This window comes from Macrosteles quadrilineatus, unplaced genomic scaffold (assembly GCF_028750875.1).
Source record: "Macrosteles quadrilineatus isolate MER2022 unplaced genomic scaffold, UCM_ALF_1.0 Scaffold_1__1_contigs__length_201487025, whole genome shotgun sequence".
NCBI classification, from domain to species: domain Eukaryota; kingdom Metazoa; phylum Arthropoda; class Insecta; order Hemiptera; family Cicadellidae; genus Macrosteles; species Macrosteles quadrilineatus.
Genome location: NW_026542594.1, coordinates 198,570,488 through 198,714,666, shown reverse-complemented (window position 1 = coordinate 198,714,666; position 144,179 = coordinate 198,570,488). Strand labels below are relative to the sequence as shown.

The 144,179-nt window shown below is 35.7% G+C and overlaps 7 protein-coding genes across 9 annotated transcripts in view; 3 read left to right on the top strand and 4 right to left on the bottom strand.

The window, feature by feature from the left end:
* The window catches only part of LOC128983496 (zinc finger protein 511-like), a 6,943-nt gene extending 3,656 nt beyond the window's left edge, over nt 1-3,287 (bottom strand). The window contains exons 1-2 of the mRNA XM_054402797.1: nt 3,124-3,287; nt 2,191-2,392 (exon numbers count right to left, since the gene is read on the bottom strand). Coding sequence (XP_054258772.1) covers nt 2,191-2,392; nt 3,124-3,266 — 345 coding nt within the window. The 5' untranslated portion in view covers nt 3,267-3,287. The remainder of the gene's footprint in view (nt 1-2,190; nt 2,393-3,123) is intronic.
* A 3,799-nt stretch (nt 3,288-7,086) lies between these two features.
* Nucleotides 7,087-11,848, bottom strand: LOC128983495 (40S ribosomal protein S12, mitochondrial-like). Its single transcript, XM_054402795.1, has 3 exons — nt 11,589-11,848; nt 8,791-8,919; nt 7,087-7,493 (listed from the first exon to the last, which is right to left on the bottom strand). Exons 2-3 carry the CDS (start codon nt 8,909-8,911, stop codon nt 7,135-7,137), a joined length of 480 nt encoding a protein of 159 aa, XP_054258770.1. The 5' UTR covers nt 8,912-8,919; nt 11,589-11,848; the 3' UTR covers nt 7,087-7,134.
* Nucleotides 11,849-31,844: 19,996 nt separating this feature from the next.
* On the top strand, nt 31,845-49,478 carry LOC128983494 (T-box-containing protein TBX6L-like). Of its 2 annotated transcripts, none has more exons than XM_054402794.1 (6): nt 31,845-31,947; nt 39,423-39,570; nt 46,713-46,989; nt 47,488-47,625; nt 48,069-48,192; nt 48,849-49,478. In XM_054402794.1, exons 2-6 carry the CDS (start codon nt 39,437-39,439, stop codon nt 49,193-49,195), a joined length of 1,020 nt encoding a protein of 339 aa, XP_054258769.1. In that variant the 5' UTR covers nt 31,845-31,947; nt 39,423-39,436; the 3' UTR covers nt 49,196-49,478. The 2 variants fall into 2 exon arrangements, with proteins under 2 accessions (XP_054258769.1, XP_054258768.1); XM_054402793.1 differs by lacking the exon at nt 31,845-31,947 and adding an exon at nt 37,534-37,594.
* Nucleotides 49,479-51,608: 2,130 nt separating this feature from the next.
* On the top strand, nt 51,609-52,814 carry LOC129003885 (uncharacterized). The gene is made up of 2 exons (XM_054432226.1): nt 51,609-52,240; nt 52,799-52,814. The coding sequence occupies exons 1-2, from the start codon at nt 51,609-51,611 to the stop codon at nt 52,812-52,814; spliced, it is 648 nt and encodes a 215-aa protein (XP_054288201.1).
* A 4,848-nt stretch (nt 52,815-57,662) lies between these two features.
* LOC128983492 (THO complex subunit 6 homolog) lies at nt 57,663-85,115 on the bottom strand. The gene is made up of 6 exons (XM_054402792.1): nt 84,888-85,115; nt 79,737-79,955; nt 78,722-78,901; nt 75,079-75,241; nt 72,912-73,077; nt 57,663-58,551 (listed from the first exon to the last, which is right to left on the bottom strand). Exons 1-6 carry the CDS (start codon nt 84,989-84,991, stop codon nt 58,394-58,396), a joined length of 990 nt encoding a protein of 329 aa, XP_054258767.1. The 5' UTR covers nt 84,992-85,115; the 3' UTR covers nt 57,663-58,393.
* A 791-nt stretch (nt 85,116-85,906) lies between these two features.
* On the top strand, nt 85,907-88,837 carry LOC129003879 (uncharacterized). The gene is made up of 3 exons (XM_054432212.1): nt 85,907-86,291; nt 86,950-87,100; nt 87,664-88,837. The coding sequence occupies exons 1-3, from the start codon at nt 85,907-85,909 to the stop codon at nt 88,835-88,837; spliced, it is 1,710 nt and encodes a 569-aa protein (XP_054288187.1).
* A 3,128-nt stretch (nt 88,838-91,965) lies between these two features.
* LOC128983491 (uncharacterized) lies at nt 91,966-135,543 on the bottom strand. Of its 2 annotated transcripts, XM_054402790.1 has the most exons (7): nt 135,487-135,543; nt 99,647-99,804; nt 98,846-99,011; nt 96,624-96,779; nt 95,960-96,080; nt 94,961-95,139; nt 91,966-94,675 (listed from the first exon to the last, which is right to left on the bottom strand). In XM_054402790.1, exons 2-7 carry the CDS (start codon nt 99,754-99,756, stop codon nt 94,508-94,510), a joined length of 900 nt encoding a protein of 299 aa, XP_054258765.1. In that variant the 5' UTR covers nt 99,757-99,804; nt 135,487-135,543; the 3' UTR covers nt 91,966-94,507. The 2 variants fall into 2 exon arrangements, with proteins under 2 accessions (XP_054258765.1, XP_054258766.1); XM_054402791.1 differs by lacking the exon at nt 96,624-96,779.
* Nucleotides 135,544-144,179: the final 8,636 nt, after the last annotated feature.

Here is a 144,179-nt window from a genome sequence, read left to right as displayed (position 1 = left end):
TCGCTTTCCTATTGAAGAATCTTCTTCCCTTCTCCTTTTCCTTTCGCTTTTGCTTCTTGTTTCAGCCAACCTCAGTGGTGTCATGCGACCCGTGCCGAAGAGGTGAATGCCACCGGGCTCCCCAGCGGTGGTGCGTACAGAGCCTCCAGGACACCGGTCGACCTCCTGGAGTAATTAGCCTTACCTGCACATGCGGGGCTCTGTCTGGACTCGACCTCCAATATCCCTTGCTTCTCGTGGGAACACCATGGATACAAATAAAAAATTCAACCAGAACCAAACCTCGGAGCAACTCTAGAAGTTGCACCGCCCACACCTAAGGGGTCAGCTCACTCAGAGCAAGACCCCGCTCTTGAAACGAGTGCACCAAGAGCACAGGAGGCTCTAACGCTCTCAAAACCAGGAACTTCCACTATGGACGAATCCCCGCTCACACCAGCTACACTGGAAAGAGAAGAGGAGCTTTTAAGCAGTCCTAAACCACCAAATTCCACAGAGACACTTAATGACGCCACTGAGCAACTTAGTCGTCTTAAGATGAAGAAACCGAACCTCCTCTTGGGATCTCTTAAGGTACCAGGAGGGCAATATTCCACTGGGGTTGGAGGAAGTCTCAAACTTCTCCTTGAGACTCACTTCCCTGGTTGCATTTTTGAGAGTGACGACACAGGAGTGTCCGGTTGCACGAATACAAGTTCTTGGCCGAGAACTGATCGTGAAAGCTGGAATACAGCCAGAAGGGTTGTCACTCTCTCTAAAGTTAAATGGGCAATCAATAAGTTTGGTCCATTTAAGTCTACCAGGGGAGATGGCATCTATCCAGCCATGCTACAGCAAGGACGGGATGCCCTCAAGCTCCTCCTATGTGAACTCTTCCGAGCGAGCTTGGCCTACGGGTATATCCCTCAGGCCTGGCGTCTCAGCAGGGTGGTCTTCATTCCCAAAAGAGGAAAAGCAGACTACTCTGATGCTAAATCATTCCGTCCTATCAGTCTTTCCTAATTTCTCCACAAGACCTTGGAAAGGCTGGTGGAGAGGCACATAAGAAAGGGTGTACTTCTCAACACACCTCTTCATCGCAATCAACACGCCTACCAGCCAGGCAAGTCCTGTGAAACCGCTCTGCACGAGTTGGTCAGCAGAATTGAGGACAGCCTGGCTGCTAAGGAAATAGCCCTATGCACCTTCATGGACATTGAAGGAGCTTTCGACAATGTAACATACGGAGCAATGGTGCGGGGAGTTTGTGAGCATGGACTCGAGCAATCTCTGTGTAGATGGACAGAGTCTATGCTTAACTCAAGACGCACCGTAGCCGACTTTCTTGGTGAAAAAAATGTGATCGCACCCACAAAAGGATCTCCACAGGGAGGTGTACTTTCACTCTTACTGTGGAACCTTGTGGTGGACGGTCTTTTAACTGAACTCACCAGCAAGGGCATCTTTGTCCAGGGCTATGCAGATGACATAGTCCTCATGGTACAAGGAAAATTCACAAAAATTGTAGCTGACGTCATGAACGGCAACCTACAATGTGTTAAACAATGGTGTCTCAGAGAAGGACTCAACATTAATCCTTCTAAGACAGTCGTAGTTCCTTTCACCAGGAAAAAGAACCTGGATTCTCTTTCCAGGCTGAAAATTGGCACTACTCAGCTGGGAGTGTCGAGTGCAGTCAAGTATTAAGGACTGACACTTGACTAAAAGCGGACGTGAAACAACCACCTGAATAACGCGCTGCATAAGGCCAAATGGGCGCTCATGACGTCCAGGAGGACCTGGGGAATTAAACCCCACATAGCACTCTGGCTATACGAGGCTGTGGTCAGGCCTCAGATTACCTATGGTTCACTAGTCTGGTGGACAAAGGTGAATCAGGTAACTGTCATAGCCAAGCTAGAAAGCATGCAAAGGCTCGGCACGCTACAGGCCACTGGAGCCTTCAGGAGCAGTCCATCAGCTACTCTAGAAGTCGCTCTTGGGCTGCTACCACTGGACATCTTCATCAGATCTGAGGCCCGTTAGAAAAAAAAAGGTCTCTTCTCTAAGGATTCTTCAAACCGTTAAGAACTTATTGTTAGCACACATATAATTCAAAAATGGTATACCCTAATATCCTAACTTACTTACGTAGTTTTCACTCGTGAAAATTTACAAAATAAATACAATTTTATTGGTTTTTGTACCTACCATTGGTTTTCTTTCCGCTTGAGCAGCGAAGAACGAGTCGTGTGTTTCTGATATGTGTAGGTCCAGCAAGTGGCCGGTGGGTAAGTGTTTGTTACACTCTCTGCAAGCGTAGCGATGCCGCGAGTTGTAATGCATATCAAACTCCATCAGAGAAGCAAAGGTTTCCTTACATCCTGGGACGTCACATGGGAACACAGCCACACTGGAGACAAAAGTGTAAGTTCTATTAACAACAGTTAGTTAGTTAATTAGTTACAGTTGTTCGGTTAAAATTTACAACTGAACGTTGGAGTTATCTCAAAAATGTCTATAGAGTAGGCATACTAACTAAAAAAAACTATTTCTTACAGTACCCAAAGCACTATTTTCTGTAAAAATAAGTATGAAAATCGTACATTGTAACCACACAACAATAAAACTGACAATTATTATAACTGTATGGCTTGAACCATTACTATCAGACAGAATCTTTTACTAAGTTTGCAATACAGTAATATAGTTGTTGATTTTTTTTCTCATTGACAATAAGAAATTTTTTCTTTGTTTGAAGTTCATGGTTGGTGATGGTTAGTTAATGTTGTTCAAAGGTTGTGTATTGTTTTTTCCATTGTGATGGAAAATGTCCGCAATAAAACTTTGAACAAGAAATTTACGTGTAAAAACACAATTCTGAACTAAATATCTCTCTAGAATAATTTCAACCAATTTACTTCCTTCAAACACAAGAAACCTTCACACCCCATGGAAACTATACCTTCAGAAAAAGACAAAAACTTGGAAACATTCTCTCAAGTTTATGAAGTTATTCTCGTTCCAATCTTGCTCTTCATACTTTTACATATTGATAGTTTTTCACACTAATCATTTTTTAAAGCTTCAGCCTTTGCTCACTGAATGTTGACAAGATAAATTTCAAATATGCAAAGCACTTACACTTGGTGGCACAGCTGTTCATCGTCAATATCGATGATGCCTTCACGTAGAAACATGCGGCACACTCTGTCCCCTTCTGCAAAGAGAGGGTCATTCGGAAGTCTTCTTCCAACTCCCAGTTTCTTTAGTCTTAAGTCAGCCATTATTGTGCTAGTAGTAGGATCATGTAGATTTACTTTCTTGAAAAAAAGTTTGTTCAAGTGTATTTATTGTGAAATTTTTGGTCAATATGACAAATGGTTTTGGCGTGGTATACTTTACTTTAAGTAATAACTGATTTCAAGAACACAACTTTTGGATAGTCCAGATAGTTTTTAAAACTATTTAACTTTCCTATTTTTATCCTTTGACCATACTAAATTATAGCATTCTAGCTAGTCGTTAACTTACAGAATTAGTGAGTCAGTCAGTGTGGGCTTGGATTTTGATATATTTAGATGTATGTGAAAAAACACTACCTATTTGTTCAAACCACTGGGTTTACAAGAATTAAAAAACATAAGGTCTGATGAATTCAAGTATTTTTAACTTCTTCGTTTACAACAAATACATCCTTAAAAATAACATACCGTACTGTGTACACCAAAAGTAATGCTACACTTTTAAGCATTTATATTTGACAAAACTAATTCCAATAGATAAAAAAGGGTTACATATGGGCAGCAGAAAAAACAGTTTGGTTTGGGCTCAATAGAGTTCAACATGAGCATCACGAATCGCCCTGTAGAGGTTCAAATTAAATTTCACTTCCTCCCATGTAAAATGTATTAATAACAGGCCCTATTTATTTTATTTATGTTGAAAAACTAACTTTTTTCGAACCGCTAAAAATTGGTTGTTTTACTTTTTTAATCATTTTAATTTCGTAATTATGCATGAAGAAAATAATAATAATGAGTGAAAAAGGTTAGGTTAAGTGGTGCAGCATTACACAAACTTAAGGAAAAGCGTGAGAGACTTCCAAATACTGTTGCACGGCAATCATAGAATCAAACTTAGAAAACCGCAGCACACTAAATCTATCTTTGCAAAGTTGTCATTGTTCCTGTTTTTAAAAAAAATCTCCGCCACTCTAAGCAGTGACAACAATGGGTTCTCAGCAACTATACACAATCTTTGTAATCAGCTGTTTCATTGATCTGCGTAAGTACACTACAGTAGCACTGAGTAATTAAATGTGTGATACTATTTTTGGGACAAATTATGGTATTGTTTTTAAATTGCAAAATTTCAAATTAAATTTTATATACTATGTTGTTGATGAATTATTAAAGGAACAAATAATAGATTATGCATACTTTTCATCTATAATTCAGTAAGTACTAATTATTGTGTACAATATACTAAGTGAAAACTATTACTTTCTGCAATTGATGCTCTGGAAGTAAATTCTAGGAATTTTAAGCACATTTTTAGAAGAGTAGCCTATAGTTAACGTTAATGTGTGTGTTGTGTTGATTGTGTACTTTTAAAAACATTCTTTTATTTGGCTCAAAATATGGTTAATTTAATTGTTGTCTTACAAATATTGATAATTTCTTTGTAAGGTTGAGGAGCCTCACAAGAAATACGACATGACAAATGTTTATTCATATTACATGTGAGCCTAGTAAATTATATATATTTTTATTACCTTGAGATTAAGGAAACAAAAAAGGGGACTTATTGAAGAAAGTACTCTCAAGAATCAAATGTACAAATACAGAGTTAACAAAAGATTAGAAATTAGACACTAACAAATTTTGTCAAAACATATGCTGGAATATTAGGTACAAGCAGTGCTCGATTTTTGGGGGGTAGTGTGGTGGAACGTAGTTCCAGTACCTCTCTTTCAGAAAGATAAAAATATTGGCATAAACAGGTTCTAATCACATTAAATAGGTAACAGTACTGGCACCTCATTTTTTACAAATCGAGCACTGGGTACAAGTAGGCCTAAATAATAAAGGCGTTAAATCTAGATAACTGTCAATGCCTTTTTGGTTTTTGCATGTTGCAACCTGTTGGTTCAATTTTTTATTCCAAACTTAATAAGTAAAGCATAAGGCAACCTGCCTAAAAAAAAACATAATGGATCTGTATTTTAGTGGAGGATATAAAATAAAAATATAACTACAATTGTTTTGTTTAGTTTTTTTTTTTTTTTAGGGAGGGTGCATAGATTTGTAAAACATACTAGTACTGTCGGATTATTGTACAGCATGAATGTTTTTTTCTATTACATTTAATTAAAAATAATGTATTAAAGATGGATACATGGTTGTAAGATAAATATTGAAAGTAAAACCAATCTTTTCAATTTCCCCACACTATTTTCATGATTTTTTTAAAATATGAAAATAAACATAAAAATTATTTTGTTGAAAAGGTTTTAAATAGTGAGTGCTATTTGTGGAATCATTTCCCTCCTGGCAACGATTTTAGGATTAATTCGTTCTCCTTCAAATTCTTCTTAGTGTTACAATGGGATGAGGCAGTTGGCTTGTAATGTAGAAAATGTCTAAAGAAAATGTGAACTATAAGCATGGCCTGCATAATAAGACGGAAACGACAGATTACTTGCCTCAGGTAACATGAAATACATTAGAAGCAAGTAATCTGCCTGTTCCACTGGCCTCGTGTAAAGGCGGCTAAGGCCCAAAACTGTCACAGTTCAATTTATGGCCTCCTGATATAATGAGGGTGCCTTCAAACTATATAGCCTAGGTAAAAGTATGCTTTTATACAGTATGATGCTTGTACAGGGTGGGGCAGGGAAGTATCCCTAATTTTGAAGGTACATTTAAAGACAACCAAAAATGTTAGAACCAAACTTTTTATTGAGATTAAAAGGTCACGTCTGGGAGTTTATTTTAATATAACTTAACTTGGTTTTAAATAGCATATCCTGCAAGAGGTGTCCCTAATCTTAAATGCATTGCTGCATTCTGGTTCTGGAGTTCATAATAACTTTGTGAAGCATTTGTTGTGGAATGCGGCAAAATTCAAGGTGCATTGCATCCTTTAAGGCATCGAGGGTCTTCCCTTGAACTACCCTAGACTCAGCATCACTCCAATAGAGCACATTATGCTTATTTACCGCTCCAGAAATATGGAAGTGTGCCTCGTCACTAAACAAAACCCGAGCAGCATGAGGTAGTCCCGCACTTAAGATTTCACATGCCTGCATTCATTGTTGCCAGTCCCGTTGTGTGAGTTCATGAGCAACTACCCTCTTGTATAGATGGAGGTGTAGGTCCCCATGGAGAATAGGAGGCACAGTATGACTAGAAAACGCCAGCGCGGATGCATGCTTACAAGCAGAACTTTGAGGTGACTGCTAAATCGATCTTCTGACAAGGTCAATGTTTTCAGGACCCCGGACGGTTCTTTGAGCTCCAAATATCCTTCGCAATACACCACCAAAAACACGAAAGTAATTCACCCACACCAAATTGTAACAGCTTTGCGACAGGCCACCCGATAACAAGTTTGCAGCCAACGGTAGCTGCACAGCAACAATAGACAGATTTTTGAAAAAATACATCTCGAGTGCAAAAGCACATTGCTCACTCAAACAAGCCAAGTCTACTACTGAAAGTGATATTCTTAGAAATTCCCAAAACAAAAGCTTCATTTGAGCCTAACCCCATTCCTCCAGCACACCCCCACTACTCACAGTGCGATCTTAAAAGTAGGGATAATTCCCTGCCCCACTGTATTATGTATAATGGTACAGTAGTCACAACTTTTGTCAGATTTTTTTCCAAATTCAGGGAGATTTTCTTTGTAAAATATTTGAGACAAAACATCTAAAAAACTTTCAAATGCTAACCATGCTATTTTATTTCCAAATTCGTGTAAACACAGTTAAATTAGCTGTTAAATGTCTTTATTTCATTTAACAAATTTACTTAGACCTACCAGGAAACTAATAACCATTAAGACTAAAGGGCCTACTGGAAATATTAAAAGAAACCTAGATAAATCTAAATGCAATTTATTCAATTCTAACAATATATATACATACATTTACTTTGTTGGCGACTGTTTGATTACATGTCCAAGATCAAATTTACCCCTGACGCACTTAATCTTCACCCCCGGTACGTCCTTTAGACGCCCTACTCTCACTAGCACAACATTGTGTTCTTGCAGATTGTGTCCTATACCGGGAACATAAGCGACCATTTCCTTTCCAGTAGAGAGCCGCACCAAGACGCACTTTCGATTAGCCGAATTCGGTTTCTTGGGCTTCTTGACCAACGTTTTTAAAACGACACCTTTGGCAAAGGGCTTGTTAAAGCCGAGCGGGTTTCTGTTCGGCCTCTTCTTGAAGTGTGGGCCTGACTTGTGCATACCTAGCAACGAGGCCATGTTGCGGCACCACACTGCAACCAAAACACTTGAGTGATTCACAAAACACATGGTTCAGCACGGTATTTTGTTTGAAGTTTTTTCACTAAATAACACATAAACAAACACAACACAAACAATTGGTTTCATCACAGCACATTTACAACAAAACAATTCACATTTTAAATCAAGCATTCCAGTTCAAAACCCACCATGATTAAATGATTATTTTGTAGAGGATGATCGTACAAAATTCTGGATAGTGACATAAAAATAATCTTGTTAAAATACAATTAGAAGTTTCTATAAACAACCAATGACAATATAGGCCTAAGATTCTAATTGAATTTGACCAGCCCATTTCACCTGTGTAGGGCCTACCCAGCTTTGCTACAGTAGTTCAATTGTAAACGTTTATGTGAAGGAAAATTTGCTAAAAATTTTGATTAGACAATCAATCTTTGGCGTTAATTAGCCTAAACCAAAGCAGGCCTTTAACTACTTTGGTTAATTATTAATACTAATATGTGTAGAATTTAACCCTAAGGCCTGTTTTACACAGCTGTCGGGTGTCGTTTAACCAGCAATTGGGTGAAGAAGTTTTCATATATACACGACATGTGTCGTGGTCGGTTAATCACTTACGGTGTCAGGTTAACAAGCCGGCTGGAGTAGTGGGCGCAGCGGCCTAGTGTGACCGTTCACATACAAGCGGATCCTGTCGTGTGTCGTCAGCACCATGTATACTTTAGTTCAGTTGGTTGTAGTTATTTGTGTATAACTTTTGGTTATTTGTGCCTAAAGTAGGCCTACTGATCATATCGGAAACATTAATTACCGTAGGCCTACTTATTTTAATTATTAAAATAATAACAAAAAAAGAATCATCGAAAAGAAAAAAACACCAACTCTGTTTCTTAATCCGTTTAAGGGTGGACCCAGTGCACTCAGTTCTTCCCTTTTCTTCTTTTCAACCATCTATACAAAAGTAACATTGCAATCGCTCTATTAAACGTTCCATTTCTATCCCTACGACACACATGTTTGACAAGCCGGAGACATATTTCTATCTCAAAATAGCGTAAACAACGCTAATTTCAGCGTATTGTTTTTAAATGTTTCCCGTGGGGAAACCCCCGGACCCCCGGTGGGCCACCACCAGCGACCCCTGTTTCAAGGACACTCTTGCCCCCCCCCTAGTTTTGATCGTGGGTATGCCCTTGTAAACAGGTAGAGGGATAGTGACTGAAAAGAACCGAAAATAACTTTTAAATACAGTCAACAGTTGAGTTCATGAAACAAAGAGATGAAATCAAATTTGAATTTACTTACTTTGTAATGGTGACACAGGAGGAAGAGTGGTCAATGCATTACAAACTGGTCCTACGGAGGGTTTAGGGCTCAAAATTATATTTTTCACTACTGTTAACACATGTTGACGAATGAAATTCATAGTGGAACCTGAAATCACAAAAGCCACACCTGTGTAAACACAATAGTCTACAGATTACTTAGTAGCTTACCAAATAATCCATATGATTGAGCTTTTTAATAAGGTCTTCCTGCTACCTAAAACCTAAAGGGATTAGGCCTAAGTATATATTCAGCCTACACACCTAATAGAAATACAGAAATAGAAGTGCAGACACTCTTCCTACACGCATCCATGTCTATAAATTTGATGTGCATGTCTTGATTGATTTTAGTAGCCTAGGCCATACACAATATGCCTAGAGGCCTATGAAATTATCATTTTGGTCTTGTTGCTTTTTAAGTTGTTAACTTGGCTAAATTGAAGTAAACTTTTTGATGCATTTGGATCTCAGCTGAGCCAAGTTAATTCTGTTAAAATATTTACCAAGTCTAATTTTGTTTTATGGTAGGCCTAGTATGTTGGACAATGGGTAGACTTTCGTATCTGTTGGCACAAACATCAGAATGAAAATATCGATTATTCGATATATCGTTTGGTTAGTTAGGTAAGGTTAACCTAACCTAACTAACCAAACGATACCGTATATCAAATGAAACAATAGAATAATCAATATTTTCATTCAGGTGTTTGTGCCAACAGATATGGAAGTCTACCCTGGACGGGTATTACGGCCAACGCCTTTCTAAACTCTTATAAACTTAAGGTCAATTTAGCTAAAAAAAACAGGAAAATGTAAAAAAAATTGAATCTGCCATGAACCCCTGCAAGGCTGCGTGGTCATTGGTAAATGAATCTAGAGGCATACCAACATCCAAGACTGTAAGGTGTAATGCTAGTCCGGATGACTTTAATAGCTTTCTGCTGGGAAATGTAGAGCGTGTCTTAAACACCATCCCCGTAACAAACCAAGATCCCTCACTTAATGTAAGACGGGTACCCCCAACCATTAGCCTAACACAATGGCAACCTATCGACCAAAGGGACATAATAAGGATTGTGTCCAGGCTTAAGTCATCCAAAAGATAAGATATATATATATATGACCACAATAGTCCTGAAGGCCATAGTAAATGAAATCGCAGAGCCACTAGCCAGTATACTCAACCAATGTCTGAGAGTAGGTGTCTTTCCCGACATATTAAAGATGGCCCGTACCGTCCCTATGTACAAAAAGGGAGAACCATCAGACCTAAATAGCTACAGGCCCATCTCGCTGATACCTGTGTTTGGTAAGGTTCTGGAGGCTGTAATGAAAACCCAGTTGGTGGATTTTCAAGAGTTGTACACCTAGCTACTTAGAAAACTCACCCACATGATAAGTCCACACTATTTGCTGGTGATATACCACGCTCTCTTCCATAGTGTATTGAGCTATGGTCTACTGCTATGGGGACACGCGCCTGCTTGTGAGGATATCCTCATACTCCAGAAGAGGGCAATTCGTGTGATTACTTTTAGTAAGAGACTGGATCACTGTAAGCCGCTCTTCATGAAAACAAAAGTCCTAACAGTCTATAACCAATATATCCTTCTGTGTTCCGTCCATGTTAAAGGCAACCTATTAAATTTCCCTACAAGAAGTACCATACATGCACATCAAACCAGGCGTAACAATGAAATATCGGTACTTGAGTATTAAACGGAGGCCACCTAACCTACAGTTTCTTAACTTAGCTATGATAATACTGATTATTAGTAAACCTTCATTCGATGTTTTCACTATCAGCAAGTTTGGTTGGTTAGGTTAGGTTATGATAGTTTCATTTTATAACTGATATAGCTGACCAGACACAGTGACAGGCGATGACAGGTAATGGCGCGCGCTCCGGTCAACGACCCTGACCTTGGCCTACTTGGAGGGGATTCTGCGAGTAGGCACATGACTCATCTGATAACGCTCGACTCACAACAATACTAGAATAGTTCTACTACAACATCTATAACAATTTAACCCTCTATAAGTGCCGCGGCGCGTTTCGTAATGGTGGCCTCCGTTTAATACTCAAGTACCGAAATATCCCTTTCTGCAGACTCAAAAACAAAAAATTCATACCCGACCATGGCACTCATGATCTACAATAGTCTACCCCAAACACTAAAGAACCTATCTCCTAAATTTAGCACTGCCCTGAAGACATGGCTAAAAGATAGACCATATTATAGCCTGAAAGATTTTTTTGAAAGTGTGGGTGCATCCACCGCCATGACCTAAAAGTTTTATCTAGGCTAAAGAGAAAAGTTTTTGTTTTTAGTAATATGTAAATAGTATTGACACAACCTATCCAGCATCGTTGGTCTTGGTGACGAAGGAGGTAATTAAGGTAATTCTATAAATTTAGGGAGTAAAAGCAAAAGGTTGTTTAATTTATTTGTGTATAGGCTGACTTAGCCTACTAAGCCCGGTGAATGGGGAGGGGATGAAGTAAACTATTCCCGTTTGGTTGGGGGGGGAGGTTTGTTACGTGACACAGAAAAAAAAAACATTACTCCAAAGTAAAATTGGCCAAATTGGTTCCGCAGAGAACCTGTGATATAATAACGGATTAAGTTAAGTGAAATGTTGATTTTGGTTCGATATAGGCTTATCACTTTCAAATTATTATTTTTTCAAAGTATTTATTATCGAATTCAAAACAAAATTGGAAATAAATGCTAGAGATTTGTATTTGTTGCCTAGGCCGATTGCAAAGCTTACCTTCTGAAATTCTGGTTTCAAGATTTCTGAGTGGTCATATCCTCTTCCTCCACTGTTACAATCCTTAACAAGCTTTTTTACAAAAACAACACTCCACTGCACGTTTAAAACTTCAAAGTCGTTGATAAATAAATAATATCAGGTTAGGTAAGTTTTCTTTTGGATTGGTTCAGAAAATATATTGAAGTAAAATTAAAACGAAAACTTAACCCTAATGTGTAGAACGTAAGTGAAGTGAAGAGGAAGAGAATGGAGGTGAGGGAGGAGATCCAGATGAGAAGAAGAAGAAGAACAAGAACTAAAACATTTTGTCTACTGCTTGACTTTTTTACTCTGCTAGAGAGGCTAGCTTTTATTTTTGATAGTACCATGCAACTTTAAAGTTTGTTTCTGAATTCCTCTCTTAGTTGCTTCCTGAAAATTGTTATTTACTAATAATTAAGGATAGCTGGTACTGTTGCTTTTAATGCATTCCTCCTATTATTATTTTTTAATCCACCATTTATTGTTGCTCTATTTTATTTCTTTGTTTTGAAGTACATATTTAGAATACAGTCCAGTGGAAGAATGTTGAAGGTCCTTAGAGAGAAATGCAGGATAGGACCTAGAAGGATTAAACATTAAGGAGAGGGCACGCTAATAGAGATATACGTGTTGCGGAGAAGCCAGGTTTAGCAGAACACTAGAGGGGCACGCGGGAGCCGTAGAGTGGCAAAAAGCCGCCGCTATAACATGGGAGAGATAGGAAGAAACGCGACGCACGCTGTTTCGAATTAAAATTGCTGCTAAACTTAGCGATAAATGCAGGATAGGACTTAGGAGGCCTAAGATAGGACCTGAGACTATCTTAACTAGGGTTTATAAAGTCCTGGGGCCCATTTCATAATAAACTACAAGTTACAAGTTACAACTTGTAACTTGTTATTTCCATTAGATTTGCATTGGGCAATCAGCTGATTTACTAATAATATTAGTTTGTACTTTATTATGAAATGGGCCCCTGGTCTGAAAATTACAAGCCCACGGAATTAACCATCTAAAAGAACTAAGATCAAATTTATGTTTAAATATGTTTTTCTTGATAATGACACGACATATCAATATTGAAATTAATTTTGTGTTGATTAGCTCTGACACTGTTTTAGAGCCAAAGTCAACTTGTTAATATGGTTGATTTGTTCGTTCCTTATTCAGTCCAGCTGTTCCCGTTCCTTCGATGGCTGTTCCTGTTGAGGATTTTATATAGTACTAGCTGGCCCGACAGACGTCGTCCTGTCCTATTGTGGTTTTATGTCACATGCTCGTTCATTTACAAGATGAGCTCGTTCGCATGGCTCAATCACGTCCTGGTTGAAGTTCGTTCGCTACGCTCACTCACCTTTAGGTTGGAGCTCGTTCGCTGCGCTCACTTGCCTTCAGGTTAGCTCGTTCGCTACGCTAACTCGTCTCCAGGTTGAAGTTCGTTCGCTACGCTCACTCACTTTTTGGTTGCAAATTAGCTGTTCTCATAAATAAAAAAAAAAAATATAGTGCTGCACCCTGTTGGTAAACCTATTAACTTTTTTAATGCTATTGAACATCACAGAATCAAATTGTTTAGCTGCACCAGCTGTTAAGATTCTTTAATTCCATTTAAATATGAGTACTCATAAGGTTAACATGGGAAACTCCAGAGCCACTGGGGCGGAGCCCTATTGACGGATCTGCACCAAACTTCACACAAACCATCCTTGAATAATGCTTAATAATGCCTTAAAGTTTCATTACAATCTGTCGAGCGGTTTCGGAGTCCATAAAGGACAAACATACAAATATACAAACATACAAATATACAAACATACATTGGATTTTATATATATAGAAGATTGCTTTGTTTAGTGCTATATAATCAAATATCTGTTTAATATATCTTTTAGTATCACCTGCTTATGTTGGTTGTTCTAATACGTTCGCAGTTTGAAGTGTTAATGTTTTAATATTTTTCCTTTTTTACATCAATTATTAATAAAGTATGTATTTAATTCCCTCATTTCATCAGTTCCTGGTCATTGGGCTTTAAATAAATGACCCTTATTTTTAATTAAACAGCTCTTAGTAGTAAAAAAACGACACATCATCTCACACAATTCTATTAATTTCTAATTCTACATAGACTAGGTTTTGTATTCATTGATTCTACACTTATCCTTCAGTCATAGGTGGCGTCCCCAATATCAAAATCAATGATTGATAATTGTTCATAATTTACTCTTTAAAGGTAGATAAATAATACGAATTTTGCAACCAGTCTTAGTTTAAGCCGAGATTCCAGTACCTAATAAATCTACTACATTTGTTTGTACGCCAGTGGTATTTTTAATTGAGCCAACTTAAACCCTTTTAAAAGGAATTAAAGCGGTCCAAACCCATTGTGGCGGGGATTGAACTCGTTCCTCCCGCACCCAAGTCTGAGACGCTAGCCACTAGACTAGCAATGACTCAAGGCGTGAAGGTGTCATATTTTATATCTTACCTTATACGTTGGGCTATTAAATAATTATGCTGATGTTCAGTTAGTGACAAGATCCTAATTTGAACAGTCTCCAATCCAATAATACCCCAAACGAAGCAATATGAAAGGAAAGCATTATTGGTTTAATTTTTAAAAATAGCTAAGATTCCTGGTCGCGTCGGGGAAATCGTTGAAGACGTTGGGGTTGGACTGGAGCCTGTTAAATTAAACATGGACAGGATCAGTTGTCTGGTTGTAGTAGACTGTCTCCAGCGAGCCAGTGGCGCGTGTGGCCATCAATGGAGGCGGCGCAGTGACAAAGCAGAACTCTCACACCACTGCGCCGGCGCGTTGCTAAGGCGAAACAGATGCGCTCTGGCGCCGGCCGCCGGCGCAGTGCACATCGCCCACGCTGAGCTGCTAATTGGCACACCACACTAAGTACTCAGTGTGGCGTTCCGCAAGGATCAAACTTTGGATCAATATTGTTTTAACTATGTAAAGGTTTCAATGTTATTGATAAATCTGATGGTTCCGTTTTTATTTCGAGTTACAACTGACGATTCTGATCTTAACGACATGTATGATCTTAAATCTATATACAATAACTAGGTTACTGTAAGAATTGATTCATGACTGAAAGACACTGCTATCGATGGGGACTATGTCGTATGCAGTTGACATAATTTTAACTGTATTCTAAAACACACACGTCGATGCAAATTCAACCCATCAATAGATCAATTTTTTTGCGAAAAGGTTGTAGCCTTTGTTGTAGGTTGTAGGCTTTGTAATGAACCTTGAGTGAAAAGAAAACTGCTGAGACAGCTGATCTTTTGTTAGAAATACGTTTACAATTAACAAACATTATTTAGATGTCTAGAATCGTCTTTCTCCATTCGTAATACGTGACTTCGGAGTGTACTCTTAACTCTAGTTTTGAATGTTTATTGTTGGTTAATAAATTCGCAGAAATAAACCAGAGGGTCACCTCATCTCTTCCAAAACCTCCTCTAAAACAAGGCCGCGGCCTTGATGAGTGGCAACGTCGCAACGACCGGCCTATTGTAATGGCAATACTGTAACCATAGAAACAGACATGTAAACATAAACATTGCGGCGAACGCTTTATTATTACAAGATCCATTCCTGTAGGCCGGAATTGCGGCGTTGCCACTTTGTCTCGCCGCAGCCTTGTATTGGAGGCATATTCTCAATACGCACTACTGTATTAGTTTTGGCAACTTACTACGATTGAAATTTACAGCCTAAGGCGGTTCCCAACAGCTTTATAATGTAGCTGCATTGTTGCCATCGTGTTGTAATAAGTGCTTAAGTGCTAACCTAGCTTGCTTTGGGCACTTAGCCACTTAGTGCATCTATGTTACCGCTATCGTGGGAAACTCGCTCGTTTGGGATTGGAAAACATTTTATCGGTCATTAGCCATAGCTTTTAACACTTTCGCTGTTCTGGCATTATAGTGTTGTATATGGAATTAAATGGATGTTTATGTTGACTGTTGACTTTGTTTTGGTTTGACGACTAAATCTTAGGAGGTTTGCAGTTTGGTTAAAAATTATTATTTTCAGTATTTCCAAATGGAATTTTCGTAGTTTGATTCTTTAATACAGTATTGTTTTATTATAATTTTTAAGGATCGCCATATATCAAAATTACACCTTTATTAAATACTTGTTATACTTATAATATAGCTGAAGTCACTTGTAAGCATGTTTTAGTACGTATATGACTTGATTACTATTTATTCCTTGTTTTTATACCAACTTCAAAAATCTCAATTTACTAAAATATCTAATTACAGTCTGTCGATGTCCTCTGAAATTATCAATAAAGTAGTGCACTCAGGAAATTAGCGCACTTAAACGCTAGAACACAAAATACCCCCGCCGCAGCAAACCTGCAGACTAAGCGAATTTCAACTTGTCTGATTACATATTTACTAAAATACTTCCATAAATAAGACATATTTATTCCCAATTTAAATAACATTAGATGTAAGGAGTGCTTAGGTTTGCTGCTACGGGGAAGGTAAACAGTGTTTTTTGACCAAACAACAATACTGTAGGATGAAATAAAAAAGTTTGCCAAATTTGATCAACATATATCCATAAACAAGTAAACTACAACCGTTTTCATTTTCTCCATAAGAAAAACATGAGAATTTTAAATTTGCATTTTTTTGAATTTTCTCCTTGACCGTTAGGCATACAACAATGCTTCAGTATACTAAATTATTTCTTTTTTAAGCTCTACAAAATGGTTGGGAAAGAAATTCTAAAATTTTATGTTTTAGGGTCAAAAATGGGGAAAACCCATTTTTACCCCATAAAACTCCCCATAAACCCCTGTTCCCATGGTCCGATTATGCTGGATCGCGAACTCGTTTGAATAAATGTAGGTTTACATGTTTGTACCTAATTTCATCAAAATCGGATCATTTTTGCTCGAGTTATCGCGCTAAAATATATATGACAAAAAATATATATGAATTTGAACGGATGGTGTTTTTGGCCTCTAGGGACCAAGGGACCTCAAAACGAAAAAAAATCGGTCTCGCGTCCAGGTCTTACCATGAGTACCACGGTAATAGCTTATTCCCTATATGGGAAATTCGCTAACACATCAAACAATAAACAGGAGGCGTCGGATACGTTAGAATTAGAGCTCTTGAATATCTAAAATTCCACTGAAAACTTTGAATATCTACTGTAAACATCCTTCACCATAGTTTAGGTAGGCCTACTATTAGTATAAATTAAGGGCTTTGTCTACTTCTTTAATCTATACTATTAGTTAATAACAAATTCTTTAACCTATGTTCAAATCCAAAAAGCAGCACTGTCTTTTTTAGAAGAAAAGGGATGTATGCATAATATTAATCGTTTATTTAACTTTATTATAAACAACTTTAACGAATAGTAAGTTACGAAAACCAAAGTAACCAATATACGAAAAAATAAGTTAAAATTATATTTTCTACATAATAGGCCTAAATGAGTGATGTAACTTTTGACTACAGTATTTGCAACTTACTTACTTAGTGTCATCATATGATTTTAATATGTATTTAATTATTTATTAAGGTGCTGTTCATAATTCCTTGACTAAGAAAACGAAATGTTCTCTTTTTGCATGAAACGAATATGAACAAACACAAAGACTCTACATCAATTGTTGGTCCTTCGAGCCGGATATTGTATTCCCGACTTTAAAACTATCCATTGGTCCTTCGAGCTGTTTATAATTTTACTCTCTTTTATCTGAACCATTAACTTTAATAACATTTTATTGCCTTCTTTATAATCGTCTATCGGTACTTCGAGCCCAGATATTGTGTACTCCTACTCTGAAACTATCCAGTAAAAATCGTTACGTTAATTTGTACTAGTGTACATGTTGCTCAAATTCGAGCAATTACAGAGTATTACAGGAGCTATTTCAAAACTAATAACAGTCATATTTACAATGTGAGTTTAAAAGAGTCAACTTAAAGATTACCGGTGTGTAACTCAGACCATGTTTATCTTCGTTATTGATAATCCTAAAGCATTCCGGCCGGTTTTCTCCTTCTCAAAATGCCTCGCTGTACAGGCAACACAGGTCATTGATAGAGGGCCAATTGAGAACGAAAAGTCGTTTTGGGGTAGTGTTAGGGCGCATTTGTAACCTAATAGTTGAGATTGTCCAGGGTCAGGTGCTTACGCCTCCTGTCTATGTTTCGTTTGTGTCGCTTGGGAGGCATTAAAAAACAACAACCACAAATTATAGCTACACAAAACAACGATAATTGCACAAATTTTAGTTACAATCATGCTAACACGATCCGTCATAGCGACACAAAACAACGATAAATACACAAATTTAAGATACGTTATATTAATAGTCAAAGATACAACCATAACACGATCCGTCTTGGGGGCTATGTTTACACAAACTCAAATAGTAAATATTAAATGTACTCAATGCGTGTCGTTGAATTGAAAATAAATAACAGCAATTCAATTTCATGATGGATAGCCTCTGGATCATTAAAATTAGCAGAATATGGTTTACTTTACCTTGCCTAAAATGATCCTGTTTAGTCGTCAAACACGACAGCTGTTTCGTGCTACAATGAGCACATCTTCAAAGTAAAGAAACACAAAATCAACACATTTCGCCCGCGGTTGAGCACGTCAAAAACACATAAAGTACATGAAGTTCACACAAACACAACATATTGAACACTTGGCCAAACATCATGACCTACACATTACCGGCGCCGCGTCGCGTGTTCGCGGTACTTGGCCAAGGCCAAGTGTTTTAATATGTTGTGTTTGTGTGAACTTCATGTACTTTATGTGTTTTTGACGTGCTCAACCGCGGGCGAAATGTGTTGATTTTGTGTTTCTTTACTTTGAAGATGTGCTCATTGTAGCACGAAACAGCTGTCGTGTTTGACGACTAAACAGGATCATTTTAGGCAAGGTAAAGTAAACCATATTCTGCAATTCAATTATACAGCTGATCAAAATGTAAACATTTATGTTCTTCATAAGGATAACATGGGAACTTTCAAAGCCACTGGGGGTAGAGCCCAAGGGACTTAATCAAAAATATAAGGTCAGTTTGCAAATTTACGCGACACGCTCTTTCTAATGAGACGTCAATGGATAAAATCGGTTAAGAAATGGCGGAGGAGTTCAACCGACAAAGTTTCATGTAGCATATTAAATTATTTAAACTAGTGTCCCTGTTGCTCGAATTCGAGCAATTTCTAAGTATTAGAGTTGTTATTTTAAAAGGAATAACGTTCATAATTTCTGATGACTTTAAAAGATTCGACCCAAAGATTATGGAAATATTCCAGATGTAGGTACATAACAGAATATATAAATTTATTCAGGCTCTCTCGCTTTTTTCCATTGTAATATTTACGCCAACCCGAATTCAAATCCTACTATAATATTATAAATGAGAAAGTTTGGATGTATGGATGTATGGATGTATGTATGTATGTATGTTTGTGACGAGTAAACGCGAAAAATACTGGTCGGATTGGGCTGAAATTTTGCATGATGATAGCTCACATTCCCGATTAACATATAGGCATATTCTTATTTAAAAAATCCTTTCGGGCTCCGCCCCAGTGGGTCTCATATACAACTATAGGGCTAACTCATTCATATTTAAAGGGAATTGAAGAATTTAGCCAGCTATTTCAACTAAAAAAGTTGGTTCTATGATATGCAAAAGCATTAAAAATTTATAAGATTTACTAACGGGGTGCAGCACTATTATTTTTTTCATTATTTATGAAAACAGCTAATTTGAACTAAGCAGCAACAAAAACTGTGATTCGCAATGAGAACTGTTACGTGTAGGATTATGTAGGACTGTTATGTGTTAGGAACTGCTATGTAGGATTGTTTACAGTTATGTTGATGTTTTTAATTTCATGAATAATTTGTGATATTTTGCGAATTTTTAATAATCTATCTTGCTCTATTGTGTACTTCACAGTGGTAGAACATTATGGCTATGGTACATGTGTAATACTATAGCATACCGTACATTTGAGGAAGCAAATTTTCTCAAACCGTGTCTTCTCACATGGCAAATGCAAAGACGGAGTATACCTATTTTATACTTATTTGCCAACCCCGTACGAAGGATGGGTACTCTGCTAGTAGTAAATATTTCATTTCAACCAAGTCAGTAAATGTTTGTAGCAAACTGTAAAATTAGCAAACTTATTGACTGTTTAAAATTAATATATGTTCATCTTCTCACTTTTAATTTCTGACAACAGAGTAAATGCAATAATCCTACTAATATTATAAATGAGAAAGTTCGGATGTATGGATGTATGTTTGTGACAAGTGAACGCGAAAAATACTGGTCGGATTGGGCTGAAATTTGGCATGATGATAGCTCACATTCCCGATTAACATATAGGCATATTCTTATTTCAAAAATCCTTTCGGGCTCCGCCCCAGTGGCTCTGGAGTTTCCCATGTTAACCTAATGAGAAATGGAATTATTGAATCTTAACAGCTGTTTCAATTAAACAAGTTGGTCCTGTTCTATGCTGTTCAATAGCATTAAAGTTACAAGGATTACCAACAGGGTGCAGCACTATTATTTCTTTTACATTTATGACAACAGCTAATTTGCAACCAAAAGGTGAGTGAGCGTAGCGAACGAACTTCAACCTGGAGGCGAGTTAGCGAAGCGAACGTAAACTGAAGGCAAGTGAGCGCAGCGAACGAGCTAAACTGAAGGCAAGTGAGCGCAGCGAACGAGCTCCAACCTAAAGGTGAGTGAGCGTAGCGAACGAGCTCCAACCTAAAGGTGAGTGAGCGTAGCGAACAAACTTCAACAAGGACGTGATTGAGCCATGCGAACGAGATAATCTTGAAAATTAAGAAGTTAAACGGGGCAAAGCCCGTGGGTTACAGCTAGTCCTACTAATATTATAAATGAGAAAGTTTGGATGTATGGATATATGGATGTATGGATGTATGTTTGTGACAAGTGAACGCGAAAAATACTGGTCGGATTGGGCTGAAATTTGGCATGATGATAGCTGACATTCCCGATTAACATATAGGCATATTCTTATTTCAAAAATCCTTTCGGGCTCCGCCCCAGTGGCTCTGGAGTTTCCCATGTTAACCTAATGAGAAATGGAATTATTGAATCTTAACAGCTGTTTCAATTAAACAAGTTGGTCCTGTTCTATGATGTTCAATAGCATTAAAGTTACAAGGATTACCAACAGGGTGCAGCACTATTATTTCTTTTACATTTATGACAACAGCTAATTTGCAACCAAAAGGTGAGTGAGCGTAGCGAACGAACTTCAACCTGGAGGCGAGTTAGCGAAGCGAACGTAAACTGAAGGCAAGTGAGCGCAGCGAACGAGCTAAACTGAAGGCAAGTGAGCGTAGCGAACGAGCTCCAACCTAAAGGTGAGTGAGCGTAGCGAACAAACTTCAACAAGGACGTGATTGAGCCATGCGAACGAGATAATCTTGAAAATTAAGAAGTTAAACGGGGCAAAGCCCGTGGGTTACAGCTAGTAAATAATAAATGCAAAAAATGCATAGTAATTTTTGTTTCCCATGTTAATCTTATGGAGAAATACGAAACTTTAAAGGGTCCTAGGGCCTCACTCTCTGATTATTTCCCTAAAAAGAAAGTTTCCTGCACAACTTCCCGTTACGCTCTTTCCAATGACACCAAAAACATGTCAATCGGTTCAATAGTTTCGGAGGAGTAATTGTCACAAAAGACATGCTTGCGTATTAAATAAGTAGGCCTACTAGTGTACATGTTGCTCGAAATCGAGCAATTGCAAAGAAGTACAGGAGTTATTTATAAACAAATAACTTGTTTAGAAACTAATAACAGTCATAATTTCCGATGATTTTACAAGAGTGAACTAAATAGGTAGTTTTTAGTAGTCAACTAATGGAAATACAGTACTCACAATTTACATAACAATCCTATTCCAGTTTAAAGAGTTAATTTATAACAATCAACCTGCCAATGGACGGGAAAAGGTAAGCTTACAATTTAAGTCTATGTAAAAAGGCTGTCAAATTTTATAAATTACCGTACCAAAGTTATTTAGCCAATTTATAGACAATAAGGTGTAGGCTACTCTCTACTCAAAAACTGGCAGAACTCTGAAATGGTGTTATTTATCACATGCTTACTCATATGCCAAATCCTTAAAATAAAAATTTTATAATTTATATCATTAAACACAAACCAACATCCAAAACTATATACACATCTTTAATTTACACATTGACTGTTTACAATTAACATCTTCTTCTCACTTTTAATTTTGCATCGCAACGGAAAAAATCTATTTCATAATCATTGAATAGTTATTTGTGTAACTAGTGGTGAAAGTGGCACTTTGCTGCACACAAGAGCAATGTTTACGCACGAGCCGCAGGCGAGTGCGGAATGATCTCGAGTGCAGCAAAGGCCTCTTTCACTCGTGTTACACATTATATTTTTCCTACAGTCACTATAAAGCATATAAATAATTAGTCTTTCAAACACTATACAACACGTTTTTAGGTTCAGCTGGCAACACAAATGGTGCCCTAGAGAAAGTAGTACCCACGGTTCGTATTACTCCGCTATTTTTCCTCGGCAAGAAATGTGCTCCGCGTTTTGAAAATATAGTTCCGTATGTTTTTGTAATTTGAAGTGGTTTCCGCGCCTAAAAAAATGCTTTAAAGGTATTTCCTTGATTATTAAGATCGTAGGAATGTTTTAAAAACGTTTAAAAGAAAAGTCCAGAAAGTTCAGAAATACCGAAACTATAAACACGAAATGACAGGTTAAATCGTAGTTATAATAGTCAATCAGCTGCTCATAGTATAATTATCTTTAAGTGTTGCCAACCTATTTCCAAGCGTACACGGATTACGTGCATAATAGAACCACGCTGTTTTGTGTTGTTTCGTTGGAATCCTGATGTGCGGCAAAGTATAAACCGTACGACAAAGTATAAACCGTACGGCAAAGTATAAATATGCAGCAATTAGCAGCTTTCTGTACTATAAACAGTACAAGGAAGCCAACTTTGTCGGGTGACTGTAGGAAAAATAGATTTATAATAAACTAGCTGTACCCGCGGGCTTTGCCCCGTTTAACTTCATAAGTATTCGCATGGCTCATTCACGTCCTGGTTGAAGTTCGTTCGCTACGCTCTCTCACCTTTAAGTTGGAGCTCGTTCGCTGCGCTCACTTGCCTTCAGGTTAGCTCGTTCGCTACGCTAACTCGCCTCCAGGTTGAAGTTCGTTCGCTACGCTCACTCACCTTTTGATTGGAAATTAGCTGTTGTCATAAATAAATAAAAAAAATTATAGTGCTGCACCCTGTTGGTAATCCTTGTAACTTTTATGCTATTTAACATCATAGAACAGAACCAACTTGTTTGATTGAAACAGCTGTCAAGATGCATTAGGCCTAATTCCTTTTAAATATGAAAAATCATAAGTTTAACATGGGGAACTACAGAGCCACTGGGGCGGAGCCCGAAAGAATTTTTTTAATAAGAATATGCTTTAATGTTAATCGGGAATGTGAGCTATCATCATGCCAAATTTCAGCCCAATCCGTCCAGTAGTTTATGCGTGATTGAGCAACACACACACACACACAAACACACACACAAACTCACAAACTTTAAGATTTATAATATTAGTAAGATAATCTATCATAAAGTTTAAGATTAAATAAACCTAACACATAGTTATTTTATTTTTCTGGATCAGCTGTCTGAAATTGTAAAATAGGCATTTGACCGTTTTTGTTGTTTACATTTAAATGTCAAAGCAAATGTAAACATGGTGAATTTTCTCATGCTTCCATGGAGACCAGTTATTAATATTTAATTTCTGACAACAGCTGGAGTTTCAAAACAATGTTTGTTTCCCATGTTAATCTTATGGAGAAATACAAAACTTTAAAGGAACCCAGGGCCTCACTCTCTAATTATTTACCTAAAAAGAAAGTTTCCTGCACAACTTCACGTTACGCTCTTTCCAATGACACCAAAAACATGTCCATCGGTTCAGTAGTTTCGGAGGAGTAATTGTCACAAAAATCCTGCTTGCGTATTAAGTATAGATAGAATAGATATATAAATAAATAAGTATAGATAGAATAGATAGATGAGTGTTAGCTGCATCGAGAATTTGGGATACCTTACGATAACAAGTTGTTATCATTCCTAACTTCCTAAGCCTGCAAGTGTAAACATGGGTTAAGATTTTATCTCCGAAGCTGAGTCGAAAACAGATTATCAGTCTAAAGCCATTGAGATAAGATGTTTACTATATCAATATCCATGTCTGCAGATGGCCGAACCGTGTTCACCATTTAACTATGGTAAACAATAATCAGCACGTAATATTGGGGCGGTAAGTGGAAATTTTAAACCTTTAGGAAGTAATTTTTGCTGGCGGTGATAATAGTTTCTAAATTATCTACCGATAGTGCGTCAACAGGAGAAGTTGTGTTGATATCAACAAAACTGTTGTTCTTCCTAGTATGCTTGGTATGGCGAGAATCAAGTGTCCAATTTGGTCACTTATGTTTTTGAGGGATCGCTATGTTTTGATGTTTTTTAAACACTCAATCGTCTAAAAGTTTGCTGGATTTACATATTTATAATAAGATTTAAAGCTATTCAATTTCTGCTTTTGTGCTTCTTGCACGGTAAACATTTATCATTTAATGCTGAACTTTGGGTTGAAAAATAACACACAAATTTTCTTGATGCAGTAATATTATATTATTTCCTGATCAAAGAATTAGAACAGACAAGCTTTGAAAACGTCTTTGCATTTTAGTTTTTGAGATGCTGAAGAAAATGTGAATAAACAAAGGTCTGTATTGCATGTAAAGAATTTACTATTGAAAAAATTGTTGTCTATCAGTTAAGATGTTGCTCTATTTATACCAAATATACAAATGTTTATTTGTTCAATCTTACAAGTTTGAATATATAAACCTAGTCCGTTCCCTTAAACCCTTTTCTCACTCTCATTTTCAAGAAATTACCCTAAAATATTGTAGGGTAAACCTATAAACATCACTAACATCAAACACAGCTTCACACAATACAAAGTGTGCTCGAAAATTCATTTTCGTACTTTTTGGGCAGAGGGCAGACAGACACACAATATGTGGTGTGTTGAAGATCTGATGATGGAAAACCACCTTAAGATGCTACACAAATTGGCGAAATGTACATAGGTTGAATTTCACTGAATATAAACATTATAAGAACGAAGGCAAAAAAGGCAATTAATATTTAAACACACTGTCAGCTATTGTCGAACTAACTATGTACATACATATTAGCGCTAATGATGTTTTCAGTTGTGTAATAATTTTACGACGAATCTTTGGCATTGTCATTTTCGTTTGAAGAACTTTATAAACTCTGAGGATCTTATTTTCTTAATACATTAACATTAGTCATCGGGGTTAACTTAAAATAAACTATAACAAAAAGAGTGCTATCGCTGTTTGTTTATTAAAGAATTCTATAATTTGTTTGGGGTCAAATACATTAACTCAAATCAAATCAAATTACCCTTTGTTCATTTTGTACACAATATACATGAATAGTGTCAATACAATAATCGCGACAAAACCAAGAGCTTAAAAATCCTGTACAAGAGTCAGTGGAAAAATCATTTACCTTATAACAACATTTATTGCATAAAAACTTAAATACAATAACTGCATTTAAACTATTAGAAGGAAGCTGCAGATTTAATCGAATCAGGCATCAAATCAAACTTAACACCAGAATAGTGGGGGAAAGATTCGAAAGTTGAAAATTTGTGTTTACTGTTTAGGGTATTAAAACAGCTTTTGTGTCGGGTATTATAATTATGATTGTCCGAATTAACAGAAAATGTAAAAATATTTTTTTCTTAAATATTAACAAATTATAGATGTACGGGAAATGTAAGAATATTGTTGCTTTAAGTGTATTTCCACAAGAATCCCTAGCTTTGATAGAATAAATTGTTCTAATGATTATTTTTTTGCAATTTAAATACTCTTACATAACAACTTAGACACCTAACGTAAGAATTGGCGCTATTTTAATGAGTTAGTTTTAATGTTGAATGTCAGTAATTAATTATTTTCAAACGACTTAAATTAGTAGAATAATGGATGGATCGATATTTCTAGTGTTCCAGCACATCATCCAGTCTTCCAGTACGTCATTGACTCATTCATCAGGCTAATCTACTTGCAGAACGCAATGGCAGGTTACAAAACACGTATTTTGGCGGTCCTTGGACATTGGCGCCATTGTAGAGGATTTGGTTTAATAGTCTGGTGAGCATATACTCAAAGAAAGCGATGTCTAGTGAATGGAGACTTTCGGTCACTACCACAACCCAAAACCTTAGCGCCACTTCCTTCCAACAAACATTTGTTTGTAAATATTGTTTATAGAAAAAGTTGAATATACTAATACAAATTTTATTATAATTTGTCTCTTTACTGATATCTTCTTGCTAAATTTAAAAAAATAATCGTTTTCAGTCAGAAAGAGTCCTGAGTGTCCGGAAAATTGTAACTCATTACATTTCAAAAATTAAGGGTAAATTAAAGGTTCCGGTCCAAGTTCTTGCAGTGACTAATACTTCAAAGGAAGGAAGGTGAGAAGATTTTCTTACTGCTGATAGCCTTTTTCGAATTCAGCGTGAAAAATACTGGGTATTTTCTATAGTTTTGGCCGTTTAAGGGAACCAAACAAATTGTTAAAAACTCTACTATCTCATAATTTCAGTAACTATGATATCATTATTTTAATAGAAATTAAATTGATGTAAAAAAAATTGACCGCAAATTAATATTATTGGATAAAGAATAAAGTAAAGTGTAGTGATAAAGTTTCCCGAGCAAAGCTCGGTCCCCTGGTACTGTATTGTTAATTGTTTTTTTTTTTTTTTATTTAAAGTCATTTCAATTTTTATTACTACACATTTTAATCTCGTGGAAATAGTTATCTCTATCTGAGTAACTAGTGGACGAAGTACAACAAACTACTCTTTCAAATACTGTACATCATTACTTTTTAGGTTAGGTTAAATTTTTAACATTTAAAGAAAATGGGAAACGCTGCAGCTGATCGTAGTCGTAGTATCTGTGTTGCCAATCTATTCCCAAGCGTACACGGACTACAACAACCAATATTAGAAGCTTCCTGTACTATCAGAGCAAGGAAGCCCACTTTGTCGGGTGACATAAGGAAAAGAATACTGTTTCTAAAATAAAAGTCAACATTTTTAATACTTTCACATTTTAATCTTAAGTGGGAAGATAAATTTTATCTAACCCGCCATGTTAAACTTCCCTATCCCAAGCGTGATGTACACAACTTCTTTACTTCACGAGTGAAGTAAAGTTTCAAAAACTCACTCGGTGAAGTAATGAAACCCATTTAAATAACATTGAGTGCTCAACTTAAAAAATATACCTTATGCATACATTAATTCTTCAATCACATTATATAATAATCTTCTTGATAAAGGCTATAACGATCGCTAACAAAAACTTGTGGACAAGCAAAAGCCAAAAGAATATTGTTTTGTCAAAGAATCTACACTGACAAGTCAAAACAAGGTGAACAATGTGTTTTGGAAGTGGCAACGAGCCTAAAATCTCACACCTGGGCCCTGTGGGCTCCTGTTACGTTGATTTTGGATTTTGTCGCTCTCAAACTGTCAACTTGCCACATCTGACATCGTCAACAACTGGAATAGTGACAGTGCTGTGATGCCGCGTTGAATTACGGCGAGTTATCGTGTGAGATGGGAATTTGGAAGCTACAGAAAATAGTGAATTTGACGAGAAGTACTTACTATTTCATACCATAATGACAAATACCCCCGCCGCAGCAATCCTACAAAGCGAATTTCTATCTACCTGGCTGGAATTCCAATAAATTATTCCCTTAAAATTGTCAGATTTATTTCCTATTTAAATATCATTAATATTAATGAGTACTTAGGTTTGCTGCTACAGAGAAGAAAATAGGGGGTTTTTATTAAAACATTGATTGAAGTAAACGAAATTTCATTAAAATATGCCTATAGACAAGCAAGCTACAACAGTGTATTTATTCTTCATAAGAATAACAAGGTAATTTTAAATTTACACTATTTTGGGATTTTTTCCATAACCGTTAGGCATACAAAAATGCTTCATTGTACTAAATTATTTGCTTTTTTTAGCTCTAGAATATGGTTTGGAAAGAAATTGCAAATTTTTTGTTTTCAGGGTGAACAATTACAAAACCCCATTTTTACCCCATAAACCCTTGTTCCCATTACACGTTTATACCAAATTTCATCAAAATCGGATAATTTTTTCCGATAATAATCGTATTTTTTTAAAATCGTGTTAATATTATGGAGGATGAATAAACTTATTTTGTTTGTTTATGGATATATCCTTCAACAATTTGGCATAATTATTTATTTTATCCTATAATATTATAGCATTTTATCAAAACCCCCTTTTCCTTCTCCGTAGCAGCAAGCCTAAGTAAGGGGAGCGAGCTGGTCTATATACATATAGACCATAGACAATGATTATAGTGGCGCGGGACTCCGGTTCCTGGGGTCCCTGGTTCAAATCCCGCCAAATCACCAATGGATTTTATCTAAGTGATAATGCTGTAACCCCTAGGTCAAGCCTGAAGTAATGTGAAAAGCCTAGCGTCCTAGGACAAAAAAACCTAAAAGTAATTACCTTCCTTTAGTTGGGGAAATATACTGTAATATGACTTGCCGATGGAAATATTGATATATATAAAATCCAATGTAAGTTTGTTTGTTTTGTTTGTTTGTTTGTCCTTTATGGACTCCGAAACCGCTCGACAAATTGTAACGAAACTCTCAGGCATTATTAAGCATTATTCAAGGATGGTTTGTGTGAAGTTTGGTGCAGATCCGTCAAAAGGGCTCCGCCCCAGTGGCTCTGGAGTTTCCCATGTTAACCTTATGAGTACTCATATTTAAATGGAATTAAAGAATCTTAACAGCTGGTTCAACTAAACAATTTGATTCTGTGATGTTAAATAGCATTAAAAAGTTAATAGGTTTACCAACAGGGTGCAGCACTATTATTTTTTTTTATTTATGACAACAGCTAATTAGCAACCAAAAGGCGAGTGAGCGGAGTGAGCGTAGCGAACGAACTTCAAACTGGAAGCAAGTTAGCGTAGCGAACGAGCTAACCTGAAGGCAAGTGAGCTCAGCGAACGAGCTTCAACCTAAAGGTGAGTGAGCGTAGCGAACGAACTTTAACCAGGTCGTGATTGAGCCATGCGAACGAGCTCATATTGAAAATGAACGAGCATTTGACATAAAATCACATTAGGACAGGACGACGTCTGTCGGGCCAGCTAGTTTTAAATACAATCCAATTATATAAAAAAAAATTTAAATTACATTACAACATCTTCTTTGAGCAAAGCTTGTCGCCCGATAAGTAATATAATCATTGCGAAGCATCAAGCATCTATGAACTATCTTTTGAAGTTTTTTTTGCCTCCTACTTTTATATTCTGTTTGAAATTAGAGTTGTACTAGAACAACTAACAACTAACAACTAACTAACAACTTCTTAAGGTTTGTACCACTGATTATGAAAGTATGTAGGATTCACTCATTCGGCAAACTATGTATGTAAAAGTAACTGTAGCTGTATCAACCTAGAGATATGCCCTAAACGAACTGTCTTATCTTCAGCGTCCTCACTACAAATAACGTTAATAGTAACTTTCTCTATGATTGCAGTTTATAAAGATGAACATTTAATAATCGTAACAACAGATCAAATGTAATAAAATGAAATTTTACTGAGCGAAGCTTTTATCATTGACATCTTATCTAAAGCGTAGATAAAAAGTCAATGCTTTTATACTATAGACCCTACTCCTGCTTTCGTTTTTCAATAATACTCCTCCTGATCGGCTGAAGCGATATGCACGAAATTTAGCACAGCTTATCTGAAATGGTACAAATCGGACCACAGAGCTTTTAATTTTAGATAATGGGCCTTATGGGTTTATTGGTTGCCATGACATTATTTGCGAGATAACAATATAAAGGTTAACTAGAGCAAGAGTCGCAACATATATTAGTCAACGAAACATGTTATAGCACATTACAACCCGTACAGAGGAAAAGGAAAGAAATATCATTGAACATTATTTACTACAAAATGATAACAGATAATAAGGGTCGCCGGAATTAGGCTGACCATTGACTTTGAATACTCCTAATAACCATTCCATTTATGTGAACTAAATATAGGCCTACCATTGCGTTTGGATACTAAAAGATTTTCAATTTATTGAACCGTTGCCTATTTGCAACGGTATTGCAAATAGGCACTCCTTTTATGAGAATCAAATGAACCAAATAAAAATGTGCCATTGAGTTTGGATACTGCAAGTAAACAGTTTGTTTACATGACCAAACGTATGTGGTACACTGCAAATAGCCATCACGTTTAATTGAATCAGAAGTAAGCCTTATATTGACTCTGGATACAGCAAGGATACTGCAAGTAGAAAGACAATTAATTCATTTTTTGAACCACCAAATGTACCAAGTTTGGACCCTGCATGTAAACTATCTTTTTACGTGAACCAGACGTACCATTGACTTTAGAACCTGTAAATAGACATTCCATTTAAGTGAACCAGGCGAACCATTGTCTTTGGATACTGAAAATATGCATTCCATATATGCGAACCAAATATATCATTGACATTGGATACTGCAAGTAAGTTGGATACATCATTGGTAAGTTTAAAAATACCCCCGCAGCAGCAAACCTGCAGACTAAGCGAATTTCCATTTGCCTGATTGGATTTACACTAAAATGTCTCCTTAAAAATATCACATTTATTCCCTATTTAAATAAAATTAGTTTAACGAGTACTTAGGTTTGCTACAACAGGGAGGGTAAAAAGGTGTTTTTTTGTAAATTGTCAGTCGTTTAGTATGAAATGAATGCATTTTCCAAATATGATCAAAATATGATCATAAACAAGCAAACTACAACAGTTTACTTATTCTCCATAAGAATAAAATGGGAATTTTAAATTTACAGATTTTTGGAATTTTCTCCGTAACCATTAGGTGCATAACAACGCTTCAATATAGGCCTACTAACTTATTTGTTTTTTTAAGCTCTACAAAATGGTTTGGAAAGAAAATGCTAAATTTTAGGTTTTTAGGGTCAAAAATGGGAAAAACCAATTTTTGCCCCATAAAACCCCGATAAACCCCTGTTCACATAATCCGATCATGCTGGTTCGCGAACTCGTTCGAATAAACGTAGGTTTACACGTTTGTACCAAATTTCATCAAACTCGGATGATTTTTGCTCGAGTTATCGCGCTAACGGACACATATATAAATATATATATATATATGAATCTAAACTGATGGTGTTTTTGGTCTCTAGGGACCTCAAAACGAAAAAGACCATGAGTAGGCTACTACGGTAATAGCTTATTCCCTTTATGGGAAATTCGCTAAAAGAAATAGTCCAAAGAAAATTGATGATTTCATCCGAATCACAATTTCCTTTGTGTCTTGCTTTCACAATCACCATTATAAGGCACTAGGGCAATACCTTACTATCGTCGGTTTATAAATTTAGAAAATGCATGCTTTTCGTGGACAGCTGTATGTTGCGGGCTCACGTGGTGTAAGGTACGCTTAAAAATTAATATATTTATACACCTAGTGAAAAAACAGTAAAATATTCTATTTTTATTTTTTGTATACACTTTTATTACTCATCGTTAAGAACAAATTGCCATTTAATATAATAGTTGTTAAGCGCAGAAACGCGCGCCGTGTAACTGCTAGTATATCTCTATCTTTATATCACTACATATATATTTTTATGTATATCGTGTATCAAGCAGTTCAAGCCGGGACGGGAATCACCCAGAATCAGAATCACCTGTTGATTGTTGAATTGTCAGCCCGAGCCCCCAGCGATGAGTTTCTTTTTCTTCCTCTTTCACCGCGTAGGCCAATCAGAAGCGTCCGTTCGCTCATGCGCACACCGCTTTAGCTCCGCCCCTAACGTCCTATAGGCGCCACTTTAGCTTAGCGCTAGCCGTCACATGTCAACAATCAACATTCAATTTGGATTTAGTAGTCTATAGTTAGTTTCGTTTCGTCCGGCAAGTCCTCTGTCGGGAGCCCTGTGTTCGACTGTTCGTTTTCGTTCGACATAGAGAAGGATTGGCTGTATACACCGTTTTAAAGTAAGTTTAGACTCTTTTAATAAAATTTGCTAAGTTAAGCTGTCATTGATGATGGTGCAATTTCTACGTCAACGTCGTGAACAACAATAATCAAGGAATCGTCATGTTTAGCTGTTTACTCATATTGTATTGTTTGTCCCGTGAACTCATGTTCACTATAATCAAGTTTTAAAGCTATAAAGGTACTTCCACACTTGACGAACAAAGTTCGCATAACAAATTTTATATAATTTGCCTGGATATTTTAAACAAATACATTAGAGAATGATAGTTATCTCCACTCAAGGTAATTCAAAGTAAGCCAAAAGAACTCAAGGTAACTGCTAAATCTTTCATACTACGGCAATTGGTTCACGACAAAACGTATATTTTTTTTAATTCAGTAGGCCCTACCTATTATAATCTTACGATAAATTCAAAATCAGAGTTCCACGATATTCAAGTGAAGTTGGATAATGATAATTGGCAACTAGCTACCAAGTCCGATCTGAAGTGCTGCTCTCTATATATTCATATCAATATCGTCTTCATACTGTCTCTGTCATCACCGATGACGTCATTGATTCATTGATACGATGTAATATGCAGCAGAAACAAGAAGCAAGTAAAAGCCGACGCCTACGCAAATCCATCTTCACTCGAAAACCTAAAAACTTAGTTTACAGCGAACACCATATTTTGTCCGTCGAACAGCGTAAACAATGTTCAGCAAACATTCTGCGAACGTTTTTACGTAGTTCGGCGTACAAAACCTACATGTTCGTCGCGAACGTTCACCAAGTGTCGACGCATCTTAGTGAAATATAAAGTAATTAATTATTTATGGCTATGGCTTAGGTACCTAATTAGCTGATTTATTGAATTTTATCAATTAATCAATACAATATTTACATTTCACTAACTTTTAGGCTTTTGAACAAACTTGTCATAGATCCATTCAACATGTTAATATTCAAAGGAATCTAGTGTGTATAAATTAGTTTTTCCCTTCACTGAGAAGACATATATTTTTGTCGTTTTACATTATGTTATTACCTAGTCTTTGGTACTACCAGTACAAAGCTTTAAGTTTCGAAGGTGCTAATATTTTGTTTAACATTTGTCTCTAGCCTAACATTTACCTACGGTTTTCATATAGCTTGCGACAAATCTATGGGGTGTTTTAATTGATATTTGACATATAGATGGATTTGTTTGTATATTTAGCATTGCTTCTTTGTACAAATTAAGATTCTTCTGGAATTTTGAAGCTTCTTTACTGATGCAATTTATTTTTGCATAAAGAATAGCATATTGCACTATGAACAATTAATTCCGCCATATTTCAATTGTTTCCTAAATATCTACTTTTGAATTGTCTATAAAAAGTATAAAGCCGATTAAAAATAGGAACGGAATTTGTTTTGAAATGTTGTGGGATAATTACGTGCAAAACATGGCTTATCTCTTTGATTCGACCGTGAGAAAGAAGCCAATCGCCTGGTTACATCCGTTGTTCTGAAAATATATCTTTTATCTCTTTGAACATGTGTGGACGAGCAGAACATCTTTCATTATCTCAACAATGGGTATGGATACTTTTGGCTATAAAATACAACACCGTTCAGTAACGTGGTATACAGGGTGTTCAAAAAAGACGGGGAAATAATTTATTTTGTGATTACATACCCTGTGACGGAATTTACTGAAAAGTATAAACATAATATCCTATCTCGTTTCGTCAAGAGTATGTTTGTTTGTGATATGTACTAAAACACTTATATAACTCCTGGCCTTTCTCGTTTTTGACCATCAAAACACAAACATTTCCCAATTCTCTAGAAAATTCCAAAAAGCTTAAAAAGACAAATAATTTAGTATATTGAAGTGTTTTTTGTGCAGTTATTGGTTACGGAGAGTAAAAAAATTGTAAATTTTAAATTCCCATGTTATTCTTATAGAGAATATTGTAAAATGCAGTGTGAATGTTTCTAGTTTGCTCATTTATAGATATATTTTGATAAATTTTGGCAAATTTATTTATTTTGTGCATGAAACTTTCTTTTTAGGGAAATAATTAGAGGACGAGGCCCTGGGGCCCTTTAAAGTTTCGTATTTCTCCATAAGATTAACATGGGAAACAAATATTGTTATGAAACTCCAGCTGTTGTCAGAAATTAAAAGTGAGAAGGACATAAAAATGTTAATTGTAAACAGTCAATAAGTTTGCTAATTTAACAGTTATTTTGCTACAAACATTTACTTACTTGGTTGAAATGAAATATTTACTATTTGAATATGGGTTGACGTAAATATTGCAATGGAAAAAACGAGAGCCTGGATAAATTGATATACTAAAACCAAAACTGAATTAACACTGTTCTGCATTTCTTAGTAATCATTGAACGAGCCGATTTGCAAACTATAGAAACATAGGAAAGTCATAGAACACCACCAAGGAGAAGAAATAGAAATAATGTGTTTATATATATATATATATATATATATATATATATATATATATATGTATATTTATAATCGTTATTATGGACCATCTAATTTGGCTATTAATGCGGCTATGTGTAGAAGATCAGCTTTTAAAACTAATCAGATAGGCCTATTTACAAGAAATGTTGATTATATCGATCTGTCATGTACATCATGAGTATTCCACAATCTTGAGTCAAATCTTTTAAAGTCATTAAAAATTATGACTGTTATTTGTTTTAAAATAATGCCTGTAATACTTAGCAATTGCTCGATTCCGAGCAACAGGGGCACTAGTACTTATTTAATACGCAAGCAGGATTTTTGTGACAATTACTCCTCCGAAACTACTGAACCAATTGACATGTTTTTGGTGTCATTGGAAAGAACGTAACGTGAAGTTGTGCAGGAAACATTCTTTTAAGGGAAAATAATTAGAGAGTGAGACCCTGGGGCCCTTTTAAGATTCGTATTCCTCCATAAGATTAACATGGGAAACAAACATTGTTAATTGTTATGAAACTCCAGCTGTTGTCAGAAATTAAAAGTGAGAAGAAGAACATATGTTAATTGTAAAATTGTGACAGAGAGGTTATGCAGAAAATCAGGTTGTTAATCTAAATATATAAAAGGCAAAGCCCTCACTGACTCACTGACTGACTCACTCACTCACTCATCACTAATTCTCCCACTTCCCATTTAACCTAGGAAGCTGAAATTCGGTACACCGATTATTTGGGCATTAAATAAGAAAACTAAGTAGTTTTTATTCTGATCGGGTTTTCGGGATCCGCCCCAGTGGCTCTGGAGTTTCCCATGTTAACCTTATGAATTTTCACATTTAAAAGGAATTAAAGAATCTTAACAGCTGTTTCAATTAAACATGTTGGTTCTGTTCTATGATTTTAAATAGCATTAGGCCAGGCGCACACAGGCGATTTTGAGTCGCGCAACAGTTGCCCGACTAAAATGTTCAACATTGTTTTAAATTGGAGTGCGCACACGAAGGAAACAGTCTGGGGACAGTCGCGCAACTGTTGCAACCGATGTTCCCGGACCCAATTTGCCAGCGACTGCTCTGCGACTGAATTGTTGCGGGACTGTCGCTCCAGGTTTGGTATCCATTGAAACAAGTGTAGATGCGCACACATGCAACTAAATAGTTGCTGTGTCGCTCAGTCTCACCCCAGGAATTCAACTACTCGTGGCCAGAACTGTCACTAGTGTTTGCTCTCTTGTTGTGTGAAGATTTTAGAAAATTGCAAGTATGAGTGTGCGTGATGAGGATGTCGAACAATTAATTGATGAAGTTGAGAAGAGGCCGACTATATTTAAAGTCATTGACTCTGTCCTTTCACAAGTCGCTCACTATATATATGGGATGAACCCAGTATCTTCTCTTTTTCTTTCGCGCGCGAAACTTCAGCAACAAAGCACATACTACGGCTGTATCATTGAAATCCATTCGGAACGCTGTAACGAATGTATTTCCAACACGTCTCAAGACTAGATCCGCGACTAAAAAGTTGCCTGTGTGCGCACTCCAGCTCAACTGTCGCTAGACTTCAGAGTCTCCGAGAGAGTTGCGCAACAGTCCCCCGATTAGTCGGGCAACTGTTGCGCAACTCAAAATCGCCTGTGTGCGCCTGGCCTAAAGTTACAAGGATTACCAACAGGGCGCAGCATTATTATTTTTTTATTTTTTATTTATGACAACACCTAATTTGCAACCAAAAGGTGAGTTAGCGTAGCGAACGAGCTCCAACCTAAAGGTGAGTGAGCGTAGCGAACAAACTTCAACCAGGACGTGATTGAGCCATGCGAATACTTATGAAGTTAAACGGGGCAAAGCCCGCAGGTACAGCTAGTGGTTATTATATTTGGTGCTATTCAAATTAAAACTGAAATTTGTAAACGCACTGGCGACAATGGGTGATACCATGCAGACTACATTATCATTGACAAAGCATGGACAACCTATTGCGGCTATAAGTGGGAAACATTTCTACAATACACTTAAAGCCAGATCGGCTTTTGAAAAATTATAAAATATTTACAAGAAATTTTGATTATATTTAACTGTTAAGTACATTGTGAGTATTATCATAAGTTACGTAATGTTTGAGTTGACTCTTTTAAACTCATCGGAATTCATGACTTACATATTTTGTTCTTAAATAAGATATTTGTTTTTAAATAACTCCTTTACTTCTTTGCGATTGCTCGGTTTCGAGCAACATGTACACTAGTTATACTAAAAACACACACTTTATTAGAGCCTCCTTGTAGCAGCAAACGTAGGTACTCGTTTAACCTAAAGTTATTTAAATACATTTAAATTGTACATCAATTCAGGCAAATGGAAATTCGCTTTGTCTGCAGGTTTGCTGCAGCGGGGGTATTTGTTACTTCTGTTCGTACTGTACCTGTCAAACTGTAAAGAAAGGTTTTGCAGTTCGGAATAATGATCGTTCTTTTATTCATTCATATCTTACATTTACAGTAAATCATGGTATGGTTGTACTGCTACCTAGTGTTATCATTATCTTCTTCGTGTTACAATGATTTGCACTCTGTAGCTACATTTCGTTGTTAGTTATTTAATTTCAAATTTCGTTGGTATTAAATTATTGTTTAAACGTGTTTGATGAGAATACTGATTTTGTTTATTATCCGTAATAGATGTAAAAACTGTGATAGTGTCTGACTTCGATAAATCTTTTGTAGAAATTATGTTACACAATATGGGCATATAATGAATTTATTTATTATATCACAAGATTTAGATATTAGATTTATCTTGCTACCAAATTTCCTACCACTTTCTTCTTGAAAAATGATCTAATCGAACTACATACATGACAAATTGGTTTCATGGTTTCATTCAACATACATATTTCATCACATAACAAAGTTCCTTCACATTGTAATTCAGCTGTGTGAAAACAAAGCCATCAAACTCCATTATTCATGACTTCACAAGTCAAAGAGACTTCAACAAGTTGCCTAGAGATAGCACGCTATACCACGCAGCTGGTAAGATTCTTATCAGTTACTCCAGTGCATCGATGATCGCGCGGACGGTCCATGTTCTTATCACTTTTTTCCTCAACTACACCAATCACCAATCAGTCAGTACTTGGTCGTTTGTCCGTCTCGTTCTTTTGCACGTCTTGAGGAGGTAGGCCATGTATGCTAGTTTTTATACCAGTTTTATTAGATTTAATTCAGATTTAACGTGTTCAATTGTTGTTTAGGTTGTGGAAATCTTATGAATTACTCCAAGAGTCCATCACGTTGGAAAAATTAGTTTTGCGATGTAATATAATACAATATATTCTATTACACATATTTTAGACAGTTTTAAGACTTAACTGTTATGCTAAACCAATTTACATTTAGATACATTTTTCCGCTGAGTATGTAGATTCTTAATTTTTCAAACGATGGTGTTGCAAATTCTGTATGACCGAACAAATTTGAAAATTTAAATTATTGATCGTAAAAAGTTTGTAATTTTTCTTTTACTTTGCCCACATAATTATTTACAAAAGGGTGTTTTTTAAGTACCTAAAACAAATGTCTCTAATATGCACAATTTCATTTTTACGACTTTTCAATACCTCGGTATGATATTTTCTACATCAATACCCATTTTATTCAATGTAGGTTTCATTTGAATTTTAATAAAGCAGGTGTACTAGATTTGCAGCTACAATTCAAAATTTATTATTTTATCACTTCAGTATTTACTAATCAACATTCAAACGTTGATATGGGTTGTCGTTACGCTTAATTAATTTTACAGTAACTTTAACTATTTTGGGGGATTTTAAATTCTTAATCAAATAATTTGAATTAGAAAGAGAGGTTAAGAATAAAAGACTCAATTATACAAAATATTTTTAGTTGAACACTTTTTTTATCAACCAGTATTCCTGGAAGCGAATTCCACAGACGAATTAAAATATCATTGTAGAATTCAACAATGCACAGCTAGGCTGGGGAAATACCAGGTTTATCAAATGAAACGCGCACTGTTTCCAACATAACTTATACGATAATAAAAGTAGGTGCGATAAGATATCTAAACCAAGGAACTTTAACCAACGCGGCTGTGTCATGTTTCCTGTTTGGACACGTAATTTGTGATATGTGAATGAAGGGGGTAAAATATCTCACATTATTGCGTTAGTTGGAAACGTTGGAAATAACGCTTAAACACAAGTCAAAACTAGAGTTGAATTGAAGTATTGAAATGTCTTCAAAAACTATGTTCCAGTGACAAAGAACCAACGATCACATTATTTGATCTTGCAAAGAACGTAATAATATTATACCTTTATTACTAGAGTTTCATTATTTGTATAAGTTACACAATCTTTTTTTATTTCCAGTTCCCATGATATGGGAAACCCATAATATGGGAAACCTATCCTATAATATTATTATATTACAAAATAAGTTACACTCAAACTGGCAGTTGCTGTTCAACGGTAGTTGTGTGTTGTTGTTTCGCAAACCTGGGTACTCGTTAAACGTAATGTTATTGTAATGGATTTCATTATATCAATCAATTATATAAGGTATGGAGACACCACTATGTGCGTATTTTAACCCAAATATGAGTGAAAGATGAGTGTAGGATGAGTGGCGTGATATTAGTGACTAAGACCGACATGTTCCTTAGACACAGCTGTTAATTAATAGCCCATGCAGTCAATGACAACTAAGAGTGGAATCCGAACCACATTTTCCCTTGTAATTAACGAATTGGTCTAATTTTCAGGATAGTACTGTGGAGTGTGGACAGTCGTAGTACTCACTAGTTTCTTGGACGTTAATCCACACCAGGGAGCATCGCATCCACAGTGCATGCTTATATCATAAATATTAACAATTCGTGACCTCCTAGTAGCACGCACCCATCCAGTCATTGAAAATCAGGCAAATTGAAATTCGCTCAGTCTGCGGCGGGAGTATTTTCTAATTTCACACCCTTGTTACAGTTGGTGGTATCAGGATGGCCAGTGAGGAAATCACTCCGACTTCGTCTCACCCCGCCCTGGAGTCGGTCACCATGACCCTACACAAGGCAGACCTCTGGAGACAGTTCCACCAGCACGGCACGGAAATGATCATCACCAAAACTGGAAGGTAGGCCCTGGAGAATATGCTTTCCATTTTTATCTGTGCGAACTGTTTTTTAACTAGTCTCTAGCTATGTTTTTCACATTACCACAGGTTGCGGCATTACCACTCAAATACATTGGTGATTAGTTGGATTTGAACCCGGGACCTCTGGAATCGAAATACCAAATGTTTAGTCTAAACCCTTTTTCGATCCGCGCTCTATTACTATACTAGGTTTCTCCCCAGAACCTAATCTTGCGATAATAAAACCGTAATGCTATAGTTATAAGATTTCGTTATTTGTTTCTTAACTTCTTTCGCTTGTAAATGACAAGATGTATATAATATACTATATATATAGTATGTATCGTGTTTATTGATCAAATCCATATAACTTTACAGGATATTACATATTTAATGCCATGAATAGCTAAAAAATTACATGTATAAGATTACATAAGATTTACTCTAAAAAAATAAAATTTAGTCTACGTCAGCACCCTTTTGGATAAAAATTCACGTTAAAGTAGGATGCAGATTTTACAACATACCCGTGCTCAAATTGTGCTATACCATAAACTGTTTCATCTAATGTTTACTATCTGACTGAAAATTCGTCTCTCCACTAGATCATACGCTTTAAAATGACACTTAAATCGAAAAGGTCGGCTCAGTAGGACGTGCAGGACGTGCGGAAAAGGAATGTTACATAGAAAAACCCTTAGTCAATGATACAACGAGTAGAATACATATAGATGGATACAAATATTTTTTTTTAATATGAGAGGGATTTACATGGTGAATTGGAATTCCCAAACTGCACAGTATTGAAAAACTTTCATTCTCCTCAAATTTCAGTTACGTATTGCAGTTGTGAAACTAACATTGACAATCTGCCATCTTGTTGGCGACGGCTGCACTTTTGGATCTGCCTAAATGGTGTTGGTGCCGTGGTGTTAATTGTTGCACTCAAACCCATTATATTTATGGTGCCAGTGCCGAGACAGTCTACTGTTTAAAGTGTTTGAGGGATTCTGGGATGTGTGAAATTTGCTTTCAACAGTCCACTATGGCGCCTACGTCGGCGCCGCTGATACTTGACTAATTGTAGTACCTTGTCGCCTGCCTTCTGTTGTTTTAGCGAAAACCATTTATTTTCAGGCGACGCGATTTTCAATTCGCACCGTCATGTTTTTGTTAATTTTCAGTTTTTGTATTTTGACCTTCCCAACAATGGGTCTGCTTGTTTAGGTTCGCATTAGCTTAATTAATAGATTTACTTAAGGGATTTCCTTAATGTTACTTTCTATTTGCAGTTATGTTAGGAAATTATTGGTAAAAACTAAAAGTCGAATAGTTTAGATGCGCTCTTTGCTCTTTACGAAATTTGCGGGTACGTTTTTAAGTCATAAGTCCTTTAATCAGCCAAATAGGAAAAATGCATAGTTACGTCCAAAACATAATTAAATATTTACATGAACCAAAACATCTCGTATCTGAACTATCAAATAAGCTACTGTATTTATACTAGCAGTTCTGGGGAAAAGAAATTCACAAACGCTGCAGAAGTCGTTATCCGGTAAAAATTCTTTAGGATTTTCTGATACAGTATCTTCGGTCTCTAGAGAAAGAGGAAGGTGATTTAAAAGCTTGACGGCATTGTATTGAAAATTCTGTTGGAAGAATGACGTTGAGTGTTCGGAATTGAAAGGTCGGGAGAATTATGAAATGGATATCTGTTGTTTAGTTATAAACAAAAAGAAGATATTTTTCTAGCGAAGGATAATGTTTCGAAAATGTATTGTAGAAGTTGATAAGAACACGTTTATATATTGCTGAATTATGTTCATTTTAGGATAGTATATAGTTTCAGATCCTAATTAATTGTACGGGTAGCTGAGTGGTTAATGCTCGCTTTCAAACACGAGGGATGCTGGTTCGATTCCAGAACAAGATTAAATCTTTGGGTCATCAATTAATGATACCTAACTACAAAGGTCAAAGTCATATAACCGTCTGAAATTTAGGCTGTTTAAAAAACATGAAATATGACAATGTTTGAATAGACAAAATACAGTTAAATCAAATAAGTTGGCTGCAGCTAGTTCATGTAGATTATCTACTTAACGAACTTAGTCAATGGTACTGTATAGTTTGTAGTTGGTTGTATAGTTCATACTGTATAGTTTGCTTCAAACTTGTCTAGTATCACCGAAATTACATGCTAAAAAACTTAGCAATTAGAAAATTAAACGGTCGACGGTTAATGCTGTGTTATTTGACAATTAATTGTTTGTGAATGTGAATATTTAGCCATGTCAACTTGTTTACATTTACAGTAAATACAGTAGCCTTGAATATTTTAGTAAATGTTGTTCAAGTTTTTTCTGCACTAGAACATAAAATTGTTTATATAACACAATGTATCTGTACGCAAGGACCAAGTAAATTGTTCTCATACAGTATGGATTACTAAAACTTTCAACGAACAAATTGTTACATAGATTTTTTATGAAGGAGAGATATAAGAACAAAACCGTAACAATATGAGGACTAGGCTTATCAATTAGCGATAACGTACATCACAGGATTATCATTCACCAACTCAATATCAATATCATTAAAAAAATGTTCACTGGAATCTTACTTTTTAAATTCCTTGAGTTATCGCATACTGCTCAGTTGGAAATACAGATAACTTTAGATACCGTTAATAAAGTATTCTTTACAAAAAATGCTTCTTTCAGAAATTTCTCTACAAATATTTACCCGTTATCACACTTGACTAACGAATGACTTTTGGGTCAATAAAGTAGGCCTATTTAAATACACAAATGAATCCAGAAAATATCCAAAGCATGGCATTTGTTCATAAGTTCATAAAGGGGCTTTTGCGTTTGCCTTGCATTTTAATAATGCTGTCATTGCTTGCAAAATAATCTTGTCATATTTTGGGAAGATTTCCAACCTTTTAATCCGTTACCCTAGGCGTTTCAAAGTTACGTTACCGTGATAAATCTAATGTTATTTTTACAAGCCGGTCTTCATGGTAGCAGTAGGAAAATTACAATGTTTACATTACGTATTGTAGTGTTTACAGCTATTTCTTTATTGTTTGCTTTCTCAGGTGGGCTAAACTGATAAAGTTATAAAGGGCTAATAATCTGGTCCAGTTATCATTTATATTATCAATAATTGTCTAAATGGTGACGACACCTATGTGATTATTTGAACCCAAATATGAGTGAAGGATGAGTGTAGGATTGACTGTGATGCCTGCCTTTGTAGCTTTGTTACTGACTAAAGATCAGCTGTTTTATTAGTTTGGACCATTTTAAAGTCCAATGATCAAGAACAGCTGGGTCCAGTTTCGAACCGTAAAAACACTACAAACCTTTCGCTCTTAACTGATAATTATTATATTGATGCCACTCCTAATTAATTGACAATATTGCAAACATGTCGATTGTAGATCCATACCATAAAGAGTTATTAACCAACCTCAATCAGGACAATCATAATATCAAAAGCTTATTCAAAAATCATGTCTATAAACTGTTTCGTCTTTTGAACAATAGCATAAACATTCACCTGAAGGTAATCGGCTGTTAAAAATTACCATCCACAAGACAAAAACATTTAAACAAGTTGGTCAACAGCACTTCGAAATTTTAAAGCACCCTCTATAAATACTGTAGTACGTTTAAAAAATGTATGCAAAATGTCATCCACTACTTTTTGGAGTAGGCTAAGCAGCTGATTGACGCTTTTTTTTAAACATCAGCTGTTGAGTTATTGTTTTAAAGGTATGACCAAGTGGAGGATATTAATATGGATTTTTTCATCGCAAACTAATTCCCCATATCATGCACTCTGTCTACGTCTACGGATAAACCTATTAGTGCTTATAAAAACTTCCATATCCAAAAAACTCCAATCTCAGCAATTAACCCTAAGAAGCCGCCGGAAATGAAGACTGGAGACAGTTTTGTTTACCCGACCTACCACACTCCGACTACTCTGCCCGATTACCGGATAACACGGTAGACAGTAGCTCCGTCGGCGCGTTTATTGTGGTTAAACAGAAGCCGGGGACCCTCAAGTTTGGGGAGGGGGGGGGGGGTGGCGCCAAAATACTTTCACACTTGGTCGCTACTCGCTACGCTCGGAGTGCCGAGACCTTTTGTAACTAGGATGATGACCTCCCCTTTTAGGCTATTGTTTCCTAGAAACGTAAAATTGATTGGCCCCAAATTTTATTTTAAAGGGTAGTAAATAGGGTCTACTACAGTATCAGACATTGCTGAATGTGTAAAATATGCTTTACGTGCTTGTAGATGTAAATATAAAATATTGATTTTTATAGAGATCTTTACTCCCGTTTTGCTACGAGCGCTTCATAAATTATGGAAATACTGTAGTATTTTGCACGGGTTTTCTCAGGGTTTTAATTTTACAAAAGCAGTCTGGAGGTAACATAAACTAACAACCTAAAATTTACCTTCCTAATTTAACCTAACATTGTTTTGAGAAATAGTTAGGTGTATGAGCGTAGTATCGCTACTACCAGCATACGCTCTATACATTTTATATTCCTTGTGGATTAGCTGACGATAATTTTAAAGTTAGTTCCTTCCGGTTTACGAACACGGTATTTAGTTATTTAATTTGTGTTTCTTAATATTTAATCAATATAAAAACTATTTTAAGCGAATAAAACAATTTTTTGATAAATTAAACTATGCGCCGGTATCCAATAAAAACCAACGAAGTTTGATATCACTGTCTGTGTGGTTTACGAAGATGTTTTAGATTGTCTTAGTTAAAACGTTTGTCAAAAACTCAACGGAGGAGCTCGATAACAAGTTACCAACAAATGTTATAAATAAATAATCTATATAAACTATAATTACGTGTATTACTAACATGCCACTAACTTATACCACAATGTGTTTGCTGTTTACCGAACCACCAAAAGAGTTAAAAGAAGTAGCCATAAATGAGTAATTCGTCGATAAAGTAGGCCTATCATTGCTATGATCGAGAAGAGAAGCTATTCCGCTTCGTGCGTAAACGTCCGAATACATTAAAGAACCAATTGTGCGTACTAGTAAATATTACACCAACACAAATTAACATAAAGTATTTCTGTTTCCTATCGTGTTTAGAATCCTAAAACACTAATACAAAAATTATTTTAACTAATAAATCAAAAGACAAACTAGACCAAAGAAACTGAAATTGATATATTTTGATTTATTGTTCATTTGAAGAAGTGTTGTAATATTTCCTTGAGAAAGGATAAATCATGAGGTACTTGACCATTTCCAAATAGTCTGGCTTATTTTAGCTGTGAGTACATAAGCAGAATTAAAAAAAAGACGTTGAAAAGAATTGCGCTTTTTTACCCACCTTGCTAAATACCGTCTGAAATTACACTCGTAAAGACTACATAGGAAACTAAAAGGACCTTCACATTCTAGTTCTGTTCCCATTCCATTTCCTCTTTCTCACGTGTCCACTGCGGCGCTACTGATCCAATCTTTGTCCCTTTGGCGGACCTAACTTATAAAGCCCTCGAAATCGAGCCGGACATCGAGATTGCGTCAAATCGAGCAGAATCGACAATCGGCGGACAGCAGCACAGTAGTAGGGACAACTCAAAACGGATTAATGGGTTCTAAAGGGCCGGGGCGGGCGGCTTGTCAAAGGGATGTTTACTTATCTGTTTGGGGCGGGTCAGGCGCCAGCGGCGCTCGCTACGGCGCCTTCGGGAACTAGGATCAGCTGTTAATTAGTCGAGGACATTGGCGCCTTTGTTTTCCCGCCAAAATGACGTCTGTCGGTCATAAAGCCCCGATGTTATCGCTATCTGTCGTCTGCAAGGAGTCCGGCGGCGCGCGGCTACTTTGAGATGGCATCTTCTGTTATTTCAGTAACCGATTCGACAAGCTGTCGTCACTAGCACTCGAGTACAAAGCTGTCTGATGTATGTGTCGGTAGATAGTGATAGTGATGCCGACTGTGGACTGTCACTGTAAAGAATAGCCGTGGGTCGTGGGAGCTACATTGCCTAAAGGGTTGACCACGGATTGGACACTGTTTTTTGAGTTTTTTTTTTTTTTATTGTAAAAGACGAATTTACAAGTAGGCCTATATTGAAGTGGAGGGATTTTAAAGTAAATTACCTTCGGTGGCTGGATAAAGAAAACTTGGATGATACCCTCTCCACTTGTTTTCATAATGAAATCAGACTCATACAAAATCAGAAAATGTTTTAAAAAACATAGATTGGATAATTACTTACCCATAAACATAACTTTTTCTATACAGGTTGACACAAATTTCTGAGTATCTCAGCTGATGTAGACCTATGTGAATGTGTTAAAAGACATATTACAAAAACCTCAATTCATGTCTTCAAGTAAAGTAATACCCCTATAGGTCTACTATATGTATACTCAATGCTCGATTTAGGGGGGAACGGAGTTCCGGTACCTCTCTTTCGGAAAGATAAAATATTGGCATAAATATATACAAATCGCATTAAATAGGTTATATTTCCAGGACCTCATTTTTTACAAAATGAGCACTGTATATACGAAACGTCTTAATATGTATTAAAAGATAAGTTTTAGAAAAGAGGTTATTGACAAAAAAGTTACATCCCAAAAATAGCAACACATTGAACAAACATGGATTATAAATAGGATCGGTTAAATTGAAAAATTAGACTGATTTAAGATTGAGTTGAATGAAAAAAATACATGGATTAATTAACAGTTTTACTTTTCTATTCAAATTTACTTATTGTTTTAGGATTAAGAGTTTTTTGAAGCAAATTCCTCTCTTCCTTGCAGTAGATTCGGAGTCTCTCGTACATCTATTTATACATTATAATCCATTCTCTTTGGCTGATTACCAATAGGTAGTGAGGCTTATTGGTTAATGTCTTTTCTAGGAAGCCGCTACTGGTCATCACCTAGCTCACGTTAGCTCAGAAAAGAATTCTTGATGCTCATTCTACTCAACTCTTTACACCAACTGGTTGATTAAATTATATGTGAACAACAGGGTTTGCTTAGCTGACCACTGTGGGTTAAGGTTTAATTCCCTTACAATATTAACAATCCACTAAGAAATTCTCAAACTGAACGTTTTTCCAGGAGGATGTTCCCTTACCTCCGTCTGCAAGTTAACGGCCTCAACCCCAACGCTCGCTACTTCCTTGTGCTGGAGCTCGCCCCCGCTAGTGAGTTCCGCTACAAGTTCAGCAGCGGGGGCAGTTGGATGACGGTGGGGACTGCCGAGCCCCAGATGCCGTCCAGTGCTAGGGTCTATATACACCCTGACTCCCCCGCCACAGCGGCACACTGGAGCGGACAACAGGTGTTGTTCAACAGGGTCAAACTCACCAACAACAACCTCGACCGTTCCGGCAATGTAAGTTGATTCAGTGGACAGTGACTGTAATATTTGGTGTGTTGTTTTTTCATTGTGACAACAACGTGAAAACAACAATGTTGGGTATTTTTAAAGAGTCTTCTTCACCCCTGCAAAAAACACTAAAAACATGCCTCGGAAGTTCTTTTTTTCTGATGGAATTGGTAAAGATCTGATGTTACAATTCAACTACAGTAGACTCCCTCTTATCCTCGGGACCGAGGCTAGTCCGGATAACGATTTTTCGGTTAAACCGATGTTCCCAAAAACTCATTAACTACCGTACTGATTTTGATTTGACTTGACTTAACCAATAACCTCATTTTAAAGTAATCTAGCAAATCACAATTCACAATCAATTATGAATTTTGATTTGAAGGAGAAAATATGTTACATACATGCTTAGGTAATTAACAAAACGTTAACCTTATAACGTTATAACATGATTGTTTCACAGACAAATATTTGTTTTGTTTACTAATGTGCTTTTTTCCCCAGATTGTTCTCAACTCCATGCACAAGTACGTTCCCACTGTACACGTGATCATGGCCACAGACGTGCTCGCTCTTCACTGGAGTCCACGAGCCACATTTGTGTTTCCTACGACTGAGTTCATGGCAGTCACTGCCTACCAGGTGAGCAGATATTTTTTGACTTTGTTGATATCGTCTTGGGATTTGAGTATGTCTCGGATTATTGTTCCAACAAATGCTTGAAAATTGTATGCGATTGAACATGTAGATGAAATTCTAAAACTGTAATTTTTTACAAAAATACTTGTGTGGTCTAATAGAACACATGATAACTACCTTTTGCATTAAAAAGTTTTGTTTGGATTGTAAAAAAAAGCAAGGAGCTCAACAAATAGAATTTGAAAGTTAATGGTAAACATTTGTGACCCAATTTAAAGCAATTTTCATCTTTCCTTAGTCTCAAAGTTATAGAGAATTTTGAATTTTTGTACTCTCAATTCTCTTGTACTCTCTCTCTTTGAGTTTTGTCACTCTTAATTCTGTAAATTTCATATAATATACCGTTTTACATTTACACTGTATTTAATCCATGTATTATTTTCCAGAATGAAAAGGTAACGAAATTGAAGATCGACAATAATCCGTTTGCCAAAGGCTTCAGAGAAGGAGGGGACGGAGTCTTCCGATCAAAGAAGCGCAAAGCTGAACAACAAGCCAAAGAGGATGAAAGTACGTAATTGCAATTAACACAGGAAATAGCTGTTTTTAAAATTGCAGCATTGCTAGCTACAGTCTCCTTCAAAGATTGTTTACGTATTTCACATGCCAAAAAAATTGTAGGAATATTAGGCTTCATTAAAAGATAATGAGTTTGATTCCTGATCAAACCTCATATTTATAAATGATTTTCTTGAAACATCATCATTACGATTCTGTGTCTTTAGTTGAGAGTCGGCAGGACTGCCACTGCCGGCCATCTTGGATTTTCTGCCCATAATGGCAATGATAATGGTTGAAGCATATTACGGCATTGTTTATTAAGATAAAAAGTTGCAAAATATCTAATTTTAAAGCTATTGAAACCGCGAATGTGATTTGCTATCTACATTGCAATTTTATTTTTTTGTACTGATAACTCACTACTTCTCGACACTAATCAAAATATACTAAACAATATTTTCAAATCAGCTGGTATTATTGGATTTGGCAACACCGCGCTGTCCTCATTGGCTCCTTCGAATTCACGTGGTAAATAGACTCCTCCCTCAACTGCAGACTCTCGTTGAACGTACTCTAATACTGGACCTGTAACCTTTTCACGACTTCCTATAGGTATCATAAGATATTTGTATAAGATTTTAAATTAACAATCTATCCATTTTCAGGACTCAAGAAAACTTGTGCTAAGCAAGAGTTGGAGAGGTCCACAGATGACAGTGGTGTCTCGTCCATGGGTTCCCCCACCCCTCCCACCACTACGACTCCCGTCACTTCACAACTTGACAGATACTCGCCTCAGCTGCCGCCGAGGTTCATGATACCCGACATGCCTCCTTACTTTCATCCGTCTCTCTGGCACTACCCATATTTTCTCCCACCTCCACCCCCTCTATTTCACTCCCCCTACTACGCACACCTTCTTCCCCCCCTCACTCCAAACATCGAGCCTTACGAGTCTTTCCTGATGGATCTGAGATTCAAGAAGGAAACTATCACAATCACAAACCAGTAAAGTGTATTTGTTTTTTTCATTTGTTACCAAAGAAGTTGTTTTTGTTAATTTTTCATGTATATAATTTATTTAGTATTTTGTTACAAAGGAGAAATTTAGTTCCTCGCAATAGAATAAGTTATTAGTAATTTATACTAAGGTTATTTAGTTCCTCTTTTTGACGTGTGTGTAATATGTAAAAAATCAATTTTGTTACTAAGGTTATTTATATCACGTTGTAAGTGATTTGTATAGATGTTGATATTCGAGTGTACAGTTTTGTAATATTTGTTTTGTTTTTTAGAATTAGAGGAGAAGTTTTTGTTACTAACGAGTTTTATTGCTCCTTCCTTTTTGTGCTAATTTATATATACACCTAGATCAAAAGGTCTACAGTAGACCCCATCATATCCAGACTCCTCGGGACCGAGGGCCAGTCTGGATAACGGGTTTTCCGGTTAAACCGACATCCCCAAAAACTTGTTATGTAACACAAATATTTGACTTTAATTTAGGAGAGCATTGTATTTAGACACGTGATCACTGGTCTCAAATATTTCCCACGAGAACAGTCGTTTCAGTACCGCCCACTTCCTGCCGATCTAGTCCGGTTAAACCGATGTGCTGATAAAAATTGTCCGGTTAAAGAGATGTCATTTCCGCCGAGTGTAGTCCGGTTAAACCGATTCCCGGTTAAAAGGTGTCCGGATAAGAGGGAGTCTACTGACGGTTATCAGTGTTGCAATGGAGCGGTAAAGGCATTTCCCATTATGCTTATTCCAACAACCCTGTATTTAATATAATCCTAGGATGATTAATATTTTTTTTGAAGTTCATTGTTGGTAATGGTGAGTTAAAGTTGTTCAAAGGTTTATTGCGGATCCCGTCCTCAGGTGAAAAAACTTAACTAACACATTACAACTAACAATACACAAACGCCCAATCTAAGTTGGAATACACTACAGAAGGTAGCAGTCAAAAATATGCACTGTATAGCAGTCATGATACAACATGCAAATAATAACCAATCACAAAACACTATAATCTATAAAAGGTGTAACGTAAAAAGCTCACACAATGGAACACTAATAGCACCGTTCGCAATGACTCCACCAATGAGACTGATGCAACATGGCCGACCAATCGGAAACACGGAGACAACAGAAATGGCTTCCGGTCCCTGGAAAAGTAAAACCAACAAAATGGCGGAGCGATGTACGATGCCGCAAGATGGGTGTTAATTCTGTTTATTCCTATCACGAGTTTTACTACGAGTTAACATAACGTGCAAATTTTAAGGAGAACTCGTTATTTCCCTATTTATTGAACAATTAAGTTCCCTATCCTTTAGTTCCTTGTTCAAAATGGGTAGCCAAAGTGGCCTGATTTCAACCGATGACTGATTGGTTGGTCTGCTAATTTAATGTATGAGGCTTCAATGAGTTTACGTTTGAAAAAATGAGGTTCCTTATGGACAATTTTTGCCTGTTGAAAATTCATACGATGATTTTCGGACCAGCAATGATGAGCGATCTTAGATTGATAGAAATATTGGTGAAACATTGATAGAAATACTCAAATTCCACAGTGTGATGATGCAAAAAACCAAGTTGTGAATCTGTCTTCTAAAGTTCTATACCCCGTTGAGATTTCTGTTTTGAGCAGAGGGCTAAATTTTTCCGTTGTGCCTAAATCAATTAAAACGCTGGATTTTGTGACAGGGAATGAGTCTGCTGTTTCTCAGTTACCTGAGTCTCAGGGGGATCAGTTTCGATGTGAAGCTAGTATTTTACTAAAGAAAATTCCCACTCCTAAACCTAATCTTAGTAAAGAGGAAACCAAAGCAGTATCAGTCCTTGGGAAAGACGGTACTGTTAAGATTTTGCTCGCGGATAAAGGGAATGCCACGGTAGTTCTTGATACTGTGACATTCGAAGAAAAAATGTTAGAAACTTTGCAAGCTGGTAAATAGACCCAATTGAAAAAAGACCCCACAGAAACTTTCGAGCGTAAAATCGCTAGTACTCTAAGAAAACACAAAAAGTTTTTTAGCGACAAACAAAGGACTCGGTTAACACCACACCATTCCAAAATTCCACACATGTACGGGTTACCTTAAGATCCATAAACGTAACGTTCCACTGAGACCGATAGTTAGCTACCGTGATTCTGCTTGTAGGGAATTGTCTTAAGTCCTTCTGGACATTTTAAAGCCGTTAGTAGGAAACACTGATTCGTTTATCAAAAACTCTAAAAGATTTTGTAGAAAAGTCTAAATCTATCGTACTGGCTGATACTGACAAGCTGGTCAGCTTCGATGTTGAAAGTCTGTTTACGAATGTCCCCGTTTCGGAAACCCTAAAAATAATTGAGACTCGTCTCACAAACGACGATACTTTAGCAAACAGAACTAAACTCCCCTGTTAACGTCATAATGGAACTTTTGGACTTGTGTCCTCAGTGTAACTATTTCCAATTAGAGGGTAAATTATACCGTCAAGATGAGGGTATGGCTATGGGGTCACCATTGTCACCTATCTTTGCCAACATCTTTATGGAGGAGTTGGAGCAAAAAGCTTTGGCTTCAGCTCGTCTCAAACCGAAGATATGGTGGAAATATGTCGATGACACTTTCGTGGTTTTCCCTCATGGAGATGATAAATTGAATGAGTTTTTAGAGCACCTTAATAGCGTTTCATCTTCCATAAAACTAACCATGGAGGTGGAATCGCAAAACAAACTCCCCTTTTTGGATGTGTGGGTGGAAAAGCATTTGAACAGTCTTAGAACATCTGTTTATAGAAAGAAGACACACACAGGGCAGTATTTAAACTTTCAATCAAACCACCAAATTTCTGTCAAGGAGGGGGTTGCTTACTCTCTGTTTGACAGGGCTAAGAGCATTTGCTCCAATCAGGATGAGTTAAAGGATGAAATAAAGAAAGTAGAACAGGATTTGGCTAGTAACGGATACCCTCGATCCATTATAAACGAATGCAAGAAAGATAGGGCTACGCGTGAACCTTTACAAAATCGCAAGGAAAAGCTCGTCCACATGTCAATCCCGTATGTGTCAGGGCTGTCGGAAAAAATCAGAAGGGTTGCTAGGAAATTTAATGTGCAAACAGCGTTTAGGACAAAAAACACACTTAGGCAGAGTCTCGCTAAAACAAAACCCAAAAATTACACTCAGGATACTAAAAACTGTGTTTACAGAATAAATTGCAATAATTGTTCCAGGCCTTACTATGGCGAGACAAAAAGACCATTGAACGTTAGAATCAAAAAACACAGAGAAAACACTAAAAAAGGTTTAGTGGAAATATCTAAGATCGCTCATCATTGCTGGTCCAAAAATCATCGTATGAATTTTGAAGAGGCAAAAATTGTCCATAAGGAACCTCATTTTTTCAAACGTAAACTCATTGAAGCCTCATACATTAAATTAGCAGACCAACCAATCAGTCAGTCATCGGTTCAAATCAGGCCACTTTGGCTACCCATTTTGAACAAGGAACTAAAGGATAGGGAACTTAATTGTTCAATAAATAGGAAAATAACAGTTTTTTGAAATTGAAAACATTCAAATTCATTTATTAAGTATGTATCCATTTTGTATTACAGTTTTATTAGGTTTTGACGTTTGGTTTACATTCTACGAATTTTCAAAGTTATGAGATAGTTTTTAAATCCCTAGAGAAGACTAAATCTCTAGGAATGACCATCAATTACATTTCGACTGTCATACTAATTATTGTTTTTGTATGATTTATTTTTATACAATTTTATATAATACTAGCAGAGTACTCGTCCTTCGTACGGGGTTGGCATATAAGTTTAAAATGCTTATTGCAGTTATGCGTTTGTAATGGGGGAGGAGAAAGTTTGATAAAATTTGCTTCTTTAAATTGACGGTATACTATGATATTACACATCTACTATAGCCATAATGTTCTACCACTTCACCTAAAAAGTAAGAAAAATAAATTATTAAAAATTCTCAAAAAATCACAAATTATTCATGACATTAAAAACATAAACATAACTGTAAACAATCCTACTTTGACAGTTCTCATTACATAAATGCAAAAAAATTTAGTGCTGCACCCTGTTGGTAAATCTTATAACTTTAATGCTTTTGAATATCATAGAACCAACTTCGTTAGTTGAAACAGCTGACTAAATTCTTTAATTCCCTTTAAATATGAATACTCATAAGGTTAACATGGGGAACTACAGAGCCACTGGGGCGGAGCCCGAAAGTATTCTTGAGATAAGAATATGCCTATATGTTAATCGGGAATGTGAGCTATCATGATGCCAAATTTCAGCCCAATCCGTCCAGTGGTTTATGCGTGATTGAACTTCAAACAAACAAACAAACACACAAACTTTCACATTTATAATATTAGTAAGATAAGATAATAAGCTAAGCCGATTTATATATATTATATATAATACCGCATGACCATATGAAATAATAATACTCGTTTTACTCACCATAAAATGAAGTCAGCACCTCAAAAGCCAGTTGCAAACACAGGTTGTTATTTACATAGGTTTTGTATTTACATTTTTTATTTACATCGCCCGCACCTCAAACTCTTTCAAAAGAAGTTTTACTTTTTGAAATGTTGTAAACTATTGTTACACAAAGTTTCCAAAATATAAATTATAAAATAGAGCGAACTATAAAATTACAGGAGAAAAAGGCAATAAAAACAATGTTAGTACTGTTCATGTCTTCTTCTTTGCTTCCACATAGTACACTGGGTTTCTGATTTCCATTGATCTGGTGTGCCGCGGGTCGATGAGTTCTGGAAGTAGACAATCAATATAAAACCTTTTGAGAGGTTCTAACATTTTTTCTTGCCAAAATTTGTCATCTCGTTCTATCACTTCAACTCGTGCTCCTAAAGGGGTCCACAACACAAATAAGCACCTGTCTCTATTGGTGACGTGTAACTGGCCTTGGACCTGATAAAAGTAGTTATGATTCTTATTTATACCTTCTTACACCACCCTCTTTAGTGACCGTCCAAAAGTTAAATTTATTTTTAATTATTGCTTCTTCCGGTGATAAGGTCTTGCAGGATTCGGGGCACTTCACTTCTACAATCGCATCTTCGCCTACAAGTCCATCTGGTGTTGCCCCCAGATAAGAGATTTCTTTATCAATGAAGAGCCCACACTTTGACACGGATAAACCATGGTGCTCTTCAAGCCATGAAATTGCATTAATTTCGTTCCCTCTTCCATATCGCATTGCTGGGCAATCAATGTCCGAATACAGCAATGTCTTTACTAAGCCCGCACAACTAGTTGTTTTCCTGCGTTTGTATACAGTTCCGAAATTAGATGCAGTCAGTAGTTTCCTCCTTTCTTCTTTGCACATTCCGCATTGCGATTGCATTACCGTAGCTTGTTGAAGATTTTCCCGCTCTTCCTCGGTTCTTTTAAGACCTTTGATGAAATCTTTTTTCTTTTTTTCCAGCAAGTCCGGTTTTTGAGCCAAAGGCCTGTAGCTTTTCATCGATTCTCTCTGCTCAATAACAGAATTTTTTTTCAACTTTCGTTTCTTCATTGATGTTTTTCTTTTGATCGCAGCTTTGCGTACTTTTTCCGCCCGTCTTTGCTGAAAAGATTTTAAAATCTTTCTTGGGCTATGTTTAAGCATCGATTTGTGGAGAGTGTACAACACTAGTCTGGAATTGTGAGAGACTACCGCTGCTGAGCACCTGGCTTCATACGATCTGCGATTCGAGAAGTTTACTCGTTTACCGCCAATTACCTTAGCAACAACGGAATTAAAATGCTCCGCAGGGTTATTGCTATCTTGTAATATCAGACTCCTTGCATTATCAGTTAAGTAGCTAATATGTTTCATTATCTGCGAATACATTCCGCATTTCTTCAAATCTGGAACATGGTTTTTCTCCGACTCCTTTGGGCCTTGGCAAAAATATTTCAGTTTCTTGCAGTGAAGATGCTCTCCAAAAACATGACTGGCAGAGTTCGTAATATCTTGCTGCAGCAACGAAATACTTTTAGTGCCACTTTCTTTTTGTCTGTGTTGTGCAGCTTTTGTCACTGCAGTTCTCAGTCTTAAAATGTTGTTGCTGAGCAGCTTACGCATTTCTAAGGGACCGGATTTTGTGTCTGAGGCAATGTCTCAAAGTTTGGTACAATAATTCCTAAGCAGGTGATTAGTACATTCTACTTTGTCAACTGTCCAGTTAATTACATTTTAGTTAATTAGGTCTGGAATCTAAAAATTGGCTGTAAACATTCGAGTCTCTGTCAGCGAGAATTGTACCGTACACGACATTGTACATTTCAACGCTCCGTTTAAACCCTTCTACGATGTCTGCTTCCATGCCAGCCGAGCTTCCACCCCAGTTCTTGTAACACTTGTGTTCTGTAACTGGCATAAACTTGGCTTCTGCTCAAGCACAGGTGGTGCAATATTTGTTCCTCACCCCCAAGAACAAAACTTTTTTAGTGTGTGCTCCCACAATGGCAGCCTGTAAAAAAAATAATTATTAGTAAATAATTTACCTATGGAGCTTGATGTCGTAGTTTTAAAGGTTGCTAAGTATGCCAAACAAATTTAAGGAATAAATGTGTTTATCAAACTTAGGAATTATTTTATTAGAATACATCTTGTTTGTATTAAAGAAGAGGACATTATACGAAGTATAATAATAAGTTTAACAAGCTAATTCACTGAATGCTATGTTTTTTCACATAACTATACATATATCTATGACGAACAGTGAAAATAATACTAAATCAACACAATATGATGTTGGATATAGAAACAACTCTTGTAGTAAACAACAGGATACCAACACCTCACTCACGTAATGCACGAGTCCTCTAGTCTGGTGTGTGGACAGTGACAGTAGGCGAATAGCGACCACGTGTCGGTGACTCACCTGTCGGAGCCAAGTTTTGTAAAAGGCTAGTAGCGCAGTAACCTTCCTTACGCCGACCTGCGTTTGGGAGAAAACATGTTTATTTCGTCCCCCGTTTCGGGCGCTGTTTTCCAACAGATTTTCTTGAAACTTGGCGACAATTTAGTTGAATAGTTATACTACGGCTCTTATACCTCAAAAAATTGAAAATTAAACAAAAAAATAGTTTTATTGAATTTTAAAAGTAACTGAATTTACGTTACTTTTAACATTTTTTTGTTCTTATACTATTGATTTTCTTGGATATATCGTGTATGAGGGACCTAGAACCAACATTAATCTGTAAGGAAAAAAAGTTTTAGCAATATATCTTTACGAATTCCATCAGGAGCGAGGGACGCCCAAGGCATTTTTTTAATGTTCGCAGGGGTGAAGAAGACTCTTAACTAGACTACTTTTATTTTTATTGCAATGCTAAATAATTTTGGCAATTTTCTACAGTTTCTTTATTTACAAAAGCTTTTCACTGTGAGGTTAATTTTTGTAAAAGATTGTTACAGGCATACAGCCAGTAAAACCCATATTAAATATTTCTAATGGTAATTGTTTGATCCTGAGAAAAGTTTAAGCAATTTCGAAGGTTTGCAAAATGGACCTAGATTTGCCTTGATATATGCATTATGTTCTAAGTGTTTGTTTGGTAGTACTATTGGTTGTTTTGGAGTTTAGTAGTCGTCTCTTGGAAATTAAAACATTAGCAAAACCCTACATATTGTACATAAAACCAAAAGAACCACTGTAAACAATTTTAATTTAAGACAAATTAAACAAAAAACAAGCAATTATAATTATCTTTAAAAACTTAAGTCTAATATAATGATGATAAGTAACCCCACTTTAATAACTATTCATACACCTAGAATGTTACGAGCATTCTTACATGAGGACGAGTACTGCAGTTTCAAAATCCTGACTGCACAGTGCACAGCAAAAAAACGTGAAATGACAGAAGCTATAAAGCACCTAACCAGGGTTGGTACTAAATTTGAAAAATAAAATTTCCTGACTTTTTTAGGTTTTCCAGACTGATATTATACTTTTTCCAGGTTATCATATAACTGTATGTAAGTCAATATCGACTAATCAAAATCAAGAAATATTAGAAAAAATGTAATAATTAACTTATTTTATTACTCCCAAATACAAAACTTGATTGAAACTATATATACATATAGATTCCTCCCCCGTACGGATAACTAACTAACTATTGATATAAAAATGTGCATCAGTGCTTATATCGTTTTTTTTTGTCATATTCTACACCCTGACAAAAACATGTTTAGAGCAAAATGTAGCACATCTGTAAAAAGGTAGTCTTTCAGGAGAAATTCCAGAACTTTTTCATAATTCCCTGACTTTTCCAAACCAACAAATTTCCCTAGCTTTTCCAGCATTTCCCTGACCGTACCAACCCTGCTAACGATCTTGGCAAGTACTACTACACATTTTTATCATCTTGTAAGCAAATATTCTACTCAACACAAACAGGAAAATGAAAGAAGACTCTCTACTTTGTTTTGATTGTTTACTTCAACAAGCACCAACAATAAATAAATCAAAGTACCTCAGTCTCCTTATATCTAATTTTGTACAAAACCTAAATAATAAACTCAGTACAAAAGTACTAACTCGGGTGGGTATAAAGTCCTCTCACCTCTGGAACTCAAACCACAGGGAATAATAAGAAGTCACAGGAAAAAAGTATTCTAAAATACCAGAGGTAATACTGAATTTTTATATCAGTAAAATACTAAAATTATTCTTCCTAAAACAGTCCTTAAGTTGTACAAACTAAATAAAAACTATTTTTACAATAAACATTTTTGATTTACAGTACGTTATTAGAGTATAATGATAACAATATAACTTATAAAAAAAATCTCTATATGATTACGATTATGAAATAAACTTACTTGAGTATCAAATAATCATTATTTTGATTGATAAATAGATGGATTAGATGATCAAACAATCATAATTATACAGTTTCCAACATAAAGATTGATTCAGATGTCTCTTCATTCTTTATAAACACACTAATTTTGTAATTTTGTGCCTCTGGACTCTAATTTTCTCAAGTGAGCTAGCTAAACTCAATTCCTTTTCCAAAAATTCCTTATGAGCTATAACAAACAGTTTAAAACCACGTAATTTAACAGTGACGTCACAGAACATATTTTTTTCTAAAATCATAAAGTTTTTTACCAGTATTACCTCTAGTGCAATCCTCTCTTACAGTAAGTTATGCGAAAGAGAGGACCTGGTCCCGGTAGGCAAAGTTAGTGCAGAGATCAATGTTTGGACTGGAGCCAGCTATACACATCACGTGGTGGGGCGAGTCTTGGATGCAAACTGAGAACACGGTCGTCGACGATACTTGAATCTGGGACGAAACATCTCCTGAACATACAATTAGTTGTGAGAAGTCACAATTTATGATAAAACATATTACTCTGTTCACAATATTTAGGTGGTCAGGGGACAAAATCTATCCCCTCCACTTGACCCTTACTTTTAAAATAATAGCGCGACAGCTGATTTTTAGCGAATTTCCCTATAGGGAAGTAGCTATTACCGTAGGTGACACGGTAAGACCTAGACCCGGGACCGATTTACTTTTTCATTTTGATGTCCCCAGAGGCCAAAAACACCATTCGTTCAAATTTATATATATACTAGCTGTACCCGCGGGCTTTGCCCCGCTTAACTTCATAAGTATTCGCATGGCTCAATCACGTCCTGGTTGAAGTTCGTTCGCTACGCTCACTCATCTTCAGGTTGGAAATCGTTCGCTGCGCTCACTTGTTTTCAGGTTAGCTCGTTCGCTACGCTTACTCGCCTCCAGGTTGATGTTCGTTCGCTACGCTCACTCACCTTTTGGTTGCAAATTAGCTGTTGTCTTAAATTTAAAAAAAAGTCATCCCTTTTATTGTTTACAATACTTTGATAAAGGTTTTTATGTTTTAATATTTAACGTTGGAGAATTTAAACGTTGTTGAGTGCACAGGTGTGCTGCGATTGGGGTTTAATACATTTGGACTTATTAAAAAGTAAAATAGTTTTCTGTGCTGCACTCTGTAGAAACACTGTGGCACTATTTCAAATCATGACTAATGCTAATACAGAATGTTGTGATTATTCAAACCTACAAAACAGTTGGTGAAAGTAAACATCTGCTTTTAAATTATATTTATTTGTAAACATTGTAGATCAAAAAGTCTGACATTGGCCCACTTAAAACCCTCTAGGGCAGAGCCCTTTTGACGGATCTGCACCAAACTTCACTCGAACCATCCTTGTAAGATGCTTAACAATGCCTGAAAGTTTCATTACAATCTGTCTAGCGGTTTCGGAGTCCATAACGTATATACACACACACACACATACATACATACATAGTTCCTCTTTTATAGATATAGATATATATATATACGTCCGTGAACTTGAGTAATTTTTGTCCGAGTTTGATGAAATTTGGTTTAAAGGTGTAAAGCGGGATAAACTTGAATGAGTTCGCGAACCAGCATGATCGGACCATGGGAACGGGGTTTTACGGGGGGTTTTATGGGGTAAAAATTGGGTTTTCTCACTTTTGAGCCTCAAAACACAAAATTTCCCAATTTCTCTTTAGACCTTTTTAAAGAGCTTAAAAAATCAAATAATTTAGTATATAAATAATAATAGTATATATTAGTATAATAATAGTAATAATAGTATATATTAGTATAATAATAGTATATATTAGTAAACAGTATATATTAGTAACGGAGAAAATTTAAAAAATTGTAAATTTAAAATTCCCATGTTATTCTTATGGAGAATATTGTCAAATGTTGTAGTTTGCTTAATTATGGATATATTTTGATCAAACTTGGCAAATTTATTTATTTTGTACTAAGCTATCAATATTTTACTCAAAAACACACTTTATTAGTTTCCTTGTAGCAGCAAACCTAGGTACTCGTTAAACCGAATGTTATTAAAATATATTTAACTGAAAATCAATTCAGACAAATGGAAATTCGCTTAGTCGGCAGGTTTGCTGCGGCGGGGGTATTTTGTCCTAGGACTCAAGGCATGAGCCCGAGATTGTTTTTCACATTACTTCACGCCAGACCTAGGGGTTGCGACATTATTACTTAAATAAAATCCATTGGTGATTTGGTGGGATTTGAACCCAGGATCTCAGCGACCAAAGTCCCACGCTCTAACCACTAGACCAGCTCGCTCCACAGTTGCGTACGCACACACTAGGTTTAATATACTTGTGAGCAGCAAGGAAGAGAATAAGCAGCGAGCACTGTGCGGAAGTTCCTATCTCACACGGCAAAGCGTCAGCATGTAGTATGTGATGGCAAGGGGGGTTAGGAGTAGCAACTAGTGCTAGCATAGATTAAACATACTCTTCAAGTAGATTCCTCGCCAGCGTGTTACAAGGTGAGGACGGCTAAAACAGGCGAATTTCAGTGCGCTCTGTCCGGGATTTCTAGAGAGAATAGCCCAAGCCAAAACCCAACACATGGCCAGCGCCGTTGTTGCCGTACAGCGTATCTGCCAGCATCAGCAAAGCACTAGCAGCTAACCCCTTACATTTTACAATCATACGCGAATATAGTCTTACTGTTATTTTATACAAAGTACAAACAAAGCGCATAGTCATGGAGGTGTATAGTGTACTATAAATAAACGATAATTCATTCATTAGTCATTACCAACGAATCATTTTAATCCTCATGGACACTCAAAAATCCGTCTTCGAGAGTAGTGTACGACTGTTACTGGCAAAAAAACTCAGCAAAATCCTGTTGAAAATAAATTAAGTAATGTCTCTGATTTGAGAATTTTTGAAACTCTTTATGAACTGGAAATAGAATTAATTATTATTTGTATTGGAAAGTAATTGTGAAACATTAGGAAAGTATTTATAAACTATGTAAATTTTAGGATCAAAAGGATATCATTAGGAAATGTAATTTAATTAACTCATCAATGTATTTAATTTGACGTTTTGTATTTAATCACTTGACTCTAATATTTACATAATAACATTGTCATACTATGTTTTAATTCCGTTAATCATCAAACTCATACAGCATTTTAGCATTTTAGGTTACTTAATCTGCTTACACCCCAAACAACCTAATCACAGTAATATTTATATCATGCATCCTAACATAACATAACCATACATAACATAAATTAAAAGTCCGTGAATCCATCATTGTTATAAGGAGTACCAACCCTCCACGATTATGTAATGGCACATGATTAACACGTTCGCTACTGAGCGTCGCATATATGCGACGCCGCGGTCATTGCCACAGACCGAGGTATACATTTGAATCTTACACATAGACCGGCTGTCACTTGGATAACAGTACACACAGACCACGGGCGAAAACCTGTAAAACAGTGATCATTTACATTGTAATACGCCACAATCGTGTTAGTAAATAAATCATTCTAGTTTTTTGTATTTTTTATAACCTTTAGTAATGTCGCATATTTGCGACGCCCGGTCTACAGGGAAGACAATAGTGAAAATTATCATAGTTTTCTTGAAATAGACTAAACGTCGCATATATGCGACAGTTCATTTTTTTGTGTTTTAAGGTGAAAGTAAGTAAAAAAATAAACAGATTATTCAAGAACAGTTTATAACTGAACAAATATAAAAGCTACATAGGATAATGCAGCATACATACTGCATATATACATACAGTGATGCTGAAAAGTAAAGATCAGTTTTTCCAACTATTATATGACGTCACCAATCATCATATCCACAGACCAAGCGACGCAGTTATGCATCAGACATCTCTGTAGACCACTGCAGGGAATTCAGTGTCTTCAAATAGACCACTACAAAGATATAAGCATTTTAATAACATTAGAACCCCGTCGCAAATATGCGTCGGCAGTCTATTTTAATGTGACTAGCCGTCGCATATATGCGACGGCAGTCTATGGATGGAAACCGGCCGTCGCATATGTGCGTCGCTGGTCCATGTGAATGGAAAATTTCGTACTATTGCAGTAGCGAACGTGTTAAGAGTGAAGAAAGTGACCAATTTGCTAGAAGCAACAATTTTTAATGAAAATTTAAGGGAGAAGAATTTCTATTGCCACATATTCCAACGATCTCTACTAATATGCCCTCTGAATTCAAACGTTCACAGTTTCCTGCGCGTCTCGCTTCTACGATACTGTAAGTAGGCAATAAAATAATCTCAAGAGCAACCACTGCAAGTGTATGAATTATACTTAAGATATCCACGTTTGTGTGTTTATTTTCGGGACAAAAACTTCATTCCTTTTAACTTCATTCCTTCATTCAATCCACACCGGTTCTGTTCAAGTCGTGTGTTTGATGACGTTCTACTGTTTACTGTTTCATTAATCTAAACGTTTTCTAAATGCCTATCACTTTGAATTGATATTGACTGATTCATTGGCATTTATTTGTTTGTGAGTTTCATAACCTTTTCCCACTTTCCGCCATATTTACCGCCGGGCTGACGCAGATCCTTGGACATAGCCTGCAGACTTCTTTTAATTTTTGCTATCAGGACCTTGTTCAGGATGAAATATTGGTGTTTGTAACAGTCAGTGTTACATTTCACCCATTCTGGATGCATTCGAAAAATCCGTCACTTTGCTTTTAACACCACTGTATTTTTGAACATAGAAGCATTGATGCTTTTCTTCAAAACAGCGTCAAAAACTGACAGAAGTGCATCCACTACCTCTACTTTTTCATCCTGTGGATAAATGAGACTGGATGTGTCGTCGCTGTATTCCCTGTTCCGGATCACGGTCTCTTGAACTCCGCCAGTGTCAGAAGTCGATGGTGACTTCATCAAGTCCCTTCTGCAGTCCTCGCAATTAAACTGCCTCAAGCAGGTTCGGACACCGTAGCCGGCGAAGTACCTACAATAAGAAATAAAAATTGTTATAGTTTACCAGAGCTCGCCCCGTGGTCAAAAACATTACCAAAAGTTTTTAATATGCAACTTTCTTTTCACCACACACTGTAAATAAAACACATGTTTGGAATTTCTGTCATTTTTGTTTTTTTTGTTGTTTATATTTTGTTGCTATTTCGTAACCAACATGGCGACCCATAGGGCCCATGTTTTTTTTTCAAATTTCAAACTAGGCTTCAAATTTTAATTAAACTTAACTTTTAATTAACTTCAAGTTTTAATAAAATTAGGCTATGTTTTATAATTTTGTAATCCTACTAATATTATAAATGAGAAAGTTTGGATGTATGTAAATACTGGTCGGATTGGGCTGAAATTTGGTATGATGATAGCTCACATTCCCGATTAACATATAGACGCATTCTTATCTCAAAAGTCCTATCGGGCTCTGCCCCAGTGGCGCTGGAGTTTCCCATGTTAACCTTATGAGTAATCATATTTAAAAGGAATAAAATAATTTTGTCAGCTGTTTCAACTATACAAGTTGGTTCTGTGATATTGAATAGCATTAAAAAGTTACAAAGTTTACCAACAGGGTGCAGTACTATTATTTTTTTACATTTATGATTACATCTATCCTATAAAGGTCATAAAGTTTAATTATGTTTTTAAAAGGCTTATGTGTAACTATTTTATCAACAGATGTAAAGATCAACATGTTTCTATTTCGTGTTCTCATCCCGTTGCAAAGCACGGGTACAACAGCTAGTTTTTTTATAAAATTAGGCTATGTTAGCGAATTTCCCATATAGGGAATAAGCTATGTTTTAACATTGCTTTACTCATCATAAATGTTTGATTTGATAATAATTTTAGCGATGAATTCCAATCTCACCTAACGGAGCAGGATTCCAAGGATGGCGTTAGTGATTTTGGTTCATCGATCTCGTCCTCAGTATCTGATACAGTTATGGGGCTTTCATTTTTCTCTTCTTAGTCCTGAATTTTTCGTCTCTGAGAGGTCGTGTCTGACTGAATGGCTGGGGAAGACACGGGCCCGGCGGGGGCGAGAGGCATTCATTGGGCGCCTCAACTTGTAGGTCAACAAGAAAGCAATTAAGTATCTGGGGTGCGCAATAATTCGATTTCGGATGAAGTGCTTTAAGGTCTCGACCTGCCCCTGTTAGATAAGATAAGATAAGACGGGCCCGGCCTCAGCGGCTGTCATCGTTGACAGGAGCTCGTCCTCGTCCGGCTCACAGTTGGCTCCCACTGGTGGTTGGATCAGGGCTGCCTGTATCCTGTGTCGCAGATTCTGGCGGAACAAGCGTACAGATGGGTTCTTTTCAAACCTAAAAATATGAAATGTCTTCAGTCAGAAGCTAAATATTTTTGCTATTGTGATCATTATGTTATTAACAAAATTAAAAATTACGTTAGATCATATAAACAATATTGAAATGAAGACAAAGACAAGCAGAAATGTATGCCAAGTTAATCAATTTACACTTATATCTTATGTGATTTTTATATTATATTACTGTATATCATACATTAAGAATATCACAAGGATATATTTGCAATATTAATTCAGGAATCACAAACAAACAATATAGGTAGGACTAAAGAAATTAATTTTCAATAAATCAATTTGTAACATGACAATTATCAAGAAAGGCTGTCATTTACATTTACTTACCCACACTTGTGTCTAGCAACTGAAAATTCATTCTCGATAGGATCTTGATTTATCCTTCCGGTAAGCAGGTACTTGATCTCCTCTGCCTTCAGGTCATCCCACAGGAGTTTTGTGGCGAACAGTGAGTGATGAATACTCTCCAAACAAGGGCGTCTTCTTGTATCCCTCAACATTTCCAAACTAGTTACCCAAACAATGTCAGCGAGCAGTGACTGTAAAGATGTTTTCAGATGGCTATTTGTCGACGCTGATATGGCACATTTGTAAGGGTTGGGATGGAACTTATTTTTGCTGTTCATGACATCAAATATATTATTAATCCGTTCGAGAAAATAAGCCGTGTCGAGCGCAGATGAAGGCAACTCCCCTGTTTCAACCGCCGTTCTCATGGCTGCACTTGTAGTCAGGCTAAAAGCTTGTGTTGCCAACTTTACCGACATTTTTTCAAAACAGTTTGGCTTCACATGTTTTTCCGTTAGTTTGGTGGCTCTGGATAATGCAGATTGACTGTCGATGTTATATAGCATCTGAACATGTGCCCAATCAGCAACACCAACGTTGTCACATTCTGTAGTCTTTATCACAGCGGCACCAGCGGTCTCTTCACCATTAACATCGTCTGTTTCCTGAAACATTTCAAAATATTTTCTCTTTGTCGTAAACTCTTGATTAATGCCAAGTATTATAAATAATAAAAGGGATCGCAATGCCTTGGTATTTTTTTCTTTTTTCTATACCCACACAATTTAACATAAATTATTAAGTGAATAATAATCGTGCGTGCTATCTCAGATATTCAAATGCCTCTCAATTTTTCATCAAATCTCCACATTACTGTCATTAAAAGAAGGAACGCTACCGTGTGTCGCGGTACTGCGACACTTGAATCAGCCCAAGCTGTGCAACAGAACCAGACCGACGATTTAAAAAAATGACACCAAACTTGATCGAAGCAACGATTTTCAGTGATATAATAGTTTAATTACAAAACATGGATTATGGGAATGATGGGAGGCAATGCAACTGGTGACTGAAACACGTCAAGTCACCCGTGTCTATGAAGTCCTGGTCCATGCCACTGCCACCCACTAGCCACTGTGGTAGTGTCGTAGTATGTGTGTGCGGTGACGGTGGCATGGACCAAGACTTCAAACATAGAGAGAAGGGCTAGGCCCAGTCCTTTGAAGTGAACACGTGCCACCTGATGCTTCCGCTCCCCCCCCCCCCCGCAACACTTTGACATAGTGGTAGCATTGGGACTGCTGCCAGACAGTACATTGTATTAACATGTGCATTTACGCTCGCAAGTTTACTTCCGGTTATAAAGTTTTTTACATAGAAATAGTGTATTGTTTGGTTATGATATTATTATTTAACTTAACACGTTTAAGAAGTTTTATTTATATATACCATAGTGGGACATCATACAATAATACTTTATTGCATGTTTGTATGGTTATTGTGTATTTGTGGTTCGGACTAGGATAACTAACCTCCCTCCCTGATTCCGTGCATTTAATAATTATTTATTGTATAATAATTTTAAACTTACAACAGAAGTTGATGTCTTGTTGAATGCAATTTGGCCAACAAAACATCCGCCTTTCCTCTTCATCAAATTGTTCCGAATGTACTTAATAACATATGGAAAATCGAAAATGAAGAACACCTTTTCTTCGTTGACTAAAAAATGAGGATTGGCTGCAGAAATGTTCAATATCTTGGCAGCTTTTCTGTTTACAGAGCTTTGGTCACAGACAACAGCTCTGATTTTCAAGCCCGAAGTTTGGCAAGCCGTTACACATTTAGCTATTAGTCTTGCCACTATAGCAGAATCTACCATTTGGTTTGTGGCAAAATATGCAATCGGCATCTTCCATCTGTAGGTCAATCCTCTAGCCATAAACAGGAGGACATGTGTCGCTGGATATGGTCTACGGCCATCTTCTCCATGATCAAGCAAACCTGAAATACAAAAGGTAGAATCAGAATCTATATACTGTAACATGATCTTATATGATTATATCATACAGCTTAAGTGATTGGTAAATACTCCCGTTTCAAATGCATAACATATATCTTAATACCACATTAAAGCCGCATACAAATATTCGCGCTCTTTCAAATATAATTTTTACTCATAAAGGTGATTATTTTTTATTTTATTTTACTTTACATTTTAGTGTTGTCTCCATTACATCGTAACATGCGATTACGATTCATACGTTACCTTCTATGACATCCCTCTTGCAATCATAGTCTAGGCTAGACTTTATGCTCATTTCATCAAATAGCAATACTGCGTTTTTTTCCCACACAGTCATATTTTCAACTTTAGTTTTCACCATCTCCATAATTTCGGGGCAAATGCCGGGTCTTAAGTCTACAGCCTGTAGCCAGCGAGCTATTGTTGAAGGGCTAGGTAAAGCAAACCCATCTTTCCTCATCTGCTCATATAATGCTGGGGATTTGCATCCGTAACATTTAAAAATAGTTAGACGAATAATCTACAACAATTTATTCCCATCTATAACAATATAGGGAAGTTCAACAAACAACAAAATAATAATGTATAGGGACAATAATATAAAAACGAAACCCTTATCAGCAGATGTAATTGCCTAATCTTATGTCATGCACTTATGGAAAAAACATAATTTTTTTTTAAATAATTAGTTCAAAACTTTTTAAATCTAAACTGTCTCCCCTCTGCAAATATCATTCGACCCGTCCGCCTCAGTATGACACCATTTCCGAAGGTAGGCACTGTCCGTTTTTTAACACTGCTCTATCCATGGGAGTATCGATCGATACGGCTCAAGGTCAGGCACTAACCGTGCGGGTTGCTTCTCTTAAAAGCAGACTTAAAAGTATGATATAATGTATTTAGGTTATTATGAGTTAAAACTTAGGTAAAGGATTTTTTACAAAAATTATTATAGCATTATAATCCATTTCTAACTGAGCTGTGATTAAAGTATCAAGTCTTTAACTTATCAGGAAGTTAGTTAAAAATCTATTGCAAAATTAGTTCCGAGCAGACAAAAACTCTAGCTTATAAACATTTAAAAAATAACTGACCTCATAGCTAAAGCTTGCTTTTTTTCGCCTTCTGTCCATATCCGGTTCTTCTTATCGGAATGTGACAATTGCATACAGAAGAAATTTGACACATTTTCCGGCAATCTAGTTTGGATAGCTGCCATAATCATTTCATTGGTAACCGTGGTCGGCTTACTTGCCAGTCGTTTACATCTTTGTTGATAATTTCTTTTCAACTTTCTTGTTGATTTCAACCTTAGTTGCAATTTCCTCTTCCCAGGAGTTATTTTACCAGGTGTCGTCTTGCGTCCTTTGACACTTTTCAGCTTTTTGTCCTTAGGTGTTAGAAACAAAGACCTCCAAGAATGACCTTCGGCAGCTGGTGTGCTCGGGGACTCAGGCAGTTTATAGCCATCTGCATTGATTAATGGTGTTTGTTCAACTAGGCCTACACTGTTTGTTGGTAGTGGCGATAAGATCATCTTCGTAGGAAATATTTGTAGGAGTTTGTTGTACTGGAGCGAGTTCTTGGGCCAGTTGGCTATTTTGTCCCACTTCTGTTGTGAGGTCATCTTGTACATACACGATTGTTGGAACTGCACATGCGTGTAATCTATTTTTTAGTGCACTTAGGAAGCTGTATTCATCAAAGTGTTTTTCGCAAACTACTCTTTTGTTTAAGGTTTTTTTATCAACAGTATCCAAAACTTCATTTGCGCAATTTTCAACCCATAATTCGCAAATGGAAGGCCTATTCACAGGAAATGAATAGAAATGAAGTTTTGGACAAGTTGCCTTGCTTCTTCCACAGCCAGTGAAGGAACACACATTTCGACTGTGTTTCTTGGCATCGGCTGAACTGGACGCCATTGTTTAGCCTAAAAATAACAATTATTTTAATGTGTGTAAAGTGGAAATTTATTGATTACAGTTAAGTGTAAAACATTTTTAATTATTGTTGAATCGTGATGCAAAAGCGTGCTTCAGGTAGGCCTTCGTCCGATCGTAATGATCAATAGCTCAAATGAAAGCTGGTCAATAACGGTTTTAGACCAAAACATATAGGATAATGTAAATATAACCGCAATCCGTTTTTTTTTTCATATTTTGTTTTTGAAATATTTACATAATAAATAATTGTAATATATCATAAAGAAAGCTTGATAAGAAAAGACGGATTGCGGCATTGAGTTCAGCATAAAAAAGTATTTCCAAATTATCGGTCACAACACCACCTTCGCATTTAAATTTATTTATCTCATTTCAAAATTGTGGATCCAAGGTGGCGGCCAAACAAAATAGATCGATAACAAACCAAGTGAAAATAGGTTGACAATAACTGGTGCTTTATACTTATCTTTATCTAGCACTATTTTAAGATTATGGTCTTAGTTTGTAAATTGCACAACGTTAAACTGGGCTAAAATAAATATATAACAAGTTATCATAACTTTAGGATGGATCATGTTTTTTTTACGGATCATATTCAGCGTAAAAATGCAGTTTGAAACGATGGGTCAAAACCCAACCTTTACATTTGAAAAAAAAACTTTGTATCCAATATGGCTAATCCAAGATGGCGGCCAAAAATTTATACCCAATCAAAATTAAGTACCGTACTTACAACTCTACAATGATCTGACGTGGCCCGGAGTTGATATATTAAGAAATGTAGAAAAAGTAGGGGGGAACTCATTTAAAACTCACCTGTAAATGACAAAATAATAACTTGGAATGCAGTAAAAAACACATTTACTTACCAATAACATAAATCCAGTATGTCAACTTGAAGGAAGCACAATGAAGGAATCGTAACAAACTATTTCCAAACTAATAGTTGTAAACTTATAAAAATATGACTTACAAGTATTAAATACAATAGATGGCTATTCGAATAAAATAACAATTAAATCAACATCACAGCAACCATCGCAATAAAACAACTGGTGTTAAAAATGCCGTTGTTAGGCGAGCGCTGTAGGGAGTCAAGCTGGTTGTGAGGTGTGAGTGAGTGTCACGTGTGTACCATGGGTGTGTGATGGCGCGCGGGCGGGGTGTGCGGACGTGCGTGTGTGGGCAGTTAAGCTGTAAGAGTGTGTTTGTGTGTGTGTACGGCGAGACCTCTAGCGCTCCTAGCCTGACTGTACAGAACTACGTGGTCAGCGAGTTCGCCGTACAAGCAGGTCGAGCATACCAAGCCCTACCTGGCGGAGAATTTACTTGGGGAGTATGTTTAATCTATGGTGCTAGACACCAATTAAGTGTACTGTAATATATAAGGCTATATTACATTGCCAGAAGAATATTGAGTTTGTGTGTGTGGTTGGCTGCACTGCTGAGTGACGTCACCGATGAGGAACGATGGCACGAAGTTATCATGCAAATTAGTAAGTTGTCCCAAGTATCGGGTTCTTTAAACTTATTAAATTATTAGTAGTACATTTACTACATTTGGCGACGAAATTAAATCCGCGTGTGCGTGAAATGTCCAATATCGGTCAGATATCGGAGTTTAATCCGTAAGAAAAAGATATTAGTTCGTATTTGTTACGTTTGAAACACTTTTTCAAGGCCAACGAGGTCAAGGACGTGAAGCAGGTCTCCATCTTGATTACTGTAATAGGCCCTAAAATATTAGCCGTCCTCATCGATCTTATTTCTCCTAAGAAGATTGATGATGAATCTTACAATAATTTGAGCAAAATCTTGGAAGATCATTATTCTCCTAAACGCCTTGTGGTCGCTGAGCGTTATACTTTTTATAGTCGATGCCAGAAACAATCTGAAAGTATTGCAGAGTTCGTGGTGGCAGTGAAGCATTTGGCTTCGACGTATGAATTTGGAACATTCTTATCGGATGCACTGAGAGACAAGTTAGTTTCGGGAATTAAAAATGAAGCAATTTGTCAAAAATTACTTTCCGAAGAAATGGATTTGAAGAAAACTTTGGCTCTTGCACTCAGGCTTGAACAGGCCGAGAAACAAACAGGTCTATTCTCGAATACAGGTGTTCAGGAAATTTCGAGGTTTCAGGTTAAGAAGAATACACGTGTTTTCAACCGAGGTTCAAATTTTCACAGTGCGGGATCTAAATCAAAATCAAGTGATGTGAAGGGAGATATGTCTCAGATAAATAAGTGTTTTCGTTGTGGCAATCCAGATCATAGGGCTAATAATTATTAGCAATTGCCCATATAGTAATTACAAGTGCTATGGGTGTAAAAAGTTGGGTCACATCAGTAAGGTTTGCAGGTTCAAATCAGAAAATCCAGTGAAAAATTCCATAAAAAGTGGTAAATTTAAAATCCATCAGATGAAAGAGGAAAATAGGCCAGATGAAGTGAAGTTTGAAAGTTTGTCTTTGTACAGTATGAATTCTGGTGAAAATGTTTCTGCCTTTAAGGTAAGCCTAGAAATAGAGAATATATCCGTATTAATGGAAATTGATACTGGCTCGGCACTAACTGTGTGCCCTCAGGAATTGTTTAACAAATATTTCCTTCGTGTACAATTGAGTACTGTAGATATCAAGTTGCTTACATATTCAGGCAATGAAGTCAATGTTATTGGACAAGCTTTAATCAAAGTAACCTACATGGACCAGACTTATCAGTTACCTATGATAGTCGTTAAGATTGATCGTACGAATCAGCCTATGCTTCTAGGTCGTAGTTGGCTACAACATATTGCTTTTGACTGGAAATCTATTTTTACTTGTAATTTTAATAGCCTATCAGGCAGTGTTAAATCTAAGGGTGGTGAACCTAACCTAACCCTAGGTAAGGATGAGCCTAAAGTTGTTTCTGGTTTGAAACAAAAGTATGCCTCTGTGTTCAAAGGAGGCCCTGGTGAAATTAAGGATGTTGAGGCACGTATTGTGTTAAAGGAGGATGCTGTGCCAACATTTTGTAAATATCGCCCTGTTCCTTACGCGTTGCGTAAATCAGTAGAAGATGACATTAATAGAATGATTGCTGAAGGTATTGCTTAACCCGTTACCAGCTCTAAGTGGGCTACTCCTATTGTGGTGATTCAGAAGAAAAGTGGGGTGCGACTCTGCGGGGACTTTAAAGTGACCCTTAATGAAGTGATCCAGTCGGAACACTATCGCTTGCCTCAACAGGAGGACATTTTTGCTACTCTAGCAGGTTGTAGCTGGTTTTCAGTTTTGGACTTGGAGGCAGCGTATCTCCAACTTCCTGTGGTGGAGGAGTCCCAACCACTCTTGACTCTAACTACGCACAAAGGCTTAGTGCGTTTGCGACGTCTGCCGTTTGGTTTGTCTTCGGCCCCGGCTCTCTTCCAAGCGGCCATGGACAAAATTATTGGTGGCCTACCTTGGTCAGTGGCATATTTGGATGACGTACTGGTGGGTGGATCTTCGCAAGAGGAAGCGTTGTCACGCTTGGAGAGTGTTCTTCAACGCCTTCAAAGTTATGGAGTCAAGGTAAAGATTCTAAATGTAAATTCTTACAGCCTTCAGTACAGTACCTAGGCTATTGTTTGTCGTCAAAAGGGACCAAACCACCAATTAAGTGTACTGTAATATATAAGGCTATATTACATTGCCAGAAGAATATGAGTTTGTGTGTGTGGTTGGCTGCATTGCTGAGTGACGTCACCGATGAGGAACGATGGCACGAAGCCGAGTGGAACGTCAGTCGGAGTTATCATGCAAATTAGTAAGTTGTCCAAGGTATCGGGTTCTTTAAACTTATTAAATTATTAGCAGTACATTTACTACATGTACCATTCCATAGCTGTTGGTAGACCCAAGTGTTTCCAAGCTCATTTTAGAGCTTGGAAACACAGAATCCTTAGTGTTACCAGTGTGTTTCAAATTTTGATCAGTAAGCGATTCGGATAATCAGCGTAGGCTATTTCTACTACTTTTATGAACAATATTGGCTTAATTTTCAAGCCAACCCAAGCTTAGCCCAAAAGCTTTCGTGTTTGAGCACTAAGTCAAAAATTCTACAAATTTTTTATCTTCACAAGTATTTGCAGAGAATACACAATCAAAAATTCACGTTGTTCAATTGCAAAGAGAAAAAGATGGGACACTAAAGTTCATAATACATTTTTTTTTTTACCAGTGAGTGAGAGATGGTAGAGGTTAGGTGCTGTCCCGCCAGCGATGATCTTGTCTTCGTGGAAGCGGGTGACATGAAGGCCAGAGTCCTCCACGGAATTGAAGCTAGCCATGACATCCATGGTGCGCAGGTGCCACAGTGACAGCCGCGGACCCCCTCCACACACCTGCAATAAATCAATGATTTCAATGTGTGTAAATTCTTCATGGGGTCAACAGATTGAAATTTCACAGATGGATGGACTAGTCCCTCTTAGGGGATAGTCCAAGAAATTTCCTCATAACTTTACTTCCATCCGTATTGTGATAGAAAGGTATTTATTTTTGGGTAGACCTTCCTTTTGGCGAGACAGTGGCTTCGTCAGTATTGCCTAGACTTCAAGTCCAAGGTGTCATGGGTTTGGATCCTGGTTCTTCACTACCAACGTTACAAACCCTGTAAAAAGCGAAATGCTTATGGAGAATAGTCAGACTGAAATGTTGCCGTCGAAAAGAGCTTCAAGCGCCAATAGGATCGCTCGTGCAGCGGCCGTGACAAATTTGGCTCTTTATCTTTCTTGCTCTAAGCCAATTCTTTGTCTCTCTCACGTCAGCTGACTTGGCGGCGTGATCGCGGAATTTTACCTAGCGGCCGCCGCAGGAACTGTCCAAATTTCAAATATTTCCAGACTGAATTTTTCACAAAGACATTGTACTTCCGGGATTTGTATTCATTGCCACCACTTTTTATCAGTACAGTTCCACCATTTACTTTACTGGCTCACCCCCTGCTTTGCTGGATACGTTTCAAGTACAGGCCTCTGTGGTCCATGTGGACGAGAAATGCAAGGTAATAGAGGCTGCCTCTTTTATAAAACCTTAACAAGAACTGTGGTGGCTCTAATGTAGTGAGCAAAATTTGTTTTGAGTGTAGTGGATTAAGCAGCTACTTTTAACACTAATGTAACTATTTGTGTATTACTTTGTGCTATGTGATATAAATACATTTGGAGATCACTTAGGTTTTAAGGTTAGGGGTTACGGTGCCACTTTAGGAAGCCAAATATTTGTTTTCAATAGATGTTTTAACAATACATAGCCAATAAAATTATTATATGGAATTTTCATCTGAACATTTTTTTGCCTATGGTAGTATAACTGTATTAGGCCTACAGAAATCAACAATACAAAGATTCTAAGGATTTATTAAATCATTATTATATGACCTGATAACCTAGTACTGTCACTAGCACAGTAAGCAATAAGTTCATTTTCTAGGTTGTTGCAGATTGTTGGAATAAAAAGTTTAGCCCTAAAAACACCACAGATAATCCGAGTGCTCGGATAATCGAGAGTGTGCTGTAATACGATAGGAAGAGAGGTGTTCGCAAGGCTGTAAAAATAACTTCTCTAACAGAAGCCTACCGAGGAATGTTATAATTTTTGTAGGGATGGACGAGATTGGATTTTTAGTTCGAGACGAGACGAGATTTTTTATTTCTCATAAAATTTCGAGACGAGATCGAGACGAGATTTCCCTTCTCATACACAACGGGAAATGCACGTTCAAAATTTTTACCTGATTTTGTAACATTGTTAGATGACTGTTTAAATACAAAAATAATGATAATAGGCAAGAATATTTACAATCTTTTATTAAAAAACATCAGCATAACATTTTTTTATTAATCACGCCTAACTTATTAAAAATGCCTACGACTAGGAAACATAGTGATATCAGTTAGGATAGAGTTCAACTTATCCTAAAATAAAATAAATCATAAAATAAAAGCAATATTAATTTTTATAAAATAGTTACTTGTTTTGACTTGTTATAGTAATAAAACATTCCTCACACTGCTTACACTTTACAAAACTTCTCAAATGTTATTAAAGTAATATTATTAAAATAATTAAAGTAATATTTACATTTAAAGAATTAATTAAATAAGAACGCCTTCACAAAGGAAACGCAACTACAACACGCTCCTGTATTGCGGGTATTGCGTTGACACTTTCTGCAGGCATTTTTAATATTTTTTTTTTTAAATTTTTTTTTTAATTTTTTTTTTTTTTTATTCCTGTCTCGGTAAAAATCTCGGCCAAAAAGAAATCTCGTCTCGTACAACGAGATTTAAAATTTCCCGAAATTTCGAGACTTGGCCATCCCTAAATTTTTGTTTACTTACCAGCCAATCGTCACTGAGGGCAGCATCCCCTATCCACTTGCCGAGAGACGGTCTCTCCACCTTGGGCTGCGTATGAGGTGTTACCACAGCTGTGAGACTCTTCTGTCTCAAGTCCCACAGTCTTACTGCACCGTCCTCACCGGCCGACACCAGCTGATTCCCTCTACAAACATTAAACACGTTCCTTTTCAGTAAACTTGTGTCGGCTTGGACTATTGATAAAACTAGACACTTCATCTCAATGTTTAGGCCTAAGTTATCACCAGTTTTCAAATCAAAACAATCTAGTTGACGTGAGCCACTGACAGATTGCACTGATGTAAATCTCTGATTTCTGACAAATATGCGCGGTTTTCAACCAAGACAAACTGATAGGATGGCGTATTGTAAGCTATAGCATCTGTTATACCCCATCAACTATGTAGGTAACAAAGATTAAGGACAAACCTTAATTTTAGACTCTAGGCACAATCTAACATAGGATCACAGAACAATGTTCTTTTTTAATAAAAAATTGGTGACAGCTGGGCCTTAGATGGGATGTCTCCAATCAAAAAGTCAATGGTTTCAAACATATACAGTCCAAAACCCGATTTTTAACTCACAACATCTAAGGTTTCTTGAAGATTGCAGCAGGAGACCACGGAATCTGTCTGGAGTAAGAGAAAGAAATAACACATCTACTGTCAGGGTGTGATGCGGTAGTCTTCAAGATGGGCGTATTTTGTCAAGTACCTAACTAGGTATCAGGGATATCACACACAACTTGATCAGCTCAGGCCCGGGATCGCGGAGGGCCCCCGGCTCAACAGGGCCCCGAAGGGACCCCTTCTCGCTTAAAAATTACAAAAAAAATGTTGTCCTTTGTTATAAGCTATCATATGTCCTTAGTAACGATTTGTTTACATTTTCCAAACTAGAGAACTGTGTTTAACAACATTTTGTATCTTGCCGTTTATATATAAAGGCATACAACCTACTGTAGCCTATTGTTAGTTGAGTTACGTTGCTGTATAATACATCGTCTGCGCGGTGACTTGTGTTGTGGTTAGCAGACAACGGCAAAGTGATGCTTTATCATATCAGCTGATTACTCAACATAAAGACAGCGCAAAAAGACAGGAAAAGAAGAAAAATATACTGTACTGGAATCTTTCCGGTAGGGATTAGTAGCCTATGTGAATCAAGAATAATCAAGTCAAGTCGAGTGAGTGTGCATCAAGTCAAGAGTCAATGACTCTATCGATACCTAGAAGGGGATAGGTTAATTAGAATGAGAAAATCAATTGACAAAATTCTAGCTGCATAGAATTTAGATTTTTTTAACACTACCGCATCCAAAAACAGTAACCTCGTACGTAGCTGGCCTTTAAGAGTATATGCTTGCGTTGACGCACGAAACACGGCTAGCACATAAATCTAACTGTTAAAATTTCTAACACAAGAAAATTCAGAAAGTACAGCTAGTATTGCACAATGGACAATTCAATGTCAGTCAACCAGCTACTGCATCGTCTTGCCTACATAAAAATATTGTAATATTAAGGACATTAATAGTATGCTCTATTGGATAGAAAATTTGATTTTAAATTCATGTTTTTATTAAGAACATAATAGCTTTGACTATTAATACAACTACATTCCATCCCCATTTTAAATTTGTAGCCAGATCTTTTTAGTTTATTATTTTAGTTAATAAAAATAAGTCCCGGTTGCTAAGCCTAACTAAAGATGTAGCCTATTTTGTCAGACTCAGCAGAGTAATTAAATCGTGTTCTTTAAGAAGGCCTACTACATGGAAAAATATAAGAAGTTGGAATTTAAACAACAATATATAACTTGGTTATTACTGGTAAATACAACCATAGTAACCAACAAAAGTGGCTTCTTGAATTTCTTATAGATTTTGAAGGTCTTTTTTCGTGTCTAGTTCATGTTGGTGACACTGATCACTAGTGTCAACGAAATTTTGTTCCCATTATTTTAGGGTTAATTTTGTGATTTTTGCTTTACTGTTCAGTTATATAACTAGGGGACGAGTTATTGTTTATAATTACATTCTTTTATTTGGTTAATTGTGTTTTTAAATAGCTGAAGTAACAAGAAACAAAATTGTTGCAAAACACGACCCCTACAGTATACCGGACAGAACTAACAGCAAAATTATTGTCCTCAGCTTATCCATAAGGATGAGAAATCTAGGGAGCGTGTTTAGCCTATTTAGTGATATATCGATGGTTTATGTATGATACAACCTAATATTCTTGCTAAACGATTTTTGGCCTATGTGTGCGTATGCGTTTTTGAGTAAATATTCAGCTAGTAGACAGTGCTTATTAATTGTGAATGTGTGCGTAATTTTCGTAAATATTCCATATGTTCTGACTCATGTTATGTGTATTTATAGTTCAATATTTTTGATTTTTCAATATTTGTGCTTGTTGTTAAGTAGGCCTACTGATTAATACAGTCTTTGTCTTGTTAGTATTATTTTTCAAATCCCTAAATTCTTTGTGTGATTATTGTTACCACACAAATAATTTTAACACAATTTGTTCGAATAATACTGCTCTTTAATTTGAACTCTGTTATAACACTTATTGGCACTTCTACAGTATGTGTATTGTATTGTTGTAGTATCCTAAAAAAATTTTATTTATTTAATTTTTTATTTTAATAAATAATAAGGTTGATTTTAATAATAAATAATTGGCCAAGTAAATGCCCTAATATTTTATAAATACCTAGCTGAATTTCTTCCATCTTATAAAAAATTCCAAAAGAGTGAGAAAAGAACTCGTTTACATAAGAACCTAATAAAACATAATCCCCTGGTAGAGGGCCCCTTCTCAGCATGTAGCTGAGGGCCCCAAATGGTCCCAGTCCGGGCCTGGATCAGCTAGTCAATTTCCCTAATAAACTGTGTCTGGAAGGGGTGCTTAAGGAAACTATGGTCCAAAGTTCCGAGGTGGGAGTACATGCTGACAGCATGAGTTTTGTATATTTAAAAAAAACATGCCTAATTAGTTTGGTTTAACGATTTTAAGAAATCTCTAACAAAATTGAATCTGGATGTAGGGCTGGCTGAGTACGGGACTTGGGAAATATTTTTTCATTAGGCCTATAAAATTATTGCATGATTGCTGTAACCATTTCCAGCACAATTTGGAACGCCCTAACATACCTCTCATTGCTCTCAATTGGTTTCGGAGTAAAGGCCTACGTTACTTGCTAAGTGGTAATTTTAAATAAAGTGTCCAGTCCAAACAAACAATTTATTTTAATAATTTTCACACATCTCTAAATATAAATTAATTTTAAATTTCCTTAGGCCTAAAATAGAATCAATTATTTGACAACACATAACTTATGACTAGAAACTAGTCCGAAGGACTGATGATATTTAAGTTTAGTTGCCATCCCGAACTTTCATGTAGGTCTAATTTACAATTTTTATCTCAAGAAAACCCAATTGAAATGTAATGAGAAGCAACACCTTACCAATCTGTATGTGTGTTTTTTTTCTCTAACATAGCAAACCCCACCACAACCCCATATTGTTTTTCACCAGAAAAACAATAGGCTACAAGAAGTACATTACAAAAGCGCTCCATCTGTGCTAGAATTAGTCGCTGATACGTACTGTTGATCAATACTATGTATGTAGTCATCGTGTCCCTCCATAGATCGTACGTGTTTTCCATCCTCCAAGTTGAACACATGGATCTTCTTGTCACCACAGCCTGCGTACAGCATTGTCATTCCCGTCGCTTCGTTCTCCGCCACCGCCATAGCGTTGACATCAGGCTTTTCAAACGAATCTCTAAAATAAAGAACAATAAGAACAAAATTTGAATGGTGAATACAATTTTAATTTCGGAAAGGTAGAAAAATTCCTTTTTCTACAAAGTCTTTGTGGTGCAATGTTGAATACTAAACAGAAGCAAAAACACTTCATCTTAAGGTTAAAATAATAAAAAACAGATTAAAGCCTTGTTTACACGGCAAGTCAGGTCTCTTGCCTCTAGTGTATTTCAAGTTACCTGAAGCAAGTAACCTGCCCGCCAACTTAGCTTTGTGTACACGGCTTAAAGGAATAACTAGTCTTTTGTTCAGGTTATTACATAGGCTAATGCATATTTTAGCAGACTAAATCTAAATAAAACTGATGAATGGTTTTCACCACAGAGAAGTAAGGTACAGAGGAAACTCGCTTATAAGACAAACGTGAGCTTTCAGCTCTGGTATTGCTGTGTTCAACCAACTGTTTCCTAATTTCTTTTATTTATCATATGACTTTGTTTACATTAGTTTGTTTTTGTTTTGTTTCACTGAAAAAGCTAACTCACAATAATTTGCTACAGAATAAAAATTTGTATTAAAACATAAATCAACTTTCTTTTCATAGTACATAGCAGGTATGTTGTGCCTGATGAGAAAATAAAAGCCTGAGTGGGGAGCACTATTCACAAATCCCTATCAAGCAGGGTCTTCCTCCACTCATAATTTCTTCTGAGCGTTGCAGTACATGAGGGCAAGGGGGGGGGTGTTGCACTTTGCCTTAGACACCAGCGTCTAGTGCTAGACACCACTTAAGTGTACCATTCAGTATTTCCTTGATACCTTACTCATACATTACATTTGAACCAAACAGTCACCTTGTAACTGGTATTTGTATAGTCCATGACAGTTTAGGGTGTTTATTTTGTCCAATAGTAGACCAATCCCATCCAGTAATTTCGCCAACAGTCCCGACGATTAGGAAATTATCAGTCTTCGCCAAACTGCAAATCTGTTCATCTCTTGGTGCCATGAAGTGGGTAAAAGCCTTCATAGGTTGGGTGGCTCCATCTGGTGGATTCAGGATATTTGCTATGCTGCAATAAAAGAAACAGATTTAATTCAGTCTATTTTATTCTGGCATTAATTTAGTTGTATCAACTTCTAATATGTGTGATTAGTGTTAGAATTGAACTTAGTTTTAGCGAATTCCCCATATAGGGAATAAGCTATTACCGTTGTACTCATGGTAAGACCTGGACCCGGGACCAATTTACTTTTTCGTTTTGAGGTCCCTAGAGACCAAAAACACCATCCGTTAAAATTCATATATATATATATGTCGTTAGCACGATAACTCGAGAAAAAATGATCCGATTTTGATGAAATTTGGTATAAACTTGTAAACCTACATTTATTCGAACGAGTTCGCGAACCAGCATGATCAGACTATGGGAACGGGGGTTTATGGGGTAAAAATAGGTTTTTCCCATTTTCGACCCTAAAAACACAAAATTTCACAATTTCTTTCCAAACCATCTTGTAGAGCTTAAAAAAAAAAATAATTTTTTATATTGAAGCATTATTGTGCGCCTAATGGTTACGGAGAAAATTCCAAAAAATTGTAAATTTAAAATTCCCATGTTATTCTTATGGGGAATAAATCAACTGCTGTAGTTTGCTTGTTAATGAACATATTTTGATGGAATTTGGAAAATACACTAATTTTTTTCTAAACTATTAACATTTTACAACAAAAAAACTTTTTTACCCTCCCTGTTGCAGCAAACCTAAGTACTCGTTAAACTAATTCTATTTAAATAGGGAATAAATGTGATATATTTTAGTGTAAATCCAATCAGGCAAATGGAAATTCGCTTAGTCTGCAGGTTTGCTGCGGCGAGGGTATTTTATTGCATTTTATTTTTTAAGTGAGGACTTGTGATGTATAGTTAATATTTTTGTAGTTGTTTAAACCGTTTCATAGTATGGACACTGAGGTTTTAAATGTTAATGGCAAGTTCGTTCCACACAATAGGCAGTGGCGTAACAGAAGGGCCCGCAATGCGGGGGGGGGGGGGGGGGGGCCCGGGAGCTGAGGGGGCCCGCGAACCGGTGAGCGGGAATTGGTGAGCAGAGAGGCCCGTGAGACGAGTGGGGCCGAAAAATTGGAGTTCATTCTTATTTAAATGTATTATCAATCATTCAATAATTGTATTGAACAAGTAATAACATTGATGTTATTAATAATATGTTGTTATCAGTTATCGTTTAATTTTGTTAGGCCTCTTCAGTGATAACGAACAAGGGTGACAAATTTAAGGTTTTATAACGTTTGTCTTTGATTATCACGCAATCTTACTTTCCTCACCGAGAAATATTTTACTTCTCGGTGATTTCGTACACTGCTTATGTCGTCTGCTAACATTTTGTTACTTTGCAGCCTGGAGTCATCAACGTTGGCTGGGGCTTTTAATATTGTATTATTTTACATTTTAGTTTTGTCCGAATATTGTTGTACCTATTTTGTTAAATAGGCTACAATATTCTAACTTACTACTCTACTGACTTTGTTTGTTAACCCATATCTTATTTTACCTCACAATTAACCAATACCACAGAAAACCAGAAAACATACTACTAAAGACATTTGTTGTAAGATAAACGCTTACAACGTAATAAGACGCTTGAAATCCATACAAAGATAAAATAAAAATGCAATGGGCTATTTTAGCCTGTGATAAAAGTACGTCAATATAACCAGTTATATTAACCAGCTTAAGTGTATGAGTTAATTATAACCAAAGATTAAACTAACCTAATAAATTAATACTTTCCCATCCTTCAGTCATATTTGAGTTAAAATACGCACATAGTGGCGTCCCCATCTTAAATAATTGATTGTTTGACTTTAATACTTTACTTTGAAATGGCAACTATACCAATGTAGGTACTGTATTTTAAGCCAAGAATTAATGGAGATGAGTGTAGGATGAGTAGCCCAACCTTTTAGTTTTGAAAGGGACTAAGTCCGACATTTATAGACACAGATGTTAATTAATAGCCTAGCCAATACAGCAAAAGGCAACTAAGGGGGTTAATAGCTGAATTCGAACCACATTTTTGCCTTGTAATTAACGAATTAGTCTAATTATCAGGGTAATAAAAATTGATAACATGTGTGATCACCTAAATGTAAAATTTTTAACCACCTTGATATAAACATTCTGATAGACGGATGGAAAATAAGGTTTTTTTATTTGATTTCAAAACTATTTACAAACACTAATATTGTTATAATGATGTAGTGATGTAACACTTTCATCAAACCACGACTGAAATACTTTTAACACACCCCTTTATGGACATGACATAACCAATAATTTAATGTTTTAATTTTTAATTTAATATTTTTTCATAATTTATTTACCACTCTTTTCATGATTAATCTGTTTGATCATTGTATCGGTGGCTCAAAAATAACTCTAGGGGGAGGGGGAGGGCGTTTTATTATGTTGTATCGGTGGTCTAAAAATAACTCATGAGAGGGGGCCCAAAAAATAAGTTTGCAGGGGGGCCCGTAAAAGTTTGTTACGCCACTGACAATAGGCCTATCATTCACATCAGAGGAGTTGAAATTGTGTGAAGAAATTGTTGAAAATGTGAGGAACTGGGACTACTTCTCAATCTTATTCTACGACAGTGACGGGAATAATTACCTCAATTCCAGGGAATACTTCTATTAAATGTCTAAGCCGTTTCGTTTACCTATGGTGGGTTGTGTGAGCTGGTTGTAGCTTCACAACTATTCAAATTTGTTTTCGACGTTTATCGGAATAGGCCTAGTGAATTATATGTCAGGTTTGGTGATGAACCTAATCCCAAGAAAAGACTCAGATTTACACAATCCCTGCTTAGCGGGCATTTCAACTTTTTTAAGCCACAAAAAGAACCCTTCATTGTAGTTGTTAGCCTCCGGATTGCCAAATAATATTAGAAAAGGTTTAAATACCTGCTATAAAGCAATCCAATTTTGTTGTTATCACAACTAGTTTCGGTGTCTGTGTGACACCATCACCAGGCTGCACAAGGACAGTTTTCTTTCTTCATACGAAGAGCGTCAAATTTACACGAAAATAAATAAACATTTAAACACAACACAAACACGAATACGAGACATTTATGGTAACTGATCAGTTAAGAAAACAGACGACGCTAACCCGGGGGAGTTTAAGTCTAGACTGCAGGTGGTCAGTGCAATGGTGTCTGTTTTCTTAACTGTTCAGTTACCATAAATGTCTCGTATTTGTGTTTGTGTCGTGTTTAAATGTTTATTTATTTTCGTGTAAATATGACGCTCTTCGTATGAAGAAAGAAAACTGTCCTTGTGCAGCCTGATGATGGTGTCACACAGACACCGAAACTAGTTGTGATACCAACAAAATTGGATTGATTTATAGTAGGTATTTAAACCTTTTCTAAAAGAACCCGTTTCTTCCAATCGTCAGCAGATTCCGGAATCTCAACAAAATACATTAAGGCGTAAACGGCATAGCAGGTGCACAGACAAACAAAAAATCAGGTGAAGAACGCTTAAGCAAAGGTATGAACAAACTCATCCTGAAATACATTTGCCAAAGATTCAATGGATGGTGAAACATCTATCAACAATGACATAATCCAAAAACAGACTATTAAGGAGATAGCTCGATGGCGATAGGTAGGCCTACCATGACGTTCAAAGTACTGCGAAGCAAAATGGAAAGAAGAAACACTTGGCATGTACTGCAATGGTGGTAAAGTGCAGCTACTACAGTAGCCTACATTTGCAGCACCCACCTAAACCTTTATGCAGTCTGGTCATGGGCAACCACCCTGAGCATAGTCACTTTATGGACCGGGTGAGACATTATAATTAGCTGTCCCCCTGTAATATGACATCGATTGGAGCAAAACAGGTTGTAGCTGAATAGTTGACTGAAGGCTGTTGGAACTTAAACACTAATTTATTAAAAATTTCAATCATTCTGAAAGTTTCCGTAGCGAAGCACGGGTATTCCGCTAGTTAGAGTATTTAAATGAGTTCTTAATGTTGATATTGAAGTTTTCAATATCACAATGAAAATTTTCCTTAGAACTTTTCTGTCCAATTTAATTTTTTTCCAAAATGTAGCCTAGGCTATATAAAAAACTTGGGAATAGTCTCTCTCCCTCTTAATAATTAATCCAATAAATAAACCAATTACTTCTATATCTAAGTTATATTTTTCTTTAAAGTATGGAATTGTCGGCTCATATATATTTTTTTTCTGCATTGATTTCCAATGGTTGTTCTTGACACCAATTGGTAATCCAATGGTGCGATTTGCTCCACGACTTAAAAAGTAGTTCCGTATATTTTAGCAATTGGCATTGGTTACCGCGCCTCAAGAAAATGTTTTAAAGGTATTTTATTGTTTAAACTTATTAGAACCGTAGGAATGGTTTAAGAGAAAAGTCCAGAAAGTTCAGATTTTTACCGAATCTTTTGGTTAGGTCAATAATAAATCCATTAACTTAGGTAAAGGGTACTTCCTTCCTCATTAATTATTAAAATGTCGATTCATCTTTAAGACCCACCTTATGCTACACAGAGGCACTTCTTCGTGAAACAGTGAACTTGAGTTACCGAAATAAATTTTTAAGTCTGCTAACATTTTCTGATAAAGTGAAGCCTAAGTTCTCCAAACGGACAGAACCCAAGGACAATCAATCATCAAAATGATGATTGAGCAGCAGATAGTCCATCTCAACATTGTCTGTGCTTAAAAAATAAACATTGCTGTAAAAAAATAGGCTACCCATTTAGGGTTCAATCAAAAGGTAAACCAATGAAAGTATGGATAATAGTTATAGCTTAGCTAATTCTAGGCCTAGGACTGTAATAGGTTTTGTGCAACTCCGGGACCTGTGCTTAAAAAATTCCCCTTTATTTGTAAAAATAGGCCTAACCTAAAATTAGAAAGCAGCAACAGTATTTTATTACTTACTCAAACACGGCAAGTTCACCATAAATGTTACCAGCTACTAAATAATTTCCACATGGGGAAAACGTCTGAGACAATGTAGTGTTGTAATAAAGTTTATCGACCATTTTCTCTTCAATAACCAGAACTTTTAATTTTATCACCCACAAAACAAAACAATCACAATTTCCGCTCACTTGAGATGATGATGCCGACGATGCCGATAACGTTGATGAGAGGAAGAACAACTAAAACTAAAACTCAAAACCTAAACTTAACTAGTTCAATCCCAGTATTCCAATGCAGTTTCCGTAGTTTCTCTTTTCTCTCCTCCCTTCACTTTTGGATTTTACTTTTGTCTTTGGCCAGACTTATAGGAAAGCAAACTCCGAAAAAATTATTTTTGTAGTATAAAAAATATCTACATATAATTCACATTACGGAGTGTGTTTAATCTATGATTTTACCATACAAATTAGGATATGTGGATCTAGCAATGTTTATCGTGCATCACGCACAGCTCCATTTAAACAGTTCCATAGATAAATTAGACCATTGATTAAAAACCATTTTGTACGATCGATAATAATGTATCAATAGTCAAATATTACCATAGACAAAAGAGGATTCATTGGTTATTATCTGTGATTAAAACATTATCAAAATCATTGTGTAATCCTTCATAACTTCATTCTTATGCAAAGGTCGGTTAGTATACATGCAATCGTAATTGTTCTAAACAGCCAGAAACCCAAAAAAAGTACACTACTGATCGGAGACTCAACACTAAGAGCTGCAGCAAGCATTATAAAAAGAACCACAAGATTGATGTCTTAACCAAAGTCCGATCTGGAGCCATCATAAGAGACCTGAGTCAATACCTAAGCGAAGAAGATAAACTGCCTGACCAAATAGTTATAAATATTGGATCCAATAATATGGCACACTCAAAAACGCCCAACCATGTTATGAGGCCGTTATGGCTGACAATAGAGGCTGCCAAAAAGAAATCACCACACACTAAATGGTTTGTAAACGGCATAATGTATCGAAGGGACATAAGAGACAAACACATAGAGGAAACAAATGCTGCACTAAACTATATGTGTAATGAGCTCAAATTGAATTTCATTGACACCAGCCTAGCCTGCCAAGAAGACTGCTATGGACCCGACAACATTCACCCCAACCGTAAAGGCGCCACTATTCTCTCTAACATTATCATCGAAAAAGCCAAACTTCTCTTCACCAACCCACCTCAGCCTAGCATGGAAACCGATCCTACCACCCATCCCAGCCACAAACCAACTAGTGAACACCCATGCCCTCAACACCAGAACAACGTCCCTCAGCCAACTGAAGAAACCCAGGAAGACTCCACCGACCAACAAATACCCATCAACTCCCAATCAACCACAATAAATACCAGCAACCTAAAACCGGCCCTGTCCTCAAAAAACGTACAAACTCCCCCCCCCTCCTGCCCCAAGCTAAACCGAAAATGTACCTCACCAAACCCACCACACCAAAAACCCCAAAACCATCCAAGAAACAACATCCACAAAAAAAAATCACTCCAAAAAAATAAAAATCTTTCACCTCAACATTCAACGAGGGCTCCACAGTAAACTAAGTAAATTAGAATCAGAAATCAGCTTAATAGACCCAGACATTATCATTATATCCGAACACGGCCTAACAGAAGAACACATCAACCAAATTAATCTACCTGACTACTCCCTAACTACGAGTTTCTCAAGGATATTGCATAAATGGGGAGGGATAGCCATCTTCTCAAAAAAATCAAATAACAACTCCTACATTTAAAAATTTAAAAAATAAGTAGTTTAAAAAATAAAAATTTTTAAAAATTTAAGTTATAAGGCTTTCAGACAAGAAACAAAAAAACTTTATTTGTAAATATAGGCTGGTTGAATTAGTTTTAGTTAAATTATTTGTTCTCTTTTGTTATTGTATTGCAGACTTTGTACCTGACTTGAGTTGTTTTGAAAAGCAGTGTATTTATGTACTGAAAACCGCTTCAAATAAAAGACGTTTCTATTCTATTCTATTCTATTCTACTCAGAAATCGACACCAAGCCACACTGCGAGGAACTTGCCTCAGAACTGGTTGCCATACACCTGCCTGAGCAACAACTAACAGTGATTGGAGCCTATAGATCCCCCTCTAAACCCATCGAAGAACTTACCAAACACCTAGATCCCTTCCTGGAAATGTACTCCAAAAGAAATAAAGATATTATATTTTTGGGAGACATAAATGTAAATATCCTACGCCCACACGAACCAGACACGCTGAAACTAATAGCGTTTGCAGACCAACACAACCTAGAGATCGGAAACATCTTGGCCACTAGAATAACCCCCACCTCGGTCAGCAGTATTGACATCTGCCTTACAAATCTAGGACTCCACAACACTGCCCTAAAAACCCACAAAATGTCCTTCTCAGACCATCTGGGAATCAGCTGCACCATAACAAACCGCCACAACCTAAGAAACCAACCCATTAAGAAACAAGTCAGGCCTATTACAAAAACCAAACTAGACCAGCTCAAAATAAATCTCAACCAATGTGACTGGAGTGAAATCTACACAGCTCAATCAGTCGACGATAAATATAATGCCCTTGTAAATATCCTAACATATGAAATAAATAATACTATGCCGAAGATTAACATAAATTTAAGGAAGAAACCAAATTATACTTTCTGGGATGAAACTACAGCCAAACTTAAAAAAAACTACTTGACACCGCCCATGACAAATATCTGCTCAGCGGCAGTGAGGAAGACAAAAAAATATACAGTAACTTCAAAAGAGCATACGACCTAGATGTAAAAAAGAAGAAGTCTGAACATACAATGAGCATAATAAACAATGCCCCCAACAGAAATAAGACGGTATGGAACATCATAAATAAAGAATCAAATACAGACAACAAAGTAAACAATATCACCCTCAACTCTAATGGACGCCAAATAACCGACCCAACATCGATCTGCAACACCTTCAACAACTATTTTATCAACATCGGCAACCACGCACTACAAAACCCAAACCTCAACAAAGCATCTGATCCCACTCAACCGGACATGACACAGAAACCACATCTATCTGCCTTCAAAACAATCACCCAACATGAACTCAATAAGCTTTTCAAAATCCTTCCTCCAAAATCTTCGTGCGGACTGGACGAAATCCCAAACAAAATCCTAAAGTACTGCAAGAATGAACTGATCCCTCCCTTGACAAATATTATCAATACTTCCATAATACAAGCCACAGTTCCACAAGCCATGAAACAAGCTCTGGTCTACCCCAAATTCAAGAAAGGAGATACCACCCTAACCGAAAACTACAGACCAATTTCAATATTACCGGCCCTATCCAAATATCTGGAAAAAATAATCAACTCCCAAATAATAACTTTCCTGGAAAACAACCACCTATTAAGCGACAACCAGCACGGCTTCAGAGAAAAGAAATCCATAAATACCGCTTTGGCTCAACTCTGCAACACCATAACCAATATCTGGGAGGATAAAAAAACAGCAAACGGCATATTTCTAGATCTCCAAAAAGCGTTTGACAGCCTAGACCATAACCTACTTCTCCAAAAAATATCAGCCCTAAACATCAACAACAAAGCTCTAGACTGGATAAAAAGCTACCTCCACAACAGACAAGAACTCATTGAAATTGAACACCAAAGTGGCAACTTCATTACCAAGTCCAGATCAAAACTGCAAACCATCACTCAAGGCATACCCCAAGGCTCAGTACTAGGACCCCTACTCTTTCTGATCTACATAGACACCTTCCCCACCCTCCTACCAGCAGACAATACATGTATAATGTTCGCCGACGACACGACCATCATAGTCCCGGGCACACCAACACCCAACCTAACAGAAAAAACAATAGACACAGCAAAAAAAAATCTGCAATAGCCTAAATCTCCGAATCAACGAATCTAAAACTGTCTGCCTGAAATTCACACCAACAAACAATCCTTCAACCCAAGAAGACACAACAAATGCCAACCCCACAACCAAATTCCTCGGCATCATTCTAGACCAGCAACTAAACTGGCACCCCCACTTGGAAGGGCTCCAGCGAAGACTCTCATCAGCTATCTATGCCCTTAGAAGACTCAGGGAAATCACTAACGAAGAAACCACCAAGATGGCTTACCATGGAATCTTCGCTTCACACCTGAAATTTGGCCTAATTGCATGGGGAAGTGCCAGCGAAAGCCTATTAAAAGAAATTAAAATCATTCAAAAGAAAGCAGCCAGAATCATAGACCAATCCCACTACCTTGAACACTGCAAGCCCCTTTTCATAAAACACCAAATCCTAACCCTAACCTCCCAATACATATTTGACACCATCAATTTCATAAAACAAAATCCGCCTGAAACCAGACAAACATGCCACAACCACAACACCAGATCAAAATCAAACTATAACACCCAACAAAACAGACTAAATAAAACCAACAAAACCCCCACTGCAATGGGAGCAAAACTCTACAACCTACTTTCACAACATCTCAAAACAATAAATAACACAAAAAAATTCACTGCTGCACTAAAAAACTACCTCCTTCAAAGACCATACCATCCCTAAAGTGTAAAGTAAACACCAGTAAAGAGTAAAGAGTAAAGTGTAAAGGAGTTCTATGAAGACCACAACTACTACATAGGGCTACTATAAGAAGAAGTGAGAAAGTAGTAAATGACGATTCTCCAGTCTCTACGACTGCGATGAAGAGGACGTATGTAAGATGTATGTAAGATGTAAGATGTTGCAAGATAGGAGATGGGTTGCTAATAATTTTTGAACACATTTTACGGTATAACACGTTACGTTTGCCTTTGGTTGGTGCGTGTGTGCGAAATGATGAGTCTTTGTTCTGTCACGGCAGCTCAGCAACTCGAGTTCACTTTCAACTTGGACCCTGTGGTAACATTTCCATCCTAAATATAATTCGCAGGTGGGTAGTCAATTCCCGATCCGCAGATCGGGACCCATCCTCAATTTTTAGATGGAGCAAATACCACAGTCGAGGGTCTGGTCAGGGAGACCCAAGGCCGATAAATTTTAAACATTTAAGTTTGTAAAACGCAAGACAATCTTTAAAGGTCATGAGTTACATGAATACAAAATTATCAAGCTGCTAAAAGGATAAACAATTTTACTCGTATTAGTTTGCTAAATTCGATTTCTAACACTATGTAGAGGGCTCCCCAAAGCTCTGCCTTTTACGTGTTTTAATGATATTGATTTTAAAATGTTCAAATCAATATACTGTATAGGGAAATTATAAGTGAAGCTAAATAAAATCAAACCAAATATAAAAGAGCCGCATTCAGAAAGGACGATTTTAGATCCATACGGATTCTACACCTAATATTTTTTAAGGGAATTAAGATGTAGCCTATTAATTTTAAATTTAACAGGAAAATACAAATATTGTAGTAAGATTAGGTTAGACAGTTTTTAGTTTGCTACTCAAAATCATCTTAAAGTTTCTGTGTTAAGGCCATTATCATGGGTACAAAATGGGCCATTTGTTTTTTTTTTTAAGGAAGATACAATTCAATTCTTTAATTATTTTTTTTACAGACGGGACTCTCATGCTGTACTTTCATATTTATCAGTTTCTTCGATGGGGTTCCCCACCTTTATAAAATCTAATTATGTGAGCCGAGGATGTAATACTGTTCACAACACTAATGAGATTTTTGAAAGTGGTGTACACTTACCTTACATGCTCCGTTGTATACATTTCTAAGGTTTATTTGAGACCCAAGACAAACCCTGTTTGACACAATTTGGTAATGGTTACTCATTACTCTCTTCTATATTTTCCACGGGTTTCCTACCTCTGGTCTCCATGAACTATGTAAGGGATTTTAAAACGGGGGGATATGTTCCTAAAAGGGGCGTTACGACTCCAGTAGAATGAGGTTACTAAGCCAATCAAGATAACATTGAAGATGTTATACTAAGTCCATAAGTAATTTGTTAACAAGGAACTAAGAAAAGAATAATGTGGCCCGGTTTATTAGGCAGCGAAGAGAAACACAGGTAGTACCATAAACAAAAAGAACGAAATATAGACCGTCAGCAGTGCTATGGTTACCATAGGTTCCGCCACACACCGCTGGGAGCACCATGTACTTACGGAGTACGTGCTACGTAAACTACACGGCGCTCCCAGTGGTGTGCGCCAGTACCACTTAACTATGGTAACCATAACCATGGTAACCACAGCATGGCTGACAGTCTATATTTAATTCTTTTTGTCTGTGGTAGTACGTAGGTATACATGTCCCGGTTCTGCCTCTTCAAAAATCATCATTAGAGTTAATTCTTAAACTGTATCGGTTCAAACCATAATTAGGTTAATATATTCCATTCAACACAATTTGGTTTATACAAAATGGCGAGTTCAAAGTTCAAAGAGGCTGCAAACATCTAAAAAAAGTCCTCAATAAGCTAAAATAGTAATATGTATATGTAAATGCAAGAATGAAAAGGAAATTTGAATGAAATGAAAAAGAAATGAAAAGGAAAAGGAAAAAGAAAAGGAATGAAAAAGGAAATGCAAAATGAAGAGGAAATTTGAATACTCTTTTGGAGTTAATAAGGAGGAAGGAGGAGCATGGTCAAGTATGAGACTCAAATTTATGACTTTCCAGTTTGTACAAGATTTAATTATTTTGACCACCAGTTGAAAATATATTTGAAACATTGAAAGAGACGCACAGTGCTGACATTTAATTTAACTTAGATGGTTCTTGGGTGCAAGTAGTTTCGTGCAAATAAAAATGTGTATTTGCTAAATATGTCCATATAATATTTTCATGATTAGTCATTGACTATTTGAATTAAATGTCAACGCATGGAGTAGGTTAGATACATTGCAGATGAAGTTATTTTTTTTAATTACTGAATTGATATTTCCTTGAATTTAACTAACGTCAAACCATTTTGCAATTTCACATTATTATATTACATCAGTAATTTTACTGTGGCAAGATTATATAATTATCAAAACACAAGACAATAGAGGAAACCTGGTTTATTATCATATTACAGTACATCTTTTCTTCGTTGTTGAAATATCAATACAGTAATTGTTATTCTACTCATACACATCAATATAAACATACAGATGACAAGTAAAAATAAGTTTATAAATTAATACCTGTACAAAATATTATTCACATTATGCGTTATGCTAAATAATTATTGAAGGTAATTTAGGCGATTTACAGAATAAGCTAGAACACACTGTTGTCTAAAACTAAAAGCTATTCTCATTGACATCTTTAACACATCGGTTGATTAAAACAAAGATGAGAATACAATACAATTTCGCCATGTTTTTGTTAAAATGTGAGTCTAAATAATTTAATAATCTATCTATCTATATATTAATAGGCAAGCATGTTTCTTTAAAACCTTTTTTCTCAGGTCGTGTGCATCGCAGAAAAAATCTACGGATACTGTTGGAAAGATATTTTCCTGTAGATGTGCAGAATGCCTCTAAATATTAAAATAGGCTAACAAATAAGCACAAAAAATTAATTTGAAAACTTCAAAAAATTAACATGGAGCATATGGGTTGCCATGATGGTGACGAAATAACAACAAAATGTAAACAGAAAATCAAAACAAATGGAAGAAATTCAAATCACATGTGTTATTTACAGTGTGGGGAGAAAATAGAGAAGTCTGTACATTAATTATTTTTGGTCGAGTTTCGACCACAGGACGACCACTAGTACTTATTTAATACGCAAGCAGATTTTTTGTGACAATTACTCCTCCGAAACTACTGAACCGATTGTCATGTTTTTGGTGTCATTGGAAAGAGCGTAACGTGAAGTTGTGCAGGAAACTCTTTTTTTAAGGAAATAATTAGAGAGTGAGGCCCTGGGGCCCTTTAAAGTTTCATATTTCTCCATAAGGATAACATGGAAGATGATTTTTATTTACAGAAACATATGTTTGTTACTTGAAAATAGTCAAAGTCTACTAAAATAATTGCTGTGTGTTATGACTGTTAATGTATACTACATTTCAATCAAGGATTGTGTACCTTAAAAGTTTACCCATAATGGGTCTTAATATGCCCTACTTTATTTTAATGCTGGGAATAGTCAAATTTAGTTGAGAATAAGTTACCATGATTTAGAAAACTTTACTATAATAATTTATATATTTAAAATCACAAATCTTTGACATTATTAAATCATTTTAAACAAAACAGCTGATTGACAAATAAAAAAATCATCTACTTCATGTGAATAATGTTGTTACACAAACATAGTTTTTTTAACCAATAACTTGAGTCTTTTTTACTTCTGGGTGTATTTTGAGTTTGCAGTTATGAAAGCACCGAGCCAAGTAACTTTTATCTAATTTTCTTTATAAACTAACAGTATTAATGAATTAGTACATGAACTTGACAAGTTAGGTAATTTGTCAGTATGCCAAGAGGAAGAAGAGTGGGTCCTCGAAAACAGACGAAGGCGGAGACACCCATCTAGAAATCCAACTGAGTTTTTAAATATAGAGGTCAGTGGATTGCCAAGACACAGATTAGACTAATAAAATGGGGCAGTGGTTTTATTGATGTGGAATATTAATACATAAAAATGGTCCTCATTTTAATGGCACAAGGCTTCATGTGATCAGAATGGTTAACAACTTAATAGAATGTAAAGTCTTAACTGGGACAAGTAAGTGGGGACATATTTTGATTTCGAGGATAAAAATGTGCCCGTCTGAAACAAACTTAAGTTACCTTTTAAAATGGAAAAATGCTAATTTATGTTATCTTTGGCAAAAACATATTCATTACGGAAAATTCTGACCAGGGTAATCTTCCTGAAGGCAACTTTAAGACTAAAATCGTAGTATTCGTGGAAGTGCTTTTGTGATTAACATATTGTTTTTTTAGTGTTTATTTTTAAAGTATATTCTTCAAACAGCATTGTAATACCCTCAAAATATGCTTCATAGGCCTATTGGTTTGATATGATCAAATGTTTTGTTAAATGTGTTTTAAAAATCTTTAAAAAATAACTAGGAACACACTTGAACTTGAACACTTATTAATTTACTAAATGTAATACACATACAGCTAGAAAATGGCTGGACTGCTTCCCTTCTAAGGCTTTATTATTACTGTATTTAATTTTCGACGTCGAGTAAATTCGATACAAATATATAACACGATGAATTTGTTTTCTAAATTCATATGTTATTTTGCGGGGCATTGAGCCGCACAGGTTCACTAGTATATTTTAATCACCAGACTTATAAAGATATGTTTATGACTATAATGGTAATATGTTCTGTAAACGAGTAGCTATTTGACCGAAAACTTATTATTTTTAAAATCTTGTTTCTAAACAAGAGCTAACAATAACATTTCAAGAAATTATTTTAAATACAGTCACTAATTTACAGCTTAATCTCTATATACATGTCAATTTTAAGTTGAAAGTAACGTACAAGGCTTGACTAAGAATATCATTGTCGTACTATGTCCCAGAATGAACATACTACTTGTCCTAGATTCGACATTTCTTTCCTACTCATAGGAACCCGTGGCCGGCGACTGCTGCAGGGATGAACCCTTCCTGGCCCTGTCTATCTTTGACGTAGAACCAGTCCTTGACATGTCCGCTGATAAGGGCCACGACGTCTCCCTTAGAGACGGTCAGTGTGCTGCGTCCGCGCGCCTCATAGTCACTACTGCAAACCTGTGAACAAGGCAGAATGATAAGGTAACTGTAAAGGATGGGTTTATAATCTATATGATGGTAACTGCTCCAGACCCTTTATCTGCCTGGGACAGGTCCGGGGGTCCGGCCCATTCCCAGGTAGACGAAGGATAAAGGGACAGGTCCCATAAACCTGAACTGCTATTAGTATTGACATTCGGGCGAGTGAAGTAATTTATTTATGTTTATGAGCCACCCCGTTTCTATTCTATTCGTGACCTAGAAATATGGGATTATTGCTTTGCAATGAATAAGCCTCCTCACTAAAAGCGTATGTCTGGTGGTAGCGGCAGCCCCCGCCCTCGCTCTTGCAGACGTTGCTCGGAGATACAGCTTGTCTACACTCCGCTCTCCACACGCCGACATCGTGTCTCGTCCGTCGTGCTTCTTGGTCCGCACCCCGCCACACTCACTGCGGACCTTGTCCACGTCCGTGCGGTTTCCTACAAAACATAAAACAATTATGTAAATAGTAAGAAATTGGGAGTTTCAGAACAAAATTAGTATTTGAAGGTTCAGGAGCAATAAAATATAACTTTATCATGTAACTATGGGTTTTGTTCTAACTAATCCAGTAAACTGATGTATTTCAACTATAAACTAAAATAAATACTTAAACTATACATGTTCTTTGGTTCAATTTGTACAACTCAACCAGAAGAGGGTTAAAAGACATAATTATGTCATAATATGAAAAAATATAGAATCTATGAAGGGTGTATCTTTAGATTCTTTTAAAATAAAGGAACTCGTTGATTTTTAGTGTGATACACAGAACTAATAGAGCAAAGTCTATGATAAATCACTTGGTTAGTATTCACGATCCACTCAAGTTGCAATAAAATCTAAAGATTTGCTTCAGTGAACAGTTGGCTAGGATTTGGTAACATTATCTATGAAAAATTATGAACTCTACTAATGAAAACGAAAAATTCAGAAGCTGGAGCTCAAGAAAATGTATGGAAACTGGCTCCCGTATTTAGGGGTGGTAACTCTTGCAACAGCTCGTCTCTAAACTCTTTAAGGTTCTTCCAATATGACCTGTCGTGTATGTTTCTCATTCCTTAAGTACAACCAAGTATCTGGCTTCGTTATTTTGTTATACTGTGACTGTGTAAGTATTTTTAAAATACAAAAAGTAGTTCATGAATCAAAGCCAAATTTAAATACTTTTAAGCGGAAATAACGCTTGCTACAGAAACTATGGTGAACGTAAAAGCTCAATAGTGTCAGAAAGTAATATATGAGTATCACATCACTTACCTAGTGGCATGGGGAAAATGTCAGTGTGTGTCTCCCAGCATGGCGCTGGTGTCCTTGGTGGTAAAATACCCAAGGGGAGGCAAGCGGCGTAGCGGACATAACCCTCCTCTCCGTGAGGTGTCTGAAGAAAGAAAGAGATCAAGTTAGGCTTTGGCAACAAACATTACTAATCGAATGGCACCATTCCTTGTAACCTAAGTACCTATAATACTTGATGCTTTGGCACAGTTTAATTAATTACGGATTGATTAGCTTATATAGGTCGACCACTTAGAAAAGAACCTGCGCGCTAATGCTGTTACCATAAGCGCGCAGGTTCGTTTCCAAGCGGTTGACCTATAGTGAAGTAGAGGTGAATCGGCTCAGTCGGTAGGTAAAAAACTAATCTCGGCTCTTCCATTTCAAATTCATCAGGATGGATCACTCTTTTACTGGGCCATGTCGTTCATTGATTTTAGCTTGTCAATGGAACACCTTGACAGCGGAAGACCTTGTTTTTGAACCCTTTGCCTTGTACGTTCCAAGTTGAAGCATTTGAAATCCATGTGGAAAATTCAAAGTTAAAAGAAGGTGTCAAAGTCTTTTGAAAAATGGCTAGCTACATTATAGGTTTTGGAAATACAATCTCTTAAAAATTATCTTGGTAGAATTGGTGGTAAAGCACCTGCACGTATAGCCATCCTTGGTTTTTGAATACAGCGTTGACGACCATCCCCAGCGGCAGGGAGAGTTCCTCCTGGTGTCCACCCAGACGTGTCTGGTAGAGAAGACAGGGCGAGGACAAAACAACGGGGATGTTGCCTGGGTTGTCCAGGGATGCCTGGGGACAACATGATCAAGTTGATAAAAGTTCTACGAACTGAGAAAGAGGTTGGAACTTGGAAGAAGGCATCGTAGGTAGTTGTAAGTGATACAGTTTAGTTGGTGATACATTTTAATCGGAAATTGAATTCTATGTTAAAGAATCTTCTGAGACATTTTTCGAAAAGAATTATGGCGTTTCAGAATTTCCAAGCTGATCCCTTATTTGTGTTGGTTAGTGCCAACAACATAGGATAGGTACACGCTACGTAGCTGGAACGTTGCGGAAATAGTTTTTAAGCTTCCAGTTTCAATTACAAAACAGTAAAATATAAATCTCTTTGATGATTCAGCTATATCTAGATACCTTTAATAGTCTTATATGTACTGTGTCACTTTGTAATATATAAATCATCTTGGTTACTAAATTTTTGCTGAAGATGGTTGATTGATTAGTCTAAAATCTATATGTTAATTTGTTACTGACTAAATAAATCTAGTTGCTTTTTTAGACAAGGCTATTCTAGTCCAATGATCAAGGACTACCAGGTTCAGTTTGGAGCCATCAAAATTAGCTCTCCGATTTAATTTCAAATCCTATGATTGCCAGTTTATGCCTGAATAGGATCAAATCAGAATCGAGTTACTAACCAATTATGCGTTACATGAATAGCCAACTACGTTACACTGCATTTACAAACACAGACGCAGACACGAAATACTTGCCCAAAAAATAATATCTAAGGCTATTTGTAAAAAATAAGTGTATATATACAAACTAACAACGCTATCAATGAAAAATCCATGAACTTCAAACGTTGAGTTCCATCACAGTATACTCCGAATTCCCAAGATTGAATCTATAAGCATGCTCTGAATTGGTAAGTGAGTGATTGTTGTTTGTAAATTATAACGATAAATGATCATGTTTAAAACTTAAAATAAGAGGATGAAAAATATTACAGTTTCTGTCGACTACGGTCCATTATAAAGAAGACGAGATTAAGTTCGGCTGTGTAATAGACATAACACCCATCAGCCAATCAGAGATGATGAATTAGAACACATCTACTCTTGTTAAATATAATTGTTCGTCTCATTGAAGCACACCACACAGAGTAATAAGAGATTTAGGTTCCCACCTCAACTGGTTATTTGGGATGTTGATAAATTAGTGATTCATGCGTCATCGTGCATCGAAGCCGTTCGTTTGCCATCACGTTTTGAAGCATAAATTGAAGTCCGATATAAATAACCGCATGAATACATTTTTGTACAATGTTTTAAACGTTACAAGATTATTATTTAAAATTTCATGTACTGTATTATAAATTCAAACTGTTCTCTGTTGAAATAACAAATACCTAAAGTAAAAAGTTTGCTATCAAAATCCTAAGGTTACTACCAAAATTTAATATATTTGGTGCTCAATTTTACAAACTAATTTTAAAGATAACATGCCTTCAGATGACAATACGTGCTTTTAGATTTAATAAATGAAACTGTACTATTCATTTAAATTGTAGCGAATTTAAGTCTTTTACAAACAATGCACTCAATAGTACAAAATTAAGTAAATTCTGTTGTATCAATTCCAAAATTTGTTGAAAGATTCCATGCTATTCGTCTACTTCATCATGTTCAGGGTTAGTTAGGTTAGAATTCATGCATATCCTAAACCAGTATGTTTTATCTATGTACCTTAGATTATGTAGTGTTGCATAAGGCCGCGGTGTTAATGTGTTGCAACGGTTGCAACCATCCACGAATCGATATTTATTATAGAGATCGATGGTAGCACGAATACTAATGGTTGCAACGTCACACCGGCCAGCCTGTTTCCATGGTAATATCAGTAATGTTTAACGTGTAAACATAAACATTGCGCAGACGCTCCATTATGAATACAATACATCATCAGCTTATTGTTATAATCTGTTTCGATAGGCCGAGACTGCGGCGTTGCCACTTTGGTCTCGCCGCGGCCTTGTATTACAGAAGGCTATGTTATAACTTATACAGTTGTGGTAAATCAACGGAAATGGTTCAAAAATTAGTTTGAATTCTGACAAGAAGTGAAATTACCTTGCTGAGGAAGGCATCAACGTCGGTGATCTCGTAGCCAAACCTGGAAGGGTTGTGTGCCTTGGACCTCGGCCGCCGTGGCCTCCTGGGGTGAGATCTCTTCTCTCGGCGTCGTCCTCCATCTATGGTCGTCAAGTCAGGGTTCTTCGGCCCGTCTGAAGGCTCCCTGAGAAATACAGCATCTTTGGTCACAGTCTGTATAATAGAACCTGACTCCTGACCCTCCGTCTACCTGGTCTTTAATAAACCATTTGACATGTTCCATCATACAAACTATAATGTTATGAACTTCGAAACGTGGCGACAGGAACTACGTTCTCCTTATTTCAACAAGGTAAGCGATGGTCAAACAAACTTATCTAACTCTTATCTGGATTATTGATCTCACATTAAAACCACGTCGTTTAAAAATATAGCTATAGCAACACAGTTAGTATATGTTTAGCCATTTAATAAATACAAATACTATCCACATCTTAGTGCGAAACACCAAAGAAAAATGATAAATTGCAAAACTACTAATAAAAAAAATAACCATAACCATTTTATTAAAAGTCCTCGTATCTAAGACTGTTAGGTTTATTTCTGAACCACCAAAGAGACACTAATTGTTCTCAGAATGAAACCTACCTCCTTGGTATCAAACTCAGCTATCCAGCTATACTCTGTGTAGTATAACCTGTGTCCTGACACTCCATCTCTCTGGGGACAGGCCAATGGTTTCAGTCCCAGGTAGAAGGAGGTTCAGGAGGCAGGATCCATCATACATACTATACATAACACACCCCTCATTCAATTTACCTATTCTTGGTCTGAGAGGGCGGTCTGAGCGGCTCGGTGGAGTGGTCACCTTTCAGCACCCATGTCATGGATATCTTAGGCTTGACCAGAGACGATGGCCGCAGCCCCATGAACTTGTGCTTGTAGCTGTCTGAGCTCCAGCATCACCAGCGTCAGTGCTGCAACATACATAGTATCTTTAAGCCAATAACTTATTGATCTATACTCTGTATGACAGATCCTGTCTCCTGACCGAGGTCTACATGGAGACTGCTCAATGTGTTAAAGCAATGTATCAGGTTGACAATGGTCATGAGACAAGCTCCATCATACAGGCTGTAGAATCTAGGGTTATACGATAAAAGTTAGTATTTTGAAGACGATTGCGTCGTCGCGAACCGACTTGGGGACAACTCAACTAATCATATCACTGTGATTTTTTTAACGATTGTGGTTTGCTACACAAGAAACAACCCTCCAAAAACTGGGTTTGTTATTATTTGATGGTTCTAAACTAATCATTGGGCTTTAACTAGAAAATTAGCCTGACCGATGAAACAGCTGATCTTAGTCAGTAGCAAAGCTACACAGATAATCTCACAACATTCTACCATTGACTATTGGCATAGATAAAACATACTCCCTTAGTAGATTTCTCATCCTTATGGAACAGCTGAAGACAATTTTATTGTTAGTTCATGTACGGTTTATGTAGAGGTCGTGTTTTGTTTACAATTTGTTTCCCGTTATTACAACCATTTAAAACCTCGTTTAACCAAATAATACGATCTAATCATAAACAATAACTTGTCCCCTAGTTATATAACCAAACAGTAAAGCACAAATCAAGAAATTAACCTTAAAATAATGGAAACAAAGTTTCATCGACACTAGCGCCTTTGTGTCACGTACATGAACTAGACACGAAAAACGTGCTTCAAAAGTTACAATGTGATGAGAAGTCTACTTGTGTTGGTTAGTCTATGCTATTGGATTCTGAATAATCTACATTCATCCTTCACTCATATTAGGGTTAAAATACGCACCAGGTGGCGCCCCCATCTCTACTAATTAACAATCATAATGGTCATCGTGTTTAATTTGTAATACAATTTTATCAGTTAACCAAAAATGTATTACATTTTTTGCTAGATATTTGGGGTTTGTGTAGCACAATTTCCGCGTTTAATAACTTCTTTTTGCGGCAAACTAGGGAAGAAGCTGTTTTTCCAACGAATTCTCCATCTCCATCTCTTTTCCCCTATATACCAATTTAGAGAAAGCCTTATCGCAAAGACACTGTAGTATACGCAAAACAAAAAGAGAAAGTAAAAAGTCAACTTTGATCTTTACACAAATTGCACAGCTGGCTTCCATCAATCGTTGCACAGTAAGGCACAGTAACAGACAATGGTAGCAATAATGTTCCATAAGAGACGAAGCAACCATAAAACATAGAGTATAAAAGCGAAAGTGTGCATAGAAGGAGTTTATGTCTACATTAATAGCAACACGAGGTGAATTTACAGGTTATGGCAATCTAATAAAGACATGAGTCTAGTTGTTACTCCTGTCCTTGTGTGTGTACTACGTGCAAAAATGCTGTTAATTGGTTTGCAATTAATTAGTAGATAAGTTTCCCTACTACACCATGTGATGCGATCTCTGTCTCGGCATGATAGTTTGTAGTCTAAATCGTCGATTCCTTTTTCTCATACGCTAAAGGTATTTTCATTAAAGGCAACGTGAGATTGAACTCTTTTAAGGGAAAGCGGTCCAAACCCATTAAAGTTTTGTGGATGTTAATCCTTTAAGCGATTTGCATTTAAAATTCCAATGTTGCTCTTATGATGTGAAATTAAGCACTTGATTGCTTGTTGGATGTGTTTGCATCGAATTTGGAAAATTTATTTATTTCACACTCTGCTATTAGTATTTTACCAAGCAATTTTTACCATCTCCCCACTTATTGACCAAAAACACCTTTTCCTTCCCTGTAGCAGCAAACCTAGGTACACATGAAATGTAATATTTAAATAGGGAATAAATTTGACAAGTTTGATGAATTTTTAAAAATAAGAATCCAATTAGACTTGAGATTTTGTATCCCATTCCAAGTTAAGAATGATTGAATTTCGCGTTTGAAGGAAATTGAAGAAGATGTTCTGTATGAAACGCTGTTTATTAACGATGTCGTTGACAATATTTACACATCTTTGAAGAATCATTTACTCTAGTGCTTTCAGTCGATGATAGTACGTAAAGTTGAAGTCAGTTTGTTTATTTATACTAAGCTGTTATGGAATGAGGCTGAAAAACACTTTCTTTAGCCTTACCTGTAGCAGAAAATCTAACTACCTACACGTTAAACATAATCCTTTTTAAAAAGGGAGTAAATCTGATTTTTTTTAAGGAAATATTTTAAGTTAATGTCCAATCAAACAATTGGAAATTTGCTTAGTCTGCAGGTTTGCTGCGGCAGGGATATTATATTGATACCAAACTGAAAGGGCTGGTTACTGTATTGCATATTTGAAGCACTCATATTCTATCTTAATATGCAAAACTTTCCATGAAAAAGTATGTTCACTTTGAGTTAAGAATATAGTCTATATGTTGGAACCTTTCTCCTGGTCCTCCGTGTAATATGCGTTGTCTGGGCTTTAAACCATTGTTCATTAACCAGGTAGACAAAGGGTCGGGAAGCAGGTTCCATTATACAAAGTATATCTAAAGTTAGTCCACATAGACCTAATATGTACTTTAGGGACCAAAGTCAACGATGAAGCTCGTGCAATATGTTTATTGGAGGCAGCTTTATACGTTGATGTCCATAGACCACGGAATCAAACGCTGGGATAGTGTTCGTTTTAATGACAAACGGCAGGTGTTGGGCTACAACAGGTGGTCTATGGGCCAACTGGCCGACAGCTGACCAATGGTGGCATGGCGGGAAATCGTCCACCCAAGATTGGTATATTAACACGTTGGGTGCTGATGACGGGAATTCCCGCCATTGCTTAACATTGAAATAAATGCAATTTTCATGTTCAAACATGTCAACGGCACTTTAAGTGTTAAACACTGAATTATCATAAAATGGTCTCTAGTCTTTATTTTTTAGGTTTCCTCATCTTAAGTTACCGGTTACCAAAATTTTAGATACTTGGTCGAACTTCGCAAAATAGTTTAGGCTGAAACCCTTATCACTGAATAAAGGCCCTGTTAGACGATTTGAAGAGGTTTAGTGACGTTGGACTATAGTCTAATTCAAAATTCTCATAGTTTTAGTGGGTTCAATTGACCTATGACTGTTCTTTTCAAGTATTGTTTGAAACATGTAACATTGGTTCCAAAGATGGTTAGTGAATATACCATTTTACAATAACCTGAGTTTACCAGCAAGGCTATTTATTTGAATTGGGAAAAGTGTTTGAACATTCAGTTTTAGTACTAGAATTGCTTGCACTAATGTTGTTCTTGATTTTCTGAAACGATTGTTACAAAAACGCTAAGAAATTCGTAGTTTAAGACATATTGAAGAAGTTAACTTTTCAGGGCAAATTTCCTGAAATGAGGCTAACAAGTAATATAAAATGTGTACAACGCAAAGGCATAAACCACACATTCATAATTTTAAACATAAACCCTATAGCCCACATTAACGACCTTTAATTGACCTTTGACCTACGAACATCCTGAATTCTTCAGAAAGAGAGGCCAGAAGATGTCACCATAGACCAACTCCCAATCCCAGGATCTCCAGCTATAAACCAGTTGTTTGTTATCACTAGGACGACAACAATGCCACTGATAACAGAGGTCAAGTCATCCATTAGGGGACACAGGATTGCTCTTCCAGGACAATGGAGGTGATAAACTGTTGCCAAATTGTGTCCTGTTGTTTATTGGTTAGAGGGTTTGTCTTCTGGTTCTCCTGAATCCTGATTGATGTATAGCCTGCCACTTTTCTTGACAATGCTGTGGCTTAGGAAGATTGTAAAACTTGAGAGAAAAGGTGCATACTTCACTCAAAGTGTATTTTACGAGTACTATTTTGAATGTGCTTCAATCGAGAGGGACAAGTTTTGTCAAAGTAAAGTCAACGAATTGATAAAACGCAGTCTGTATGACGATAATTGCACAATAATCGCACTGGAATTAAAACAAAATCGAAAACATATCAAATTTTTGAACATTTATATTTTCTACTCTTTGAGATTACTAATAACACTGAGATAATGCGAAGGGCTACGTAAGAATTTAATTTGTTGAGTGAGACACATTTTAGGTAAATATTCAAAACTTAAATCTGTAAAGGAAACGTTCAAAATTTAAGTTTCTCAAGGCTCAAGAAAGTTTTGTTTCTATCCAAGAGTTTAACGCCCCTACAAAATTTATATTTAAATAAAAGGTTCAAAACTTGTATGGCACATTTATTTACTATGGACTCACTTACCCTTTTTGCATGCCAAAAAAAGGTTGTAGGCTATCAGTAGATAACTTATTTGGTTATGTTATATCGGAAATATTTTGGATGGTTAAGATATTATTTTACGATGACACTTGACCAATGCAAATAGTGGACTTTAGTTGGACTATTGTCTGTATATATTTTTTACTTTCATGGGATATATGCATAATAATCACGTATGTACAAAGATTTGAATCCTGCTATGAAAATGTAACATGAAGGTAGTGAACAATTCATTGATTTTATACATATGAAATGTAAAAATACAATTAGGACTTACGTCTAAACTTCTATTATGACTTAAACATTCAATAGATAATCTTCAAAAGCTTATTCAGATCAATCATATGTTCTGGAGGCGTGCAAGGTTTTAGTTAAAAGGGAGGAGAAGAAAAATCAACTAGGCGGGTCGCTGTCAGCGGGTCTTCGCCCTTATTGATGTTCAGATGAAAACCGATAATGTCTTGGGTCGGCCGCCCAGTCCCGTCAAACGAGGATAATGCATTCTTGATTTGCTGATTTGCCAAGAGGGCCTAGTATTCATATTCATAGAAATAGATGAGCTGAAACGTTGAGAATGTGCAAAGGGAGGCCCGTACAAGACCCCATTTCCGATTACCGTAGTCAATAATAATCTTTGCTCTCAAATAAAGTAGTCTGTATTCTGAAAAGATCAACTGTTGAAGCAAGCAAACGTTTGACACATTTTAAAGACGTAAAAGTGCTCGTGAACTAAATCTAACTGTGCAATTAATTGGAGTCTTTTGCCTTATGAGTAGTAGGCCTAGTTCACAGTATGGGCGTCCATAAATATGGGCTAGGGTTGACTCGAGCTCTCGGAGCTCATCCTGTAAGACACCATGGTTTACCATATTTTTTGGATAGTGCAGTAAAACGTTAAAGTTTGTATTTCACGAATATGACGGGTTTTGGTAATAAATTCGTAAAATCCAACATTTTGAACCTAAATTTACACTCTTTTCAGGGGGAGGCCTCCCAGAACACCTCTCTTTACTGAGAGGTATCCCGTGCTCCCCAGACCGTCTGGTCCCTTATGGAAAATGTGGACGCTCATAGTTCTAAGACCTGCAAAAAGCTATTCTAAAGTTTATTTAAAGTGTATTTGAATGCAGTTGAAACTATTGCTCAACATCAGGCTCGTTCCATTCGATGAGTAAACTTGTTCATCTCTGAAGTCTTGATCGTTTGATTGGCGAGCAGTTAAGGCTATTTTCCAGTCTTACCTCTAGCATTGATTATCTATCTCCATGCTCGATACAACATAGTTTCCCTCAATCGACCGTATAACCTCAAAGTAGTCTGTGGCGCGCCGGGCGGCCATTTTGGCGGGAGATGCCATCAGCTGTTGGCGCGCAGAAGCACCGAGACGTGCGCTATGCTCTACCATTACGTGTAATACGTTCGACCCCGAGTGCGTGACTTCCCCCCTCCCCCTCCGTTGTTATTTAAAGGTTACGTGATTAGGGGGCTCGTCTTCTCCCTGATTGCTTCACTATTAATTTCAAATTTGTAGCCCTTTTCGGATTCGCTGCATTCTTCGACGTGTTTATCGACCCTTGAAGGTGGTCTGGATGTTTTTGTGACTAACTAAAACTTCGATATGGAGAGATAAGGAGCCTTTTAGTTAATTGGTAGGATTGATTTGTAGATTCGGCCCTTGTTATTATCGATTTCGGCCACACCGATAAATCGATTTCCACATAAGATTTTAATTAGTTTAAATAACGACTCTTCCTAACCTAACCCGACCTAACCTAACCACACTTAGGTTATATTTTAAGTTATAATTATTAGGTGTGGTCGGTGTAATACCAAATACTGTAGATTCGTCTGATCACCGCGTGATACATGTGACAACAATGGATCCATTTACTGAACTGGTCGATGAATTCGTACAGCATAGCAGCGATTGGTAGAACATATAGTCAGACCAGCCTAAGGAGGCTCTTGTGTTGTGTGGTTAGGGCCGGGTGGTTGAGAAAACTTAGGCCATGGTAGGAAAAACCGCCATTTACAAACATTGAGAGTGCCACCGAATTGCACAGCTAACATCCTGAGCCCTCAGCACAACCAACTAACATTTACTTCGACAATAGTAAAGCGTTTTCATTAGATCTCCGATGTGCCTCAGAGAACACAGCACCAAGAAAATACACTTTTGTAACACATATATTACAAATGTGGATGCAGCTATGTACTAGTAAGATTTCCATATCTAACTTATAGACCATCCCAAATATTTTCTTGCAGGGGCTCACTCAATTATTGTCTAAAATGTAAACAACCGGCATACTTGTCCTCTTTTAAAGGCATTAATTGTATCAATGCCATTGATCTTGCATTCAGGCACACAAAAGAAAACCTACAAGTTAAAAGAGTCACAAATGAATGAATGAATGATATCTTGAAACTATTCAGGAATATTTTTGAAAAATATATAATCTATGTACACACACACAAAACCCGAAGTTTCTGGTTGCCATTGGACCAATTGCAGACAAACCTTACTCAGAGGATTATTTTTAAGTGGTGGAGCACAATGACCATCTGAAGAAAGTACACGTACGAAGCACCATTTCAACGATGGGGAGCGAGCTGGTCTAGTGCATCGAATTACCAAATCCATTGGTACATAATTGATAATGCCGTGATCGAGTGTAGGTAACATATAACATATGAGGTGATATATGTGTAAATGACAATAGGTCTAGTCTGAAATAATGTGGAAAACAATTCCTGGCTGAAACCTAGAGTAAAAATTAAAATTCCCTGGCAACACGAAAATTAAAAATCCAACACTAATGTAGGAGGAAAATGTATAAGATATCCCATCTACCAAGCGCCGCCATCCAAAAGATGACTTTTCAATTTGCTATCTACATCTAGTAACGCACCTCTTCATTCCCTACTTGAGCATATTTATAGACACGAAACACTAGGTCTAGGTCCATGAATCATACGAGGCATGCAATAATGACACTGCTCTAGCCTCCTAGCACTATAATTGCACACCCAGTGATATAAAGCTTGAACTATTAATTTCTATGCGGTTGTTGACACAGTAACTGTTCGTGGTTTTGTTATTTGCATAGTGAATATTTACAAGCGTTGAGTGGAAATTGAATACAAGATTATTGTGCTTGAAGAACATGTAAAAGATTGCCTAAATTTTTTAAATACTGGAAACAACGTGTTAATTTGTCAAGTTGGTCTATGGGAGAATCAAAATGTTAACTTAAGTAAACAAACAAACTAAAACCAAAACAAATCTAACAGCTTATGTATCTTCAATATTTTAAAGGTGATAAATTACAGAACTTTAGAGTTAGTATAGAACATATACTGACATATAAACATCATTGAAGTTTTTTTATGTTGGCACACAAATTAAATATAATAAACACGTAGTATGTTTAAAAAAAATAGGAAGTAACTATAAGAAGACGAAATCCTTAATACTTAACATTGTGTTTCTGTACTAAGAAGTACATAGTTTTTTGCTCGCAGTGGCCTTGAATCTTGACTCCTAGTCCATCCTATATCTAAGTGGGAAACTGGAGAGATAAATATTTCAAAAGGTTCCCTCGCTACCTGCAGAACCCGCGTGGCAGTTCAACTGTTTTTCAACCCTGTGAAACTGACCCTTATAATCCGCACTAATGATCGTGGCGGTTCAAGTACTGTATCTCTGGACGGCCATAAAACTCTTGGCGGTTCAATAATCCCCGTGCCCACCTAACACACCTCTCCACTCACCAGCTAGTACCCATTGAACTAGATTTTTTTCAATCATTCTACTTTATTTAATTTTGCTATTATTGTGTTCCTTTTGCAACCTATCTTCATGCATCTTCTACTTCATGATTCTTCATTCCTATTCTTCAGCATAATCAGGCGCACTTCAATGCTGATTCCTTACTTTTCAAGAAGTACCGAACAGAGAGAGAGCGCGCGCAAAAGAGAGAGAGAGAGAGAGAGGGAGAGAGAGCGTGCCAGGATGAGCCTTTGAGGGATGAGCTGTGGTCATGCAAGCCCCTGAGATCGTGTGCTCTATGCCACTAGGTAATATGCGAACGCCGACCAACACTTTATAGCCAACAGATCCCTTTATGGTCTTTAGTGGGAATTCTCATCCGAATGTGGTTATAATTGGTTGTGGGAATGATATGTGGGGATGATTTAAATTGTTTTGTGAGCATTCTGGTATCAGGATGATTTAGAATCACTTGATAGTTGAATCGTTACAAAATCATGTGCGAAGAAATATCTTTAGTTCTACGATGTATCGTTATAGCTTTGGCCATAGAATTTCGGCTTGGGATAAACTCAGAGGAAGAAGACATCTAATTATCATGTTAATGTCAATTTCAGTTGTGAATGAAAAGGAGATTTGATGGAGTGCGACACCGACAGATTTGTTGGTGTATATCATATTGCTTCCTGACTCACATAATAATCTTCTAACTTAACAAACTGTCAAGAAAGCTAGTAAAATAATGCATATTTTCGTCACATGCACTAAAAAACTTATCATCAAAAAGTAAGAAGGCTGAAGAATTTCTAATTGCCGCACTCTTTGGGAGAAGCTCATGCAATTGTGTTCTGTTTCAAGTAGGTTTTCTAATACATGGGTTGTCTATAGCAACCCCCTTAACTGACCAGTATGTCCTGTGAAATCGTCCTCTATCTAAGTACCATTTGGATTAGTTCTTTATAGTAAATACTAGGGGCGTGACTCGTGAGTTCAGAACCAATTTTGAGAGTACGGAACAACGTACTTGTAAGTTAATCAATTTTCACAGAAGATATTCTCAAATCAATGTTCATTATGTATAAACTTACCGGTAAAATTGCCCGGAACTAAAATAGAATATCATAAACCCTTTTAGGTTATTACTATTTCTGCACTTCGATTTGACTTGTACGAACATCATTTCGAACTATAACAGTAAATATCTGCCGTCTAAAGTCTGTAATCCTAGGACTATCCCATATGATTCGCATAGGATATTCATCTTTCCCATAGAGTTTATCATGTGAACACATGAAAAAATTGTTTATCTGCCGAAGAATGCTCCTGGCGCCGATACGAAGGTTACCTCCCGCTATCTCCGCGTCCCGCTATCTCCGTGTACCGCTATCTCCGAATTTCAGAGTGACCCCTATAATCCTCGGATACTTCCTGCGTTAAGACTTTCCGTTCAAACCTAACCTAACCTACCTTAACTTAACTTAACTTAACTTAACTTAACCTAACCTAACCTAACCTAACCTAACCTGACCTGACCTAACCTAACCTAACCCACGGGTTAAATTTTCATCAAATCTTCCATCCCCCGTGGATGCAATGACAGCTAACAACGCAGTCAGTGACTGGATTATAAGGGTCACTCAAGAATTCGGAGATATCGGGACAGATTTGGGTTCGGAGATAGCGGAACGTGGAGATAGTGGGAGCACACGGATACGAAAGACTAAAGAACGTTGTATAACCACAACAACGGCGCTGAACTTCTGTTAACCACGGACCCACGACCGCTCGTGGTGAACGAATACCACGAAACCACGACCTCTGTGATAAGTCACTTAGAAAGCAATATTCTATTTGGTCGGCGGATACTGCGATTGTCAATGTTTCCACTAGAGAAACGGTAATCAATTAATTAATCAATGCGTTGGTTTGGTATATAGTTTGGTACACAGTTTTCGAAGAAACACACACAAACGCAACAGTCGAACGTACTTATACTTTATACATTTCAATCAAATGGCGACCATACAAAGTATGTATTTTAAGCCAAGTATGAATGGAGATGAGTGTAGGATGAGTGGCGCGATCTTGTAGTATTGTTAGTGACAAAGGCCGACTTATTCCTTAGACACAGCTGTTAATTAATAGTCCATACAGCAACTAAGGGACCTACAGTTTATAGTTGAATCCGAACCACATTTTTGCCTTGGTATATACGAATTGATATAATTTTAAGGATAGTAGGCCTACTGCGGACAGACGTAGTACTCACTAATGTCGACGTTAATCCACACCAGGGAGTATTGCATCCACAGTGCATGCCTATAAATATCCACAATTCGTAACCTCCTAGTAGCTGGATTATAAGGAGACGCCACCCGTCCCAGTAAAGTCGGTACATACAAATCATGTGTACTGCAAATGTAGAGAATAAGTATAGTATACTGCACGCACTATATGATTTGAACAATTGTTTATTACCTTGCCTTAAATAATTCCTCGATATTTCGTGTTACCATTTGTTTTTTAAATATTGCAAAATATTCTTACTTATTGTCCAAATTGAAGCATGATTCAATTTTTTACGTGTGAGTGAGATGATTTCTACTACTGTTTCTTCTTATGTTAAGGTATCTTAATTACCATATGTTGATCACAAAATAATACAAGGGGCTCCTAAACTCAATGACAAAAGGATCAGTCCTGTAGGAAGGGAAAACTACTTCACGACTTCAGTCAATCCACTCGTTCAAGTCTCCCGATCGTTGCATAACAACCCAAATGATCTCTTGTAGTATTATTTCTCTGATAATATTTAGTTAGAGCAAACTATTGAGAAATATACATCAGTATAAATAAGTACTGAGAATTTGTAATGTTTAAGTAAAATAAAAATAAGTACTTTAGTTCTTTTTAGTAAGAGTAATAGTTTGCAACCCGTTTCAAAAATATATAGTCAATGGTAGTACCTGTTATAAAATTGTTTGGTCTTTGACACTTATTAATACAAGAATAACCCAAAGTGTTTTCATCTGGACAGAGTAAAATTAATTTACGGATACATGACAATATTGTTTGCTGGATATAGTACTAGTAGAAATTATATAAAATGTTCAGTTGCATTTTACCAACAAAATCACAACTGATCGTCCATTTTGAATTATATCTTTTGTTATTGGATCGGTACTATTCGCAACATCTAACAAACATGTTCACAATTTCAAAATTGATCGCTAACGTATTTATCACAACTATACAATACATATTACTAATTTCAAGCAATGAACTATTACTATTATTATTTTTACGATTTATATTTTTACAATAGTTATTTTAATATTAATTAATCGTAAATTAAATGCGATTTAAGTCATGAACTGATTCATGGATTAAATCCAATAGTTAATAACTGATTCAACATAGCGACTAATTTTTGCATAAAGTAAGTCCTAAAACTTTACCTTATTTATAATCACTCTAACCTCGCGAAAAAGGTAAATTTATTGCATATTAAATTTTAAAAACATATATTTACAATTTGCCAACTCTAACTGACATAAGGTGGTACGTATAGTGAATGAAGTAGGCGAACAATTACACCAGCCTTTTTGAAGCCAAACTGACGTTAACCTCAATCATTGCACAGAGTAATAAACAATTTCCTCAGTTCTTACTCTGTGGCTCAGCTGACACGGCTCTACAGTAATGGGTCATTTTATCACTACAATTACACCTCTATAAATGTTACTGGCCGCTTTTACAATCCATAACCTTAGTTCACTAGCGCTCTGTTATTTATTTCTTACTTTGTTTCAGCTGTTTTGTCTGTTGTAATGTTCCAGTTTGCTTTCGTTTTTGTTCGTTTTCCGTTCGGACTGTTATTATAGAATGGTGGTTTGTTGGTTATTTCAAATAGTAAATAGAGTATTCGGAGTATGTTCGGAATATTATATGGTGGAAAAGTGACTTATTTTTACACGAACGCAAGGTATTAAATCCATTTGTACTCAGCGATGAAACACTTTCTCCACCATTGTGGACCATATGACTTTAGCTCACTAATTTTCAACACAAAAATTCCAAATATAGTTCAATTTTATAGGTCATTTTTTAAACGGCTTCGAGGCAAAACATTTGATACCAAACTCCGCCATATAATCGAGTAATAAAAATAAAAGTATTGATTCAAACGATAACCAAACTTTAAACCATTGTAAACTAACTAAGCGTAAACTAACCAAAACCAAAGCTTTCTATATCGATGGTAACAATCGATAATACGATAAAGGCGAATATCAAAGTTTTGCTGACTTCGATATCGAACAAACGGTTAATCTATTACGAATTGATAGTCAATACGTCTAGGTATTACCGAGATATTACACTATTTTGTCTTTTGATGTCGTTTGAAGAAAGTTATCTAAGTATAAATTACTCCAGCATCGCAAAAATAAATTCAAGTTCAAATTAGTGAAATTAATTATGTATGTTTCAATAAGTCTAATAAGTTTGGAAAATGTACAAAGTTAACACGATGATAAACACAAATAAAATTAGAATAGAAATATGATTAACTAGCTGTAACCCGCGGGCTTTGCCCCGTTTAACTTCTTAATTTTCAAGATGATCTCGTTTGCATGGCTCAATCACGTCCTGGTTGAAGTTCGTTCGCTACGCTCACTCACCTTAATAAGTTTGGAAAATGTACAAAGTTAACACGATGATAAACACAAATAAAATAAGAATAGAAATATGATTAATAATATCATTTTATTCGGGACTATTTTCTTCGTCAAAATCTGATTTCAAAGGGAACAATGCACAGCTGGTGTTCCTAACTCCAGCTGATAAATATTTTTAGGAATAAAACCTTTGACTAAACTCCGTTCATAAAATGTAGGCGGTTTTAGGGGAAGAAGTCCGTTCCCTCCACTTAAAAACAATAGCTCAACAGCTGAGGTTTGCCAATACGTCAATCAGCTGCAACATAAATAATATATAAAGAAAAAAAAATAGTAGAGGAACTTCACTTCAAACCACCTAAATTTTGGGAACAGACTATACTGCAACTAAATGCTCGGCTCATCAACCCGTAATAAATTAATAACAACAGTTTTCACTCCAGAATGAAGAAAGATTATTCATTTATATACCAGGGAAAAGCTCATAACGGCAATGGCTACCCTATTACATAACCTAATAATCGTCATGCACGCTAGTATGATAAAACAGCTGCTCTGTACATTCCCAGTTTAATGTACAGCTTAGAACATTCTGCTATAAAAGTTACCAGTTTGACTCCTTATTTAACAAGCTGTGTCCAGGGGTCAAGTTGATTCCAAGTGGATTTTTACTTCTTGGCAGCCACTAGAGACTACCTCTTAGGTAAACAGCCTTATAAATGTGTGGTTTGACAGTAAATAATTCTTTCTGGTAAAAAATGTTCGAAACCGACATGTTTAGGATAGAAAAAAATAAGTTGTATTTTTAATCAGTCTGCCAATACCCGTTATAGTTAGTCGTTATAATAATTCAAATTATTGTTGGGTTGGTTTAGTATCAATTGACGCACGTTGTATTAACTTGGACGAATAATTGTTGTAATAGTTCGTGAATTGAATCATGTTAATTATTTTGATTTTATTTTCAGTTTATACAAATTGTCGTTGAATTAAGTGAAAGAGTTGTTGATTGAGACAAATGATGATCGTCATTACATTTTTTTTTCATTTTGGACTTACAATTGCAGTTACAATTATCCATGTATTCCCAATACTATAAATTGTGTTTAATTTCACTCAGTTTTGGAAAAGTATCCTAATTCTTAAAATTACATTCTATCCGTCCAAAGTAATCTCACACCCTTACAATTTCCGTTCCATACACAGCTACTTGATTATCTATTAATTATATGTCCTTCATAAGAAGATATTTTTATGTTTAATGACCCAAAATGATAAGATAGCTTCAAGTTTTGTTGCAGCTCGTAACACGTCAAGTCAAATACCAAACGAATTTACAATCATCAATGCATACATTGACTTATATTACTGAAGTAGACATGCTATACATATAGACTAGCTGTTGAGTCATAGTTCGTAGTTGTGATCCTTATACTGTAGTGAGTTATAGTGGAATCCCATATTCTCATCTAGTTGTTTAAAGCATAATAAGACAGTAAATGAAGAAATTGAAGATGCAATTGAAAATTGTTTATACTATAATTTTATTTTTGAATTATTTAAATTTATACGTATAAAAAACTGCAAATTACAACAGCATGTTTTGGCTTAATATCCTTTCTTAACTTTTACGCAATGAAATGTCTTCACAATTAGCGATGAATACAAAACCTCTATTAGTCAATAGCCTGAGGAATGTATGTAATAACATTGAATATCAAATATAATCCCATCTTCAAACGCGAACAGCTGATTTAATAGACAGCTGAGATATAATACTAACCAGACAAGTTTACTCGATGTGGAAATTCCTCTTGTCACAACATATCCGTAATCCCAGAGTTATTGCCTAACACTTCTAGCGGGTTTGTACTCTGTGCACCTCGCTGCGCTCGCACGGTTATTTAATGCACAAGCAATAAACTGTACAAGCTGTGGATTTATGAAAAGTGGAAATATATTGGTTGGTCTATTCGAAATTAATATTTAACCATTTAAAAGTCCTTTTGGTTGACTCAAGCTTGATGGAGTCTTTAATTAGGTTGAGACAAGCTGTAACAGTACAGACAATTTAAGATATGAATTTAAGCTTCGATATTGCATTGATTTTTCAATTATAAAAGTCGAAGAGTGAACAAAAATTTAGTTGATGAATGTTCAACATCATTTCCTAAAGATTCGTAATCATGGAACACGTGAAGACGATATAAGGCAAGTTTCTATTATTTTAAACCGTGTATTGTAGTTAATTTTTAATTTTGTTATTCGCCAAACTCTAAACTATTTAACATTTAAATTTGTTTAAGGTTTGACTTCTCATAAAATATTTAAATAGTACAACGTGTGCAGTAAAATTTAAAATTTAACCAACGCGAGAAATATTTAACCACCATAAAAGCCCTTCAGGTTTATATGCCATTGATTACACATATAGAATCCTTCAGAACTTAAAAGCATAATGAGAACTTTACGAATTGCCTTTTGGGTGGGAATGAGACATCGAATAAATTATATGGACCAGATGTAGCAAACTGTTTTGTTCGAATGGAATATGGAAATAAGCAACTCAAAGAATGTTGCAGCGTCAAAATTCTCTTTTCTCCTTTAATTGATGATACTACGATGTGACATAAAATATGCTGGATTTAAAAGTAATGAAAAGTTGGGATTTTAATCAGCGCACAGACGGTAGCTGAATTTAACGTCAAATTACATTTTGAAACTGGCTACAAATCTAACACAAGCTAAATGTCCCCTCAATAGTCAAAGATTCAAAGTAAATGGTATGGCACAATAGACATGTTTTTTAACCACAAATATCATGGACTAAATTATGAACTGTAAACGATTGTAGAAGGAACTCTTTACCTCAGCAATTCATATGGTTAAAGCAATGTCTGATTTACACTTGAGCATGATTGATATTTGACACATTGATACTTTACAATGACGTACTTCCATCACACCAATGTATTGTAGAGATTGCAATCGTTCAAGGCAAGGTTCGCCCGAAGAGGATCGTCCGCCGATATTTAATCACTGGGCGGGCGTTATAATATTTAAACGGGGTTTCCCAGAATTGGGCGGCATTTAACCTTTCCCGCCCCCACCTTTACCTTCAGTCGATCTTCAGGTTCAATCCGTGTGAACTAGAGATCTTCCAAGGGCCGTGGGGTGGAATTTGGGTCGTAAAAATAAGAATTTAGTAGGCATATAAGTATGAAAGATTTAATATAACGGGAAACGTGAACACTATGAGCCAATTTTGTAATATAATACTTTTTCCCCACTTAATACAAACTAAGTTGTCGTTGTGCGTTTAGTGCGTTAGGACCGTAAAAATCAAAAATATATGAAATAATATGTACCGGTAATTAAGTTACGTGAATGCTATTACTAGACCTATTCTGAATTCCCCATTTTGTTAAATAAATTTATATTAGAAATCTCTGCCATAAAACTATTGAAACGTTTGTTTATAGTTATGTGATTTTCGCTTTTCATACAGCGATGGCTAACTGTGATGAAATATGCTAAATTACAACCAATTTTGTTCTTTACAACCATATATTAGGTTGTAGTTATGTCATCGTTGAATATTCTTGTTTAAAATATGTTTTTAGGTTTATTGTTTTATTTTTATGAAACAAATAGAAATTGATCAATAAGGAAAATCATTTTCTTAGTACCAACATCAAGAAGGATTCAGTAAAAATTATTGTTATTGTTGCATGCTGTTGATGTTAAAAACAGATTCCATAGAGCGCTTTTAGCCTGTTAGGAACGATTGAATCCAGATTTGAAATATTATTAAATGTATTAATATATTATATGTTATAAATGTGAAAGTTTGTGTGTTTGTTTGAGATAAGAATATGTCTATATGTTAATCGGGAATGTGATCGCCATACCAAATTTAAGCCCAATCCTACCAGTAGTTAATGCTTGATTGAACTTCGAACGAAAAAAACGAATAAACAAACACACAACCTTTCATGTTTATAATATTAGTAAGATAATATTAAACAGCCTATTAATTATTTTGAATCTGGATTCAATCGTTCCTAATAGGCTAAAAGCTCTCTATGAAATATATTTTAAACATCGACAGCATGCAGCAATAACAATTTGTACTGAATCCTACTTGATGTACTAAGAAAATAATTTTCCTTACAGATCAATTTATAAAAGAATTGGATGAATATCAGAAATAGTTGTGATAAAATTCACTTTCATTATTATTTAGGCCTTCAGAGGATGAATGAGGTATAATTAATTAAACAGAAATTCATTAAATGGTATTTAGTAAACGCAAGGCAAGACCTAGGACAACATACAGATAGACATGACAGATACACCCTTAAACTGATACAATTATCTCTTTAAAAAATCAATACATAATTCACCCCACATTAGGTAATTTCCTTTGAAATTAAATCAGCCCAATTTCCCTTCGGGGAAATCTCATGAGCAAGAAGAAACCTGGTTTTCCACTAGAATAATCGCTTGTGCGTGTGAGTAAGAGACTAGCGTGTGTATGTGAAGGGATAATTGGTTGTTAACAGTCTCCCAGTGTTCCTGTGTTCCTTCGTTCCGGTGTTCCGATGTTCCGTTCCGATGTTCCGTTCTCTCAACGCCAACCTCGCGGGTCAAAGTCCATAGATCAACTTCTTCACATGATTTATGGTTGTTGACCATGTCCATGTTTGCCGAAGGATTGCATAGGTTCGTAGAGTAACGTACACGCTATATACATGGTCATAAATGTGTTGTATATACTTGTAATAGTGTGTGATCACGTGTATTATATCTAATGACAATTATTTGTGTCAAAATAACTTCTGTATAGCTGGTTGAGTGGGTATTGTCGCCTTGTAAAAAGGGTCACCGGTTCGATCCTGAGAAAAGGAGCTTTTTGATTAACCCAATCTCCTTGATCATTGGGCTTTTAATAAATGGTCCTGGCTAATGAAACAGCTGATCTTGGTCAAGCTACACAAGGCACCTCACTTCATCCTTCACTCATGTTTAGGCATGGACAAAATAATTAAATATAGACTGTCAGCCGTGCTGGTGTTACCATAGGTTCTGGCACACACCGCTGGGAGCGCCATGTAGTTACGTAGCGCTAATGCCATAACTACGTGGCGCTCCCAGTGGTGTGCGCCAGAACCTATGGTAACCGCAGCACAGCTAACGGTGGCTTAGGTTAACATCCACATACATCTCAACTGAAAATAACAATGACACAGCTTAGGGTGAATTGAATAATGGTTACGCAAACTGGCAAAATTGTGGCTTTACCTAGGAGAGAACAAAAGGTATGAATGTGATTCTTTGTTGCTAAATTAGTAAACGGTTATTACATTTTCTCACCATTGATTATAAAATCTTAATTATATCACTTAGTTTAAAAAGATATACTCTTCTGTGAAAAAAAAAACAATCTATCACCATTTACAGAGTAAAATAGGTAAAACTAAACAAGAATAATGTTGCCAAGGAGAACAAACAATATTGATTTTTAAACACTTGTGAAATCAAATCAAATCAAATCAAATCAAATTATCCTTTATTCATTTAGTATACAATATACATAAATAGCGTCAATACAATAATCGTGATAAAACAAATATCTTAAAACTAATGTACAGGAGTCAGTGGAAAAAATCTTTTACCTTATAACAGCATTTACTACATAAAAAGCCACTAGAATCCAAGGTCGATATAGAAAAGGGAGTAAACCTATAAGAATGTTCGGTGCTATATTTTTATAATCTCTTGGTAAAATTGCAGATAAATTGTTTAAGTATTTTTCACGTGTTGTGGAGACAGACACTCCATTTCCATAATATTGTAGATAAACGTAACAGTGGCGTTTGCAAATTTCCAAAACGCAAACAACCCTAGTAGTGGCGAACTACCGGTTTAAAGTCACTTGGGGCACGTTTTCCCATAAGAAATAACATGGGATCATTTTTTGGCCACTAAAACCAAAAATCCTGATCTTTGTTTAAATATCCCTATATAATTGTCAAACCTTATTTCTTACTTATTCCCCATAAATATATTTGATATTAAGCTAAAAAAGCTATTTCTTACATTTATTGACCCTTACAAGTGTAAATGTAGAGTAGTGGCGAACCCACAATATGACCTCACTTCCGGCATTTTTTGGCCCAGAACTTTTAAAATTTTCGGCGAAAAAAATGTCCGAAGCCCCAGGAGCTTTTTTTGGCCACTTTTCTTAAGGACCCAGCTCTCGACCTATACACCCATATATAAATTTTTTACTTTTTTAATACTGAAAAACACGTCTGGAAATGGTGAGCTTTTTTTGACCACTTTTTTAAAAATCCAGCTCTCGACCAATACAAGCCTATATAAATGTTCAAACTTCATTACTATTTCAAATCCACATCCATTCACAGGTATATTCTCAAAATCATGTGAGGTTTGTACGCGAACTCGTGCGCGCTCTGGCTCATGATGTATGCGTGCTCCCGACTTATGGTCAGGCTTCTCGCTCCCGACTCATGGTCGGTTTTCTCGTCTCTAGTGGTAGCTCTTGATTAAGCCTTGGGTGGGTGACCTCCCGTTAAAATAATTTCTAGTTAAATTGTTTAAAAGTTTTTAATTTCTAGCTAAAAATTTTGAAATTTTGAAAAGTCTATAAATAGAAGTGACATTCGGGTGATATTTCATTCTGGACCATGAGGCCCACCTGTCAACACTGCTCCGTGTCGCTCTCCACCAAAAGTAACCTGATTCGCCACTACAAGGTAATTCATCAAATGAAGGTGAAACTGTGCAAGGTTTGCAATTTAATCTGTGATAATAATGTGGCTCTAAAGTCGCATATATTACAAAGACACAAGAGTTGTAATTTTTGTAAAAGAAATGTTGTTGGACATTTTAAAAGACACGCCAATTCTTGCATAAAATGTCCATACACAATGATAAAATTTGTTGGTGAATCGATTAGAGCTGACCTTGAAAGTACTCTGAAATCTTGTCCTCTGCCAATAAAATGGACTTTAGTTAGGAGAATCAAATTTATAAAATATTCAATGGATCAAAATGGAAAATTAGTTAATGAAAAAGAATGTATTGCAGATTTTAGAAGCCTTACTACCTTAACTATTGAGAAGAGAGATTTAAAGTCTCAAATTGAAAATGCACTTTTAAAGATTGATGCTTCTATACACAAATACCAAGCCCAAGGTAGTGGATGGATATATGACTATACTAAGTATTGGCAGTTGCACGTTTACAAGTACAAGCCCTTAACTCCAAAGTCATATATTCCCACACCAAAAACTATTCAATCGAAACATGCAGTTTTAAATATAAAAAATGCTGATAATAAATGCTTCCTTTGGTCAATTTTAGCAGCTTTACATCCAAGGAATTGTATCAATGAAAATGCTGAAAGGGTCTCTAATTATCTACAACATGAAAGTCAGTTAAATATGACAAACATAAAGTATCCCGTAAAAATATCTGATATAGATCAATTTGAAAGACAAAATAATATAAGTGTTAATGTATTTGGGGTTGAAGACCAGAAATTCATATATCCATTAAGAACAACCAAACTAAATAGTGATACTCATGTAGATCTATTGTTATTACAAGAAGGTCGTAAATCACATTACTGTTTAATTCGTGATTTTGATAAGTTAATGTTCCACTCTACAAAAGATGACCATAAGAAGCATTTTTGTAAGTTGTGTTTACAACATTTTTACACTAATGATATATTAGAACGTCACATAACATATTGTAAAAATTTTGATGCTCAACGAGTGGAAATGTCTAAACAAGATACATTACAATTTAAAAATTATAAATATCAACTTAAAGCTCCATTTGTGATTTATGCAGATTTTGAATGCTTTATAAACTCTAACAAGCATACTCCATCTGGATTTGCATTTGTTGTTGTGAGAGATTCTAAGATTATTTCTGAAGAGTTATATAGTGGTGCAAATGTTATGGATGTGTTTTTCAAAAGGTTGTTTGAGACTTATGACTTCATTAAACGTCAAATGTCAATATACATTCCCCTAGTAATGACTCCTGAGCAAGAGGTATCTTTTAAAAACTCAACGCATTGTCATATTTGTGAAAAGCCCCTATATTTTGATAGGGTGAGAGATCATTGCCATTCCTCTGGGCAATACCGTGGAGCTGCCCACAATGATTGTAATTTAAACTATAAAGTAACAAAGAAAATACCAGTATTCTTCCATAACTTGAAAAATTATGATGGACATTTAATAATGCAACACTTGGGAAAGTTTAATCGTAAATTAAATTGCATAGCTAAAGATATGGAAAAGTACATTTCATTCTCTGTTGATGATTTAGTATTTTTAGATTCCTATAACTTTCTGTCCCTTCCATTATACAAATTAGCTTCCAATTTAAATACATTTAGATTCATAGACAATCCACTACTACAACGCAAAGGTGTATTTCCCTATGAATATATGACAGGACCAGATAAGTTTGCAGAGTCTCTACCTCCAATTGAAAAATTTTACAGTACTTTAACTAAAGAACATATCTCTCCCAATGAATATGAACATGCTAAAAATGTCTGGACCCATTTTAATATCAACAATTTACAAGAATATCATGATTTATATCTTAAAACAGATGTATTGCTACTGGCTGATGTGTTTGAGACATTTAGAGACCTGTGTTTAAAAGATTATAAACTTGACCCCGTACATATGTATTCACTTCCTGGATTAACATGGGAGGCCTGTCTTAGAATGACTGGTATAAAATTACAATTATTTCAAGATATTGACATGCATTTGTTCATAGAAAGTGCGATTAGAGGAGGAGTCAGTATGATTTCTACACGTTACGCTAAAGCAAATAATAGATATATGGGTGAACACTATGATCCCAATCAAGAGAGTGTCTATTTAATATATTTAGACTGTAACTCACTATACTCTACAGCAATGTGCGAGCCACTGCCTGTGGATGGATTCCGTTGGACTAATGAGATAGACTACAAATACAATCAAAATGATGAGTTTGGATACATTTTAGAAGTTGATTTAAAATATGATAAAAGCTTACATGATTTACATAATGACTATCCATTAGCACCTGAGAAAATGAATGGCAAATTAATACCTAATTTAAATGACAAAACTAAATATATTTTACATTATAAAGCATTACAAAAATATGAGGAATTGGGTTTGGTTGCTACAAAATACCATAGAATTTTAAAATTTAGACAGTCCAAATGGCTTGTGCCCTATATTAATTTTAATATTGAAAAACGCAAATGTGCTAAAACTGATTTCGAAAAAGACTTTTACAAATTGTTAAATAATAGTCTCTTTGGTCGAACAATTATGAATCAACGAAAGTTTCGTGATATATATCTCAAGGATGAGTCACTATTAACTAAATATGTCACTAATCCAAGGTTCGACTGTAGCAAAAAGTTCGATAACAATTTACATGCTATACATTTAAATAAATTAGTTGTAAAGTTTAATAAGCCGATATATTTGGGAATGACCATTTTGGATATTAGTAAAGTAATAATGTACGATTTCCATTATAATTATATGTCAAAATTTAAGAACAAAAGATTTCTTATGACAGATACAGATTCTTTAATGTATTCTATAGTTACAGAGGACTTTTATAAGGAAATAGAATGTGACTTGCACTATTTTGATACCTCTGGATATAGTAAAGACCATTTCTTATACTCTGATAAAAATAAAAAAGTCACTGGCAAGTTTAAAGACGAATTAGATGGTCATATTATGTATGAATATTGTGGTTTAAGACCAAAGTTATATTCTTACATTCCTCTAAAATGGTTATATGAAGAAGACAAGCAAGCTTTAGAGGTGAAGAAAGCTAAAGGAGCTGATGGTGCCACTGTTAAACATCTCCTTAGACATCAACATTATTTGAACTGCCTTGCAACTGGGCAAGATTACTATGAGAATGTGACAAGAATTAAATCTACAAATCATCATCTTCAAACCTTAACCATGAACAAGAAAGTACTATCATTTGACGATGACAAGAGGTTTATTCTAGAAGATGGCATCAATACGCTTGCGCTTGGTCACTATAAAATTGGTCAAACATAAATCTATATTTGCCATTATTCTTTGACCTTTCTTTGTCTATTACAAAAAAGCCATATTTAGTTTTATCCCAGCATTGGTGGCAGAGATTTTTAAATTGGTCAAATGAAAAGTCATTACCAACATGATTGTGATATACATGTTTTAAATTTAAATCATCTTGTTTGAATAATATTAGGAAATTTACATTATCACGTAAATGTTTGTGTACTTTGCTGTAAGATTGACACAAGTAAAAACAGTTAATATTTTTATGTCGACCCATTGAGAAAAATTGTGTAATATTTGGACTATTTATGTCATCAAATACAACAACTGACTGTGAAATCACACCAAATGATGTAAAATCACAGTCAGTTGTTGTATTTGATGACATAAATAGTCCAAATATTACACAATTTTTCTCAATGGGTCGACATAAAAATATTAACTGTTTTTACTTGTGTCAATCTTACAGCAAAGTACACAAACATTTACGTGATAATGTAAATTTCCTAATATTATTCAAACAAGATGATTTAAATTTAAAACATGTATATCACAATCATGTTGGTAATGACTTTTCATTTGACCAATTTAAAAATCTCTGCCACCAATGCTGGGATAAAACTAAATATGGCTTTTTGTAATAGACAAAGAAAGGTCAAAGAATAATGGCAAATATAGATTTATGTTTGACCAATTTTATAGTGACCAAGCGCAAGCGTATTGATGCCATCTTCTAGAATAAACCTCTTGTCATCGTCAAATGATAGTACTTTCTTGTTCATGGTTAAGGTTTGAAGATGATGATTTGTAGATTTAATTCTTGTCACATTCTCATAGTAATCTTGCCCAGTTGCAAGGCAGTTCAAATAATGTTGATGTCTAAGGAGATGTTTAACAGTGGCACCATCAGCTCCTTTAGCTTTCTTCACCTCTAAAGCTTGCTTGTCTTCTTCATATAACCATTTTAGAGGAATGTAAGAATATAACTTTGGTCTTAAACCACAATATTCATACATAATATGACCATCTAATTCGTCTTTAAACTTGCCAGTGACTTTTTTATTTTTATCAGAGTATAAGAAATGGTCTTTACTATATCCAGAGGTATCAAAATAGTGCAAGTCACATTCTATTTCCTTATAAAAGTCCTCTGTAACTATAGAATACATTAAAGAATCTGTATCTGTCATAAGAAATCTTTTGTTCTTAAATTTTGACATATAATTATAATGGAAATCGTACATTATTACTTTACTAATATCCAAAATGGTCATTCCCAAATATATCGGCTTATTAAACTTTACAACTAATTTATTTAAATGTATAGCATGTAAATTGTTATCGAACTTTTTGCTACAGTCGAACCTTGGATTAGTGACATATTTAGTTAATAGTGACTCATCCTTGAGATATATATCACGAAACTTTCGTTGATTCATAATTGTTCGACCAAAGAGACTATTATTTAACAATTTGTAAAAGTCTTTTTCGAAATCAGTTTTAGCACATTTGCGTTTTTCAATATTAAAATTAATATAGGGCACAAGCCATTTGGACTGTCTAAATTTTAAAATTCTATGGTATTTTGTAGCAACCAAACCCAATTCCTCATATTTTTGTAATGCTTTATAATGTAAAATATATTTAGTTTTGTCATTTAAATTAGGTATTAATTTGCCATTCATTTTCTCAGGTGCTAATGGATAGTCATTATGTAAATCATGTAAGCTTTTATCATATTTTAAATCAACTTCTAAAATGTATCCAAACTCATCATTTTGATTGTATTTGTAGTCTATCTCATTAGTCCAACGGAATCCATCCACAGGCAGTGGCTCGCACATTGCTGTAGAGTATAGTGAGTTACAGTCTAAATATATTAAATAGACACTCTCTTGATTGGGATCATAGTGTTCACCCATATATCTATTATTTGCTTTAGCGTAACGTGTAGAAATCATACTGACTCCTCCTCTAATCGCACTTTCTATGAACAAATGCATGTCAATATCTTGAAATAATTGTAATTTTATACCAGTCATTCTAAGACAGGCCTCCCATGTTAATCCAGGAAGTGAATACATATGTACGGGGTCAAGTTTATAATCTTTTAAACACAGGTCTCTAAATGTCTCAAACACATCAGCCAGTAGCAATACATCTGTTTTAAGATATAAATCATGATATTCTTGTAAATTGTTGATATTAAAATGGGTCCAGACATTTTTAGCATGTTCATATTCATTGGGAGAGATATGTTCTTTAGTTAAAGTACTGTAAAATTTTTCAATTGGAGGTAGAGACTCTGCAAACTTATCTGGTCCTGTCATATATTCATAGGGAAATACACCTTTGCGTTGTAGTAGTGGATTGTCTATGAATCTAAATGTATTTAAATTGGAAGCTAATTTGTATAATGGAAGGGACAGAAAGTTATAGGAATCTAAAAATACTAAATCATCAACAGAGAATGAAATGTACTTTTCCATATCTTTAGCTATGCAATTTAATTTACGATTAAACTTTCCCAAGTGTTGCATTATTAAATGTCCATCATAATTTTTCAAGTTATGGAAGAATACTGGTATTTTCTTTGTTACTTTATAGTTTAAATTACAATCATTGTGGGCAGCTCCACGGTATTGCCCAGAGGAATGGCAATGATCTCTCACCCTATCAAAATATAGGGGCTTTTCACAAATATGACAATGCGTTGAGTTTTTAAAAGATACCTCTTGCTCAGGAGTCATTACTAGGGGAATGTATATTGACATTTGACGTTTAATGAAGTCATAAGTCTCAAACAACCTTTTGAAAAACACATCCATAACATTTGCACCACTATATAACTCTTCAGAAATAATCTTAGAATCTCTCACAACAACAAATGCAAATCCAGATGGAGTATGCTTGTTAGAGTTTATAAAGCATTCAAAATCTGCATAAATCACAAATGGAGCTTTAAGTTGATATTTATAATTTTTAAATTGTAATGTATCTTGTTTAGACATTTCCACTCGTTGAGCATCAAAATTTTTACAATATGTTATGTGACGTTCTAATATATCATTAGTGTAAAAATGTTGTAAACACAACTTACAAAAATGCTTCTTATGGTCATCTTTTGTAGAGTGGAACATTAACTTATCAAAATCACGAATTAAACAGTAATGTGATTTACGACCTTCTTGTAATAACAATAGATCTACATGAGTATCACTATTTAGTTTGGTTGTTCTTAATGGATATATGAATTTCTGGTCTTCAACCCCAAATACATTAACACTTATATTATTTTGTCTTTCAAATTGATCTATATCAGATATTTTTACGGGATACTTTATGTTTGTCATATTTAACTGACTTTCATGTTGTAGATAATTAGAGACCCTTTCAGCATTTTCATTGATACAATTCCTTGGATGTAAAGCTGCTAAAATTGACCAAAGGAAGCATTTATTATCAGCATTTTTTATATTTAAAACTGCATGTTTCGATTGAATAGTTTTTGGTGTGGGAATATATGACTTTGGAGTTAAGGGCTTGTACTTGTAAACGTGCAACTGCCAATACTTAGTATAGTCATATATCCATCCACTACCTTGGGCTTGGTATTTGTGTATAGAAGCATCAATCTTTAAAAGTGCATTTTCAATTTGAGACTTTAAATCTCTCTTCTCAATAGTTAAGGTAGTAAGGCTTCTAAAATCTGCAATACATTCTTTTTCATTAACTAATTTTCCATTTTGATCCATTGAATATTTTATAAATTTGATTCTCCTAACTAAAGTCCATTTTATTGGCAGAGGACAAGATTTCAGAGTACTTTCAAGGTCAGCTCTAATCGATTCACCAACAAATTTTATCATTGTGTATGGACATTTTATGCAAGAATTGGCGTGTCTTTTAAAATGTCCAACAACATTTCTTTTACAAAAATTACAACTCTTGTGTCTTTGTAATATATGCGACTTTAGAGCCACATTATTATCACAGATTAAATTGCAAACCTTGCACAGTTTCACCTTCATTTGATGAATTACCTTGTAGTGGCGAATCAGGTTACTTTTGGTGGAGAGCGACACGGAGCAGTGTTGACAGGTGGGCCTCATGGTCCAGAATGAAATATCACCCGAATGTCACTTCTATTTATAGACTTTTCGAAAATTTCAAAAATTTTTAACCAGAAATTGTGAAATTTTCAAAATTTTTAGCTAGAAATTAAAAACTTTTAAACAATTTAACTAGAAATTATTTTAACGGGAGGTCACCCACCCAAGGCTTAATCAAGAGCTACCACTAGAGACGAGAAAACCGACCATGAGTCGGGAGCGAGAAGCCTGACCATAAGTCGGGAGCACGCATACATCATGAGCCAGAGCGCGCACGAGTTCGCGTACAAACCTCACATGATTTTGAGAATATACCTGTGAATGGATGTGGATTTGAAATAGTAATGAAGTTTGAACATTTATATAGGCTTGTATTGGTCGAGAGCTGGATTTTTAAAAAAGTGGTCAAAAAAAGCTCACCATTTCCAGACGTGTTTTTCAGTATTAAAAAAGTAAAAAATTTATATATGGGTGTATAGGTCGAGAGCTGGGTCCTTAAGAAAAGTGGCCAAAAAAAGCTCCTGGGGCTTCGGACATTTTTTTCGCCGAAAATTTTAAAAGTTCTGGGCCAAAAAATGCCGGAAGTGAGGTCATATTGTGGGTTCGCCACTACTCTACATTTACACTTGTAAGGGTCAATAAATGTAAGAAATAGCTTTTTTAGCTTAATATCAAATATATTTATGGGGAATAAGTAAGAAATAAGGTTTGACAATTATATAGGGATATTTAAACAAAGATCAGGATTTTTGGTTTTAGTGGCCAAAAAATGATCCCATGTTATTTCTTATGGGAAAACGTGCCCCAAGTGACTTTAAACCGGTAGTTCGCCACTACTAACCCTGTTGTTACCAGATTTCAATTCAAATACCGTTTCCTCAAAAACGTTAACTTCATAGACAATCTTTCAGAAACTCACAATCGAAAACACTCTCTTAATTTCCATATACTCACAACAATTATTATTTTTTCACCAAATTCTTCAACTCCTCTTGAAAAGGAAATACATTACTTTCAAGATTCACGTAAAATACCCGCGATTTCTGCCTCGGCATGGTGGATGGGTTTTCAGCCAAGACATTTACTAGTTTTTGCGTCACTTTCTCAAGTGAAAGTCCACGTCAGTCCAAATCCTGGCTCCAACATCCAACTCCACGTTCAATCCATTAGCGAATTAGTTTCATAACTAGGAAATGACCTATGCTTAAGAGACTATAACCAACGCTAGAGGAAACTTGAGTTGTTGAAATCATTAGTCTTTGTCACAGGTTGATATGCAAAAGTCTATGGAATTTCTCTGCATCAGCTGTTTCTTCACAATTTACGAATTGTCGTAGTTAAGACGTGAAAGAATATTCCATGGTATATTCCCTTTTTAATTTCAATCCTAATAACAAGTACTTAACGTAATAATGTAATGTCGAAATTGAGCAACCACTAAAAATGTAAAAGATATAAATCTGTGGTATATTAAAATTATCTGGGGCAGCAAACCTGCAGACTATGCGAATTTCCATTTACCTGTTTTGATTTCCACTTAAATCTATATAAATAACATTAGGTTTGTCGATTACCTATATTTGCTGCTACAGGGTAAGTAATAAATTCTGTTTTAGTAAAATATTAATGGGTCAATATAAAATAAATACATTTGCCAAGTTTGATGAAAATATATCCATAAATAAGCTAATTATAACTGTTTACTTATTCTCCATAACAATAACATGGCAATTTTAAATAAAAAATTTTCTGAATATTTTTATAACCAATTATTGAATTAAACACTTCAATTTACTAATTTATTTTATCTTTATTCATTCAAAACAGTTTTTGTTTCTAACTAATTACCTTTGTAACTAATTTGTACCTCATTAAACGAACCTTTTACCCCATAAACGAACCGCCGAAAGCGCGTTAATGACTAGTCAAACTATTTTAATTTTGATTTTAAAACTGGTGGTAAATTTAACATGGGAATGGAATTTCTTGTTACATCCATAGTAAAGGCTACTAGTGAACTATACTAACACAAGCATAGTATTATCGCGAACCATGAAGCGAAGATGACAGAAAATGAACTATAGGATACTGAACGCTGACAGTAATTATTATGGTAACGGTTACAAAAGACATCTCCGTGGGGATGTGCTTTGAACCGTACTGTGTTGGAACTGAGAGGGGATACCTGTGAACTGTACTTGACAGGAGTACTATACTGTGAGTTTAACAGTTGTTACCTACAACCGTTTTTTTAAAGTAGTCGTTTCAGTCCAGTTCTTAGAATTGAAAAGTTTCTCATAACGGCATTGTTTACTTTCATAACAGCATAGTTTTACTCGTAACAACACGGGTAACTTACCAATGAGGTTCAAGGATTGAGAGAGAAGAAGAAAATTTCTAATGATTCGAACTTCAACTAATCAGCTGTTCAAACCAATTTAATTGTTGAGTGGTTTGGTACAATTTTTCGATGCATCACTGTCAGAGACAATGAGAGGTTATAAACGAAAACATAACCTCTCTTAGAAGTTATGCAACCCTCCTAGGTTAAAGTACCTATTGATTTAATGTAGATGTAAATAAAGAGTTTTGATTTTGATGTGTTTTCTAGTTGATGTTTTAATATATGAAGGTAAAAGTGTTAATTTTCTTAACAGTTCGGTTGTTTAGGCAATTGCATAACTCTTATTGCATAACATTTTGTTTGAGTGTGAACTCTAGGAACTAAGTATTTATTACCTGATAAAGAATTGCCAGCTTCTTATGTTATGTAGAAATTACAGGGTTCGATAAATCTCTCCAAACTAAGAGTTTGTATTGGTCACTAATGTTTTTCACTAAAGACCCATTTAATTTAATTTCCAGGAACACAATTTTTAGAGGTGCCTAAAGACATGTAAATTGTCAGGAAATCCCAACGTTTTCGTGGAATCATCAAGTATGCGATTCAATATAAACGCTAATACCTAAACGCTAAACGCTTTAAACGCTAAAACAAACACCGATACCTCATGGATGATTAATTACACATTTCTGGGTGAAATGATAAAAAGTACTCAACTTCACAGTCAACAGTGAGTGTGGTTCGTCAACAGTTAACTAAATATTTAAATTGATTTAATTAGCCATAAATAAATGAAGAATCAAATGTAATGTGATAGACATCTTGATAAGAACATTTGGATGTCCTCGAATTTGATATGAATTTTAAATCTAGTATTTTATAAGTCGGCTTTAATCTATGGCATGCTCAGTGTTAGCCACTGCAACTGTAGGTAGCACTGACACAGCAAACTCTGCTACAAAATCTAGACGTAAAAATGTTGTTATGTTGGTAGCAATTAGAGGCATCAGCTGATTGGCTTATGCCTTCATGTACGTACAACCCCTAACCCCACAATCCCTTAGTTAAAATGTATTAAGTACAATGTTCTTTATCCCCCTGTACAAATGGCGGCTAACATCTCTTAATTCTCTCATTCAGTACTACACCTCCAGTTGTATCTATTCTCAGTTGTCGTAATTAAAAATTATTGCTTTGTGCATATCAATGTATGAGCACCCGGAGCGAAAATCGGGTACACTATCTTGGAAATACACTCTATTCCTTCTCCAAACACAGAGGAAATAAGCTAAACGTTTCCCTACCACTGCATAAAAATGATCACATTGCCAAACCTGTAAACAGTACGCAAAATATCTCATTTACGCTCTAGAACGGGAATAGGTCATTCCCGCTCGCTCCCAATCAGCTGACTTCTCAGTTGGCGTTTCTTCACCATAGCCGCGGATCCGGTACGTTAACAACCGGTAAGCAAATAACATAACCTCAAAAAAGCAAACATAACCTAACCGACATTTTATATACATCTAAAAAGTTTATCTGTATGTGTTAACTATGATGGTAGGAAAAATCGTGTGTCTATTCCAACCACAAACAGTCGTTGCGCTCTTAATACACAAATATTTTGTTCTTTTCTTCACTTGCCTCTTCAAAGCAAGAATATTCGCGTCTCACGTGATAATATTTCACCCAGACGCCGTGTCAAGCGATTAAAATGATTACAGCCATCGTGAATCATCTGTATTGTTCGACGTCTGCAATTTTCGAGCGATCTCGCCGAATTCGGCTTGGCGACGACCAGGTCTATTGTTGATAAACAATGCATAATTATCAGTTTGAAAACCGCAACGGTGAAATTCTTAGGATAATCGGCGCCGATGTTTATGTATTTTGAATAAAATTTCACGACAGCTAATGGTGTTTATTGACCGGGAAATTTCCGCGGAAATGGGTAAACATAGGTGTAAGAGTGGCGTGAGTTAGAAAATATTTGAAATTGTGGAATTAGTTTGTGAACTTATAAACTTTAACTGTGACATATATTCAACATCCTACTTTGATAATGTTTGTGGGTAAGCAGAAAAAATTGTTATGGTGGGGTTTTACGTTATGTTTGTAAACGATTCAATGTAATGCAAAGCATGCGTTACATTGCATTTTGATCCGGCTCGAAGGACCAAAAAATATATGTGTTAGGTAATTAATAAGTGGACTGTATTTTATAGGTAAGAACAACAAATGGATTGAAAAAATGGTAGAACCACATTTAATGAAAGAAACACGTAGAAAGAGATTATAAACAGTAGCCTATCCATAATAAAACATCTGGTATTTAATTAATATTTACATTTATACGAGTGTGTTTTATTTAGCAACATTAACCAATCATATATTTGGCAGTAGAAATTATTTTCTTGATATTTGTAAGCCTCTAAATGATATTGAACGTTAAAATAAAACAAAAATACCTCATTCACTATTTAAAAAAATCGACAATTAAGTCATATAAAATAATTGTCAATTTTAACAACTTAAAGATAAACACTGAATCTTAACCTAGCTTCATTGTTTACATCAAAACGCACTCAATGGCACGTGGTTCGACACTCGAAATTCAAAATACTTCAGCACGGGACATCCGTATATCACAAAAACCTCTGGCACACTCCCCGTGGCTTAAACGTGTTTCAAATTTGGCTTATTGGTGTCCGTCCCATAACTCACGGACTTTATAGACAATATTTTGTCGAGGGCCCTTTTTTGGACGGATTTGAATCCTAATTTCGAGCTTATCTCGTAAATATGGCGAGATTTGTGGCTGGATTTTGGAGATTATTTGTATTTAAATGGTCTGTGGTGGGTGTGCTGTGAGGAGTGTACAATAGCTGTCCAAATAACTGTCAACTCCCCTCCACCACCTAGGACGCACGCCCTCTATAGGGTCACAACTGTCAAAACTCACCGGGGAGTTTTGGAATGTTAAAATTCCTTAAATATGCGCTTTTGTAGTCGTCGATCATGCTAATGTGGTACAGAACTCCTTCCCATTTGAATATGAGTGATAAACACATGTTGGATGCATTTTTACCTTTAATGTGTTCAAGAAATTTAATTTACAAATATCAGAATCAAAATTTAGATTGCCAGTCAACCAGTAGTAATTGGAAACTTTGATGGCTCATCTAAAGACAAAGACCTTTCTTTAGACACCCCTACCTAGTTTCTACGCCCAGACGTTCTCTCAAATTAGCTGTGACAAAAGCCCCATTTCTTTCCTTCATAAGAATAACATGCGAATGGAACTTTAAAGGCCACTGGGGCAGAGCCCCAAGGGAATTTAACTCTTTTCTCTTTTGATAACTCATCTACAGACCAAGACATTTCCTTGGACACCTCTACCAAGTTTCTACGCCCAGCGTTCTCTCAAATTAGTGGAGACAAAGAAAAACAGTTTATATATATATATTAGTAAGATAGATATATTAATAGAAATTAATGACGTCAACAAACACAGTACAACATATACATCAACCCCGTACGAAGGACAAAAGCTCTGATAGTTTTAAAATAAGCCCATTGATACTGATCATGACAAAGACATCTTTAGGTGAAATGTTTAATTTAAGATACCTAACTAAATATTTACTGTATATTTCACGACATCATGATAAATTTAAAAAGCAGTACTGTACTTAAAATCAGTATTGGGAATGTTTAACAATATTTCTCGAATTTTGGTGACACTTTGTTTATCTATGCTACAAGTTTAGTGATTTGGAAGTGACAATTCATATCGGATTACTAGTGAGAAATTTAAACCGTGAACACTATCGTCAGTTATTTTGATAACTGTTAATGGTCTAGTGGATTAAATTTTGGAGCCGAGCGCGTCAATCATTTGGGATCTCCAGTTCTCATAGTTTCCATTATTCTTGGTTTTATTGCTTGACTTTAATTAGTCCCGGTCTTATTTTAATTGAAATTTCTTATCTCCATTGGGTATAATTCCAGAGGAAAGATGAGAACTAGTGATGGATAGCCGTAATTCAAGAATAATTATCAACAGGATGTTTTGGGGGTTCACTAATTGCCAGGTGAAGTTATCGTTATCTCCTCGCAAATTGATAGGTTCCAAATTTGTTGCTTTATTGTTGGACTGTTTTCCAAAAATCTTAAATAGAATATGGTTTATGTAGTTGTAATCAAAGAATTACTTTGAATTAAATGTTGAAAACCAATCGTTTTTAAGGTCTTATAATACCGGGATTTGTATTGTATGTTTTCTCACAACAACTTGGTTAGAAAACTAACAGATTAATTTAATATTCAATTTTAATGTAGTTTTGAAACAGATAGCTTTTCTACCACAGTAGGTTTGTTTCTTTGTGTAAATATGAAATCCACAATGCGTGGTAAAAATGAATTAAAACCTCCTAACTAAAAGATTTGTTCTATAATTTGTTTAGTTATTAATAGGCCTAATTATTGTTATTGTTGTAAATACTATTTGTATACGTTTCGAATTTCATTAAATTGTCCATACATTATTAGCATTTTAAAATAAAATCATCGGTAAAATTTTAAGTCAACAAAATCCACACATTCTATCGGTAAAACGGTTTCCTCTAGGTGACTTCACCAAGAATTTTCATCGTCCGCTTCCGGTTTTTTACCGAAGACTATTGCTTTTCCACGAACACATCACATAGATGTTCCGTGGTGTAAACGTCCAGGAATCATCAAATCTTCGCAGAATCGATAGTCGATAATCGCCAATTACTTCGATTATCGCTAATGAGACCTTCGATAACCGATAGAGAACACTACTGTCGCATTCCCCAGTGCCATCTTAATAGTCGATGTTCGCAGAAGGCGCGTGTTCGACTTTTTCTCCAGGAGGTTTTGCACCATCGCCATTCCTTTTAGACGTGATCTAGGTGGCCTAAAAACGTCATATTGCCGTATTTGAGTCCAGCACGTATTTCTATTACGGCCGATGAAAAAGTCAATTAAATCTGTATCAATATGCATGCACATTCCTGATTGCCCTGGTTAGAAAGGTCAGTAGTTCTTTATGACCAATGGTGGTAAAATGTAGCATTCTGTATTTCTTTCCAAGACGATGCACAGCACAGAACATAAAAAACGGTTGGTGAAACTGACACAAAAATTTAGATGTATTGAACTAAATATGTAAACAAAAACTTAAATTGGCTACTATACTAACTTCGTTAAGAAACCCCAACTTGGAGGGTGATAAACTGTAGTAATATTAACTTAAAGTTCATAAAACAGTAATAATGAAATATGCATACACTTATTATAAGTCAAAATTGAATGGGTAGTTTAACTGAATCTATAAAATATGAATCAAACAAATATAGTAGATATGCCTACTACCATGGTTTTCGTAATCACCTTAGTAGTCTTATTAGTAAAATTTAATGGTCATTTCAAAACTTATTTAAATTTATTATTAAATGTGACTTATATAGACGTTTAATTTTAATTTAAAAGCTACGTTCCGGAATTAATCAAACAAATTATTAACATTGACAATGCAAAAACTGTATTTTGCACAGCATTATTTGGCATTCTGATCATTTTTTTGTTCCCATCCGAAAAGTCAGAAAACGGTGTCTGTTAACTGACGAAATTAGTAATATAAAGTGAGAATTGCATTTAAAATAATGTTGGTAAGCTAAACAGTCGGTTTTAGCATTCTGACTTGGAGACTTCAACGATTGGTTCTAAAGGCGTTCATAAGATAAAACAGTAAGTTTTAGCATCTTTTTAACGAACAAAAAATTTTTGGAAACAATTTAATTTTAAATTCTTACATAGAATTATAATTTGTGTTGAAATTGATTTTGATGGATGCTATTTTTAAATGTAAGTATTTTAAACCAAACAACAACAAACCTTAGTCAATTAGCGGATGGCAATACTTTTATATACTTCACAATAAGTAATGTACGAAAATTAAGAAAACAAAATGAATTTAAATTGGTAAATTCACCAGGTTTATGAATATCAAAGATCAAGAAAGTGAAACAACGTACAGACCAAATTATTAGAGAAATTGCAAAACGTAATAGTTTTTTTCTATAATACGCATACGTATAATATATTTACTCGAAAGGATTTTCAATTTTTTTTGTGATTCATCACCGACTGCAGACTTTGAATTTTGCACCATTCGAGAATCGGGGTTCATATCAATATCGACGATATGAAAAAAATATCCGAGTCAGATCGTGCTCGATGGTCATATTTCCAGCTGATTTTTGTATATCCTGCACCCATGAAAAACAAATATCAAAAACCAACAGCAACATTTTACTTACGAAGTTCGTAATGCTCTAGGTCGAGTTATATCCACAGGTACGACCGAACAACTCGAGCGCGCGGCACCAACTGACGTCTCCAAAACTGTTATCACTCTCCCCCCCAATTCCACCCCCACCGCCCCCACCTGAGCACGCGTGCCGGTGGTGAATCTCTAATCACAGACCAGGGAGACCAGGCAGTCCCGACCAGGAATGTGTGGGAACCGCCATATAGGTGAAGTAAAGATAGACTGTTTGATGGTAATAGTTGGGAATGCTGGGTTGGTAGTTGAAAGGTCTTTACATGGATAGTTGGGAGGTCGTTGAGGTATGGATGGTGTTTCGAAGCTTCATGCCGCTCCATATACGTAGAGATGTGAGATTAGGATGGTTACTTGGTAGTTGAAGGGTCGTTGAAGTTTTTCGTACTCTATGACGGTTGAGGTACGGCATAGCCTATAAGCGTTGGTGTGTGGCAACGTCGCACCGGCCTACTGCCATGGTGACAACAGCACAACAAACTTGTAAACATTTGCAGACACTCCATAATTAGCAACAGATGTTTCAGCAGGCCGGGAATGCGGCGTTGCCACTTTTATCTTTCCGCGGCCTTGTATTAGAGGATGATGTGGTTAGATGTGTTAAAAAAAAGTTCAAGGTAGTGTTGAGTGGTCGTTGAAATCAAATACTTTTTCGAAAGATTATGCATTGCAGGTACTGCTCCAAAAAGCTTAACTCCTGAAGATGCTGATCCAAAAATGGGTTTCTGAGCAGTCCCTGGATCTCGTTGAAATAAATTTCGTTTCTGTATAGTGAGAATCACACTTAGGCCGTATATAGGATAAGGATAGGTGGTTTGATGGAAATTATCTACTAGTGTAGTTGTTTGTGGTCGTTGGTGGCCACTGTATGTGAATGGCCACGGTCAAAGGTCGGTCGATCGACCATAAATTGGAAACAGTAATGAGTTCAGAGCAATTATTCTCAGTTGTGTCTTTGGGTGATTGTAATTACAATTAATTGAAAATCCTTTCCAGATTCGATGACAGTAGATAAAATAGGACAATATGACCCCACTTTCGGCGTTTTTGGACCCAGGACTTTTGAAATTTTTTGGCGAAAAAACACCCAAAATAGGTAAAATATGATGGTTTTACCCTATTTTTGGCGTTTTAGAGGCTATATGGGGGCATTTTTTGGTTAAAAAATGTTATTAATACTGAAAAAACAAGCCTGGAAATGAAGAGCTTTTTTTGACCACTTTTTTTAAAACCCAGCTCTCGGCACGTGAACTCGGACGCGCTCCCGACCCATAGGTTACTTCTGATCCCCAGCGATGACAAACTAAAAGTCTTATGAAAAAATGTTAGAAACAAAAATTGAGGAACATCTAATCATCTATACTTCTTCCACTGAAAGTTTTTCTCTGACCGAAAAATAAAAAAAATCCTCGCTTACTTACTTTTTCATGTTTGCTTTGAGTAACCTTTTTATATTTTCCTTAATTGATAATTATACAGTGGCATAAATTAAATTATATTTATATTGTATTAAACAGTAGTTTATGAAGAATTTTAATATATAAATTTTATGCTATAAATATTTTTTTTAGAAGCTAGACAAACATGTAAGTGATAGGAGGCGCATCACTTTGAACATCGTCATGCCCCCGACAGTGCCGTGCTGGTAATACCTAGAGTTTGAAACTATTGCTATTGTTGAAATTATATTATTATAACATATTTACATACAAAAGAAACTGGTAAATGGTTTTAAATTGTTTAACTTTTTATGCTGTATTATTATGTTGAAGGCTATTTTGGTTGCTGGAATTTTTAGCTGTTTTGTTGTATATCAAGCCTTTTTTTAGATATAAGTATTTTTAAACAATAAATCAGACCTTTATTTACTAATGCTATTATTATATTACAATGCATTGGCATACAAATGAAAATGGTTTGATTTATTTGTACTCATATAAAATAATATAATTCTTTTGAGTTATAGGGATGTCTGGTGATTAAATCACAAATTTAGAATATTTAATAATGGACTTTTAAAATAATGGAATTAAGTATAGACTTATAACATTTTCATGATAACTGTTTGATTTATTTGTACTCATTTAAAATAATGTTAAAATAGTATTTGATTTTTATGTTGTATTATTGTTTTTTGTTGTTTAAAAGTTGGAACTAATATAGTGTACCTAAATTTAACCATTTGTCGTATCTCAAGCAGTTTTTTGAGAAATAAGCATTTTAAAACGATAAAGTCACACCAGTAATGCATGGAGTTTGTAACCATTACCAACACTGATATTATGTTATAATACATTGTCATACAAATGGAACCATTTAATTTATTTACCAAATGGTACTCATATAAGTTTTAGATTTTTAAATTTTTACCCTGTATTATTGTTTTATATCAAAAGTTGAAATCAATGTAGTGTGCCTAAATATGTTTATTTACTGTATCTCAAGCAAATAGATAGAATAGGATAAAGAGGTGTTTTTGGTGTTTTACCTATGAGAATAACATGGGGAGATTTTAAGCCACTTTTTAAAAAATCGTGCTTATTTATACATTTCTATATAAATGTCCAACTCCAAAAATATTTTCAATCCATATTAATGTCTGTATCATGTGAGATTTGTACCAGTTGGTTTGAAATATTTATAAATATAATGTGTTGCTGGAATCACTTTAAATGGCAAGAAACACATAGTGTTGGGACCTCTGGTAAAATATTGGATTTTTTCTAGTTTGGATTAAATATTTGTGAAAAATTGAAAAAATATGTTTTTTACTCAACTATTTTAGCGTCTTGAAACATGTATTACCGAGGAATCAGGCAAATATTTCGTGCCGAAATTATATTTTACCTTACGTGAGAACTTGGAATCATTATTTAAACTCAGTCCTGCTCCACAGTATCATTGCAGGCTTGCTTCTTGTCCCAAGTGGTGAATTGTGTACAGTTTATGCGTGGTGCAAAGACTGGGTTTTCTTTTTAGTTGTGACCAGCTCATTCCTAAGAAGCTAGATGGTATCCACTTTGCCTCTGAACATAAGCAAATTGTAATCTTCAGTTTAGGACTTAAAATTAATGTCGGATGCTATGCCTCTTTAATCGGAAGTTTGGGTTGTGATGAGCTCAACCCCTATCACCAATATCAGCATAGATCCATTGAACTATTATGTGTTATTGTACTTTGTGCTGATTAATATGTGTTTGGTAAATTAGCATGGCACAACACACAATCCCACATCTTGCTAATCGTAGTTGGTAGTTTAACTTAGCAACGATAATAACAAATTATTATGTCATTGCATTATTATGTCATGTCGGGGGTCTATTTGGTGGTCAAAGTAGAAGTAGGGAGCATTGACTTTCTACAATCATGATGAGATATCCAGCCAGAGCCTCAGACTGTAATAAAAAAATAGATGAAAATGCAAACTCTAAAGGCCCTGACCATGTTGTATACTTCCAGGCTGGAACAACCTTTACTTGGAATATTGTATATAAATTGTTTGTATACATAAGACTCTTGTAGTGAATGTACTCTTTGATGAAAATACAAAATAAAGATGAAAACTACTTTATGCAAAGAAGAGAAAGTAATTGTGAAGGGTAGCTACAAACAATTGCATTTTAGTGAGCAATGAAAGTTGCTATAATTATTGGGATTGTTTTGGGTAAGTTTATAGATGTGCATTGTGTTTATAGGAATTAATCATAGTGGGGATGCCATTTACATCGAGACATATCGATTTAGTTAAAGTGATAAAACGAAGACCATGATAGTGGTGGATAAAGATTTTATTTGTTGAGCAATCGATATGAGAAGGAGTTTCTTGTTAAACAATAACCTGGAAAACCAATACAACATAATGCACTGTCATCCCTCATTGGTATTGTAACTTACAAGCTCTGTTGTTCTTTACTCATTTTCAAAAACATATAAATTATAAAATAAGCTATTTTGTTGTTTATTTTACTGTTATGTATTGTAAGTGTATATATTGAAATAAATGGTTAAATAAATGTAAGTTGAAAAATGAGCCTTATTTTGTCACTAGTTTATTTACATTGATTTGAATCACATTTTTGAACTAACAGATGATTAAATTATTAATTGCATAACATTTGAAACATAGAGATACAACATTTACATTATTAACTGGAAACTATAGATCTATATTATTGTATGAACATAATTTCTGTATTTCATATATGTAAAAGCAATGAGACCATGCTAAATTACAGGATTCAATAACAAAGGAAGCTGATATTGTGCTATATACCTGAGGGTGTAAATATAGAGGTGGGTATTTCCATAGAGGCCTAATGACGAATTAGAATGTGAAAGTTCTATGGTAGAAATATCAAGTATGCAAGAGTGATCATCAGAGGTAACATGGTCATCAGGCAATTCATAGAGAGGGGTCAGTCAGGTTGAACTAGTATATTGCAGTGATTCATCCAATATAGAAACAATAGTTACAAATAACCAGAACCAATTACTGAATATTGTAGTTACCAGTTTTCCTATCCTACTGTTAAAATATGAACCTCATTTTAATATGAGTTGGTGAGTTCATGCCCGGTAACATGAATGTAATAATGGTTCTAAATGTATTTATCTTATTTTATGGTAGATTTCACTATGTGTGCTTACTCTATGGTAAAATTCTTTGAGATCATTTAATATTTAACACACTTAGATTAGTGAATAAATCATCAAAGTGCGATATAAATATGCTGGGTGAAACGTATTAAAACTTGCTTCCAGTTTATCTATTAAAGGATTGTCAAACGTCTTGGTTTTGCTAACTATGACCTGGTGTCCCGAAAAGGGCTCTTAAGACCATAAGATGACAATACATAAAGTTTGGACTATTGACTGTGATGTGAATTTATGCATACTTTGTCATACAAATTTTACACTATAGTATTTTTACGAGTTCTGACTGTGACTGTGATGTGAATTTGTGTGTATTTCATCACATAAATTTCACACTATTTTCACTCATTTTATACCACTATTATGATGTGCTGTGCCTGCATGAGTGTGTTGAGCCATGAATATCATAGACTACCAAGCTATAAGGACGTATGCTAGAACTGATCTAACCTCTGCCAAACCCTGAATACGAGCCTGGAGGCACAGACTTTGGACCTAGGATCAATAATTGTAAATAGACAAACCTGTGTGATAGGATATAGAACACTGAAAAATACAAATGTTAGAAACTTTAGTCTTTTACTTATTTACCCTTATCACCCTCTGTTTTGGAGGAAACTGCCTTACAACCAACATTATGAAGATTGCATTAATACTCATGATCTTGGTCATTATAAAATTTATCAAACATAAATCCGTATTTGCCATTATTCATAGACCTTTCCTTGTCTATTATGAAAAAGCTATCCAACACTGGTGGTAAAGACTTTTATATTGATGAAATGAAAAGTCATTATTAATATGATTGTTAAATATAAGGTTTAAAATTTATATTGCCTTGTTTGGATAATATTAGAAAATGTACGTTATCGCATAAATGTTTGCGTACTTTCTAAGTAAAAGCAGTTAATATTTTTATGTTGACCCATTGAGAGAAATTGTATACTATTTGTACTATAAAAAGTCTATTCATGCATATCAGTCCAGTAAAAGTTCTGTTACAATCCAGTCATAGGTCAGTCTCAATTACATCCATAGTTTCTCAGTCAACCTGTCAGTCATTTGGTTACAGTCTGTTTTCTAACTCTTCATTAACCAATATTGCATAACATTTTTTATTTAAAACACAATATTCTATAAAATTTTCATTGGCCAGTTGTTGTTGATTGTTATAAACAGTACTTGATATACAAACACATACGTTGTCATCAGTCAGGCGTCCAAACAATTAAAAAATATCGTTGAGAAGAAATCGGTTGTTGTATTTAACAACATAAAGGTCGATTCACAAATGGTATGTAATAGTTTAATCATGTCACAGTGTATACAACAACTGACTGTGACTGTGATGTGAATTTGATTAGTTGTGTGAAATGTGTGAAAATAGTGTGAAATTTTTGAAATTGCTTCCAGTTTATATGTTGTCATTAAGCAAGCGTTTAAAAATCCAACAATATCGTTGAGAAGAAACCAGCTGTTGTATTTGACGACATAAAAATCAATTCACACATAACACGTCACAGTTCAATCACATCAGTTACGACACCGTGTATACACCAACTGACTGTGACTGTGATGTGAATTTGTGTGTACTTCGTCACACAAATTTTACACAAATTTCACACATATTTCACACATTTCACACAACTATTAATAGTTGTGTGAAATGTGTGAAATATGTGTGAAATTTGTGTAAAATTTGTGTGACGAAGTACACACAAATTCACATCACAGTCACAGTCAGTTGGTGTATACACGGTGTCGTAACTGATGTGATTGAACTGTGACGTGTTATGTGTGAATTGATTTTTATGTCGTCAAATACAACAGCTGGTTTCTTCTCAACGATATTGTTGGATTTTTAAACGCTTGCTTAATGACAACATATAAACTGGAAGCAATTTCAAAAATTTCACACTATTTTCACACATTTCACACAACTAATCAAATTCACATCACAGTCACAGTCAGTTGTTGTATACACTGTGACATGATTAAACTATTACATACCATTTGTGAATCGACCTTTATGTTGTTAAATACAACAACCGATTTCTTCTCAACGATATTTTTTAATTGTTTGGACGCCTGACTGATGACAACGTATGTGTTTGTATATCAAGTACTGTTTATAACAATCAACAACAACTGGCCAATGAAAATTTTATAGAATATTGTGTTTTAAATAAAAAATGTTATGCAATATTGGTTAATGAAGAGTTAGAAAACAGACTGTAACCAAATGACTGACAGGTTGACTGAGAAACTATGGATGTAATTGAGACTGACCTATGACTGGATTGTAACAGAACTTTTACTGGACTGATATGCATGAATAGACTTTTTATAGTACAAATAGTATACAATTTCTCTCAATGGGTCAACATAAAAATATTAACTGCTTTTACTTAGAAAGTACGCAAACATTTATGCGATAACGTACATTTTCTAATATTATCCAAACAAGGCAATATAAATTTTAAACCTTATATTTAACAATCATATTAATAATGACTTTTCATTTCATCAATATAAAAGTCTTTACCACCAGTGTTGGATAGCTTTTTCATAATAGACAAGGAAAGGTCTATGAATAATGGCAAATACGGATTTATGTTTGATAAATTTTATAATGACCAAGATCATGAGTATTAATGCAATCTTCATAATGTTGGTTGTAAGGCAGTTTCCTCCAAAACAGAGGGTGATAAGGGTAAATAAGTAAAAGACTAAAGTTTCTAACATTTGTATTTTTCAGTGTTCTATATCCTATCACACAGGTTTGTCTATTTACAATTATTGATCCTAGGTCCAAAGTCTGTGCCTCCAGGCTCGTATTCAGGGTTTGGCAGAGGTTAGATCAGTTCTAGCATACGTCCTTATAGCTTGGTAGTCTATGATATTCATGGCTCAACACACTCATGCAGGCACAGCACATCATAATAGTGGTATAAAATGAGTGAAAATAGTGTGAAATTTATGTGATGAAATACACACAAATTCACATCACAGTCACAGTCAGAACTCGTAAAAATACTATAGTGTAAAATTTGTATGACAAAGTATGCATAAATTCACATCACAGTCAATAGTCCAAACTTTATGTATTGTCATCTTATGGTCTTAAGAGCCCTTTTCGGGACACCAGGTCATAGTTAGCAAAACCAAGACGTTTGACAATCCTTTAATAGATAAACTGGAAGCAAGTTTTAATACGTTTCACCCAGCATATTTATATCGCACTTTGATGATTTATTCACTAATCTAAGTGTGTTAAATATTAAATGATCTCAAAGAATTTTACCATAGAGTAAGCACACATAGTGAAATCTACCATAAAATAAGATAAATACATTTAGAACCATTATTACATTCATGTTACCGGGCATGAACTCACCAACTCATATTAAAATGAGGTTCATATTTTAACAGTAGGATAGGAAAACTGGTAACTACAATATTCAGTAATTGGTTCTGGTTATTTGTAACTATTGTTTCTATATTGGATGAATCACTGCAATATACTAGTTCAACCTGACTGACCCCTCTCTATGAATTGCCTGATGACCATGTTACCTCTGATGATCACTCTTGCATACTTGATATTTCTACCATAGAACTTTCACATTCTAATTCGTCATTAGGCCTCTATGGAAATACCCACCTCTATATTTACACCCTCAGGTATATAGCACAATATCAGCTTCCTTTGTTATTGAATCCTGTAATTTAGCATGGTCTCATTGCTTTTACATATATGAAATACAGAAATTATGTTCATACAATAATATAGATCTATAGTTTCCAGTTAATAATGTAAATGTTGTATCTCTATGTTTCAAATGTTATGCAATTAATAATTTAATCATCTGTTAGTTCAAAAATGTGATTCAAATCAATGTAAATAAACTAGTGACAAAATAAGGCTCATTTTTCAACTTACATTTATTTAACCATTTATTTCAATATATACACTTACAATACATAACAGTAAAATAAACAACAAAATAGCTTATT

Coding starts and splice junctions, on each gene's coding strand:
- LOC128983495 (XM_054402795.1), bottom strand. CDS start 8,911: ATGAATTTCATTCGTCAACATGTGTTAACAGTAGTGAAAAATATAATT. Junction 7,494..8,790: donor TCCTGTGTCACCATTACAAA/GTAAGTAAATTC, acceptor TTTTGGTTGCAG/TGTGGTGCCGCAACATGGCC.
- LOC129003879 (XM_054432212.1), top strand. CDS start 85,907: ATGTATCGAAGGGACATAAGAGACAAACACATAGAGGAAACAAATGCT. Junction 86,292..86,949: donor ATCAACCACAATAAATACCA/GCAACCTAAAAC, acceptor TATTCTACTCAG/AAATCGACACCAAGCCACAC. Junction 87,101..87,663: donor CTAGATCCCTTCCTGGAAAT/GTACTCCAAAAG, acceptor ATATCTGCTCAG/CGGCAGTGAGGAAGACAAAA.
- LOC128983494 (XM_054402794.1), top strand. CDS start 39,437: ATGGCCAGTGAGGAAATCACTCCGACTTCGTCTCACCCCGCCCTGGAG. Junction 46,990..47,487: donor ACCTCGACCGTTCCGGCAAT/GTAAGTTGATTC, acceptor TTTTTTCCCCAG/ATTGTTCTCAACTCCATGCA. Junction 48,193..48,848: donor ACAAGCCAAAGAGGATGAAA/GTACGTAATTGC, acceptor ATCCATTTTCAG/GACTCAAGAAAACTTGTGCT.
- LOC128983491 (XM_054402790.1), bottom strand. CDS start 99,756: ATGGGGCTGCGGCCATCGTCTCTGGTCAAGCCTAAGATATCCATGACA. Junction 96,780..98,845: donor TTGATGCCTTCCTCAGCAAG/GTAATTTCACTT, acceptor TGTTGTCCCCAG/GCATCCCTGGACAACCCAGG. Junction 95,140..95,959: donor CATTTTCCCCATGCCACTAG/GTAAGTGATGTG, acceptor TATGTTTTGTAG/GAAACCGCACGGACGTGGAC.
- LOC129003885 (XM_054432226.1), top strand. CDS start 51,609: ATGGAACTTTTGGACTTGTGTCCTCAGTGTAACTATTTCCAATTAGAG.
- LOC128983492 (XM_054402792.1), bottom strand. CDS start 84,991: ATGGTCGATAAACTTTATTACAACACTACATTGTCTCAGACGTTTTCC. Junction 79,956..84,887: donor GGTGAACTTGCCGTGTTTGA/GTAAGTAATAAA, acceptor CTTTTATTGCAG/CATAGCAAATATCCTGAATC. Junction 73,078..75,078: donor CCCTCAGTGACGATTGGCTG/GTAAGTAAACAA, acceptor GATTTATTGCAG/GTGTGTGGAGGGGGTCCGCG.